The sequence below is a fragment of the Hyperolius riggenbachi genome, chromosome 1 (genome assembly GCF_040937935.1).
Source record: "Hyperolius riggenbachi isolate aHypRig1 chromosome 1, aHypRig1.pri, whole genome shotgun sequence".
NCBI lineage: Eukaryota > Metazoa > Chordata > Amphibia > Anura > Hyperoliidae > Hyperolius > Hyperolius riggenbachi.
In genome coordinates, this window is record NC_090646.1 from 168,815,231 (window position 1) to 168,959,409 (window position 144,179).

General features: G+C 43.7%; 1 protein-coding gene and 1 long non-coding RNA gene across 3 annotated transcripts; one reads left to right on the forward strand and one right to left on the reverse strand.

The window, feature by feature from the left end:
• Positions 1-864: 864 nt before the first annotated feature.
• On the forward strand, positions 865-92,159 carry TMEM192 (transmembrane protein 192). Of its 2 annotated transcripts, none has more exons than XM_068278837.1 (6): positions 865-963; positions 35,633-35,779; positions 40,372-40,627; positions 58,330-58,461; positions 82,917-83,019; positions 88,363-92,159. In XM_068278837.1, the coding sequence occupies exons 1-6, from the start codon at positions 934-936 to the stop codon at positions 88,499-88,501; spliced, it is 807 nt and encodes a 268-aa protein (XP_068134938.1). In that variant the 5' UTR covers positions 865-933; the 3' UTR covers positions 88,502-92,159. The 2 variants fall into 2 exon arrangements, with proteins under 2 accessions (XP_068134938.1, XP_068134939.1); XM_068278838.1 differs by lacking the exon at positions 865-963 and adding an exon at positions 1,297-1,343.
• Positions 92,160-120,086: 27,927 nt separating this feature from the next.
• Positions 120,087-131,835, reverse strand: LOC137546657 (uncharacterized). Its single transcript, XR_011026316.1, has 2 exons — positions 130,660-131,835; positions 120,087-120,178 (listed from the first exon to the last, which is right to left on the reverse strand). It is a non-coding gene; the product is annotated as an uncharacterized lncRNA (long non-coding RNA).
• Positions 131,836-144,179: the final 12,344 nt, after the last annotated feature.

Consider the following 144,179-nt stretch of genomic DNA (forward strand, 5'->3'; position numbering starts at 1 on the left):
CCTCCCCAACACCTTAATATCTAGTTATCTGGCTTGCAGTCACTGCCATGTATCCCCTTTTCTTATTTCTTTCTGCTTCAAACACAATTAGGAATGACAGCTGAATGAATTGTGCGCCCCCTCCTACACTGGGCCCTGAGGCTGGAGCCTCTCCAGCCTATGTCTCGGCCATGTGGGGCTGCCTCTTTTATAGTAACTCTGTCTCTGCCCAGAGAAAATGTATCAACTCAGCCAGCACCGCTAGTTTAGTGCAGGAATTTTCCGACCTTTTATCACAAGTGTAAACTTTTTTATGAATTTAGCACACAAAAGTCTAAAATACCAATGCTGTGTTTTCCCTCCAAGATTTTTTTTCCTGCAAGTGTTTTATGAATAGAGCCCTTTCTATTTAAGTTTGACACTCCTGCTCTAACCCTTTTCTAGACTGTAGGGTATTGTACCATGTTAGCCATCAGTAAAAGCAAGAAGTTTTAAATCAGGATGATACCATTTATTGGCTAACTAAAAATGAATAAAAATAAGCAAGCTTTCGGCCTTGCAGCCTTCGTCGGGCTTATCCAGGATATAAGCCCGAAGAAGGCTGCAAGGCCGAAAGCTTGCTTATTTTTATTCATTTTAGTTAGCCAATAAATGGTATCATCCTGATTTAAAACTTCTTGCTTTTCTAGACTGTCACACTTCTGTTTCTATTGTCCTCCCCTTCCACTGAAGAGATTTCACTATAACAATTCATCATCACCACTGAATAGTGCAGTAGCAGCAGGAGAGAAGCTGTCAGTGAAAGCCTGCAGCAGTGCTGATCATCTGATGCGCTGCTGGGACAGGAAATAAGCCGAGTACAAGGAAGGGGAGGGTCCTCTGTCTGTCGGTGTAGTTATAGGATTAGCTTAGGGCAGCCCTACATGAGAAGCAGCGTGACCGTAGCTCTGGAGGATGGAGAGGAGCCGCAGGATGCTGCTTGATGTAGGTAACAGGCAGCGCTGTGGGCTGCAGCTCGGCATACGCTGTATTGCATGTACTGCTTGCTATGACCACCACCATCCACACACACGCAGCCATGTGACAGTGACAGCTGCGTTGCGCTAGCTATGGGCGCTCATGAGAAGGCGCAGGCTGGAGCTGCTCTGCACAGTGCACAGCTCGCTTCATGTATGCCCAGCATATACCCTCCCGTTACCGTCCCGCTAACGGTAACTGCAGAGGAATTCTTGCTCAACCCCGCTAAGGAAATGTAAGCCGTGCTCGCCTTTTGTTGTGATCATGTGATTGCTAGAGTCACATGACTGCCGTGTCACGCTGAGCAGAGGGTTGGGGGTGTCTGCGGCCTGGGAGTCTCTAGCATGGTATGTCATGGCTGGAGCGTATGGGCGCTGAATTCCTAATACTGTGTGAATTGTGAAGCATGCTGTTGCTGGTGGATAATATGGAGGAACCCAGCTGTAATCTGTATCCACAGGTCATTTCCAGGCGTCTCACTCATGAGCTCCACTTTTTCCCTGCAGTACACCTTTATGTCCCACATACCTCATTTTATTAGTTTATCTTTCTCATGTATCCCTCATTTAGGACTGAGTTATTGCTCTGTGTTTGAGACTAAACTTTGTTCTAGACTGTGAACTGACAAATCTGTTATAAAGAAAATCTGCAAGAAAATTACTTCCTCTGGCGTATACTCAGTGGCGGACATACGGCCATGCCTCTGCACGAGGGCCCCTGAAGTTCTGTTGCTTTTTTTTTTTTTTTTTATTTTTCCCTGGGGGGCTCTGACTCCTATCCTCCCTCCCTCACCTCCCCCCCCCCCTTCCCGGTATGCGCGGTGGGAGAGGATGTCTGCGGGGCTCCAGGCAGGCGCTAGAGGCTCAGCGGCTGCTTGGTCTCTGATGTCTCCAACTCTATATACGGCTCGCTACTAAACCAGGAAGTAGCGAGCAGTATACAGAGTTGGAGACCAAGCGGCTGAGCCTCTAGCGCCTGCCTGGAGCCCCGGAGACTTCCTGTATTTGCCGCTCTCCCGCCGCGCATACCTGGAGGGGGGCCCTCCGAGGTGAGGAAGGGGGGGGAGTTCAGGAGTCGGGGCCCCCCACCCGGCTACCTACCCACCAGGCTACCTACCCACCCGGCTAAGGGCTACCTACCCACACACCCACCAGACTTCCTACCTACCCACCCGGCTACCTACCTAACCACCCACCCGGCTACCTACCGGGCTAGTTACCAACCTACCCACCCACCCGGCTACCTACCTACCCACCCGGCTACCTACCCACCCACCAGGCTACCTATCCACCCACCCACCAGGCTACCTATCCACCCAACCACCCATGGGAGCTGCGTGCCGGATGGAGGCTGGGACAGGAGGTCTGCTGCTGCAGATGAGTAAATGTGTGTGTTTTTTTTATTTATATTAGCAGGTGTATGTTCTGGGCAGGTCTGCCACATGATTGCACATATTTTCTGGGCATATCTGCCGACTTGAGTGCACGTATTTTCTGGGCATATCTGCCGACATGATTGCACGTATTTTCTGGGCATATCTGCCGACATGATTGCACGTATTTTCTGGGCATATCTGCCGACATGATTGCACGTATTTTCTGGGCATATCTGCCGACATGATTGCACGTATTTTCTGGGCATATCTGCCGACATGATGTGTATTTTCTTGAGAAAACCTGCACAATTATGTGAATTTTCTGGGGAAAGGGTCACCAAAACTTGGGCCCACTGTCTTTGCGTTGCACTTTTCAAGGGAACCTGAGGTGAGAATAATCTTGAGGCTGCCATATTTCTCTCCTTTTTAAGCAATACCAGTTGCCTGGCTGCCGTGCTGGACCTCTGCCTCTTATTCTTTCAACCATAGACCCTGAACAAGCATGCAGCAGGTCAGGGGTTTCTGACAATATTGTCAGAACTGAGAAGATTAGCTGATTGCTTGTTGCTGGTGTAATTCAGTTTATTACTGCAGCCAAATAGATCAGCAGGGCCGCCAGGCAACTAGTATTGTTTAAAAGGAAATAAACCCTCACCCCGGGTTCGCTTTAAATTACAGTTAGCTCCGCCCTCATCCAGTCATTGCCACGCCCATTTTTGCTGCAGCTTCTATCCACACCTATTTTTTGCGTTGTAGCCACACCCATTTTTTGCTGCTTCGCGCGACGCAGGTCGTAGGGGCCCACTGCTGGCTGTGTTCGCCACTGCGTATACTTACCTCGTGCCTGTGCAGTAGAGTGCACCCCATTAGGCTCAGCTATTTCTGCTTGAGCAGAGAGCTGCTGCTGTGCTGGAGTCAGGGAAGGTAAATATTATAGGTGCTGCTACGCCACAGCAGACATCCTTTGTCAGCTGTGGTTTTGGGGGGGCCAGCACTGGGTTCCTGAGGTTTAAGAGGATGGGGGAAGCCTCCTTCTGAGGTAAGTATCCCCCAGAGAGTGTGGTTTTTTTTTTTTTTTTTATCTCTTTAATTTTAATATGTTAGTATAAAGTAAAAATAATGATGATAGAGGATGGATTGTGGTTTTCCTCATGGACTTTTTGTCCACCCCCCCCCCTTATTAAAATTGTGCCTTCTTATTTCAAGTATTTTATCAATCTGTACAAAACTGGCCATACGCGGTTCAATTTTTTTAGGTCAGATTTATCTTCATTTAATAATCGACATACACAATTCAATTCTCGCACATAGGGTATCATTCATAAAGCATCCGGAAATGCTGAAAACAGCTGACTTTACCGAACACATAGCAAAATCTCCATAAAGGCTCTTTCCGCATGAAAAGCTGACATTACCGAGCAGAACCATAAATCACCGCCTTGTGCGGTGATTATCGTAAAAAATGTAACAAAATGTCAATTCATAAATATTACCGCAAGCGGTATGAGGACAGGAAATACCGCTCCCTCGGATGTGGCGATAACCATGCTAAGTTAATGGAGACAGACCTCCCAGGCACCTGCAGTATAAGCGGAACACGGAGAAATGTATCAACTTGGCAGCTTCCTGTGTCTCCGCAAGCCTACCGCCTGCCTACCGACAGCCTAGTTCGGGAAAATACCGCAGTGCTATCGCACCTGTACACTTTTTCATGAATGACCACACAGAAGTCTAAAATACCGACAGTTGTGTTTTCCCGCACTGATTCTCATTACCGACAACACAATGAATGATACCCATAGTCTCTGATCAAAAATGATCAATTTTGTAAAAAGTTTTATTGTGCAAGGATCTAAGACATTCTGTAGACTTTTGAACCATAATAGGTTGATTACGTACTTTGGAGCATGCTCACTGCATGCCAAGATGGATCTTGGTAGATGTTGATTCCTGTGTATTAGCATCTGCTTGATTACAATTTAATCAACCTTCCCATTTTTGAACAAGGGGAGGAATCAAATTCTTCCTCAATGTTGCAAACTGTTCTGTGTATGGCCAGGGTAGCCATATACTTATAGATTTGCAGCAGATTTGACCATCAGATTTCTGTCAGATGCCTGTCAGTTTCGAATCTGACAGGAATCTGATGTGTGCCACACACTAGCAGCAGATCTATCGATTTTCCATCCTGTCAGATCAAATTTATCGCAAAGCGATTGGCAGATTTGAAAGAATTGATTTGTTTTCGATTCTATAGAATCTGTTGATTGATGGCTGAAATCGACCAGTGTATGGGCCCCTTAAGACATGCCTGTGTTTACTCTGTCATCCTGCTCAGGAGCTCTGCTTGTTCGGCTGTGGAAACACAGGAGGCTGAAGACAGCGAATTCCCCACCGATCAGCGCTCCCGCACACTGGGCCATATGCAATTCGCTTTTTCTCCTGAGTTCTCTCCTAGGTGAACATTTCACACCTTGTTATAAAATGCCGTTTAAAGACAACCCAAGGTGGGTTTGAAAAATCGTATTAGGACACAGAGGCACATTCTGCATAAAATGCCCAGCCTCTGTGTCCTTACAGTGTCTCCCCCGTGCTCTGCTGTACCTCATGAAAAAAAGGCCAGGCTAGCGACACGCAGATTGTCGCTAGCTGGCTGTTTATCTGTAGGCTGTCAGTCACCACCACTCCCCCTGCCTCCTCTATAGCGCGGCTCCCCGCCTGTATCCCTTCCCTCCCTACCTCCATAAGCTTCCTCCAATCAGCTTACGGTGGCGGGAAGGGATGCAGACGGGGAGGCGGTGGTGACAGACAGCCTTCAGGTAAGCCAGCTAGCGACAATCTGCGTGTCGCTAGCCTGGCGTGTTTTTGTTTTTTTTATGGGGGACAGCAGAGCACGGGGGGAGACTGGGGGCAAACTGTAAGAACACAGAGGCTGGGCATTGTATGCAGAATGTGCCTCTTTGTCCTAATAGGATTTTTTAAACCACCAACATGCAAGACCATACTCAAAATACATTTGACAGTACTTTCATGAAGTTTTTGGTACTTTTTCAATTGTAAAATTCAATTCAATTCAAGGTCCCCTTTTTTGCAACCTGCAGGACAAGTTACGTTGCCTATGCATTATGGTGCCCTTGCCAACGTTTTTACATTGGCAAAACAACCAGGATGGTCAAGGATAGGATCTTGGAGCATGTCCGCCTGTTGCCCAAAGGCAAGGGCTGCCCGAGATTCTCTCGGATATTTGGTCTATCACTGTTCTTCGCCCTTCTACACATCTGGTCGCATAGGTTATTAATATGTAATTTTGCTGAATACAGCTTTCCAATAAATCTCTATTTATTTCTTACACTTTGCGGCCATAGTGCTGCATGCTACCTGGGTGTCCTTTACCCTTTAGGGTACCTCTCGGGTACTTTTAGCTGTTTTCAATCCTCTCCCACTTCTGCTCTTTATGGGCCTCTATTCCTGGGACTAGTGCCCCGCTTCACTGTCCTTCCTGTTACTCACCACTTCCTTCTCACTCCTCACTTGCACTCACATCCCTCACGTTTCCCTCACTCATCCTTTCTTTTCCCTTTTCCTCCCTCCCTTTCCCCCTCCCGACCTGGAGCCATTCATATCTACACTGATCGCAGTGCAATCGTTGTTGATAGTATGTTATACCACGATCCAGCTAATAAGCTTTTTTTCCTTGGTAATCTACCAGGATTTATGTGGTGCGGAGGATCTTGTGCATGCCGGCCGTTCACCCCCCTTGCCTGTATCGCGGGCCGATGGGTGTTTTTCTGTGGCCTGCTTTGCTGGATGAGGGGGGCCGCTGCTATGCACAACTATTTGTTTACTAGATGCGCAACGTACCCGCCTGCTGCCTGCCGATTGGCCGACAGCCGCTAGCTGCCGCCTCGTGCATGGCTTGAGGCGAACTATGTTGCCATGGTTACGCGTTCCTCCTTTAATGTGGTAAGCGTCCTCTGAATGCGGTGACGTATGCACACCGCCCGTCATGATGCACACAAAGCCTCTATCCTTTGATTGGCTCCATGCCGTTCCAGACAGGTAGGCGGGGACTTTCACAGAAGTAGGCTATTTTAATGGCCTCTCCCGTCCAGCACTTTGTGCACGTTAGCCTCCGAGGAAGCAAGGCTCACCCCATTGCGAAACGGTCGTAAGGCCGTGCACCCTCTGGCGCCCACAGCTGCCTCCCCACTCCAGCAGAGCACGATAAGTACCCCACTTCACATGGACACATGCCTTTGTGTATTTGAATGCGATTTACAGCTGATGTACACCTGCTGCTCATATTAAAGCTACAGTGCCAGACTGGCCCTACTGGGAGCAGCGCTTGTGCTTCTTAAAATGCAAGTGCTTTGCTCCCCATTCTTCTTGGCTGCAAGTTGTAAGTGCTGTGGCTTTTTTTTTTTTTTTTTTTTTTTTTTTTTTTTATGTAGAATTAAGTTTTTTTTTTTTTACGGTCATGCCAGGTCAATGAGCCAGCTTCTGGAGCATTTCCCCGCCCCCTTGCACACAAAATCATCACTTCTGTGCGAGGGGGCTTGGCTATGTGCCAGAAGCCACTTCACATGTTTATGGCATGTCGGAAAAACTTTATTCAAATTGTTGCGGCATGCACAACCACTGCAAAATCTTTTCTGAACAGTTATTTAAAAGCAATTTTGCAGAGCTTCTATACTTTTATTGGAGCACAATCTCTCCAAAAATGCTGCAAAACCTGCGATTGTGACTTGCCCTAACGGCAATCGCTTCTGTGGATTTGCAGTCATTGACTTTCCTTAGCCTAGTTCTTTTGTAATTGCGATTCCAAAGTGGGGCTAAAATCCCTCTAGTGGGCCATAGCCCTTACTCTTTTCCAAAGCAATTCAGAAGAACTTAAAGGACAACTGTAACGAGAGGGATATGCAGGCTGCCATATTTGTTTCCTTTTTTCCCCAATACCAGTTGCCTGGCTGTCCTGCTGATCTATTTGGCTGCAATAGTGACTGAATCATACCAGAAACAAGCATGCAACTAATCTTGTCACATCTGACAATCGGGGCTGTGGAATCGGTAGAAAAATCATCCGACTCCAACTCCTCAGTTTATGAAACCACCGACTTCGACTCCAGGTACCCAAAATTACTCCTACTCCTTAGTCAAATTTTTAACAAAGGCTATGGATTTGTTTCAAAAAATCATCCGACTCCTCAGTTTATTGGAACCAACGACTCCGACTCCAGGTACCCCGCTCTCCTGCATGTTTGTTCAGGGTCTATGGCTGAAAGTATTAGAGGCAGAGGATCAGCAGGACAGCCAGGTAACTGGTATTGTCTAAAAGGAAATGAATATGGCAGCCTCCATTTTCTTCTTGTTAGTTGTCCTTTAATGCTTTTTACTGGACAAGGTTGCAGCGCTGGGCAAACTGTGGAATCTGATAGATTGAATAACGATCTATGAGACTCCTGATGATGGCAGAGAGCTGAAACAGGTTGGCGCTACTAGAGTGGGCATCTCCAGGTTTATCCGACTTTTGCCGCTGACTAGTGCATTAAGGCGATTGTATTTTGTCTGTGTCCCTGGGATACAGGACCCATGGTGTGAGTTTTTGTAGTATGGCATTTTGTACCAATAAATTGCGTTTTTTTAAGTTTTGGATACTAATCAGTGTCCAGTCACATTTGGTTGCGGTACCACTATCCTGTGTTGGAGCCCTGGGTATCTGCAGGTTTAACCATTTCATGACTGTCTAAAGTTTACTGCAAGAAGCACTGTCTGCACTAAGGATGGTTGAACCATACATATTGCACTGCCACATGAGGTGGGCGCTGGGTGTAGCTGATTTGATTACTAGTGATGCATCAGGTGCCAAGCTGTCCGCCTGAGTGCCCAATTACCGATAGTCTCTACAAGCGTCTTATTGCTTGCCTGTCCCAGCACCCAAGTCACCTGCTTCAGATGTCTCAGAATTCACCTGGAGATTTGGTAGATTACACAGTAGGGAGTAGTGCCAATTTAAATTGCTGAAGTGTTACTGGGTGAAAAAAAATCTCCAGTCTGTGTAACTATATTATTTATTCTTTTAGCTGATACAGTTTTAAATACCGTAACTTAAATAGAAATGTGAAAGTTAACATGACATGAGTTCTTTGTGTTTTATTGGGCTCTATGGAACTGTGGTGGATTAATGGCTAACTACATATAAATGCATATGAAAGTTTGATGTTTGTGGCCTGGCATTTTTGCTGCTGGGTCATTTGATGAATTGAGTGCTCTTAAAAACTAGTTGAGGCAGTCAGCCCTGGATTTGGCAATTACAGCAAGATTATCATTTGCAAAGATCTCCACAGTTCAAGAAGAACATTCTAGGCTTTAAACAATAAATAACTAAGCTAAGCCATGGTGGAATTACAGTGGGTGCTGACGGCAATGCGTTTGACCTCATTTGCTTCTCTGAGTGGGATTGCTAGTCTTGGCACATTACCGGTATTTTCTATCTTGTGGTGGGCTTCTGCTTTTTTCGATGTGAGTAGGGGTTTAGGGTCCCATCTGTGCGTTCTGATACAGAGTGTGTGTTGTAAAGCAATACCCCTGCATAGCCTTCTTGTATTTGTTTTCAAGTTTGTAAGCTATGTGCAGATGTTAGATTTTTGTTGCTTGAGAGTATTGAGTCAGGCAAGAATCCTAGCATCAGCAGGTGTCCTACAACATTATTTTAGTGTTTTTGCCATACTGAGTCCCTGAACAATTTGATATGGACAATGGGGAAGGAGCTTCCCAAGGATATATAAAATCTGTACAAATAGAAAAGGATGTAAAAACATGACTAGCAAGGCAGACCTAGTAAAATATATGCAGCATCTGCCTAGATTGTTCTGTTTGGTATACAACTGAACAAGCAGATGCCACATTAATTTACTATGCCTGCCTTATTGGTTATGTTCTTACATGCTTTGCTATGTGTACTGATTATTCTGTTATGAGCCTGTAGTTCTGAGCGCTTTGTTTTAATTACTACATTTGGCCTGAGGAAGTGGGCATATACCCACATTTCTTTTTATTGCAAGATCTAGTATCGTCTAGATGTAAGCAACTTTGTTTGCTTAAAGGGGAACTGAAGAGAGAGGTATATGGAGGCTGTCATGTTTATTTCCTTTTAATCAATACCAGTTATCTGGCGGCCCTGCTGGTCTATTTCTCTGCAGTAGTATCTGATTAAAACCAGAAACAAGCATGCAGCTAGTCTTGTCAGATCAGACTTATAAGTCTGAACCACTGAAACACCTGATCTGCTGCATGCTTGTTCAGGGGATATGGCTAATAGTATTAGAGGCAGAGGATCAGCAGGGCTGCCAGGCAACTGGTATTGTCTAAAAGGAAATAAACATGACAGCCTCCATATACCTCTCTCTTCAGTTCCTCTTTAAATTTTAGTTTATTTTAAAGGGGAACTGAAGAGAGGTATATGGAGGCTGCCATGTTTTTCCTTTGAAGCAATACCAGTTGCCTGGCAGCCCTGCTGATCCTATGCCTCTAATACTATTAGCCATAGCCCCTGAACAAGCATGCAGCAGATCAGGTGTTTCAGACTTTAAAGGAATACTATCGATCTATGCATTTATTTTTAAATGCTGTATGTTGTAGACAAGTACTAGGAGCAATTTGATTCCTCACACAGCTGTTCTTCTCAGCTGTAAAATCCTCCGTCAGTTTTTTATGCTGGATACACACGGTTTGTTCCTGCACTCGATTACCGTCGATGCGCCGCTCGATTCCCGTCGATTCGTTTATTTCCGCCATGTCCGATTCGCGTTTCGATGGATAGTTAGGTCGATTTGCCATACTTTACATGGCAATCGACCTAAAAATCATAGAAATGCGCTCGGAAATGTTCGGGAATCGAGTGGCGCATTTGATGCGGGAACGAACCATGTGCATTCACCATTAACTAACGATCCATCGAAACGCGAATCGGACATGTCGGAAATAAATGAATCGAGCGGCGCATCGACAGGAATCGAGTGCGGTAACGAACCATGTATCCAGCATTAGATACAAAATGTATCTAATACTGACAACTCCCAGAGGGCTAGACCATGTCTCTGCACAGGGGAGTTGCTATCAACTCCTCAGTTTATAGTTTATCACCTTGCTGAAAGAATCTTATTGATATGGTGGTAAGGGGTTAAGCCTCATCTACACGCGTAGATGAGGCGGCGATGTGGCTTATCAATCGAGCCTGATGCAGCTCGATTGATAAGATCCGACAGGTCGGATCTTGCTACCGCCGATTCCCTGCTCGTTCCCCGTGAGGGGACAATGGCAGGGAATCGAGTGGAAGATAAGTGGCACGGCGTGGGGACGAGCGGGTATCAAATCCAGCGCGGGGACGCGGAAGAGGTGATCCAGCGGCTAGTCGAGCCGCCGGATCGCCGCCTCATCTACGCGTGTAGATGAGGCTTTAAAGATTCTAGCAATGTGTGTTTATTATCTTTGCTTCTCTTGACTGATAAAGATACTAATAATGCTAATTGTAAACAGTGGTCTGCCCCTCTCAGCAGCTTGTAAAGTGGATGCAGCCTGGAATGAATAATCACAAACAGGCAGCCAGGCAACCAATCTGAGTGTAAACACAGACTAGTGTTATAGCTAGTTATATTCCAGCAATATTGCAGCTCATTTAGTTACCTGTTACCACCTCAGATCAGCCTATTTCTCCTCATGTCTCCTGCATGCTGTGAGTGACAGTGAAATATATTTGTGAGTTGTGTGAGAAATGAATTTTTAAGCAGGGATAGAGGGAGAGAGATCTGGGTGAATAAATAAAGTGCCCCTAGCACTAGTGGTAATGTGTACACTAATATAGAGTATTAAAAAAAAAAAAGTTGTTTCAATTGATATTATTCCTTTAAAGTCAGATCTGACAAGACTAGCTGCATGCTTGTTTCTGGTGTTATTCAGATACTACTGCAGAGAAATAGACCAGCAGGGCTGCCAGGCAACTGGTACTGATTAAAAGGAAATAAGTATGTAGCCTCCGTATACCTCTTACTTCAGTTCCCCTTTGAAGAGAGCCTGAGGTGGGCTCATGAAATTTTAAAAAAACAAAACAAACTAGGCTACCTGATCTGGGGGGCTGTGCCAAAACCGCCGCTCCTGTGGGCCACTTTGGCCCACACGATGCTGCCAGGAGAGATTCTCTCTCCTAGCGCACAGAGCGGCAGGAGGTGTGGCCAGGGAGAGAGAGCTGCCCAATAGCAGTTCAAAACGCCCGCAGGGTTTCCAGAACAGGGAATCTCTCTCCCACACGTTTACCCTCGATGGCAACAAATATTGTCGCTAATCTGAGGTGCGTGGAGGCGGGGGCAAAGAGCAGTGGTGTGGGGACACAGAGGCATGTCATGAGGCAGAGAATATGCCTCTGTGTCCCATCTGGCTATGTAGCCGCATCACACCGCTTCTAGTGGAAACGGGCCCTAATGATTAAGGCTCGGTTCACACTTGCGAACGTCCAAAAACATGCGTTTGCCATCATGATCCGGTCCGTTTCCATCCGGCTTTTCATCCGTTCTGCAAGCGTTTGTAAACAGTTTCCATTTTTTAAAGAGATAAAATACTGTATAAATACCTGGGGGTCTGGAAAGCGCTGGGGTCATATTTTTTGAGAGCCTGCTGTGTGGACATCCTCCTTGGAGAGAGATAGAGAGACTGCTGTGTGGACCATGGATCCAGTGATTTTTTTTTTATACAGTTTTTGGATTGGAGTAGCCTCGTTCCTGATATTTACCTACTACTATGTGGGAAGGAAGCATGCTCCTATGAGGAGATGGTGGGTGCACCCTCTACTATTGAAGAAGAAGGGACAGTTCCAGACCCTGTACCGGGACCTGAGACGACACCCAGACAAGTTCTACAGCTACTGCCGGATGTCCGTAACCCTGTAAGTATCCATACCTAAACAACCCCTTCCATACCTAAACATTCCCACCCTACCACCACAACACCCCTGCCAAACACACCACCCCCACCCTTCACACAACACCTTGTCCCACAGCAAACTTTACAAGTTCTTCCTTTCCATCTCCTGTCAGGTTTGATGCCCTCTTGGAGATGGTGAAGGATGACCTAAGGAAGAAGGATACCCGGTTGAGGAGAGCTGTACCACCCCAGGAACAACTAATGATCACTCTGAGGTATGTAAAAACATGTTTTTTTATTTTACAAGAAAAATTTTCCAACATGGAAACAGAAAATCTTCCAACATGGCAGACAACCAAAATGTTTAGCATTTTTCAAAAATACAATATGGCCCCAATCTGGACAGTACCCGTGTGCCCATACTAGACATTTGAGGGACAGTAGACCCTGGTATAGACTCCCTTGGACATGGCCTTAAAATCCTGGGATACAGGAAAGTCGACATGACATGACAAGGCCTAGGTGTACTTTGGGCCATGCCATGCCATGTCATGTTGTAGGTTTCCTGCCTCACAGGTTCTGAAGGCCATGTCCAAGGGCGTGCTAAGCTTGCGTAGTGGATTGGTCACATAATTTGGCCCACTGAGGCCAACAAGTGCAAAAAGTGTAGGTAAACAATATTCAAAAAAGTGCAGTTAACTTTGGCCACTGAGGCCAACTAAAAACAGTCACAAAAGTGGAGTGAACTCAGGCCACTGAGGACAAAACTAGTAGTAATTTGAGGGACACTAGTCCCTAGATACTATTAAGTGAACAAATGTTTGTAGATAACCTCTTGAACATGGGCCTGTGAACCTGGGATGAAGGAAACAGGACAGTGCAAGACCTGTTAGCCAAGCCCTGTCCATATTGGGTCTCCTTCATCCCAGGTTCTGAGGACCATGTCCAAGGTTGAGGACCAAGAGCCAAGTTTGTGAAGATGCAGCAGACACAGAGCCCAAGACCCTAGATGCTAAAGTGAACAAATGTTTGTAGATATCCTCTTGAACATGGGCCTCTGAACCTGGGATTTAGGAAACAGGAGATGGCAAGACCAGAGGCCAAGCCAGGTCCTCTTAAGTTTCCTTAATTCCAGGTTCTGAAGGCTATGTCCAAGGGGAATGACCAAGTGCTACATAGTCGTTTACTATTTGGGTTCTGCACCAGTTCCATGGAAAGCAAGGCTAGGTGAAGCTGGGAAGTGTCAGGGGTTCTCACACTGGAAGTGCTTGACCCTCCTGTTGTCAACTGTGTGTATGTACCTCCTCTGTAACCCTGGTAGCTTTGGGACAATGATGTCCAGGGGACAGTTGTTGTTGCTCTGAACCCAGGCTGTTGACTGAACGGTTGTTTCATGTGCAGTTTGACAGCCTCTAGTAAGCTGAAGTGGCACGCTAGCATGTTGATAGCTGGTACTTTGTCCAAAAACGGAATTAAGGACATTAGGGTATGGTAGTCAGGGTGTGTCTGCTGTCGCATCAGTTCACAATGTTGCTGCTGCATCTGCTGCTGCATCTGGGACACTTGGTGGTGGTCAAGTCGCAATTGTTCGAACTGGGGACGATATTGCTCATGCAAAAGTTTTTAAGCTCGTCTTGGTAGTGCTTATGCACAGTCTCTAACTCTCTCTGCAGAGACTCAATATGTGCCCGATACTGCTCCATTAAATGCCCTCTGTCGCCATCTGTCGGCTGCCTGGTCAGTATAGTCTCCTGGCTACGCAGAATGCCTAGTAGGCCTGAAACTGCCCCAGACATTTCTGCCTCCATCTCTCTTCTGGTGGAGACAGGTCCAGGTCTACGCCTGCTTGGTGGTGTGTTGTCCTCTGTTCTGACTCTTCTTTGGGTGGGCGTAGTGCGACGGGGCTGTTGCACCGGAATGTCCTATGTTTGTTCTTCCTCACCTGACTCATTGGTCTCAGCCACGTCAGGGGTTGGGGTATCCCAGACTTCTTGGTCTGCAGGACCAGGTTGGGAATAGTCCAACATACCACCAACTAACTCATCGCTAGACCACCTTGAGTCGGAGGAGTCCTGTCTTCTTCTGGTTGGAACGTAGTCTGCATCTGTCACAGGATCGTCGATCGTCTCCTCCCCGCTCGTGTCTAAAAGCTCATGTGGTTCTTGGGCCTCAAAGTTGTGTTCCGTCCTGTAGATAATACAAAGGAGAATGTTAACATATATTATGTTGTCAGTCATATCATATACAATGTCGATAAATGGTCAAAGTAGTGGTACTTACTCTCTCGGTTCCACCGAGTGTCGCAGGAAGGACAACTGTCTCGCATAGCAGTATGGTTGCCTTCTGGAGGACCCACTCCCGCTTCTCTGCTCCTTGTTGGCCAGCCTAAGGTCTTTGACATGGGCATCCCTAACGCTCCGCCATCTTGTTTTGAGTTTTTCCACTGCAAAGACAAAAAAATTAAATTTGATTATTTCTCTCGTAGGTACATCGCGACTGGACAAACTTATACATCGCTACATGTCACATTCCGGATTTGGGAAGAGCACGGTGGCAGGCATTGTTGTTAGGACCTCCAGAATCCTATGGAGAAGGCTGAGGGCCAGATATATGCCTGTTCCGGACACCAAGAAATGGGAGGAGATCGCCCAGCTCTTCTTGACTGTGTGCAAGTTTCCAAATTGTGTTGGTGCGCTGGACGGCGAACACCTCAGGATTCAAAAACCCTCGGAGTGGCAGCCATTACTTCAATTATAAAAATACTTTAGCATTGTCCTAATGGCTGTGACGGATGCGGACTATAAGTTTGTCTACGTGAATGTGGGGTCGTATGGAAGTTCCAATGACTCTGGAATATTCCAACGTACGACCCTGTGCCAGCGGATGGAGGAAAGAACACTGCAGCTACCCAGAGACAGACCATGGCCTGGGAGAAGGGGACCCGCCTTCCCCTTTGTGTTTGTCAGAGACGAGGCTTGCGCCTTGTCCGACCACGTGATGCAGCCATACCCAGACAGGGGCCTCAGTGCAAGGCAGACCCACTTCAACGCTCGGCTGAGCCGTGCTCGCAGAATGGTGGAATGCACATTTGGGATCCTGGTGTCCAAATGGAGGATGTTCCACACGCCATTGCTGCTGAAACCTGCCAACGCGGTCGACGTTGTGAAGGCAGCGTGCATCCTCCACAACTTTGTGCGCCAGGAGGAAGTGGACGTTCCAGACACGCCAAATGCGCTTCCACTGCAGCCAATGAGGAGGTATGCTACAAGGCCCCGAACAGTCTGCCTCCAAAATAGGGACAGATTGGCAGACTACCTTGTGAGCCCTGAGGGACGAGCAATTTTGTAAATATGTATATACTTGGTTTTATTTCTGATAATTTGTAATGTATGTTCTTCTTAAAAATGTTTGGTTTTTGTTTTGTGTGTGTGTGTGTGTGTGTGTGTGTGTGTGTGTGTGTGTGTGTAGAGCATGCGTGTCTAGGTCGCAGGCCGATAGCCCTTGCACCTGCGGCCCAGACACACATGCATGATCCAAAGGTGGCAGGGACACGGGTGGCAGGGACACTGGTGGGCAAGGTGAAACACATCACAAGCAAACAGATGCAAAACCACAAGCCCCCGCCCCCCCCCCCCCAAAAAAAAAAAACAGTTGTACACCTACCATGTGAGGTTTTGTTGGTCCGACTCAGGTCATCAAACCCCTCCACATACTCCTTGGCGATTTGATGCCATAGCTTCCTGCACAGCCGTACATTACTGTGGTCTGGATGCCCCATGTCCCACAGGCAGGTTTCCCTTGCACTTGGGCAATCAGGTCCTCAATGGAGTATTCCCTGAGCTCTGCCATGTTCCCAAACAGCTCTATGAGAAACTGGGAGCTGTCCCACTCACACAACGCTGGGCACATGTGTCACTATCCAAGATGGCCGCCTGTACCATTGAAAACACACAGGAAGTGGGATAGAACGTCCGGCTTTTATCAGGCAGTGTGTTGTGACACTTCTTCCGGTTTCTATTGGTTCCTGTTGTGCTGGGTTTTTTGTCCGGATCCGTTCCGGCAGAGGAGGACGGAGGTACCGGTCAGGAAAATTGGAGCATGTTGGAAAATTCCGGAACGCCGGCCGAACCGCAAAACTCTTCTGGATCCGGTGGAACGGATGAGTGCATACAGATCCATTGATTAACATTGGACCCTTTCTCGTCCGTTCCATTTCCGTTGTATGCGGTCCGGCTGCGGTGCGCAAAATAACGCCAACGTGAACGGGCCTAAAAAATTGGATCGCAAATCGGAATTGCATGGAATGTGCAAGGGGCCAGTGCAGTTGTATGCAGCCTGGATTTGTGTGCAGGATGGATTAGCTGGAGCTGGTACACTCTTTGTATACGGCGTACTCTGATATACAGGGAACAAGGTGAACAGCTGCAGCTGTCTGAGTGGGAGAGAGCATGTGGTAGTGAATGCAGCTGTGTGCAGTGTATGTGCAAGTGGAAGCAGGACAGGACATTTATTTATTGTATTTATAAAACACCAACATATTACGCAGCGCTGACATCCTGAAGAAAGCAAATTAGTGTATCAATGGATATGTGTAAGGTTTATTCAGCAACATTTTTCCTGAGGATATAGTTCCCTCGCTTCATCAGGTTTGCCTGGTGAAGCGAGGGTGCTATAGTTTGGGAAACTCGTTATGAAGTAAAACTTATATGTATCCATTGACAAACTATTTGCTTTCTTCAGGACGTTTCTAGGACCTTTCCTAGTGTTAGGGATAGATAGGGGAGGGTTAGTGTTAGTAGATGGGGCATGCTTCAGTTTAGATATGGAAGGGCTAGAGACTAGGTGAGGGAGGGCTAGGAGGAGGAAGATTAGGGTAAGGCATAGATATCGGGGAGTTCAAGTGAGTTTTGGGGTACAGTGGGTGATAGTAAAATGACTGATGTTCTATTACCAATATTTCACACTCATTTTTCCTCGCAGTGCTTTTTGTTGGTTACTAGATGTTCAGCAGTACATGACAATTGATTGCTAAACAACGTCGTAGGGGAACTGTACCCATTAGATTCTTGTCTTGGGCCTCACAGAACAATTCTTGGCTGAGTTTTCTCTAACGTGTACAAGATGCTACAGTCTGCTCTGATCTCTGCACAAGTAGTCTGCTTTGAAACTGTCCCCACTGCTTCTCAAGCTGTAGGCTGGCCCTTAGCCCTTTTCCTTCTATTGAACTGCTGATCATATTTGTATAAATGAGTAGAGGTGAATGGGTTGCTGACATACTGTAAGTCTCCTCTATGAACTGGTGCTTCCAGAACTAACATTAATAACATGAAATTATTAGGATCTTATTTACAAAGTCTGCAGCTCTGCATTGTCAATCATTTTCCATAATCTAATGATGTATTCATATTTAGCTCCTGTATGTAAGCGGTTTTATAAAACTTGTCATTTTAAAAAATATATAAATTGGTGAAATGCTGATCTCTAGTGGCCAAAATGTAGACTGCATGGAAACTTATTATGAGCTTTATAATTTTCTATCTTCCAGGTATCTGTAATGTTTACAGCTCTATGGTGGAAAATGTCACAAAATTCTTACTTAAAGAGAACCTGAACTGAAAATAAAGTCAAAATAACCATACACAGGTCATACTTGCCTCCCGTGTAGTCCACTTCTCAATGTGTTTCTCCTCTCCTGTGTCCCATTTGTCCACTGTGATCATTGGAATTCTCCGTCCTCCATTTTAAAAATGGCTACTATCCCATAACCGCTTCCTGGTCAGCACACTGTTAATCTGTAATATCTCCCACTTGAGCCGTAGGGAAACATGGACATTACCTTGCACATTTAGTTGTAACTGATAGCAGCTGATATATAACTGACAGCAACTGGTATGTCATTTCTGACAAAATATTGTCAGAACTGGAAGGGCTCACTGTAAGGAGATAATGGTGAGCTTCTAAATTTTTTTTTTTTTTTTTTTATCCCAAGTGGAGTTATTACTACTTCTAATTACATGCATTCATAATGTTACAACTAAAGTGCACGTAAAATATGATCTGTACATGTACCATTGTATATACACACATGTAGAGATACAGTGGTATATGTGCTCCTCTTAAAACCACTATAAATAAATAACAGGTAGGTCTGGCTCGGTGGATCGCCGTACAAATGGGTGAGTATTAACACCCTAATAGAATATAATTTGATTCAGTACCGCGCTCTACATCAGCCAGAATTAAAAAGTCCAAATCCAGACACAGCACAGTTCCTTTGCACAGCAAAAAAAAAAGTCCACTTTAGAGTCCACAATGAAAGATCCTCACAACAGTGGTAGGTATCACGCTCACCAGATGCGATGGCTGATTAGTTACGATCAGCATATACAACGTTTTTCAGATGACACCTCACGATCCATCAGCCTTCTTCCTATACATAACTCAGACAGAAAAGAGGTACATAGCTTAATACTGCCTTCTATATGTGAATGTGCGCCTCCACCTATGCAACTGGTCACCCGTGTACTTATACAATACAATAACATTTCTATAGCGCTTTTCTCCCATAGGACTCAAAGCGCTTAGGCTCTCTCAGATTCAGTAGTTAGTAGGATGAAGTATTCAGACAACAAAAGTTATATTTCTGCAAATGCCGGACTGAACAGGTGGGTTTTCAGTCTGGATTTAAACACATCCAGGGATGGGGCTGTCCTGATCTGTTGAGGTAAGGAGTTCCAAAACATAGGGGCAGCATGACAGAAGGCTCTGGGACCAAAAGTTTCCAAGTGGACTCTGGGTATGACTAGATTATTAGAACCTGTGGATCTGAGAATGCGGGGATTGCTACGCAGCTGTAACATATCTTTCAAGTATCCAGGGCCTAGATTATTCAGGGATTTAAATGTCAGTAGGCCGATCTTGAATAGGACCCTCCATTCTATAGGTAGCCAGTGAAGGGAATGCAGGACTGGCATTATGTGGCAGTGACGGGGTTGGTTGGTTAGCAGTCTGGCAGCAGTATTCTGTATCAGCTGTAGGCGGTACAAGACCTTTTTTGGAAGGCCAGTGTAGAGAGCATTGCAGTAGTCCAGTCGGGATGTGATGAAGGCGTGGACTAAGGTTGGCAGATCTTCTGGGGGTATGAGGTGCTTGATTTTTGCAATGTTCTTCAGGTGAAAATAGGATGATTTCACCACCGCAGAGATTTGAGTTCTGAAGTTTAAATCCCCATCAATTAGAACTCCCAGGCTACGCACATGATCAGAGCTGCGTAGATCCGTGCCTCCTATTCCCAGTGGTGAAGACTGCAAGTTAAGTTGTTTTGTTATCATTGTTTTGTTATCATGCTCTGCCCTCCAATCAGAAGGACTTCAGTTTTGTCTGCATTTAGTTTCAGCCAGTTGTCATTCATCCATTGCTGTAGTTCACGTAAGCAGGTGTTTATAGTTAAGAGTTGGGTCTGTCACACCAGGCTTGAAGGAAAGATATAGTTGGGTGTCGTCTGCGTAGCAGTGGTATGTCAGGCCATGTTTTTGGATTAGTTTTCCCAATGGTAGCATGTAAATCGTGAAAAGCAGGGGAGAGAGGATTGAGCCCTGGGGCACCCCATACTTAAGTGTTACAGGGGTGTACAGGAAGGGCCCCATAGACACTTTGTGGGTTCTGCCACTCAAGAAGGATTGGAACCACTGAAGTACGATGCCATCAATGCCGCAGTATTCCTGTAGCCTGTTTATCAAGATGTCATGGTCAACTGTGTCAAAGGCTGCAGAAAGGTCTAGCAGTATGAGGATCGAGCACTCTCCTCTGTCTCTTGCCATGAGCAGGTGGTTGCATATTTGGATGAGGGCAGTTTCAGTGCTGTGGTGTTTCCTGAAGCCAGACTGGAATGGGTCATAACTGTTATTTTGTAGGATTCTGGCTTCTAGCTGGAGGTATACAGGTTTTTCAATTAGCTTGCCCAGAAAGGGGAGGTTAGAGACAGGTCTGTAGCTGGTCATTGATTCTGGGTCCAGGGAGGGTTTTTTAAGGAGAGCCCTGATGATTGCTGCCTTCAGTAAAGCAGGAAATATCCCTGATTGTAAGGAACAGTTAACAATTTTGAGGAATACCGGTACGAACAGGTCGGGGCAGTTCAACACTTGATGTGCTACAACCTCCTTCCCAATGTGCACACCCGTTTCAGTTGTGGGCTCACCAGATATGATTGCTGACTGTATGACAGACCAGCTTTTTGCGCATATGTAGCTCAATCCTCCTCCTCTGTCCAAAAGGGGAGCCTTCAATATTCTCAGAATAGAACTACTATAGTGTAATACCGTTATACCGTAATAGAACTTTTAAAAACCAAGTAGTGCACTCACATTTCAGTTTCAAACCATGCGCATGTAATAAAAACACCAGGATGTCCTCTCTACCGCCAGTCTCGCGTCTCCACTCAGCGCTACGAGGCCACGCTCTACCGGTTTCATCATATGACTCAGGCGCTATGTACCTCCTTTTTCTGTCTGAGTTATGTATAGGAAGAAGGCTGAGGGATCGTGAGGTGTCATCTGAAAAAATGTTGTATATGCTGATCGTAACTAATCAACCATCGCATCTGGTGAGCGTGATACCTACCACTGTTGTGAGGATCTTATATTGTGGACTCTAAAGTGGACTTTTTTTTGCTGTGCAAAGGAACTGTGCTGTGTCCGGATTTGGACTTTTTAATTCTGGCTGATGTAGAGCGCGGTACTGAACGAACACACACACACACACACACACACACACACACACACACACACACACACACACACACACACACACACACACACACACACACACACACACACACACACACACACACACACACACACACACACACACACACACACACACACACACTTAATTGTCTTGGGCATATTGTACTGACCTGAGAAAGCGGGCCATGACCCGTGAAACGCGTTGTCAGATTGCTTTTTGAATAAACTTTTGTTTTGTTTTTTTCTTCTCCAGTTGAACTGGTGTCTATATTTTCTAGAGAGGTAAGCAATTACCTCTCTTTTTAATAAATAATTTATTTTTTTATTTGCATTTAAAATACCAAAATAGAACATACATTGGGTGCCTTCCCCCTACCCACTACTAGGAAGTAATGCATGGATGTGTTACTTCTGTAATTACAATGACCGCAGGCATCTCATTGATGCCCGGTGATCATTGACACGGACTTAGATTAATGAATGAGAACTGCTTTCTTATTGTGCATAGTTCTCCTTAGATAGCACACCTCGCCTGCTTCAATTGGTAGTGCACAGTTTAGTTTGTGCGGCTGACACAGACTTGTAGAAATCAAAGTAATATGTGACCAGCACAGGACGGTTCAAACAGGTTTATTCGGGCCTACCACCCCTCACTAGTGCTCTAAACCTGCCGTTGAACTCTGGTCCCCTACCTTTTGTGTCCCCACCTCTCCCTCTAGATTGTAAGCCTTTGGACAGGTTCCTCCTCCTTATGTCTACTACCTATTCATGCACCTCCATTACTGTACACCCATCCTATGGATCTGAGTAAACTTGACTTGCCTAATCTCCATGCTCCCATCCAGTGACTGACTAAGCATTACCTTGTACTCATACTGTGCTGCATGATCTGATTTTTTTTTTTCTTGTATTCCTGTATTGTCTTATCACTGTATGTCACCCCTATTGTCTGTAACCTGAATGTACAGCGCTGCGTAATATGTTGGCGCTTTATAACTACAATAAATAATCACTTTCACAATGTGAACAACATCAGCCCAGACATCCTTCCATAGATCAGGATGTAACTAAAGCTCTTAACCCCTTAAGGACTGCAGTCTTAAAACCCCTTAAGGATCAGATAAATTTTTATTTTTTTTCCCCCATTCAGACCACTGCGGATTTAACGGTTTATTGCTCGGTCATACAACCTACCACCTAAATTAATTTTACCTCCTTTTCTTGTCACTAATTCAGCTTTCTTTTGGTGCTATTTGATTGCTGCTGTGATTTTTTTTTTTTTTTTTTTTTTGTTACCGTATATTCATCAAAAAATACATGAATTTTGTCCAAAAAAATTTAACTTTCTGTGCTGACATTTTTTTCAAATAAAGTAAAATTTCTATATACATTTTTGCCCACGTTTATTGTGCTACATGTCTTTGATTTAAAAAAAAAAAAAAAAAAAAATCCAATAAGTGTATTTTTCGGTTTGGGTAAAAGTTATAGCGTTTACAAACTATGGTGCAAAAAGTGTATTTTCCCATTTTGAAGCATCTCTGACTTTTCTAAGCACCTGTCATGTTTCATGAGGTGCTAGAATTCCAGGATACTATAAATACCCCCCAAATTACCTAATTTTGGAAAGAAGACATCCCAAAGTATTCACTAAGAGGCATGGTGAGTTCATAGATTTTTTTTTATACTCTTTATTTTTTGTCACACGTTAGCAGGAAATGACACTTTGTCTCAAAAAAATAAGTGTCCATTTCTGCTAACTTGTGACAAAAAAAATGAAATCTGCCACAGACTCACCATGCCCCTCTCTGAATACTTTGGGGTGTCTACATGCCAAAATGGGGTCATTTGTGAGGTGTGTTTACCGTCCTGGCATTTTGGGGGGTGCTAAATTATAAGCACCCCTCTAAAGCCTAAAGGTGCTCATAGGACTTTGGGCCCCTTAGCGCACCTAGGCTGCTAAAAAGTGTCACATGTGGTATCGGCGTACTCAGGAGAAGTAGTATAATGTGTTTTGGGGTGTATTTTTACACATACCCATGCTGGGTGGAAGTGGAACTGAACTTTTTTTTTATTTTTTTTTAGATATTCAGATATTTCTCCCACCCAGCATGGGTATGTGTAAAAATACACCCCAAAACACATTATACTACTTCTCCTGAGTACGGCGATACCACATGTGTGACACTTTTTTTGCAGCCTAGGTGCGCTAAGTGGCCCAACGTCCTATGAGTACCTTTAGGATTTCACAGGTCATTTTGAGGCATTTGATTTCCAGACTACTCATGGTTTAGGGCCCCTAAAATGCCAGGGCAGTTTAGGAACCCCACAAGTGACCCCATTTTTGAAAAACACCCCAAGGTATTCTGTTAGGAGTATGGTGAGTTCAGAGAAGATTTTATTTTTTTTGTCACAAGTTAGTGGAAAATGACACATTGAAAAACAAAAAAAAAATTAATAAAAATCAGTGTCATTTTTCATTAACTTGTGACAAAATTTTTTTTTTTTTTTATGAACTCATCATACTCCTAACAGAATACCTTGGGGTGTCTTCTTTCTAAAATGGGGTCACTTGTGGGGTTCCTATACTGCCCTGGCATTTTAGGGGCCCAAAACCGTGAGTAGCCTGGAAGCCAGGGGCAAGCAAGGGGCAGATTGGGGTAGCAATGACAGGGGGTGACGGGGTGATTGAGAGGTGATCAGGGTGTGATTAGAGGGGAGCATAGATGCAAGCAATGCACTGGCGAGGTGATCGGGGGGGATCTGAAGGTGTGAGCGGGTGTTTGGGTGCCCGCAAGGGGCAGGTTAGGGTCCGATCTGATGGGTGGTGGTGACGGGGTGATTTATGGGTGAGTGACAGGTGAACAGTGGGTGATTACAAGGGAGAATAGATGTATACAGTACACTGGGGGGGCGCTAGGGAGGATCTGAGGGTGTGGGGAGTGGTCAGGAGCCCCCAGGGGGCAGTTTAGGACCTAATCTAAGATATAGTGTTGACAGATAGTGACAGGGGGTGATTGATGGGTAATTAGGGGGTGATTGGGTGCAAACAGTGGTTGGGGGGGGGGGGTCTGAGGGGTGCTGTGGGCGATTAGGGGGCAGGGGGGGGCAGAATCGGTGTGTTTACTGGGGGGCTGCCTCCTGCCCTGGTGGTCCCTCGATCACTGGGACCACCTGGGCAGGAGGCAGCCTGTATAATACTTTGTATACATTACAAAGTGTATTATACAGGCAGAGTGGGGGTTAACAACCCGCCGGCGCTTCTAAATGGCCGGCGGGTTGACGTCGCGGGTGGGTGGAGCCTAATGCTGGCGGATGCTCAGTCCCCCAGGTACCACTGCTGATCGGTGTTACGCTGTCCTGGGGGTGCCACTTCGCCGACGCTCATAGGTAGTGGGCGGTCGGCAAGTGGTAAAAAAAAATATCCCCCTGGGGGTTACTCACCTCGGGAGGGGGAAGCATCAGGGTCCCAATGAGGCTTCCCCCATCCCTGTAGCTGCAGGCAGTCCAGTGCTGACTCCTCCAAAGTGTAGTGGAAATAGCCGAACCCGATCATATCCGCTCTACTGCGCAAGAAGACTTACGCCTGCACATTAGAGCGGAAAGATCGGGTTCGGATATTTCTGCCTTATCCCGAAGGGACATCCGCTAGTACGCCTGCGCTAGATCCCGGGAGGTAAATATTTACATTGGCGCACTTCGGGGGGGGGGGAGAGGGCTGCAGCTGAACAACGAAGAGACAGAGGGAAGCCTCATTAGGATCCAGATGCTTCCCCCTAACGAGGTAAGTACCCCCCAGGGGACTTTTTCTTCATTACAAGTTTTTTTTTTTTTTTTTATATATAGAGGTATTCATAGCTCTTTTCATTTGAGCAGTTTCGAGTGGTTTGACATGCTATCCCTTGACATTGAGAGGTCTAACCTGTTGTGAGCAGACCTGGCTGCAGTGTGGACATAGCCTGACCCAGAAAGTATGTCCTTTATTCACTGCATGCAGCAAGAGCTATGAATACCTTTAAGAGCTGTAGTTATATCCTGATCTATAAAAGGATTGCTGGGTTGATGTTGGCCACTTTGTGAAAGTGAATACATCTGCTGTTTTAACTGTGCTGTGTACTGGTTGTGTCTACTTTTGCAGTGTTGGTGCATTGACTGTCTCTTCTCCACAACTACAGAATTGCACTTGTCACGTGATTTGACACAGAACACTTGGATGCATTCATTGAAAAAGCTTGAAGTCTGATGCACGCTTTCAATTATGATTGGCCAATAACTGACCAATTTTACCACCTCTGTGCAGTATGAGAGTCCACATGTATTGAATACTATGAGAATATTGTGCAGGTAAAACCTCAGGCTGGATTTACACTTGACTGTTTTCTGCATGCAATTTATGCATGAGTTTTCTGACAGTGCGGCATTGCTGTCAGTTGTTTTTCTGCATGGGAAAAATGCATGTGTCTGTGTTGCTTGGTCACCCCTCATATATTAGGGAACTGTTCTTATGCCCTTTTTTGGTAGGGTTGTGAGGTCGGTACAAAAATCCGAGTCCAACTCCTCCGTTTATGTAACCTTCAACTCCAGGTACCCAAAATGGCTCCAACTTCTCGACTCCAACTCTTTAGTCTAATACTTGCCAGGGCTGTGGATTTGGTACAAAAATCATCCGACTCCTGACTGACTCCTCTGTTTATGAAACTACTGACTCCGACTCCAAGTACCCAAAAGTACTCCAAATCCACAGCCCTGCTTTTTTTTGTTGTACATTTTACATGTACAACTTTGAATGTGACATTTGTAGGTGGTGTTTCTTAACTGGTGATTGAAATCTACACCCTGTTTGGAGGCTGTTATGCCTGCCAGGGAACTCTCACAGATCGCATCACTCTTTGCCTGCCGCAGCTCAGTCACTCTGCCGTCTCTATGACGGCAGAGATCTGTGAGCCAGTCAAGAGCTGATTTCATTGAAAAGCATATCAAAATTGTACCAATTTTGGACCCTAAAATCAGGAAATAATCATACTGTCAGAGAGGTTAAGGTAAGCCACCTTCTCCACTGTTCAGTTTGGCTTTGATAACAGCTGATGTCTCTCTCTGTGCTGTGAGGACAAAACCCATTCTGGCAATTTAGGCTCAATAGCATGTACTGATATGTGCTGAAGACTCATGTTTGTTTACCTAAGAAGAAATTTCACAGCCCATATCGGTACTTGCTGCTGAGCCTGAATTAGAAAACTTTGTCATCACAGCAAGGAGAGGAAAGGACATTGCTTCCCTGTTACTGATGCCAGGATCTGTATATGTGCTGTAAATTATCCTAACCAGCTGACCTTTTGTAAACCGTAATACTACCTAATACTCTTCCTATTGGCAACATGCTACTAGGGTTATCCTTGTAGTCTAAATTTCACTGTAGTGCACCTTTATTTTTAATTACTGTACTTCAAAATTAACCACTTGAGGACCACAGTCTTTCAGTGTTTGGCAGTGGTTGGGGTCTGTGTTGTGCTGAAAGTATCTAAGATAGCGCTAGCGCTATCAAGAAACGAACTAATTTGTTGGTGTAGCTGGAATGCAATATATTTATTTTTTATATATACAGAGAGACTGTGTAGCCAGTACCCCTCCCCCAAAAGTTTTATTTTATTTGGCATAGAAATGTCCGGAAACTACAAGAACATGTGCCTGGCTGACCTGCAAAATCTTTGCCAAGCGAGAGGCATTGACGTCGGCCGCAAGAAACAGGACCTGGTAACGGACTTGTACAGATGGGATAGCCAGCAACTGGGGGAGCTGGATGTGTCCACTGAAGTGCATACCAGCCCATCTGACTCAAGTCGAGGGGACCCAGAGACTGAAGATCCTGAGCGTACTGAGGTTGAGCAACCTGCGGGCAATGCAGCAACAGTTACGCAGGAGACTGTCAGTGTGAACCCCGATCTCAGAGTTTCTGAAAGTACTCGCCTGGAACCGGCCAGTGCTGGACTGTCTGTCTGTGCTGACCCGGTAATGCAGCTGGCATTACGAAAGCTGATGGACACTGACCTGGAAAAGAACCTGCAGTACATGCAAGCGCAGTTGGAGCGCCAACAGCATGAGCTAAACATTGCAAAAGTGCAACAGGCGAGCCGGATTTCCTCGCCCCGCCTCCCTGCTGAAGGAACTGCATCACAGAGCCTTTTTTTTTTCCATTCAGACCACTGCAGATTTAACGGTTTATTGCTCGGTTATACAACCTACTATCTAAATGAATTTTCCCTCCTTTTCTTGTCACTAATACAGCTTTCTTTTGGTGCTATTTGTTTGCTGCTGCGATTTTTAGTTTTTATTATATTCATCAAAAAAGACATGAATTTTGTCAAAATGATTTTTTTTTTAACTCTGCAATAAAATTTGTCAAGGTAAAATTTCTGTATCCATTTTTGTCCAAATTTATTGTGCTACATGTCGTGTTTTTTTAAATCAAATTCAGTGTATTATTGGTTTGGGTAAAAGTTATAGCGTTTACAAACTATGGTGCAAAAAGTGAATTTTCCCATTTTTAAGCATTTCCGACTTTTCTGAGCACCTGTCATGTTTCATGAGGGGCTAAAATTCCAGGATAGTATAAATACCCCCCAAATGACCACATTTTGGAAAGGAGACATCCCAAAGTATTCACTGAGAGGTATGGTTAGTTCATAGAAGATTTTATTTTTTTGTCACAAGTTAGCGGAAAATGACACTTTGAGACAAAAAAAAACAAACAAAACAAGTTTCCATTTCTGCTAACTTGTGACAAAAAAAATGAAATCTGCCACAGACTCACCATGCCCCTCTCTGAATACCTTGAAGTGTCTACTTTCCAAAATGGGGTCATTTGTGGGGTGTTTACTGTCCTGGCATTTTGGGGAGTGCTAAATTGTAAGCACCCCTGTAAAGCCTAAAGTTACTCATTGGACTTTGGGACCCTTAGCGCAGTTAGGCTGCAAAAAAGTGCCACACAAGTGGTATCGCCGTACTCAGGAGAAGTAGTATAATGTGTTTTGGGGTGTATTTTTACACATGCCCATGCTGGGTGCAGCCTTGGTGCGCTAAGGGACCCAACGTCCTATTCACGGGTCATTTTGAGGCATTTGGTTTCTAGACTACTCGCGGTTTAGGGCCCCTAAAATGCCAGGGCAGTATAGGAACCCCACAAGTGACCCCATTTTAGAAAGCAGACACCCCAAGGTATTCCGTTAGGTGTATGGTGAGTTCATAGAAGATTTTATTTTTTGTCACAAGTTAGTGGGAAAATGACACTTTGTGAAAAAAACAATCAATTTCTGCTAACTTTTGACAAACAATAAAATCTTCTATGAACTCGTCATACACCTAGCGGAATACCTTGGGGTGTCTTTTTTTTTTCTAAAATGGGGTCACTTGTGGGGTGCCTATACTGCCCTGGCATTTTAGAGGCCCAAAACCGTGAGGAGTAGTCTGGAAACCAAATGTCTCAAAATGACTGTTCAGGGGTATAAGCATCTGCAAATTTTGATTCATAAGCAGGGTGGCCTCTTAGATCAGGGGTCCCCAACCTTTTTGAGCCCGGGGCCCCCTATACCGACCAAACTTTTCTCTGGGGCCCGGGGGAGGGGGGCGGGGATTTGGGGGTCGTGGTTAGTGGCGGCGGCAGTCCCCCTCCTGCCTTTTTTTCCCCCGATTGTGAGTGTAGTATATACACTCGGCCCCTCCGAAAAACTGCCCAGGGACCACCAAGGGGGCCGCGGCCCCTAGGTTGGGGACCCCTGTCTTAGATGACAGGTTGTATTGGGCTTGATCTGATGGATAGGAGTGCTAGGGGGGTGACAGGAGGTGATTGATTGGTGTCTCAGGGGGTGATTAGAGGGGAAAATAGATGCAATCGATGCACTGGGGAGGTGATCGGAAGGGGATCTGAGGGTTTGGCCGAGTGATCAGGAGCCCACACGGGGCAAATTAGGGCCTGATCTGATGGGTAGGTGTGCTGGGGGGTGACAGGAGGTGATTGATGGGTGTCTCAAGGTGTGATTAGAGGGGGGAATAGATGCAAGCATTGCACTGGCGAGGTGATCAGGGCTGGGGTCTGAGGGCGTTCTGAGGGTGTGGGCGGGTGATTGGGTGCCCTAGGGGCAGATAGGGGTCTGATCTGATGGGTAGCAGTGACAGGGGGTGATTGATGGGTAATTAGTGGGTGTTTAGAGGAGAGAACAGATGTAAACCATGCACTTGGGAGGTGATCTGACGGCGGGTCTGCGGGCGATCTGATGGTGTGGGTGGGTGATCAGATTGCCCATCGGCTGTGGGCGGTCGGCAAGTGCTTAATACAGAATTTAGGGTTTGGATATATTGGTGACTCTCATGCAACCCAAAAAAAAATTTACCTGGCATTTACTAATCATTATAGGTGCTGGATAATATTTTTCTACCTTGTGCACAAATCTGATTTAATGCAAGCGTTATAACGCATGACATGAGGGCAGGAAGTTGCACTACGATGTGCATCAGCGGGGCTAGTTACAATTAACCCTAGGAGAAATCGCTTGCGTCGTGTGATTAAATGTTCCTGGAGGCAACAACGCACTGGAACGCTTTAATGTGAACAGTAACATGAAAGTCAATAGACTCCTATTACCTTGCTTGCTGCTTCCTAAAAGAAAGGACAGCACCTAGTGGGAAAGCAGCCTTATACAATACTACAGTATGTATTAAAGGGACCCTGAACTGTGATAAAAAATGGAATTTGAACTTAGGGCTTCCTTATGCAGGGACTAGAGGGCTTCCTCTAGTCCCACGTAGCCCCCCTGGAAGGCATCAGGAGGATGCTGGGGGCCCTGGTCCTCCTCAGTGTCCAAGCTGGCCAGACGTAATGATCGCGACCTGCCGGCGGGGTTAGCTCTTCTGCGCAGGCGCAGTACACACCACATGACGTGAACACGCAGGCAGAAGAGCTGACCCCGCCGGCAGTACGCAGTTATTGCGGCCGGCCAGCGGGGACAACTAGGAGGACCGCTGCATGTTTCCGGAACAAATACGAGCATGTTTCCGGAACAAATTCTGCTCATAAACCAAGGTTCCACTGTATATAGATGTATTACTTCATTGTGCACTAAGGGCCTATTTCCACAATGCCTGAATCTGGGCTGAATCTGCAGCGTTTCCCTGCATACGAGTGGGGCGAAGAAACTCCTATCTTCCTAGTGGCTTGCTATCCAGATTGCACTGTAATACTATTCTGAATGGCATGATGCAGGTTTATGCAGCACACAGCCAAATCCCTATAACCGTGCATAGCACAGCTTAGTGATTTGGACTGTGTGACTATGCAGCAGAACAGAGCCATGGCTCCTTGTGGAAGCTGGCCCTTTACGTACACAAAACAGTCTGTATTGAAGACTCCAGGTCTGTTCTATAAAATGTAATTCTACAAATAACAGACAATAAACTTATATTACATAAACTTTGCTGCCTTGTACAATCTGGGCCTGTCACATGCTCACCAATTTCTTATTCACAAACTAAAAATTCCACCATCTATTCTAAATAATTCAGCTGATATTGGCACTTTTTCTCAGGATGCATCTGTGTTGGCACCTTCTGTAGGGACACTGTAATGATCCGTTCAGCTGTCTGCACTGACAGAAAGCTGTTTGACCATTCCTTAAGTCTGAGGGCTGCAGGTCTATGGAAAAGAGACCTGTCTTTGCTTTGCAAGTTGCAGACCTGCTCTGCTGCTGATGAATTTGCATAACAAGTGTGTGCAAATTGCTTAGTTGCCTCCTTTAAAGGCTGGAAGTATAAATACCATGTTCTCCCAGAATCCTTTGCTGGTCATCTTCCTGGTTTGTTACTGATAAACTCTCCTAGTGTATCAGCCCTGTTTGTTTAAGTTTTATCTGTTTTGCCTAGTTCTGCCTCTGTGTCTCGATTTGCCTTGTCGCCAGCGGCGGTCGACAGGGAATCGTTCTGTCTGGGAGTGTAGGCCAGAGCTGCGGTTGCTACTGGCTGCTCCATCAGTCTGGATTGCATTAGCCCTAATGGTAGTGGCAGTGCTTCCTTCTGTATTCTGCCTTTGGGGTGTTAACCAGAGCAGCGGTTGCTACTGGTAGCCCCTTCTATTCATCTGTCTGGATCGCACTAGTGGTAGTGGCAGTGCCTCCTTCTGTATTCTGCCTTTGGGGTGCTAACCAGAGCAGCGGTTGCTACTGGTAGCCCCACCTGTCTGTCGGTCTGTCTTGTCTGATACGAACGCTTGCTGTATGCTTGGTGAGGTAACCGTTTAGCAAGCGTTTGCGTTCTCTATTTCGTGTTTGTGTCATTGGTCATTGCGAATGAGTGCGGTGTTAGCGTTTTGTTATTTTCTTTATTTGTTCTGATTCTTGTTTGCTGTGCCTTTGCTACTCTCGTGCTCTGTCCTTCTCAGTCTGGTGTCTGTTGGCAATCGCCATTCTTGCGATTGCATTCGCGCTTTCTTTCCGTTGATGTGTGTTCACCGTCGCTGGGGGGCGACTAGATTGGTGAACACACATTCTGTCTGTCCTTGTGCTATTTCTCTTTGAGGGCTATTTAGCCCTGCTTGATCCTGCTCGTACAATTCCCAACTGACATCTGTGGCAGTGCAGAGGCTGTGCTCGTCTGCACTCCACAGCTCCATCTGCTGGTGGGAATTGCCCTCTACTGGTGCATTGCACCCAAGCTGGGTACTATCTAATTATACGCTTGTGGAGGATTTCCGCTGAGTCAGCGCGCATCTTGTGCGCTGACCACGGAAATAGTAACCCGCAAACATTACAGACACCATCTACATGGAGTTTATACTTTTTAACCATTTCTACCTCGGATTTTACCCAAATCCCAAATACTAAAGCCTTGTACCCACAAGGCGACATTTGCAGTGATGTTACCCAATGTCAGGGAACAGCGTTTAACATAATCTTATTAAAAGATGTTCCTTCCCCCCCCCCCCCCCCCCCCCAGCAGCGATCGTGCGTAGTTTAGCGGCGGACACATCAGATCTTTAAAGAGAACCCGAGGTGTAGTACATTCAAAAAAGTAAAGAAGAAAAAATCGGCACTAAATGCAATGATGGTAAGGCCTTCGGAAGGGGTTATAGGTGGTTACTATATGTGCCTCCAGTAAATAGCAATGTCCAGCAGTTGAAAGAGAAAAGCAAACCGGGCACCAATAGTTTGCAACACACCTATTTATTCCATCCCATCCATAGACAGATACATGCAACAAGTAGCTGGTCTAACAGCCGTTTCGCAAGCTAAGTTGCTTGCTTCCTCAGAGGAAGCAAGCAACTTAGCTTGCAAAACGGCTGTTAGACCAGCTACTTGTTGCATGTATCTGTCTATGGATGGGATGGAATAAATAGGTGTGTTGCAAACTATTGGTGCCCGGTTTGCTTTTCTCTTTCAACTGCAGAACCCGAGGTGTGTTTAAAGAATGTTATCTGCATACAGAGGCTGGATCTGCCTATACAGCCCAGCCTCTGTTGCTATCCCAAACCCCACTAAGGATCCCCTGCACTCTGCAATCCCTCATAAATCACAGCCATGCTGTGAGGCTGAGTTTACATCTGTAGTGTCAGTCTCAGCTGCTCCCCCGCCTCCTGCATAGCTCCGGTCCCTGCCCCCATCCCTTCCCTCCAATCAGCAGGGAGGGAAGGGATGCAGGCGGGGACTGGAGTTCTGCAGGAGGCGGGGAGAGCAGCAGACTGACACTATAGAGATAAACACAGCCAGCTCTGACAAGCTGTTTGTCAGCAGCGTGGCTGTGATTTATGAGGGATTGCAGAGTGCAGGGGGACCTTAGGGGGGTTTCGGATAGCAACAGAGGCTGGGCTGTATAGGCAGATCCAGCCTCTGTATGCAGATAATAATCTTCAAACCCACCTCGGGTTCTCTTTAGGATCCCCGACGACTCCGCGTAAAGTACTGCAATGTCTTACTTCCCTGTTCGCACCAGTCGTAAGTCATGAGCAGGAAGACACGTCACTTGACGGTCATCAATGGTACGTAGCTGGACCCTTTGGGTGGGGAGCACATAGCTTTACAGATAAGTTAATTGGCTTGGCTTTCCCAAAAATTAACTCTAAGGTGACCATACACCATACAATATAATATTATTTTTTTTGTAGTTTGTGTTAAATCTTTTAAGTTCAACCACTCTTCTTGATTGTAGTTTAAAGAGAATCTGTATTGTTAAAATCGCACAAAAGTAAACCTACCAGTGCGTTAGGGGACATCTCCTATTAACTTCTGACACAATTTCGCCGCTCCTCGCCGCATTAAAAGTGGTTAAAAACAGTTTTAAAAAGTTTGTTTTATAAACAAACAAAATGGCCACCAAAACAGGAAGTAGGTTGATGTACAGTATGTCCACACATAGAAAATACATCCATACACAAGCAGGCTGTATACAGCCTTCCTTTTGAATCTCAAGAGATCATTTGTGTGTTTCTTTCCCCCTGTTCTCATGCACTAAAGTTTCAGGCTGCTCGTTTCTTCCTGCAAACAGCTTTGCCCTTGTCTGTAATTCTTCAGTATGTGAAAGCCCAGCCAGCTCGGAGGACGATATATCCAGCTTGTAAAAGATAAGAGAGAAGAGAGAAGCTGCTCTAATCCTAAATAACACACAGGCAGTGTGCATAGAGGGGCCTGGAAGGGGGAGTTCATAGCAGAACCACAACACTGAAGAACTTGGCAGCCTTCCAGACACAGGCCGACAAGTCTGACAGGGGAAAGATACATTGATTTATTACAGAGACAGTGATAGTATAAAGTGCTGCAGTAAGCCAGAACATATTAGAATAGCTTTTTGAACTTGTAGGATGATAAAAAACAGGATGCACTTTTTGTTACGGAGTCTGTTTAAAAAAAGAAAAAAAAATGCATAACACTCTAACTTTTTTTTTTTTTTTTCTAGGAAAAACCTTGCGTTTTCCGCATTGTATTTTTCATTGCATTTTGCGTTTGTGTTTTTCATGGGCCTTTGGTGGTTTGTGTGTTGCATTTTTCAATATGTTCCCTTTTTATCAATAGGGAAAAATACAGTATCATATTTCAGTCTTCTAAATTTCCTTTAAGATATATTCTGTGCATTTTTACAAGCGCTTTTTAAAATTATGCAGAAAATTGTGCGTTTTGAAAAACGCACACACCATAAAAAACCCACACATATGGGTTTTTACATGCGCCCCATAGTTTAATTAACAGCAAAAACGCTAGCGGTTTCCACATTGCTAGCATTTCTGCTTAGTGTGCTCCTAGTTTCAGGCTTTGATGGACATATGATTGTGAGCCCCTCTGAGTGGCAGTGATAAGACTATATATTCTGTAAAGGACTATGGGCCAGACTTATCAAGAGTGTCTGAGACAAAATGCTGGTAGGCTTGTAGAACTCCGTGCAGAACTGTCTCAGGCACCTTAAGAAGCCACTAGATGGTGCTGTTTCCTTCCTAAACTGTTCTAAGTGAGGAGGAGCTAGTACAGTGTCTCAGACCAACAAACACAACAGTGTATGACTTGTGTGTTTATCCACCTGGGACACGAGCAGCCCAGGCTGTAATTACTCTCCTAAACTTCCATTCTTAAATAATCCCAATGTCTGCTCTGTCTTTTACACACATTTTTAACATGCTCTGAACAGTCAATTCTCCACACACTCGTCCGCAATTCCCCTCCTTCTCTTAAACAAAAAAACATCACCAGGGTGAAGGGGAGTTCACCTCAGGAACAAATGAGTGTGGGTAGATGGCAGTAAATTTAAAAAGGTAGCTATGAGGTGTCAGTGTACACCTGCTCTGCGGGGGTTAAGAAGTGGTATTAGCCACTTCTTATTCAGGGACAGTTCTGCGCTGTTTATCTAAGGAAAACTCTCAGAACTGCCGCCATCTCCCTTCACTTAAAGTGAATGGGAACTACATTTAAAAAAAAAAAAAGAGACAGATACTTACCCAAGGAGAGGGAAGGCTCTGGGTCGTATAGAGCCTTCCCACTCCTCTCCCGATGCCCTTGTTCTGGTGCTGGCTTGCCCGGTATCAGTATTTGACTAAATTAGTCAAATACTGCTTTACCCGGCCGAAGGAAGTCTTCATGGAGCCCAAGTGCTCCTGAAGAAGTGCGGCCCTGTACTGCGCCTGCGCAAGCACGCTCTTGCACGCTCACGCCTGTATAGTATGGAGTCGCACGTCTTCGGGAGGACACGGCTCCTGAAGACTTCCAAATACCCTTTCGGCGGGGGATTGAAACGGTGGGGGGGGGGAGCCAGCACAGGATAGAGAGCACCGAGAGGAGACTGAAGACTTTGTACAACCCAGAGCCTTCCCTCTCCTTAGGTAAGTATTTGCTTCATTTTTTTTTTTTTTAAATACGGTTCCCATTCACCTTAAGAAAGCATTGGGAAGCGTCTTAACAACGTGCAGAATACTCCCCCCTGTTAAGGACAGTTTAAGAAGAAAAAGCTGTTGGTGATGCTTTGATAAATCTTGCCCTATATATTCTGCTACAGAGCGCTGGATGTTTATTTCATACACTGTACGTAAGAAGACATTTGTTGCGCTGTAACTTTGATATACCGGTATTTTCCCCCTGTTGTTTTGCAGAGCTCTGGAGAGCTGACGCAGAGTGCTGACGATGATTGCTTCCTGGATGCTCCTCTCTTACCTTCCCAGAAGCTTCAGGCTGATATCCGGCCCATTTTCCACCCTGTCCCTACCGTCACTGTGAACTTCATCCTGCTGCTGGTGCAGGTAAGAATTTGAGGAACATCTCAGAACTATTTTATAACCAACAGATTCCAGTTTCACGAAGCAGCTAATTTATCACCATGTCATTTGGGCTCTGGGTTTTTTCTAAATGCTTATTTTCAGTATTGAGTTTTGGGTGCTAGAATAAACATTGATGGCACAAGTAAATAATAAAGGATGTTTAATATACTAGAGTAAACACAAATGATGCAGTGACACAGCTGTGTGCACAGAGGAATATCTGTGGGTTGTTGTTCCTGGGCTCTCATTCCAACCCTTCCAGCCTGATGTTGTCCGGTTTAAAGAGGAACTGCATTAAAAAAGAGCTTTGAACGTTTCACCCACACTATTATAAATTAGTGTTGGTATTTGAATTCGGGTTATTGAAACTTGGAAACCCAAATACATCTGTCACCACATTTCAGCACCCAAATGTGGACACCCTGTTGGAGAGTTAATTTATTTAAAGGGACCCCGAGCTGTTCTTAAAATCAAAATCGGGACTTACCTGGGACTTACTCCAGCTTCCTGTAGCCCGCGAAGTCCACAGGCATCTTCCTGGCCTCCTCCGTGGTCCCGCTGCCTGGTAATCCAGACATGCAAGTCGCCCGTGCATGCGCTGCATCATCACGCTGGGTGCTGTCAGCCTTCTGCACATGCAGGGTTCTCTACACGCTGTACCGCACATGTGCAGGAAGCTGACGGCGCCTATCGTGATGACGCAGCGCGCGCACGGCGACTTGCATGAGTTGCCGGATTAACGAACTGGACAGCGGGACCACAGAAGAGGCCAGGAAGATGCTAGGGACCTTGTGGGCTATTGGAGGCTGGAGGAAGCCTCACGCAAGTCCCGATTATGATTTTAAGAACAGCTCAGTATCCCTTTTAATAAGTGAACTTCCCCTGATCCTGTTCACATTTCTGGGTGCTGAAATGACAGATGGACTCCACGAATTCAAACACTAAACACTGCTATAAATAGAAAATGCAATATACTACTACTGTATCTAGCTAAACCTCACCAACTGTTGGACAATTTTGGTAAGTGGATTGCTGTATCAAATTCAGGCTACTATCACTTTAAAAAATGCAAACGCATGCAATTTTGTTTGTGTTTGCTATTCTGTCAGTCTGTGTAGTAGGTGTCCCAGCATCCTGCCAGATTCCTTGCTCAGCAGAATGGTGTTGTGGGAGAGAGGCTTCAGCTTACAAGTAGTAGTAGATGCCTGAAGTGAAAGGAATGTGGAGGTGGCCATATTTATTTATTTTTAAATGGTAGCAGTTTCCTGGCAGTCCTGCTGTTCCCGGTGACTGCAGTAGTATCTGGATCACCCGCCTGAAAAAAAGCATGCAGCTAATCCAGTCAGACTTTAGTCAGATACATATGGGGCTTGATTCATGAAGACAAATAGCATGCATTATCAGAGTAGCATAGTGAGCGCTACGAACTTATGCCTGCTAATTGGCAATGATGAGAGCTCCACTCGTCCTGCCCTGAGCCCCTGCGGGTCCAATCACTTTTAAGAACATTATCCCTGCACTTTGATTGGCCCAATAGGCTGACTGTCACTTGACAGGCAGCCTATTGGGGCATTCAAAGTGCGGCAATAATGTCCTTAAAAGTGATCGGACCTGCAGGGGCTCAGGGCAGGACAAGTGGAGCTCTCGTCATTGCCAATTAGCAGGCATAAGTTTTGTAGCACTCGCTATGCTACTCTGATAAGGTGTGTTAACCCTGATAAGGAATGCTGTTTGTCTTAGTGAATCAAACCCTTGATCTGCATGTTTGTTCAGAATCTATGTATTAGAGGCAGAGGATCAGCAGGATAGCCAGGCAACTGGTATTTAAAAGGAAATAAATATGGCAGCCTCCATATACCGGTACCTCTCACTTCAGGTGTCCTTGAAAAATATTTTTTTTTTTTTTTTTTATAAACCTTTATTTAAAGATTTCGTATTGAAATTGTGCAAAGCATGATCATTTTTAGTTTGGGTATACTTTAAAAGGACACTACAGCGAAAAACAATAAAATATGTGCAAACCTACAAATAAGTACATTTTTTCGAGAGTAAAATGAGCCATTAATTACTTTGCTGCTATAATGCTGTCACTTACAGTAGGCAGTAGAAATCTGACAGAAGTGACAGGTTTTGGACTAGTCCATTTCTTTATAGGGGATCCTTAGCAAGGCTTTAATTCTTTAAAAAGACATTCCCGAAAAAGGATTTAAACCATGATGCTGGGCAGTTGGACAGAGCAACCAAGTGCTTTTGAAAATAAATATATCCCTGAGAATCCCCTATAAAGAGATGGACCAGTCCAAAATCTGTCACTTCTGTCATATTTCTACTACCTACTGTAAGTGACAGCAACATAGGAGAAAAGTAATTTATGGCTCATTTTACAGTTTTTCGCTGTAGTGCCCCTTTAAGCTCCCAGCAGAATGCATCCACTACCTATAATTTATTTTTATTCAGTCAAGTGGTGAATGACCATCTATTGTATAGTTATGCCAAAGATTGGTCTACCACCATGCAGCAGCAGATATTAGACCAGATTTCAGTAGAGACCTTGGGCCCAATTCAATTCAGTTTTTCTGCTAGGAGATCATTTTTCTTCTTCTGTTTAAAATAATTGTGACAATTGAAAAAGTACCAAAAAGTAGGTGATAAAGTACTGTCAAAATTAGTTTGTGTATTTTCTTGCTGGCTGGTGGCTTAACCATTTCCTGGTTCGGCGACCACATACCTACGCCCCTTGAGACTTCATCTTCTTGAATGATTACTGCCTTGTCAAAGCTGATGGTGCAGTAGTCTTTCATAAAAAGTTTGTAAATAAAGTAACCCCTTGCCTCCCTTTTCCAACCCCATTTACCCCTCCCCTCCCACTTTTGTCAGTCTATTGCCCATTGACCCATTGATAAGTGTTTTTTTTTTTTTTTTTTTTTGGTGTGTTATTTTGTTTTTGTTGTTGTTCTCGCCATCTGTAGCATTTGCGTATATCTTACGCGTATACGCCCCTCCTTTTTTTATTTTTTATTTTTTTTTAATTAGTATTTACCTACCTGCCTGTCTTTATATCACTGACTGTACAGAGGCTGTACAGCGCAGTTGTGAGAGGAAAGAAGTTCAGGAATCTGATGCGGAGTGGCTTCTCACTGCTGATTCGGAGTCCCCCTGACTAAGAGCAACAGGGACTCAAGTTCTGAATCTGCTGTACTAGCACCAGCTCACCGGAGAAGAGAAGTGCAGGCTGGGGGCGCTGTTGCCGCCATAAACGGTGTCAGTGATTCAGCAGGTGAAGGACCAACACCTCACCATGGGAGGTCAGCAGGCAGTGTAGATAGTGGTAGCAGCCAGAGAGGTGAGAGAGTTGGCAGGTGAAGCCTGAGCATGTCAGCAAGGGTGCCTCATAGACACGAGGAGCCACAAGAAATTGTTCACCCCTCAGTGGTCACCCCCAAATATGGGGGCCCCTAACATCCTCACTTTTATGGCTAAAAGTGGCATATTGGTTAACGTTGAACATTTTTTAAGCCATATTTTTTTTTTTGTCCATAACAGATTAATTGCTTCACTGTATTTGTGAATTGACAAATATTCTATGCCCAACAATCCATAGCAGCCAGTCCCACTTCACCTTTTGCTGCAAGATAGAGACCCACAAATCCCTCGGAGTTGAGTGTGTTTGAGCCTCACATTTAACATGGGCCTTGCTAAAGAAACACAGCTATGCCATTACTGGTCGACCAATCCCATCTGCAATGCACCTATGTATTCGGCAGCAATAAACAGATTGCGTTATGAAATGTTGCTTAGGTGCCTGCATTTTTTTCAACAATGCTGAAAATGTACATGTGTGGTCCCAGCCCATGACTATTTTATTTAAAGTAAAGCCTCTGATGTCAAATTCCAAGAGATTTACATGCCAGAGCATCAAATAGATATTGTGTCCCTAGTCCCTTTTCATGGGAGGCTAGGGATTAAACCTATCCTCAGTAAAAGAGCCTGATATGGGGTAAAATTGTATGAATTATGTTGGACTGGCTATACATTTTCATTTAAAGTGAGTCTGAAGCAAAATTAAAAAAAAAAAAAATATATATAAATAAAAGACATGCTCCAAAGGAGAGGGAAGGCTCTGGGTCTTATAGAGCCTGCCTGTTCCTTCTACGGTCCCTTCATTCTAGCGCTCTGTCCCCTGTTAGTCTTCGGCCCATCGGTCAGAGACTGCTATCTGCTACTGTGGGAGGCTGCGGAAGTCTTCAGGAGCGGTAGAGGGGTGATTCCATACTGCGCATGCACAAACACGGATTCTCATGCATGCGCAGTATGGAGCCGCCTGTCTTTAGAAACACTCGGGCTCCTGAAGAAAGACTTCCAAAGTCCCCCTTGGGGAAATATTTGAATGGGGGAGCCAGCACTGGAACAAGCGACCGTGAGCGGAATGGGAAGGATTTATAGGACCCAGAGCTTTCCCTCTCCTTAGGCAAGTATCATTTTTTTTTTTTTTAATATTTATTATTAGATCTGTAACAATGGAAAATGTATTCCCGGAGTGGCCCTTTCACTCTTTCTCTCCTTCTTTTCTCCAGGTGGCCTTCGTGGCTTTGACAGCTGTCTCTGGCTATTTTTGTTTGTTTGACAATGTAGAAGAATGCAAGAAATATATCGATCCATTTAATCTGAGCACTATAGTCATCATTTCTAAAGTAATCCTTTGGTTGCTGCACGTGGTCCATGAACGGTTTCTCCATTGCCATCTCCGTAATGCAAGGAATCGGGGCTATCTTAAGCTTTACCGATCTACGAGCGATCTCAAGGGACTGCCTCTGCTTATAAATTCTCTAGGTAAAGGGTTTGTGTAAAATAACTTGTTTGTTACATTTTCAACATTGGCACATTTTTACTCTCTGGCCATAGCACACATTGGGGTGGACATGTGTAGCAGGAGGGTTTTAATGATAAACTGCATTTTATTGCAGTTCTGTTTGAAATGCTATATGCTGAATACCCACCGGCTGATTTGGGCCAGGGGATTCGGGGATCTCCGCCAACAAACGATCTTTCCCCAATCCATCTGGCCGAATCTGTAAGCATTGTTTGCGCCGTCAGAAACAAACTATTGCGTAAATGATCTTTTATACTATCACATCAAAACCTAGCGCAAGTCGATGAGGATCGTCGTGCAAAATCGCTTGAGAAAGTTATTTAGTGGGTATGGGCCTTTACCAGCCTGGATTTACATCACAGAAGCCTATAGGCACAGATCTCTTTGGCACCCCAGACTCTCCCTCCCTGAACCTACAAACCCTGCCAAACTGCACTGCAAGTGTATTGGCTGCCCAGTTGTCACTTCTCCCTTCCATTGCCCATCATAGGTAGCTACAGGTACCTCTTAGTATTAGGTAGCCAGAAGTACACTCCATATTAAGTAACTAGAGGGGCCCCCCAGTATTAGGTAGCCAGAGGTACCCTCAGTATTAAATAGCAAATGGTGCTGAAGGGAGATCTTGTGAATGGAATGCCGAGAGCTGGGTGCGTAACCTCTCATTTACACCCTGCTCGGGACTCTGCATAGGGAGGGAGGGAGGCGCTCGGGGATGGGAGTGAGCCACCTTTCCAACATCAGGTGCCTTATGGCAAATCCGGCCATGGCTTTTACTTGTGATTATCCTGAAAGAAGCTTATTTAAAGTTGAGGTAAGTCTTTGTAAATGTACTGAAAATCATGTTGACTGGTCACCCCCATTATGTACAGACCAACCAGCAAGCTCACGGTGACCCAGAACTCATTGGGGTGTGTAAGGGACAGTATGTACAGTAAAGGCTGTTGCTCAATGCCTCTAGTGTTACCTTTTTGATATATATGCTTGTGTTCCCTGTCCCTTCCATCTCTACCATTTCTTTAGAATCTTTCCTAGTCAGGTTTTTATGGTAGTAAATCAGATTGATTGTAATAGATATGTTCAGCCACCAGATGACACTGTTTTTGCAAGAAATGTGAAATGCAAGGCATGACAAAATGCTATATTTTCTGCTGTATGCTATATAAGTCTAAAAGATAATTTTGTGTTTGTGATGTTGCATTTTCATAGCCTCCCTGGCGGAATGGCTAGACTTGTCTAGGGAAAAATACCTGAAAATGGAGTCGGGCTCATCCAACAGTTCTAAGGCAGGGTTCCTTTTTTGTTTTTGTTTTGTTTGTTTTTTGCACAAAAAGTTCATACGCAAATTTTCACATGCTCTGGATACTTTGCAAAAATGTGCACACGAACGCACATTTTAATGTACAAAAACCACAACAACAAAAAAAACCTCCATGTTTTCTGTCAAAAAGCTGAAGAGTGGGGAAATTGAGGCCTGGCAGAAAGGGAAAATTTTTCGGACTTTAGGACAACCTTTCCTCCCCAAAAAGTGGTGAGAAAAAGTCACTGCATCTTATAGTCTGAAAACAGGGAGTCCACAATTCACAAAACACCGGCCGATATGATCCGCCACAATGTCGGACTTCCTGTATTGTCTCCCGTGTCCTCCTTTGTCCCAAGTGTCGTACTGCTCCCTCTGTATAGAGTAATTGACAGCAAGTGTTTGTCTCGCCTAATCCGAGGGTTTCCACAACGATCAAGAGACTTCTCCTTCAAAGTTCCCCTGCTGCCGGTCGTGTTTAATGATGCGATCAGGAAAAGCCGGCATTAGGGGAAGTGTGAGGGAGAAGAGAGATCTCTGATTGCCACGGGCCCTCTTAGATCAGGTGAGACGTGCACGCTGCTAATTACTGTACACAGGCGGGAAACGCAGCAGAACACAGGGACAATACAGCACTCATTTGGACAAAAAGTGTCACTGGGGGGGGGGGGGGGTACTATGCAGCCCACGGGTACAAAAGGAGGCATGGAGGATGACACAGCGGGACAATACATCGTACAAGGGGACAAAAAGGCATGGAGGACAGTACAGGACACGGTGACAAAAGGCACAGAGGAGGACATGGGGGCAATACAAGACACTGGGACAAAAAGACAGAGGAGGACACAAGGACAATAGACATGGGTGTAATAAAGTACACAGGACGACACAAAGGGGCACGGAGGGGGACAATCGAGGACACAGTGGTATGAAGGTGGACACAAGGGGGGCCCAGAGAAGGACACGGGGACACCGAGGTATAAGGGAGATATAATTTGGGGAAGAACATCCACAAGATGCCCCTACACCACGGATGCACTAGGTTTATAGTATATATGTATTTTTTCCCCTTGTTTTTGTCCTCTAAACCTAGGAGTGTCTTCTAGTCCAAAAAATACAGTACATTTGACATGATTTTGTGTTTTAAAAGTTTTATTATACTCAAAATGTAAACTAGACTCTTGCTTGACACATTTTGGTAAGTTAAAGGCAAAAAGTTAACATAGTTTGGCACAGAAATGGTAACATTTATTATGTGCTTGGTAAGTTTCCTCGGTCTCAAAGATTTCTACAGACAGCCACAAGGAGGTGCTAGAACTTCAGCTTTGTTTTTTTTCATTTACCTTTGATCATTTGAGTATAGTCCTAAAACTGTAAGAGAACAGTATTGAAAAAATAGCAAGCCTTTTAATGTGATGTACCAAAAGCCGATTTGTGAATTGAATCTTCACTGTATGTAATCATTAGTATTACTCTAAAAGGTGCATTATTGAATGCTGGCTCAGATGTTCAGATATAGTTTGCAGTAGCTTCACATTTTTTTAATGCATTTCACTATGAATTTGCATTAATTAGCAATGCACAAAAAGGTGGGGCGTTTTTTCCCCCCTTTTTTGCATCGCACAGCTGTACTCTGCTCAATACATATTGTTGACATGATATAGCAGTGCAATTTTGCTATAAAAGTGTCCAGATTGTCAAGATATAAATTATATACAACCTGAAAATGGACCAGTGAAATTTGCCCACTCCATCATTCAGTTGGCGGATAGCTGGGTGAAGGCATCGGCTTTAACACCATTGCAGAGATGGTCCTGACTAGTCCCCCTTCCATTTATAGCTCAGCATAGTGGCAGTACAGTACACTGGCACACGGAAGGGGGTGTTCCGGGTGTCTGGAACCACCCCCTTGCACCTAGACCGGAAGTTCCTCCGGAATCTGAGCAGCGGCAGCCACTGAATGTTATAGTGCAGCTGCCGCCTACTCATGTGTGTGCGCAACAGGGGGCCCCAGGGGCCCGCCAGCCGTGTGGGGGGGGAGCGATGTCGCCCTCCCGATTGAGGGACCCCCCAGCCAGATATACTACTTCTTCCCTGCAGTCTCCCGGAGGCAGAGCAGGGCTATGGCAAGATGGCTGCCGAAGCCCTGCTCTGGAGAATATTTGTGTCTCCAGTACAGGGCTTCGGGAGCCATCTCATAGCCCTGCACTCTGCCTGTCAGCGCGGGAGATGTGCTGCAGGAGGATCGTCGGGGAGCTGGTGCCAGATGCTGGGAGAGGAGAAGACTTCTGTCAGGTAAGTGAATCGTCTCTTTTTTTTTTTTCACAGGTGCATTTTTATTTTTTCTAGTTTCTGCTGCCTAAATTGTGATTTTCAGGTGTCTGCTGCCCACATTATGATTTTCAGGTGTCTGCTGCCCACATTACGATTTTCAGGTGTCTGCTGCCCACACTACAATTTTCAGGTGTCTGCTGCCCACATTACGATTTTCAGGTGTCTGCTGCCCACATTACGATTTTCAGGTGTCTGCTGCCCACACTACGATTTTCAGGTGTCTGCTGCCCACATTACGATTTTCAGGTGTCTGCTGCCCACATTGCGATTTTCAGGTGTCTGCTGCCCACATTGCGATTTTCAGGTGTCTGCTGCCCACATTGCGATTTTCAGGTGTCTGCTGCCCACATTGTGATTTTCAGGTGTCTGCTGCCCACATTGCGATTTTCAGGTGTCTGCTGCCCACATTGCGATTTTCAGGTGTCTGCTGCCCACATTGCGATTTTCAGGTGTCTGCTGCCCACATTGCGATTTTCAGGTGTCTGCTGCCCACATTGCGATTTTCAGGTGTCTGCTGCCCACATTGCGATTTTCAGGTGTCTGCTGCCCACATTGCGATTTTCAGGTGTCTGCTGCCCACATTGCGATTTTCAGGTGTCTGCTGCCCACATTGCGATTTTCAGGTGTCTGCTGCCCACATTGCGATTTTCAGGTGTCTGCTGCCCACATTGCGATTTTCAGGTGTCTGCTGCCCACATTGCGATTTTCAGGTGTCTGCTGCCCACATTGCGATTTTCAGGTGTCTGCTGCCCACATTGCGATTTTCAGGTGTCTGCTGCCCACATTGCGATTTTCAGGTGTCTGCTGCCCACATTGCGATTTTCAGGTGTCTGCTGCCCACATTGCGATTTTCAGGTGTCTGCTGCCCACATTGCGATTTTCAGGTGTCTGCTGCCCACATTGCGATTTTCAGGTTTCTGCTGCCCACATTGCGATTTTCAGGTGACTGCTGCCCACATTAAGATTTTCTGGTGTCTGCTGCCCACATTGCGATTTTCAGGTGACTGCTGCCCACATTAAGATTTTCTGGTGTCTGCTGCCCACATTAAGATTTTCTGGTGTCTGCTGCCCACATTGCGTTTTTCTGGTGCCTGCTGCCCACATTGCGATTTTCTGGTGCCTGCTGCCCACATTGCGATTTTCTGGTAACTGCTGCCCACATTGCGATTTTCTGGTGTCTGCTGCCCACATTGCGATTTTCTGGTGTCTGCTGCCCACTTTGCGATTTTCTGGTGTCTGCTGCCCACATTGCGATTTTCTGGTGACTGCTGCCCACTTTACGATTATTTTCTGGTGACTCCCGCCCACATTACGATTATTTTATGGTGAAATGCTGCCCACTTTACGATTATTTTATGGTGAAATGCTGCCCATTTTACGAATCATTTCTGGTTAAACATTGCTGCACTAGGATTATTTTCTAGTGAAACGCTGCTCCGTTACGATTATTTGGTGCCTATGGGGAGGGCCCCATCCTCATTTTCGCAGGGGGACCCAGTGATTTCTAGTTACGCCCCTGGGGGAGGGTCTCTCTGACTGGCGGTATGAGAGTCGGGGTACTAGGGGGGGCGGCACAGAGATACATTACCTTTCTCGCCGGCGGTGATGGCGTCCCAGGTCTCCATGGCTAGTTGGCTACCTTTCATCCTGGCTCTAACGTGATATCACCACGCCATCTAGCCGCAGCGGCCACGCTATATGCAGGTGGATCTGGCTATACACACTGGCTATATGCAGGGGGATCTGGCTATATACACTGGCTATATGCAGGGGGATCTGGCTATATACACTGGCTATATGCAGGGGGATCTGGCTATACACACTGGCTATATTCAGGGGGATCTGGCTATACACACTGGCTATATGCAGGGGGATCTGGCTATACACACTGGCTATATGCAGGTGGATCTGGCTATATACACTGGCTATATTCAGGGGGATCTGGCTATACACACTGGCTATATGCAGGGGGATCTGGCTATACACACTGGCTATATGCAGGGGGATCTGGCTATACACACTGGCTATATGCAGGGGGATCTGGCTATACACACTGGCTATATGCAGGGGGATCTGGCTATACACACTGGCTATATGCAGGGGGATCTGGCTATATACACTGGCTATATGCAGGGGGATCTGGCTATATACACTGGCTATATATACAAGGGGGATCTGGCGAAATACAAGGGGGAATGTATTGAACAGGGAGTTATCTGGCTATATACTATAAATGGGGATCATGTGGTTACTTATCCTAACTAGGGGGGGGGGGGAGAGCCTCATCTGGCTACCTGTGTGATAAATGAGGGTCATCTGGTCACCTATACTAAAGAGGGGTGGGGTAATTTCGTTATCCATAATAAAGGGGGGGTTATCTGGCTACTTAATCACTGCCACATTATATATATTTTGGCGAAACACTACTGCATCATGTGTATTTTGTAGGGAAACACTGCGCATTGTGTGTATTTTGTGGAGTAATGCTGTGCATCATGTGGATTTTGTGGGCAAACGCATGCGCGGTAGTGTGTGGCTTGATTGAAAATCCGGGATTTGCCCCTGCAGTACAATTTAAAAGAAAAGAAAAAAACTAAAATAATCCTTTTAAGGGCTTACTGTAACTAATGGCATTCTTCACCTGAACTGTGTACCAGCTACAAAACGGCAATAAGGTCGTGCTTTCTGTAAATGAGATTTGAATCCTGTGCCACCAGGGTCTGAGCCTCTCCATCATTCTGGGTGGAACTGCTCAGTCTCCACACTGTGTGCTGCCGATTGCTCCATGGCAGCTTCACATTTTCTTGGTAATAGCTGTGAACCGATCTCCAGATTTACTCCAACGGTAAACTCTGTACTAAAGGCCCCTTACACACATATGAGGCATGCTGCCCGACATTGCAGGGCCAAGGCTGTACAGACACCTCACTAGCCTGTAGGGCCGATGGTGCAGCATGCAAGTTGTTTATCACTGTGGGCGGGGGGGACTGTGGAGAACAATGCTCTTGGCCAGCACTTGCCCGAGTTGATGCGTTGGGTTGATCGCTGGGCTAGGCGTCTGGAGGCATCGTTGGCTGATGTGCATATGCTGCTAGAGTCTTGGTTGCCTTGGCCGAGTTTCACCTAGTGTGTGCTCACAGCTTAAGACTCTTAACTGACTAACATTCTTAAACTGGACCGGATTTCAGAACTTCCTCTCTGCTCTAAAAGATAAGCAACAGCATAATAACCTTTTAAAGAAAAACGTGTTACAGCTGATACAAATCTTGCAATAATCTGCAGTGTATCTACTTCCTGCTTTCAGGGAAGCAGACATAGTTTTAACATCCTGTGTTTACAAATTAGCTGCTCTGCAGAGACAGCCATCTGGCACAGCTGAGAGAAAATTACACTTGTGATTGGTCACAGATGAGGGGGAATTAGTCAGGCTAAACTCTATAAATACAGCCAGGGTGTTTTCCTTCTGTCATGTGCAAGAATTTGGGTCCACTTTAAGTTATGGAAACTCTTATGCCATATCTCCAAAATGTTTTAATCTGTCATCCTGATTTGCCAATCATTGAACTGAAGGTAATAACTATAAAGGCTGACTTGCATCCAGGGAATTCCTGAACAGCACCTTTATAGATAAAGATGGCATTAATAGCGCCTGGCTGCAGGTGTAGTCTCTCTAGACTTCACCATAGCATGTTATACAGTTAGCCATAAAAAGCTGACAACAAAGCTCTTTCAGCTGACTGCAGGATTGTGCAGCTGACACACACTCCTACAAAGTAGGGGTTTCTTATCTGATCTACAAAGAGGGTGTCAGATTCAGCGTAATGGACTTGAACATCTATACCAAGGACCAACCAATTCATCCTGAAACTGAGTTTTGCGTGTGCTGACAACCTTGTAATTGACAATCTAAAGCCTGCAAAGTCAATGAGGAGACATTACAAGGGGCTCTGTCTGGGCTGTCAGAATGCTAAAAAGAGAATTCACTAAAGGCAACTCCAGCTAAAACTCTGCCGAGGATGAACTGAGACAGAGCTCTGCTTGCTATAGCCTGCAGTCATATAGGCAGTGGCCATAGAGGCCATGGTGGCGTTGTGTGTCCTGCAGAGCCACATCTGTATTAACAGGAATTAAACCATTTATTTCAAATTAAGAGAATCTCTATCACTGAATGGCAGATGGGAACGTTGTATAATTTTGACAGCTTATATGGTGGTGGAGTGACTGGGAAAGGAGAGGGGGTCTGAATCAGGAGTACATAATGGACAAGGTGGGTGGGTATGATTGAATCCTGGTGACATCAGTGGGAGCGAGGACACGGCAACGCAGGCGCAGTGGTTTTCAGACTTTAAAGTCTGAAATTCCAGAAGTGAACTAGAGGCGGGGCTGGAGCATCGGTGAGTGGCTGCGCGGGCACAGGGCAGTTGGCTAATGGTGTAATGGTTAAGGGCTCTGCCTCTGACACAGGAGACCAGGGTTCGAATCTCGGCTCTGCCTGTTCAGTAAGCCAGCACTAATTCAGTAGGAGACCTTTGGCAAGTCTCCCTTACACTGCTACTGCCAATAGAGCGCGCCCTAGTGGCTGCTGCTCTGCTCTGGCGCTTTGAGTCCGCAAGGAGAAAAGAGCAATATAAATGTTTTGTCTTGTCTCGTCACAGGATGTCTGCCGGGAACCATTAGGAGCCCATGGTAAGACCATTAGGATCCCCCCCCCCCCCCTTACAGTATCCCTTTAAAGAACCAATACCATTCAATGTACAGCAGGCTATGCTCTCTATATTTGCATACAGCCTCTTGATCAGCAAGTGCGGACACTTCACAATGCTGGGAAGATGTGATATCTAGCCAGTATATTTTCTCTGCTGAATTTTCTTCTTCATGCAAATGACAGAGTAGGTTTCACCTACAATGAGGAAAGCAATCTTTCAGCCCCAGACTGTGGAAGGAGTATTTCTTCCTGGTTGGTTTAGTGCCTGACTGTTGTGGTAATGCTGCTATTTCTGTGTGGACGAGTGGCAGTGTAGGAAGTCGAGTCTCCTGGCTGCTCTTTTTCCTATTTTGACTTTGCATGGATGAGGGTGTATTCGTTGGCCGGAATGCCCTTTTCTTTTTAGTGAAATGTCTGACTCTGGAATGTTCCACTTGTATCTGCCCTCTGTGCTCTCTGAATGTCTTCCTTCATTACTCTTCTTATCTGTCAGTCAGGTCCTAGAATCCGCTCCTTGCTCTCTCCATCACATCACATTTCAGAAAATGGAATTTGCCTTCTGCTTTTCAGGCTCTTTTGTTTCGAGGAAAGTACGTCTGGGATCTTACAATGCACCCATATAATCTCCATCATTTACTCTATCTGTGCTGGAGAGGCTTTGGGCAGTGTGAATTAGGAAACCTTTAGCAGCATGTAGGGGGTAGCTCTCACCTTGTAGCACTGGTCCCAGGTTTCATCTGGGCCAGGACACGATCTTTGCAGAGTATGTATATTCGCCTCGTGTCTGAGTTGGGGTTGGGAAAGATGGTGTCTGGAGCTTTGTATAAAAAGGTTAGAAGTGTGAACTGGATGTTTTGGCAGCCAGTGGACTGATTGCAAAAAGGCAGTTAAAGTGGACCTGAACTCTTGCACTGGACAGAAGGAAAATGTAGAGAAATGCACCCTGAATGGAGTTTAGCATATTTAACTGCTCCTCATTTGTGTCTAAGGGCTCTTTCACACCAGAGCCAGTTTTCTGTACTTTAACACAAAGTTGAAACTTTGCGTTAACCAAGGTAAAATGAAGCCCATAGGACTTTCATTTTACCTTTCACACCCGACGCTGAGGTTCGACGCACCCGGGAGCTTTTAATTGTCGAGAGCCCACGTTTTTCTGTCTGTTTGAATTAATTACTACCACCGCTGATTGCGTCACACCGCTACATCCCGACGACACTCCGCAGGGCATATAACGTGTGCAGGAGAATGGCTCCTGCACACGTTCTAGATGTGAAAGAGCCCTCATCACAAGTTGTAATTTGATCCTCCCCCTGTGTCACATGACCATGACAGATAAGCTTATTTGAAAGCACAGGCTGTAAACAATATCTGCTTCCATAAAACAGGAAGTAGAAACTGCAAATTTATTTTAGGATTTGTATCAGCTTGTAATCTGTACATGTGTTTTTTTTTTTGTTTTTGTTTTTTTTTGTTTAAAGGTTTTTATGCTGTTGCGTATCTTTTTAGAGCAGAGAGGGGTTCTGAGTTCAGGTCCACTTTACTTAAGATAAGCAAGGAAGTGCTAGTCTTTTTACTAGGCCGCAGAGTAGGATGTTACGTTTAGGATTGTGTACAAAAAGATCTTTATTGTATAAGTGTAAGTATGATTAGACACAGCTAAAAATAACGTGCAAATGTGCAGTCTATGAAGAGGAGTGGAGCGGCGATGGCATCGGTAACAATGGGGCATCTTTCATGAGCAATTATAGAGGGGTACAATGGGCGGAAAATGTCACAGAAAGATCTGGCATGATGCCTTAAAGAGAATCTGTAGTGTTAAAATCGCACAAAAGTAAACATACCAGTGCGTTAGGGGACATCTCCTATTACCCTCTGACACAATTTCGCCGCTCCTCGCCGCATTAAAAGTGGTTAAAAACAGTTTTAAAAAGTGTTTATAAACAAACAAAATGGCCACCAAAACAGGAAGTAGGTTGATGTACAGTATGTCCACACATAGAAAATACATCCATACACAAGCAGGCTGTATACAGCCTTCCTTTTTAATCTCAAGAGATCATTTGTGTTTCTTTCCCTCTGCAGCTATCTTCCACTGAAGTGTCGGGCTGTTTCTTCCTGCAGAGTGCAGACAGCTCTGCCTGTATGTAATTCCTCAGTATGTAAAAGCCCAGCCAGCTCAGAGGAGGATTTATCCAGCTTGTAAAAGATAATAGAGCAGAGAGAATCTGCCCTAATCTAAATAACACACAGGCAGTGTGCAGAGAGGGGCCTGGAGGGGGGAGATGCATCACAGAACCACAACACTGAAGAACTTGGCAGCCTTCCAGACACAGGCTGACAAGTCGGACAAGAGAGAGATAAGTTGATTTATTACAGAGATGGTGATAGTAGACCGTGCTGCAGTAAGCCAGAGCACATTAGAATAGATTTTGGAACTTGTAGGATGGAAGAAAACCGGATGAAACTTTTGTTACGGAGTCTCTTTAAGTGACGTGTGTTGGGGGGGGGGGGGGGGGGTTGATCTTAGATACACACTAGATTATTATTTTTTTCCCGTCTGAGAACATCAGCATATGTATGGGGCTAGACTGACCATAATAATATTACGGGTGTTATGGGTCATGTAGTAGTTAGCACTCTTACCTTCCTGTGAGGTCCCCAGCTCCTCAAATCTAGGCCAAAACACTGTCTGCATGGTGTTTATATGTTCTTACGTTTGCGTGAGTTTCTTGCAGGCAGTTTGGTTTCCTCCCACATCCCAAAAACACAAGTCAGTTAATTGGCTTCCCCCTAAATTGGCCCAAGACTACGATAGACACATGACCAGGGAAGGGATTAGATTGTGAGCTAAATATTTTGTACAGCGCTATGGAAGATATTGGCTCTTCCTACCCTTCAGCAGATATTGCTTCGGATGTAACAAAGTAGAGATGAGCAGCTGGGCACCTCCAATTAAAACATCAGTTTTATAAAATACAATTAAAAATCATTCAATGGCACAGGACACCGCAGCATAGGAGAGAGGGTACAGCATGTATGTAGGTCGACCTACCTACATGCTGTAGCCTCTCTCCTAAGCTGGCGTTTTAATTGGAGGTGCCAAGCTGCTCGTCTCCACTTGGTTACAGTTGCAACTTTCATTTTGGGCTTTGAGCACTCAAAGAAGGCAGTTGTAGCTGGCCATATGCACCACTTTCTCTGAATCAATTGGATATTGCTTCAGAGACCAAATTTTTAAAAACGTCATCTGGCAGACTCCGATGGAGTTGAGATTTCCTGGGTTGTAGAAGAGTAAAACAGATTTATTTATCTTTACCGGTCTCAGAATTTTCTATTCTGTACTCAACAAAGGTATCTGTTTCTAATGCATTTCACCTCCTCTGCCCTGCTGTGCATTAGAATCCTGAACATCAGTATGCTGTGGTGAATGTTCTGTAGAAATTCTGCTGTGACTTGGTAGCTGTCTGGAATTTTAGTGGCATGCGCCTAGACTTAAAGTATAGCATTCACAAAAGCATAAAAGAATTACTCATCCGCACCACCTGTTGCATAAATATGTTTAACAGTATTTATTAGGTCAACAAAATCAAACACATATCTATCTACAGTGGTGTGAAAAACTATTTGCCCCTTCCTGATTTCTTATTCTTTTGCATGTTTGTCACACTTAAATGTTTCTGCTCATCAAAAACCGTTAACTATTAGTCAAAGATAACCTAATTGAACACAAAATGCAGTTTTAAATGATGGTTTTTATTGTTTAGTGAGAAAAAAACCCGCCAAATCTACATGGCTCTGTGTGAAAAAGTGATTGCCCCCCCTTGTTAAAAATAACTTAAAGGTGGTTTATTACACCTGAGTTCAATTTCTGTACTCACCCCCAGGCCTGATTACTGCCACACCTGTTTCAATCAAGAAATCACTTAAATAGGAGCTATCTGACACAGAGAAGTAGACCAAAAGCACCTCAAAAGCTAGACATCATGCCAAGATCCAAAGAAATTCAGGAACAAATGAGAACTTTTGCAGTGAAATGGGATAAAATAAGTTGTACTGCAGTTCCAATTCTGTACTGTTTTTATATTCGATTAAACAGCATTAGTTGAAAAAGTCTTGGCATTACTAGCTGTAGAAGCCTCAAGACCCGCTCACATGCTTTGATGTATGTGCCGAGGTGGGATCAGGTCCCAAACCCTCGGGTGACAATGCAGGGCCAACACTGTTCAGACTCTATTGTATTGCAATGGGGGTGGGGAGCAGATGGAGCGGCACGTAAGTGACGTCACACAGGAGCAGGGTGAGTGGGGAATTCAAAGCTCTAAGCTGAAGCTATTAGCTAGGTGGATCGCCGGACATTAACGGTCTCAGACAAGTTTTATGTACCGTGTGTATAGGCCTTTAGGTTGGATACATGTAAAAATGGCACCAACAAATTTGGGCGCAGGATGAAGCCGATAAACTGCTTACTGTGGTCCTGAACAAGTCCCAGCGGCGTTTACTACTCCCCTCTCCAGGCTGCCATGGATAGTGGGGAAAGATGTCATTTGTCTGCCAGCCATTGCTGGCAGCCGAATTGCGCTGTTTTTAAGCAATTCGTCTTTCGCCGGCGCCAGAATTGGCTTCTGAGCGCTGCTTTAGCCGTAATTCATATTGCGGTCTAAGGTGCGCCAAATTGTTGTGCTCCATTCAGGTTAGCCATATACTACTCAAAGTATGTAGAAGCTAGATACCTCTTAGATCATCATCTGATCAGAGAAGGATTTGTCCAATCGTATCCTTCCACACACAGAACACAGATTTTTATTAATAGAGTTAAGCATGAAATCTGTTTGAAAAAAAATAAAAAATGGACCAATGATTTCTGGCCGTTCCCGTCCTGTCACCACTCGATCGATATCTTCCATCCAATACAATCAACCAATTTGATCAATTTTGGACAAAAATTAATCCAGTGATCAATTGGGCCAGCATGCTGGGGCATGGCCACCTTTTTTTATGCAAAGTTAATGTTTGGCACTGTGATTACTAAACTATCATGATCGGTTTAGATTGGTAACTACAGTTGGGCTTTTCTACGTCTACTAAGGTGGCCCTTGTAGTCAACCACTTTTCCATTTAACTAATCTGATTACCATAAGGCTATGTAGTGTGTACCAACTAAACATGCTTTTATGTAGATTTTTTTTTTTATGCAGTGTAAGCTTAACAAAAGTAAACCACATAATAACAAATTCACCTGTAGTCCTAAAAAGTCTCCTGTTGCTCTGTACTGATCCATGCGTTAGCATTACAATTCCTTGCTATAGTGGATTGCAAGGAAGCCAGCTCTAGCCAGTCTTGTCAGAACAACTAATTAGGGAGGCAGAGTGTATAGGACAGCTGGATCTCCTTGTCGATCTACGCTTGTGGGATGGACGCTCAGTGCAGTAGTATGTGTTCTTGGATTGAAACCGTGTACAGGTCTCCCCTTCGGAGTTCCACCAAAACTTTATTTATTTATTTTTTAGCTGTACAGAGTATATTGTCTTGTCACTTAACTGTCCCTCAGAGGGTCTCACAATCTCATCCCTACCATAGGGATGAGATTAGGATGTCTATGTATGTACAGTAGCAAGAAAAAAAGTATTTGAACCCATGGCATTATATGGATTTCTGCACAAATTGGTCATAAAATGTGATCACCTTCATCTAAGTCACAGCAATAGATAATCACAGTTTGCTTAGACTAAACCACACAAATAATAAAATGTTTCCATGATTTTATAATTAACACGCCATGTAAACATTCACAGTGCAGATGGAAAAAGTATGTGAACCCTTGGATTTAATAACTGGTTGAACCTCCTTTGGCAGCAGTAACTTCAACCAAACATTTCCTGTAGTTACAGATCAGACGTGCACAACGGTAATTCTTGATCATTCCTCTTTACAGAACTGTTTCAGTTCAGCAATATTTTTGGGATGTCTGGTGTAAATCGCTTTCTTGAGGTCAAGCCACTGCGTCTCAACTGGGTTGAGGTCAGGACTCCAGAAGGCGTATTTTCTTCTGTTTAGGCCATTCTGTTGTTGATTTACTTCTATGCATGGGTTGTTCTGTTGCAACACCCATGTTCTGCTGAGTTTCTGCTGGTGGACAGATGGCCTTAAAGGACTACTGTAGGGGGAAAAAAGCTCAACTTACCTGGGGCTTCTAATGGTCCCCTGCAGACGTCCTGTGCCTGTGCAGCTACTCATCGATGCTCCTGACCCTGCCTCCGGTTCACTTCTGGAATTTCTGACTTTAAAGTCGGAAAGCCACTGCGCATGCGCGGCTGTGTCCTTGCTCACACTGACTTCTCCAGGAGCGTGCTGCGCAGGCACAGACTGTACTGGGCCTGCGCAATACACTCCTGGTGACGTCAGCGAGGGCGTGGCTGCATTAGAAGCCCCAGGTAAGTCCAACTTTTTTTTTTTTTTTTTTTTTTTTTTTTTTTTACCCCTACTTCCCTACAGTTCTCCTTCAAAATGTCTTGATAAACTTTGGAATTGTTTTTTCCTTCGATGATATCAATCCATCCAGGCCCTGAGGCAGCAAAGCTGCCCCAAACCATGAATCCCCCCACCACCATACTTCACAGTTGAGATGAGGTTTTGATGTTGGTGTGCTGTGCCTCTTTTTCTCCACACAGTGTTGTATGTTTCTTCCAAACAACTCAACTTTGGTTTCATCCGTCCACAGAATATTTAGCCAATACTGCTGTGGAACATCCAGGTGCTCTTTTTCAAACTTTAAATGTGCAGCAATGTTTTTTGGGGCAGCAGTGGCTTCCTCTGTGGTATCCTCCCATGAACTCCATTCTTGTTTAGGGTGTTACGTGTAATAGATTCGGTAACATTGATGTTGGTATGCACCAAAGTCTTTAGCTGAAGCTGTCGGATCCTTCTTAAATTCATTGAGCATTCTGCATTGTGCTCTTGCAGTCATCTTAACAGGACGGTCACTCCTTGGGAGAGTAGCAGCAGTGCTGAACTTTCTCCATTTATAGACAATTTGTCTTACTGTGGACTGATTAACTGCAAGGCTTTTGGAGATACTTTTATAACCCTTTCCAGCTTTATGCAAGTCAACAATTCTTAATCGTAGGTCTTCTGAGAGCTCTTTTGTGTGAGGCGTCATTCACATCAGGCAATGCGTCTTGGGAAAAGCAAACCTAAAACAGGTTTTTGTTTTGTTTTTTATAGGGCAGGACAGCTGTAACCAACACCTTCCATCTCATCTCATTGATTGGGCTCCAGCTGGCTGACACCTCACTGAGATTAACTCTTGGAGATGTCATTAGTCTAGGGGTTCACATACTTTTTCCACCTGCGCTGTGAATGTTTATATGGTGTGTTTAATAAAAACATGCAAACATTTGTGTGGTATTCGTTTAAGCAGACTGCGATTGTCTATTGTTGTGACTTAGATGAAGATCAGATCACATTTTTTTGACCAATTTGTGCAGAAATCCATATCGCTCCAAAGGGTTCAGTGTTCTCCCCAGAAATTTTTTCCAGCCGGGTGGCATGAAATAGTAGGCGGGTGGGCCGAGATGAGAGAATGTACAGTCAGTGCATCTGTGCGCAACTCTGCTTAAAGCAGAGGAGGTGATCCGATGACAGCCGAGTGCAGCACCCAGCTAAAAGATCCTGGGGAGAACACTGGGTTCACATACTTTTTCTTGCTATTGTATGGTGTAGTTTATGTATCGTAGTCTAGGGACAATTTTAAGGGGAAGTCAATCAATTTATCTGTTTTTGGGATGTGGGAGAGAACATACAAACTCTGTGCAAATAGTGCCCTGACTGGGATTTGAACCGTGGACCCATCGCTGCAAGATGAGAGCAAACCACTACGCCACCATGCTGCTTCCTTAAAAACTGCTAATGAATTTGTGCGATTTTGATGCATTCATTATTTTTTTTCAGAAGGTGGGATCACACGTCCTCCAAAGTGGAGGGGGATTTGTGGGATGGGGTGTTCATTTTGTAGGTTGATAGTCATGCAAGAGGTAATTTTGTAATCCTGGATTTGGGCCTTAAAATAAAGGTTTTATGTATTGTGCATGCAAAGGTATGAATAGTGATTTGGTACCCAGAGCTAGAGAAGCTTGGTAAATCAGGCCAAGGTATATCAAAGTGGACCTGAACACAGGATGTTAACCCTTTGTCTGCATCCATGGAAGCAGAGAGTAGACCCACTGCAGATTTATTGATATAGTTATGCTGTTGCTTTTCCTTTAGAGCAGAGAGGAAGTTCTGAGTTCAGGTCCTCCTTTTTTTTTTTTTTTTTTTTTTTTTTTTTAAGGCACCTTCCCTGAGTACAGTACGGCTTGAACAGATTTGCTGAAAATTATTGCACTGAACACCCTCACTAGACTATGGATAGTCCCTGTTGTGCCGGCAGCAACAATGTCCAACGATGTGTGAAATCTACCTCGTCTGCAGGATCAGGCTTTGTGCATATCGTGGCTTACTTCAAGTCCATCCAGACATCATAGGTGGTCAACAGAATTATCACTGCCTCAGTAAAAGTCCACAAACAGAAATAAGTACAAAGGAGCATTTTCTGTCCTCTGAGGGGAAGGTGGGGTTCAGTCAGGTCTGCTGGAACTTCAATGCCAGTGTAATGAGTATTTTCCAGCATAGTTTCTGAAAAGAAACAGTCACTTAATGTGATGAGTCTGCTGTGGGTTTAAAGGACAACTGAAGTGAGAAAAACATGGAGGCTGCCATATCTATTTCCTTTTAATTAATGCCAGTTGCCTGGCAGCCCTGCTGATCTATTTCGCTGAAGTAGTGTTTGCATAGCACCCTAAACAAGCATGCATCTAATCTTGTCAGATCTGACAATGTCAGAAACACCTGATATGTTGCATGCTTTTTCAGGGTTTATGGCTGGACGTATTAGAGGCAGACAATGTGCAGGATAGCCAAGCAACTGGTATTGCTTAAAAGGAAATAAATATGGCAGCCTCCCTATCCATCTCACTTTAGTTGTCCTTTTTTAAAGCTTTAGAAACAGTATAGAAAAGGTGTTTGTTACATTATTTTACTGTTTCATTCTCATTTTAGCATCCATAACAGACCTGACCAACTACATAAAGTTTTCACCTTGGAATCTGCACTATGATTACCATAGATTCCAAATAAAATAGGAACAGTATAAGCCATGCACATAATTGCTTGCGTAGCTTCATTCAGAGATGTCCTTTTTCTTTGAACTGAGGTGTGTTTGTTTGTGTGCAGCATTTTCCCCAGAAGCGTGGATAGTAGATTCATCTTTTTATCTGTGTTCTTTTCTGTAGGCAATGCTTCTGTGCTTGTGATTATCTCTCTCTGGGATTCCTTTGGTGACAGGAACCTGTATCTCTACCTCATCCTGAGCGTGCTGATCCTCGAGCTGATCCTGACTGTGATATTTCTGCTGATGTATACAGGTGAGAACATGGGGACGCTAAGGAATTCTTCACATTTATTTACAAGTCCGTGACACAACTTGTTTTTGTGACCACACACATAGGTACACTATATAAAATAAAAAAAAAACACCTTTTTTTTTTAATAAAAAAATGTTCAGTAGCAGCTTAATAGATTTGACGTCGCAAGTCAGTGTTAAGCAATATGAAGCCTGATTATGCATGAATTCAGTCTGGGTTCCCACTGTCTTTTCTTCTAATTCATTATTGTAGTATAGTTTTCATGTACTTGGCCACAATTTAGTAGCATTTAACAGGACTGTAGTGTCACATACATAATTCTGAAGGCTTGTACCCATGTCGCGGTTTTGTGTGTGATTCTTCTGACGACCAGCGATTGACATTTTTTATTTTTTTTGAGCCGAGAAATTGTTTCCATGATCTCACAACGTGTGTACGAGTGCATGATTAGGTGAACGACTCTTTGCGACGCGGTGAAAATCCCTGTCACAGCGTATTGGATCTTTAAGATCCCTTACGACTCCCACACAAAGTGCAGCAATAGCTTGAACTCTAGTTTGCTCCCTTCAGGTGTTCAAGTGGTCAGGCGCTCGTGGTCGCGTGACGTTGCTGTGATCCATCATCTTGTTTAAGGTCTCAATAGAGACAAACATGCTTACTGAAGATATTTGCTGCCTGACATATTTTGATATTGTTCTGGTGACAGTTGTCTTGGATGTGGGTTTCAGTCACTGCTTAATTTGGTTGCTGGGTGAGGCCGTTACTTATGTCCGTAAAGTGTATTGCAACCTATGTTCTATTGCTGGCTCCATCAGTCAGCTATGTTTAGTAAGATCCCTTTGTCCTTTTTGATGCCTGACCTTAAATCCCTTATGTAAGCTTTCCCCCTGCTACATAAAACCCTTCTGGACACCTAAATATGTAACCCTTTTCTTCTATTCCTGGCCTTTTCTTCATGCCTAATCATATTCTCCTGACCCCCTCACCCCTTATCATACACTCCTAACCCCAATCTCCTAACCCTAAGGCTGGGTTCACACTGCCATAAAAAAAGGTTCCACATAATGGAACTGCAGGAATGCAAATGGATCCTATGCGAGGGAATGGGATGTGGTCATACGATGGGAACTGAAGGCTCTGCAGGACATAATTGTGGATACAGGTACAGATTTTCAGTGCCGCAGATAACGGTGGAGTTGGACTATTGGCTGATCGCCGCATACGTTTCTGCACTTCTATTCACCTGTCTTCGGTCACCTCAGGTGCACGGCCACTAAGGTTTTCTGAAGGGAACAAGTATTGATATACAGAATGGAGCTACAGCAAAAGCATGAGGCTCCTCATTGGATTGCAACAGGCCAATGGGAATCCTCTATCAAAGGTTGGAGATTCCCATTGGTCTGTTACAATCCTCCAGAGATATATCTATCACAGCTGGAAGCTGATTGCTTCTCCAGCTCCTGTTGTCCCTCCTGGAACACCACTCATTGCACAGCTGTAGTCAGTTAGCGTGTCTCTACAGTGCTCATTCCCAGAACAGTCTCTCTAATGACTGATTACCGATCATTACAGGTGACAGTAATCAAGTATGTTTAGTCCCTCACTCTACTAAAATGTGTTGGGCCCCATTCACACTCAGGTTCTTTAATGGCCTAGTGAATGTGATTGTGATTTTTTTTATTTCATTCATTTTTCCACAATTGCGTTTTTGCGATTCTCATTTCAGTGAGTGAGAATCCCAATGCTATCGCTGGGAAATCCTGCATGCAATGTGATTGCGATTGATGGAAATTGCAATCGCTGATTGTCACCATTGATCAGAAAATCACAAAATGGAGGCTGAAAGCGAGTGAGAATGGGTCAAGTCTTGCTGGCTGAGTTTGATGCATGGCTTGTAATAACTTGTGTCCTCCTCTGCATCAGATTACAGCTTGGTTTTGGTGGGCTGAGAATTTCCGGTATTATGAGAAGACACCTGCATGTTTGGGCAACAAAAACTTATACCAGGTTTTAAATATGAACTTGTGTGACATCTGCTTTCATCTATTGACAGTGCTCGCTTTCTGAGTGTTTGGTAGAGAGGTGGACAGGAAGCATTAACAATTGAAAGTAGTTTAGCTGTCAATAGTTCTTGAACCCAACTCAAAACATCCAGCAGTGTGTGAAGGAAGAATGCAGGAAGATTGTGTGTCCACTCCAGAATCTTTACAGACCAGCCAGTGCCGTGATTCAAAGAATCTTCCCAAAGTTTGTGCTCACCTGGGTGAGATGGCCGCAGTGCATGATGGTTGTGCATGCTTTTTGTCTCTCCTCTCCGCAACCCTTTAGACACCTCAGTTTCCATAGTTATGGCTTGTTTTAGAGGCTTTATCTTTTCCAATAGGCCTCAACATTCTTCACTATCCCAGGAATGAAAAGTGTTTCCTCCCTCCTTACTGCAGGTTCTCTTTGATGTGCTTTAAGGGATGTTATCTGTAAAGATGAAGATTTCTTCTATTACTTGCTAAGTAGAAGTCCCCAGGGCTTATTTAAATGGCCAGAAGCAAGGGTTGCCACACGTGAGGGCAGCACAATGCTGCATTACTCGCCTAATCAACTCCCTGTCGCTCTCTGTTTTATATCCGCAATTGGCCTCACACTCGAGGAAGGATCTCCCATTGACTCATTTGCTAAAATTAGCTGGTCATTACCAATGGAATTTTTATTCCAGGGTTTATTGAATGTGGCACATTTTTTTCAACACGGCTGAAATGCAGTGGTTGATCAGGATTCTAGGTTCAGTATCGCATGCGATGACCTTAATATGTCAGAATTTTTGTTCCTGCTACAGAAGGTAAAATGCTCAATATAGTTATTCCTGATAATGTGTTTTATGAATGAATGTGGGGCACATTCACATAGAGTACAGTACATAGCATCAGGGCTACGGAGTTGGTACAAAAATCATCCGACTCCTCAGGTTATGAAACCTCTGACTGTGGTATCCAAAAAGGCTCTGACTCCTCGACTCCTTAGTCTGATACTTACCAGGGCTGTGGATTCGGTACAAAAATACTCAGGCTCCTCAGTTTATGAAACCTCCAACTCCCAAGTATTGAAAATTGCCTTGACTCCAACTCCACAGCGCTGCATAGCATCATATATAGATTTTACTGCATAGGAATGCCATAGAAACAATGTCTGTCACACCCAGTAAAAAATTTCTGTGTGCTGCCGACTTTAGTGCAATGAGTGTGATTAGCATAACAGAGGAAGGTATCACATATGGGTGTATATAAAAGCTCCACGATGAAAAATGCATGCAAGATATTACTGATAATAGAATATCGGTAAAATGATTCATATTGTACGGTTTTCTGCTCTGTATAGTAGTGGTAATGTTACTGATATTTTTCGAATGTCCTATTTTATCTTGTTCCCACTCTAACCTTCCATGCAACTATTCCTAACACCAACCTTTCCACCTATGCCTAACCCTAACCTCCCCCCACTAAGGGCCTTTGCACACGGGCACTTTCAAGGGTTTCCATTCAAGCGCATCCGTTTCTGTATCGTTTCCTTCAGTTCTTTTTACCCATATCCCCGACTTCCATCACCAAGTAGATTTTTGCTGGCTAGAATGGTCTGTTTTTCTAGCCAGTGTGTGTTCTGGATCCGTTTCTCATTGCCCCCAGTGCAGTGCTTCGGCATCTGTTTCCATTCCGCTGGGCTCCACTGTCCAGAAAAATCGCTATATGACCAAAACTTGAGTGTGCAGAACAGATCTGTTCGAACGGAGCAATGCAAAGGCATCCATAGGTTAACATTGGATCCGTTCGTATCCGTTACGATCCATGACGAACCATTTTTTTGGAGCAAAGCCGGACCTTACACCTAACACTAACTTCCCTACTTACACTACTGCCTCAGCTATAAGTATCGCTACAAAGTAGTGGAACTCGACTACCACTATTGTTTTACCGTCTGTAGCTGGGAAATCAATAATTAAACATGGGTGCCAATTTTAAAGAGCGCGAATCATGGCCAAATTTACTTTTTTCATCTACAGATGGTCATGTGTTGCAGTACAATCCTACTGATTGGTCCACCTTCTGGTAATTTACTCTGCTGGGTGAGATCTGTTTTTTCCACACTGCAAGAAAAGAATGCATTATTAAGCTTTTTTTCTACAGGAGTCTGTAAGGCTGTAAGGTGGTGAATTCACTGCCTGTCAGCTGCTTCCCTGCATCAGCTGGATGCTTGGTAGCAGTGGCTGTCCTTAGACATGATGCTATTTTTTTTTATTTTTTTTTTGCTGCTGTATAACGCCACTACCTGTCCCACGATGACACAAGTGGTGTTACAAAAAACTGCTATTTGGCTACATTAAATTCTAGCTGGAAGGCGCTCATGGCCAGGAGGCTGAATTGCATGACAAGTGTGCAGTTCTGGATATGGGAAAGAGCAGCGATCACGTTTCTCCAGATACTTATAAGGCGGCTGGTATCCACCAGTTTATAGAACTCGACAGCTAATTACTGCAATCATCTAATTGTGTGGAATCCATTAGGACAATGTGTAGGGGGCTCAGGAGGAAATAAATCACTTGTCCACCTTGCACATCCTTAATGAATACTTATAGCAATTGTGGCCCCCTTCCTGAATGGTTCAGCTGATTAGAGGAATAAGCACTATCTGGTTGCTATGTAATGAAGTTGATTGGCAGCGTTAGTAACACACGTCTTCAGCTGACACAGGATGTGGTTACTGTGTATGAGGAAACTACCGAATGAAATGTCTAGCATGTTGTGGCTGCCACTTTGTCAGATATCCATGCTGTGCAGATGCCACCATACTGTTTGGGCAAAACTCATTCAGAGGACTTGCAGAACCACATTAGCAGATGACAGGCAGTGGATCCACTGCCTGTCAGTTGACTGTGAAAGAAGCCTTAGTTTTGCATATTTAAGGGAGAATATATTGAATGTCCCGTATGGAAAGGTAAAATTATTTTCTGGACTTTATGAGTGCATTGTGTTTCGGGTGTGTGGACCTACTGCTGCCCAAACGTTTATATACATCTTGTTCTGTGTGTGGACCCACAGCCTGAATAGCCCAAGTGCCGATGCATCATTTTTGCACTTGCTGCACTCCTGAATTACTGTGACCATGTATCCTGTTTCATTTTTAGAACTGGCTAACCTACTTATTCGTCTCTATTTTTGCACATGTCCATTATCAGAAAAACAGCTTACTTATTTCTTTGAAGCCCACCAGCAAAAGAGAGCTCCGTATTAACTACACTTATATTCAAGGATTCTCTTGCAGTATCTGGTAATATTTCTATTTTTTTATAAAAAAAAAAAAAATTTTTAGCCTTTTGAGCAATTAAGATGATCAAAGGATACTTTTGCAGCCTAGATCAAACAATTTAGTCAGACGTAATAGCGTCTAGTGAGGTTGTAGCGCAGCAAGGAGTGTTTTGAGAAGGTGGTTTTTTTTTCTAGAATTGACTTAGTACTAGTCGACGTTTCAGTATTCTTCTCATCCTGGCATTCAAAATTGAATCTACGCTATTAAAAGTGGATCTCCAGAGAAAGTTCAGATTGAGCTGCTGCACTGCGGTTCCAATGAATGCTTTAAACCATATTAGTGGATAGTCTGGTTCCACATATAGAGGGTGGTGTACTGTAGAGATCATAGCTGGCAGTGGCATGTCACAGGGCATCATGGGCCTATCAGCTGCATGTGGCACATTATAACATAAATGGCTGGACACTTATGGTAGTGACCTAGAGGTATGTCTAGATTTCCCAGCACAGAGAAGAGAGCATATCATTGGGTGGGTATAGGGCTATATTCTCCTGACACGTGGGTCTTATGCCTGATGCACACCATGCAATTCCCTGTCAGACGGGTTGAATTGATGATTTCTGACAGGTCCAATTTGATTTCCGATCGTTCTTCTGACCAATTTTGTATAGAAGTGATCAGAAAATCGATCAGAAATCATATCATACATGACAGAATTCATTGATTCGACCCATTTATGTGATTGGAAATTGCATGGTTTGTACCGGGCTTTAAGGTTGCCTTAGGGCTCGTTTCCACTATCGCGAATCTGCATGCGTCCAACGCATGCAGATCCGCACATGTAATACAAGTGGATGGGCCTGTTTCCACTGTAGCGTTGTTGAGGTGCGTTTTTTTTCAGCGTGAAAAAAACGCACAAAAGAGCCAACGATTTCGCCTGCGTCGGGAATCCGTGCGAATCGCCGCTAATGTATTTAATAGTAAAAACGCATGCGTTTGTTACATGCGTTTTTACCCGCGATTTCGCGTGCGATTTCGCACCTTTTTCAATTTTATTTAGCCCTGGCAGTGTCATGGTTAATTTCGCATGGCACCCTGCCATGCGAAATCGCGGGTAAAAACGCATGTGGAAACGCATCCGCATGCGTTTTTACAAGCGTCGGAATGCGGCCGAAATCGCGTCGCAACAGTGGAAACAAGCCCTTACTACAACAGAGCTGACAAGGTGATTGCATAGACTTACTGTAATAATGAAAAAAAAAACATGTACGCAATACTGTTTTATACTTCTACTCGAGTAGAGAGCAAGGTATCTAAAAGTAAAAAAAAAAAACCCCACAAAAATAAACAAACATTCCTGCAGCGATCAGAAAGCTCTGTTGGTGGGCAGAAAAAGGGGAAGGGGGCTGGAATCACGTATGTGCTGAGTTTTTTACGGTCCTGAAGTGAGCCCTTAAAGTTGCAGTGGCCTAAATTGTAGAAAATAGCTTGGTCACTAGGGGGGTGTAAGCCTACGGTCCTTAAGTGGTTGGTTAAGAACAGCAGATTAAATAGCAATAGGAGGCGCCCTTAGTTCTTGTATATCTTACTTGCCATATAATAGAATAATCAGCATAGTGATGTTTGCCTACCTTATTCAAAGGAGACTTCCAAATTGATTAAAAGTTTTTATATGAATTCTTTAATGTGATCAAGCACTTCAGACAACGCGTTTCGCGGTTCAAACCGCTACCTTAGTCTGAAGTGCTTGATCACATTAAAGAATTGCTATTTAATCTGGTGTATCACCCCACCACGTGGGGCCTTCACGACCTTTTGAAGTGAGGAATTTTTTCCAAGGAGCAGTGACCAACCCGAATAAAAGACCGAGTGGGGACAGGACTTCCCCACATGCGCAGTCGAGTGGTTGCCTCATTTAGCAACCTATGTTTGTGAGTAGTATATTCTTACATTTTATTTATCTCTTGTATCTGAGATAATACACTATAAGGGCTCCCGGCGTCCCTGTGTTTTTTTTTCTTTTTCTTCACGCTTACACAGCTACCTGGTTAAGAACAGATTCAGGTTAAGAATGAACCTACAAGTCCCTATCTCGTTCCTTAAAGGGACCCTTAACTGAGGATATCAATGTTTCCTTTTAAACAATACCAGTTGCTTGGCAGTCCTGCTGATCTCTTTCACAGCAGTAGTGGCTGAATCACACACCTGAAACAAGCATGCAGCTAATCCAGTCTGACTTCAGTCAGAGCACCTGATCTGCATGCCTGTTCAGGGGCTGTGGCTAAATTATTGGGGCCCGTTTCCACTAGAGTGAATCTGCATGTGTTTCCTGCATGCAGATTCGCATAGACAATACAAGTGGATGGGCCGGTTTCCACTTGTCAGGGTTTCTGAGCGTTTTTCTGTGCAGAAAAAATCTGCACGGTAGACCCCGCAGAATTCGCATACCGCACACCGCTATGCAAATTGCCGCTAATGTATTTAATAGGGAAATCGCATGCGGTTTTGGCATGCGTATTGTACCGCGATTTCGAATAGAAAGTAATGTTAAATCACACAGACAGTGACATGGTTAAAATCGCATCAATACTAACCTATGCGAAATCGCACCCGCATGCGATTTCGTCAGCGGTGACACCGCACAAGTGGAAACAGGCCCTCCGAGACACAGGATCAGCAGGGTTGTCAGAAAACTGGTATTATTTTTAAAAGGAAAAATCCATATACTTCTCAGTTTAGGTTCCCTTTAAAGGGAACCAGAGAGGAATGGCCAGCCAAAATAGAAAATGATTTTATACATACCTGGGGCTTCTTCCAGCCCCATAAGCCTGGATCGCTCCCACGCTGCCATCCTCCGCTTCCTGGATCCGCCGGTACCGGGCCCGTCACTTCCGGCGGACGCAGCCAATTGTCCACATCACAGGGGCTCCCTCCATACCCGTACGCATGTGGCTGTGCAGTAGGCAGCCACATGCGTAACTGTATGGAGAGTGCACCCTGTGATGCGGGCAATTGGCCGCGTCCGCTGGCCGACTCGTGGCAATGACGGGACCCGGTACCTGCGGATTCAGGCAGCGGAGGATGGTGGCGTGGGAGCGATCCAGGCTTATGGGGCTGGAGGAAGCCCCAGGTATGTATACTTCATCCTCTCTGGTTCCCTTTAAAACTGGGGCAACTGGTATTATATTTAAAGGAAAAATCCATATACTTCTCAGTTTAGGTTCCCTTTTAAAACTGGGGACTATCTGTATTGCCAATATCCTTCCACTATGTGTAGCCTGAGTATATGGTAGTCACTGATCAGTGAAAAAGCAATGGATGGTACTACTATCGGGTGCACATGCACCTAAATCAACCAAAGGGCACCCTTTAGCTGGCATTTGCATCTGAGATGCCTGCTGCAACAGGCACCCCAACAACCTGATCTGTAAAAACCATGAATCAGTCAGGTGTTTGGGGGGTGCATCTTTAGGGCTGGTTCACATGGGCGTTTTTGTGGCGTTTAACGTGGCGTTTCAGATGCTGTGTTTTTTGGGATCTACCGCCGTCCCATTGAAGTGAATGGGAGCGTTTAGAGCTTGCTTTTGCAGGCTTTCATGAAAGCCTGGCGGTAGATCCTGGCGTTGCATCTAGTCTTGAAAGCAACATGTTGCTTTTAGAGGCGGTAAACGCCAGGAAACAATAGCAGAGACCAGAATTGCTAGCTTTGAATGCTTCCTTAAAGCCTTCAAAAGCTAGCGTCTAAACGCCGGCGTTTGAATGTGACGGAAGCCTGTGTGAACCAGCCCTTACTCAAAGAGTGAAGTGACAGTCTTCTGCCTATTTTTTTGTGCTAAACAAGACAAAAACAAACAAACAAAAATAATGTACTATTTAAAACCTTGGTGTAGAAACATGCAAATACTTAATGCATTGCAAGTCTTAAAATTCTGTACTGATGTGAAAAGATAAAGGTCTGAGCAGTGGTTTATGGCAGGGCAGTAAATTCCACTACTATCTTCCTATTTATCCACCTGTGGATCTAGGCAATTCAAAATTTGCCCCAACTTGAAGTGGTTTGAAATGACTATTGTAAACCCCCACCTAAGTTGCCTTCAGCCTACATGCAAACTATCTACCATTAATTATGCAGCCCATTTACCTTCTGTGTGAAGACATTAGCCAATGCATTCAACTGTGTTTTGTTTTCTAATGGATAGCATTTTTTTTCTAGCTGTTTGATAAATAAATAGTCCCAGTCGTACTTTTTATCCCAGATTTGAAATCCAAATGTGTTGGGATCTTATCGAAACCCTTTACAGTTTCATTATATGTTTGTGCAATGTTTTGCCTGGTACACACCGTGCAATTTTCACGTCAGATCGATGGGTTGAATCGATAATTTTCAGACAGGTCCAATCAGGTTTCCGATCACTTTTGTGCAAAATTGGTTGGAAAAAGGGAGAAAGGGGGAAACCCCGAAACATGTTCTGTTAGCCACCTGTGGATTAAACTGTTTATACGCCTTTTGAGTGCCTCCTTCGCATTGTATTGGAAAACAATCGGACCTGTCGCAAATAATTGATCGGACCAATCGATCTGACAGGAAATTGCATGGTGTGTACCAAGCATACAGATCTTGTATAGTATATAGACTTGACAAAATTATTGCAAATGATTGGAATAAACTATTGAGGTAGGTTCTTTTCGTAAATTGATTTTGGAAAGGCACTTCAAAGTTTGTACAGACAGCTTGTGTCTTTGGTCATCTTTCTTTGTTACCCAATACATCTACAGTGTTCTCCACAGAATTTTTTTTTCCAGCCAGGTGGCATGAAAAAGTAGCTGGTTGGGGCGAGATGAGAGAATGCAGTATCGGCACTTCTCTGCACAACTCGCGGAGGAGGAGGGCCAATGACAGCCGGGTGCTCACCAAAACTAGCCGGGTGGACCACCCGGCTAAAAGAGCCTGCATCTACACCATTTTTGCTTCAGATGTTCAGTATCCAATGTGATGTTATGCAAGGAATACACTATTAGTTTTTGTTGGGGCTGATTTATTGTCCGATCATTATTCTGAACGATTTCCATTCACTTCTTTGAAAAAATCGTTCAGAAAAATGATCAAAATCATATTGGACCTGTCAGAAATTATCTATTGAGCCATCTATCTGCGAAAAAAACTCCTTGTGTATTCCCAGCATTGTTACTTTGCAAACACGAGCTTGCATCCAGCCACCATGCTGGTGCTTTCATTGTCTATATAACAATTTTTAAGTTCAGCTCTAGTATTAGATGTCTGGATTAGGTAGATCAGTCCAGAAATTGTATCCATTGCTCTGATGGACCAATCGGATCAGCTGCCTGGACACCTGTTAAAATCCTGAGACTAAGCTGTTTTTTCACATCATAGTAAGAAGTTTCAATAATGGCTTATCTTTTCTTGTATTCATGGCTCCCATTGTTTCTGTCTAATTTTGTTTATTTGTTAGTGTTAAATACTCCTTCAAAACTGCATGGTTTACTTTGATGTTGTCTTTTAGGTGATTGTGTGTTCGGTTTTTGAACTTTGGAGGTTGTATTCTGTTTTGCAAGTGAAAACCTAGCAGGGCGAAGGCAGGGTTAGAATTCTATGCACTGCCTGACATCAAAGGCTTGCTACTCTTTACATCCCCCGTGTTTGAAAGGAGAAGTGATCTCCCCGATTTATTTCCATGGCCCAATCAATGTCCTCCTCTGTTTTAGTTGTGCAAACATCTTACTGAGTAGTTGGCTTTTGTTATATGAGGCGTTTGAAGTTAAGCCCCCTTCTTAGTATATTCTTTGCTTGAGTAAAAACCACAGTTATCATAAAGTGGGTGAGAAGTACCCCCATTATAAGTGCTGGTCTTGCCCATTTTAGGCTGAGCTATACAGCAAACTTAACAAAGACTGGTGCTGATGATGTAGGGATTTATCTGTGTAGATTGGCTGTGACTGAAAAGAGTTGTGCAGTCTTTTTTTTTTGAATCAAGACTTGGTTGCAAGCTTTGGATGATGCTTTAGATAAATTAACAATGACATCTACTGTCTTTGCAGTTTTCCCTATATAGCATCTGTTGTACCAAGTTGGAATAAAAACCTGCACTGATATCTCAAGTTGCTATTGGCTAGAGATGGGATGAATTCCAAATTTCCTCAAATTTGAATCCAAAAATATTCTCTTTTTCTCGAATCCTTTGAATCTAACAAATCCTGTACATAATAATAATAATAATAATAATCATAATCATAATCATAATAATAATATTCATTAGATTCAAAATGTATTGAGAATCTTTTTAGATTCAACTAAATTTGGGATTCGCCACTTCTCGAGCAATGACAGTTGGATAAGCAATGCTCTTCAGATATTTTTATTATAATTGCTTAATTAAATTGCGCTGTCCTCCTGTGGGGCTGTACAATGGAAGCAAACGTGTACACAATAAACGGACATTATTATACATGTCAATAAGGACAATGAAACATAATTTGACAAGTGGATGACAATATAGTAAGTTACTGTGGCCAATTATGTGTGGATTAACCAAGCCTACAACAATAGCGTCCTGTGCTATTAGCGCAGGACGCAATTGCCTCCTGGAATGCGAAAAAAGAGACGTGTGACTTAGGGCGCGCAGAATCAGTGGTAACCAAAGTAGCTGGCGGTGGGAGAACGGTGGATCGTGGAGAACTGGTGCAGGACAGGAAGGCTGCACGAGGCTGGCAGAAGCCCCAGGTAAGTGAAACACTTGGTTTTATAACAAATTTCAGTTCCGCTTTAAAGGGACTCCGAGCTCACCCAATCTAAATGTGATGCCCTAGTAAAAAATGGTTCTTCTAACCAAGACAGTCTAATACAAAAAACTGTTGCTGCTGAGTTCCTACACAGAGCTGTTCAGGGCTCCAAGACAGCAGTAAGTCTAGCATTTGCCACAACTATAGGCTTGACCATGCACATTTCTCCTCCCTTTGATGCATCTATTGCCCAACATATTGATCAGAAAGTCTCATTGGACAGGTTGGACAGTCTCAGTGTGAGGGAGGCGGAGCAGGAGCCGCAAGGGATCATTTGCCCATAGCACTGTAAAGCATTACAATAATTTATTGTTCATGTTATGCTATTTTTCCGCTCTAATCTCTCAAGACTGAGTGTGCCATGTAGTGAAAAAATTAATCTCTACCCAGCGGCATTGCGCCAAGGAAACAAATTCCAAATCCTGAGATCAACATAGTGTGTGTGTGTATATATCTATATCTATCTAGATCAACTTTAAGTCAAACTTTGCCAGGGGTATGAATAGTTATGGGCAGCACTGTATATGTCTGTGTGTGTCACACCCACACAATTTTAAGCTTATAATTGTGATTAGGCAGGAACCTCTTTCCCTCCTGTGTTATCTAGTGATTTTATTAAGTTTGTAATTGAACCCCTTCTCTTTTGTTTTGTATAGCTTTTTGTAATATGTGGGTGTTTTAAAAATGCATATGGGCTATTGGCATAGTTGCATAAGCCATAGAACACAGGCGGATAGGCCCCTGCACAGGATTTGAACTTCCTTTGGCATTTTCCGTTGCTATTGAAAGTACAAATTTTCTGCCTGTAATTGTGGCAGCTGATTCCTACATTGAGCAGACTAACTCTTGAATTTTACATTTGTCCCCAAGCTGTAAGTTTTGTATAGTGGAGACCATATTTTTAGATTGGTCTTCGTGATCAGTTTCCTAAATGTCCTCTTTTATTTTCCCCACTGCTCTCATAGTCTTGCATGTCAATTTTCTGTCTTGTCTAGTTCAAGGTCTTCCTGGGAATAAACTGCATGTTGGCTGGCTTCTGTCTTTTAAAGCAATTTGCTAAAGTGTCCACTCTGCTTGTATAGTGTCTTTTTTCCCTTCCTTTAATATTTGATTAGATGCCTAAAAGCTTTTATAAATGTTGATCTTCCCAAGCAACATTTTTTTTTATTGTGTTCATAAAATGGATGTTGTCAACCTAATAAATGGATTCAAAGAATGTGGGCGCAATGTTCTATATCAGCAGAAATCTTGGGATGATTTCACCATAGGCAAGAAATCATGGGAGCCCAATAGCAAGGACCCCCAAAAGAATTATAAGGCACCCCCTACACACACACACAAACACACACACACACACACACACACACACACACACACACACACACACACACACACACTTACCAATTTTAAGAAGCCAGAGGGCTCCGCAGTATTAGCCTCAAATAGTTGTTCCACCCCCCCCCCCCCCCCGCTCCCCTAACCCCAATAAGTAGCCAGAGACTCCCCACCAGTATAGGTAACCACAAGAGACTCTCCATTAATGAGCGCCTCAAGAAATAGTGCATAAAAAAAAGCAGTACTCTACGCTTTTGGAAATCGCTGGGATTTCTGAAAGCTCCAGTGGGTGTCGGGTCATAAAGCTTTCTCATATGTAGGTGACAATGCTTATTGCAGCAGTAAATGAAAAAGCTATTCTGGGTCCTAATGAACCTTCCCTCTCCCGGTGCAGCGCTAGCTTCATACTGCGCACGTGCAAGTGCGCCTGGAGCAGCCCGACTTCTGAAGACTTCCAAAGCCTCCCTTCCGTGGAGGAGCGAGAAGTATTTGACCAAATTGATTGAATGCTGCTACTGGGATCTTGCACTGGAATGGGCACCGGGAGAGGAGAGGGAAGACTCATTAGGACTCAGACCCTTCCCTCTTCTTTTTTTTTTTTTTTTTTTTTTGTCTCAATTCCCAATGACTTTAAGATGGTTCTTCTTCATCTTCTTCTTCTTCGCCGCCTTCTTTGACATTTTTCTTCTTCGACATTTTTCTTCTTCGACATTTTTCTTCTTCAACATTTTTCTTCTTCTTCTTCGCCATTTTTCTTCTTCTTCTTCTTCGCCATTTTTCTTCTTCTTCTTCTTCGCCATTTTTCTTCTTCTTCTTCGCCATTTTTCTTCTTCTTCTTCTTCGCCATTTTTCTTCTTCTTCGCCATTTTTCTTCTTCTTCTTCTTCGCCATTTTTCTTCTTCTTCTTCTTCGCCATTTTTCTTCTTCTTCTTCTTCGCCATTTTTCTTCGCCTTCTTCTTCGCCTTCTTCTTCTTCTTCTTTGCCATTTTTTCTTTTTCTTCTTCTTCCCTTATTGTTTTTGAGTCGCACACCTGTAACAAGCATGCAGCCAGTAGAGCCATAGCATCAGATCTGCATGCCCACTCTGGGCCAGTGGCTTAAAGTATTAGGAGCAGAGCTTCAGCACAGAGGTCAGGCAACTTGCATTGTTAGTGAATAAAGATGGTAGCCTGTGTATTCGTTTTGCTTCAGGTTCCCTTTACATGGACCCATTAGTCACTTCGTGCAAATCATCATGAAAGCCTCAAAGGTGATAAGTGTATAAAGGGTAGCTATGCAGTATTGCTCACAAAGAACAAGGTGTTTCTTTTTCCCCCAGTGCTGGGGTATTCATCCTTGAAATTCCTTGAATGGACTGTTTGAACAGATGCGGTCCTTCAGCTAGGAGGAGATACAATGCATAGTTCTTTGTATTGGAGGCTGTGAGTGTGGGGACATGTGTGCAAGGGATACTATGAAAACTTTGAGGGCTTGTGCACACCAAGGGCGCTTCTGAGCACTTTTAAAAAAACGCTAGCACATTAAAAAGTGCTTGGCTAATGTATTTAAATGGAATGGATCACACCAGAGCAATGTGTTCTTTTTTTTTTGTTGTTTGTTTTTTGTTTTTGTTTGACCATGTGCACACCAGAGCGGTTCGGCTTCGTTTTGCAATCCGCTTGCGGCTGCGGATATGCTGGGGTAATGTATTTCAATGGGCTGGTGCACACCAGAGCGGGAGGCGTTTTGCAGAAACTCGTACTCCCGGGCTGCTGCAGATTTTAGATTGCGGAGGAGTTTCTGCCTCAATGTTAAGTATAGGAAAAACGCAAACCGCTCTGAAAAACGGCACTTCAGAGAGGTTTGCCAGGCGGTTTTTGTTACAGTAGCTGTTCAGTAACAGCTTTATTGTAACAATACATGAAATCTACTACACCAAAAACGCTTCACAAAACCGCAAAATGCTAGCTGAAACGCTACAGAAAAAGAAAAAGCGTTTAAAAATCTGCTAGCATTTTGCGGATCTGCTAGCGGTTTTTGGTGTGCACTAGGCCTCTTAGTCTTTCCTTTTGAACCAGTAATGCGTAAAAATGTATGTGTTAATGTTCCTTCACGAGCGGGAATGCGTAAAAATGTACGCAATGCGGCCTGCCGACCTCCGAGGTCGGCAAGCTGCCAGTGCGGGACTGGAGCAGCAGTGAGTGATTACGAGGGCACAGAATGGCTGCATGGGGCTGGTAGAAGCCCCAGGTAAGTGAAACTCATTTTTTTATTTTGCTTGGACCTTCCCTTTAAGTGCCAGATCGGAGTGATTTTCCAACCGTTTTGTTAGAAAATCAGAACTCTAGCAGCTGCACTGTTTATTTAAAAAAAAAAAAAAATACTCAAAAATGCTCCAAAGATTGGTAGGTATGCATAAAAAATCACAAGGCACATGCCTAGAATCACTTGGAAAAATTACTTCTAAAAGCGCTGAATGTTTGTGATTACACTGGCACTTTTAGGTGTGCACCAGCCCTGACCAACAAACTGCAATGTGTTTTCAAAATAAAGTATTTTTAATGCAATTGAATTAGACATAAATGTCTTGACTGTGTTGTGACCCCAGAAACGTGTATTCGGGTGGAGTGCTGTTTTTGGCTGCTTTCGGGTGGAGTGCTGTTTTTGGCTGCTTTCAGGCGGAGTGCTGTTTTTGGCTGCTTTCAGGCGGAGTGCTGTTTTTGGCTGCTTTCAGGCGGAGTGCTGTTTTTGGCTGCTTTCAGGCGGAGTGCTGTTTTTGGCTGCTTTCAGGCGGAGTGCTGTTTTTGGCTGCTTTCAGGCGGAGTGCTGTTTTTGGCTGCTTTCAGGCGGAGTGCTGTTTTTGGCTGCTTTCAGGCGGAGTGCTGTTTTTGGCTGCTTTCAGGCGGAGTGCTGTTTTTGGCTGCTTTCAGGCGGAGTGCTGTTTTTGGCTGCTTTCAGGCGGAGTGCTGTTTTTGGCTGCTTTCAGGCGGAGTGCTGTTTTTGGCTGCTTTCAGGCGGAGTGCTGTTTTTGGCTGCTTTCAGGCGGAGTGCTGTTTTTGGCTGCTTTCAGGCGGAGTGCTGTTTTTGGCTGCTTTCAGGCGGAGTGCTGTTTTTGGCTGCTTTCAGGCGGAGTGCTGTTTTTGGCTGCTTTCAGGCGGAGTGCTGTTTTTGGCTGCTTTCAGGCGGAGTGCTGTTTTTGGCTGCTTTCAGGCGGAGTGCTGTTTTTGGCTGCTTTCAGGCGGAGTGCTGTTTTTGGCTGCTTTCAGGCGGAGTGCTGTTTTTGGCTGCTTTCAGGCGGAGTGCTGTTTTTGGCTGCTTTCAGGCGGAGTGCTGTTTTTGGCTGCTTTCCGGCGGAGTGCTGTTTTTGGCTGCTTTCCGGCGGAGTGCTGTTTTTGGCTGCTTTCCGGCGGAGTGCTGTTTTTGGCTGCTTTCCGGCGGAGTGCTGTTTTTGGCTGCTTTCAGGCGGAGTGCTGTTTTTGGCTGCTTTCAGGCGGAGTGCTGTTTTTGGCTGCTTTCAGGCGGAGTGCTGTTTTTGGCTGCTTTCAGGCGGAGTGCTGTTTTTGGCTGCTTTCAGGCGGAGTGCTGTTTTTGGCTGCTTTCCGGCGGAGTGCTGTTTTTGGCTGCTTTCAGGCGGAGTGCTGTTTTTGGCTGCTTTCAGGCGGAGTGCTGTTTTTGGCTGCTTTCAGGCGGAGTGCTGTTTTTGGCTGCTTTCAGGCGGAGTGCTGTTTTTGGCTGCTTTCAGGCGGAGTGCTGTTTTTGGCTGCTTTCCGGCGGAGTGCTGTTTTTGGCTGCTTTCCGGCGGAGTGCTGTTTTTGGCTGCTTTCCGGCGGAGTGCTGTTTTTGGCTGCTTTCCGGCGGAGTGCTGTTTTTGGCTGCTTTCCGGCGGAGTGCTGTTTTTGGCTGCTTTCAGGCGGAGTGCTGTTTTTGGCTGCTTTCAGGCGGAGTGCTGTTTTTGGCTGCTTTCAGGCGGAGTGCTGTTTTTGGCTGCTTTCCGGCGGAGTGCTGTTTTTGGCTGCTTTCCGGCGGAGTGCTGTTTTTGGCTACTTCCAAACATACATCATCACATTGTAGTATGCTCCCCCAATGCAGTGGCCATTAATCTCAAGTTTGGCCACGATGCCTGTGGCACAACGCGGTGGAAGTGCAGAGGTAACACAGGCTCTGCAGTTTGTTGCCGTTGCGGTGATAAAGAGGTGCCAATGAGCTCAAAATCCATTACAGCTGCATTGTCGGCCACCAAATCAATCTCCATTTACCCACCTCTACCCGCTCTTTGTTTATTATGCAGCCTGCAACCTAACCCTGTATTGCAAGCATTACAATTGAATCATAAAAATTTCTGCTGTAATAAATCTTCTCGGTCAGCCTGGCTGTATTTAGTACATTGCTGACGAGAAGGAAGCTTGTCATTTCCCCTCCCACCTTCCTGGTACTTACTGATTGGCTGAGGGCAGTTCAGTGTGACATGAGGCTGAGAAGGAAGAAGCTGCTGAAAAAGAATGTATACTGTGCTCACATGTTGCAAGGGAGGAAATGACATCAGTATTTGCTTCAGTCAGAAGAAGTAAAATGGAAAATGCCAGGAATAGTTTTCTCTTGTACTATATAGAATTCACTGAAATCCAAACATGGACAGTACAACTCATTATGTAAGTGGAACAAGTATTTACTTATGTGTTTTTGTTTTTTTTCCCCTGGGATATTATGGCTGTCCCTGCTGCTTTAAAAATACTGTTAGGATAGTACTCTTATGTGCCCGATGAAGTGGCTTGTATTGCAGAGAAATGCGTTGCAATTTATTTTACGTATCTTTTTTTTTTTTTAAATTGCACAGTTGTGTGACTTTTTCTGAGGTCAGGTCCACCGCTACCTCTCTTTAACCAGCTTTTAATTAATTTGTATACCCCTTGACGCCTTAGTATTATCAAGTTTACACTGTATTTGGTCTGCCCTTGGTGGAGGGTTGCCCCCCAACAGAGTGACTTTTAACCCAAGCAGAGTTGGTTTCATTCTCCCCACCTGCAGTACAACTGGTCGCCATTTTGGTGACCTTACTTGTATCTATGCGATAATCTTATTCACAAAAAGTACTAGATCGGTTCTCTGTCTCTCGTATCCATTTCTCTTCCACAGACTTGATAAAGGACACTAGAGCAGACAATACTGCTGTTAATATGTATGCTGTACAGATGACTTGAATGTCTTACCACAATACAATTTTCCATCAGATCGATGGGTAATCTGATAAGAAGTTGCATCATGTGTAGACGTCTAAATTGCTCCGGATTGATAATGCGATAGATTTTCCGTTGACTACCAAAAATAGATCAAGTTATCAATTGGTATCTGATCGGGGCGGTCAGAAATTGAGTCGAACGGACGGAAAATTGAATTGCGTGTACTAGGCTTAAAGTGGACCCAAACCAACCTTTTTTTTTTTTTTTAATTCAAAATATTTAGTTGCACCACTCTGACACATACAAAGATACACTCCTTCAAGCCTATTCAGTGCATGCTTTTCACCCTTCTCTTTTCATAACTAGGGTTACAGGTGGCAGCCATTGGCAATTCCTCCTTTGCTGGACACCACCTACTCCACCAGTTTGCTGGATTCTGTCCCGGCAATATGAAAGGAAGGGAGGGGTTCCTCCAATAAATGTAAAATATTTTATATTTGTCATCATGCATCTGAAAAAAGGCTATTTATTATAATTTAGAAAATAGATTTTATTTCTGAAATCCTGTATTTTTTATTTGGGTCCACTTTAACCACTTTAAAACCACCAGTACGAGTTTCTAGCTCCTGTGTTTACATAAATATAAACAAATAATAAACACTTGGCTCTGTTTCTATTTTTAGAACACACTGATTCTGCATCTCCATCTTGTGGCCAAAAAGTAAAACCACATCCAAATACCCTATTATACTCCTTCCCATAGAAAAATGAAATACATTTTCATTATTTTTAAAAACCCTTGGAGGTCAAGTGGTTAAGAGACTGTATTTGTATCCGGTGGTATATGAATGCTATTCAATATTTGTACTTGCTGCTTATTTGTGATTGTTTCTGCCCAGCAAAAAACTCTTCTGAAGTCAGTGGAGTGGGTAGCACGAACCTGCCAAAATAAAGTTCCCCAGCAGAGCCACAAATAAAAGTAAAAAAGGTGGCTAAAGGCTCATGTCCCAGCTGTCCAGCTCTTTGGAGGGGTAGACCCTAGTTTCGAACCAAACTCCCTTTGTGCCTCAGTTGTCCCACTTTCAGGCATTAAGGCAACCTTTTTACCCTGGAGGAACCTTGCAAATAAGTTTTGGATCTCAAGGAACCCCTGCTAATAATTTTTGGATCTCGGGCAACCCCTCAATTTATTTTGCAGTAGGCATGGTCTTTAAAAGTAGGAGTGGTTGTTTTTCACTACCCCCTATTGCACTCTCCTTATGCTACGTACACACATGCGACAACAATCGTTCGTTAAGAACGACGAACGAACTTTTAATTGATGAAAGAACGACCTAAGTAAAGGTAGTTTTAAAATGTGTGTAACGATCTAATCGTTAGAACGAACGTTACATCACAGAAAGCAACTATTGCGCCTGCGCATAAAAATGAGAAGTTCCATGGAGAAATAGTGAAATGCGCATGTCAAGCCTAGTACGAACGATCGTTTCCAACGATGTACTACTTTTGCAAACGATCGTCGTTGGTTAAAATCCGCCGAGACAGAACTTTCTTTTGTAGCGATTTGGCTCGTTCGTCGTTTGCCTTAATAGTCGGTGGTTCGTTTTTTGTAACGATCGTCGTTGGTAAAGATCGGGGAACGATCGTTACAAACGACTATAGTCGCATGTGTGTACGCACCTTTATTCTAGTGCTTCTAGTTAATGTGCTAATTATTATTCTGAACCCCAATTGAGTGTGTTTTTTTTACAGTACTCCCTATTGTAGTATGCTCTATTATACTTCCCCTGCGATGGGGGAAAACACCAAGGAACCCCTGCAGATTATTGAAGGAACCCTGGGATTCCAGGTAACCCTGGTTGAGGGGGCCTGCATTAATGGATCTCTATAAATTAAATATCTACCACATGTGTTTATACTTTACATGTAACAGCTGCATAATTATTTAGTATTAATAGCATTTCCATGAAGAATCATGTCTGTCTTTAAGAACATTTACGTACAGTACCAGGCAGCATTCCTAGCTGAGCAAGTATATTCTAGTTTCCTTCCCCCAGCTTCACAAAGTCCTTCAGATGTTGTGGTTGGGAACCATTTTTATGGTCGCTTTCATATTGTTTTCATGAATGGATTTAAAGAACTAAGCACTCCTGCTCTAAAATGTGCCCCACAATGGAGGAGTTGGTTAGGACCACCAGCAGCCATTCTGACATTGGGCTGTCTGATTACTTTACAACCTGCTGTTTGATATTCGTGTGCTTCTGGGGGAGTCATTGTCGGCCACACATTTCAAGTCATATACTCTGTTCCCAAACAAGCAGGTGGTCCTTAGGAACAATGGTGAAGAAATGTGCCGTTCCCATAAAAGACAGACGATTTAATGGGACATCACATGTGGGGACCATATATTTGGCAGTACGGTTTTAAGCCTGTTATCCTTCTGGATAAGGAAGAACCAATCCTGTAAACAAGTGTTATGTTTTGCAGGTTTTTTTTTCTCAACAGATTGCAATTTCAGCTTCAGAATGGTACAAATATTTTTTTCCCAAGTTCATAGAAACCATTTTTTTTATTCTAAGTATGCAGCCATGTTCAAGGTTGTTTTTTAAAGCAACAAGTAAGAGAGATATGCCAATAAACACTATGTTTCAGAATTTTTATTTTGCTAAAGATCGTTTCAGAACCTTCTAGTGCACGCTGAAATATTATTACTCTTGGTTTATAAATTAATCACCCCCCCCCCCCCCCCCCCCAATTTTTTTTTATAAAACTTCAATTTTTATTTTTTTTGTGGTAAAAGTGCTTTGACAAAAAAAAAACAACACATGACTAAGGGACAAAGTATCGAAGAAACCTACAGAACTTTTAGTAAATATGTAAATATGTATTTTTAGCAAATACTGAAACTGTGATCCAAAAAAAAGGTTGGTCCTCCAGATTTAGGCTGGTTTCACAGTGGGTTGTTAAAGTCCCATGTTACAGCAGCCAGTAACGCAGCCTAACTCACAGCACGGTAAAATCAATTGTGCTGTTCACAGTGCCCACGTTGCGTTACATAGTAACGCAGCACGTTTAAACAAAGTGCTGCATGCTGTATGTTATACTGGGCTAAGCCACGTTAGACTGTTTGCACATGCTCAGTAATGTTGGAGGAGGAGGTCTCCCCTCCTCCTCCGCAGCCAGCCACATGGCTAATTAATATTCACTGCACTGCAGAGACTTGTGGTAGGACTGTAGTGTTGTCCGGATCATGAACGAATCGTTCATTTGATCCGGATATTTTTTGTGAGTCGAATCATCCGGATCATCACAATGAAAGATTCGGTTCACAGTGGATGTCTGTCTAGAAGAAACAGGAACATACAGAATGTACAGTGCAGGGAAAGTCCTGTCCTGCTAGTCATTTCACCCAGTCTGCTTCCCTAGTAAAATGATTCAAATGATTCGGTTCAAAGATCCGGATTTTTCAATGATCCGATTCAAATGATCCGAATCCTTAAAAAGAATCGAACTTCCTATCACTAACCTGGAGAGGCTGCTTTGAGAGCTGCATAACGCAGCTCAATCTGACGTCCAACTTCAACACCACCATACGTTGCGTTAGGGGCACGTTATGCGACCATAACGTCCCCTAAAACGCAACGTCTTGGTGTGTAAGTAGCCTTAACATTCAGTGTTCACGGAGAAAAGTATTGCATTTTTAAAGAACCACCATCACGAAAAATCGTCACACACACACACACACACACACACACACACACACACACACACACACACACACACACACACACACACACACACACACACACACACACACACACACACACACACACACACACACACACACACACACACACACACACACACACACACACACACACACACTTATAAGAAGTATATTTCTCCCAGAGTGCACTATAAATTCTCTCCTACAATGCTGTCGCTCACAGTACTATGGACTAGTCAATCTACTCATGGGGGATTCTCAATATCTCCTTTATTCTTTCCAAAAGCATTCCCTGGAAAGCATCTATATAAAAATGCTGGTCAGCTTCCCTACTTGCTATTTTGATAGCTGCACTTAGCAACTGCCATTCAGGAAATGCTTTTGGAAAAAAGAAAACCCAGAGAATCCCACATGAGGAGTCCAAAATCGGTCAGATCTGTCAGACAACCTATTGTAAGGGACAGCGATTTTGAGGGGAAAAAATATAGTGCATTTTACTCCAGGTTAAAATGTACATTTTATGTATAGGCATACACATGCATTTTAGATTTTATAAGTTTTCATGATAATGGTCCTTTAATGGCATGGGGATAAGGGATGTTGGAGAACTGGAGAAAATTAGATTGCACTACAAACAGTCACACAGTACTGACTGCATCAACTTCTACTCAGCTATCACAATTTCCTTCTACTTTCCATTCTACTCAGAGGATTCCTGCTCAGGCAGGTGCTTTACTTTGTAGGCTGAAAAAAAAAAAATCAGTCACATTCTATTATTCACTGTGGCGTTTGTTCACCTACTATGGTATATATTCTGCTTAGTACTCTTTGTAGAGAGGGTCATATAAGACGACAATGCTACCGTATATAACATCAGTGTAATCCGTTATCACAGAACTCCCCTGATCAGTTTGATGAGGTGACAAATATGTAATGCCTAATGCACGCAATGAATTTTTTCTGGCAGATTGCTTGCCAGATCGATTATTTCCAGCATGTCAGATCTGATTTCCTTGATTTTTCTAATCTATTTTTCCGTCCATTTCTATTGAAAATCGATGATCGGAAATCAGAACAGACATGCTGGAAATAATCAATCTGGCAAGAAATCTAGCGATTTTGGGGCCAATCGATCATCCCATTAAATAATTATTGGATCGCATAAAAATTGATATTGTAATAAGCATGCCTGATCGACAATTCAACCTATTTCAGGCTGAAATCAGTTGAATGTATCAGTCAAGCAAGCTGGAACATCTCTCGCTGCCGTGGTCAATCGGTGCGTGCGAAATCAGGAGGGGCAACAAATGCAAGAAAGCCCTAGCTGCTGTCATGCAAATGTTAATGTGGCCCCCTGGTGCCTGTCCGGCTGCCGCAAGTCCAACTGCTCCTCCTCCTGCATATTCAGGTCCCACATGGCTGCTGGCGCACAAGTGTGATGTCACACACTTCAGGTGCTATGCGTTACACCACATCGGATGGGAGTAAGGAAGGAGGAGCAGCTGGACTCGCGGATGCAATTTTAACGCACAGACACTGGGGGGCACATTAACATTTTGGGGGAGAATCAACTGAGGCGGCGTCACAAGGCTGATTCCAGAGAGATTTCATGCTGAAATTGATCGAGAATCGGTCTGTGGTGTATGGGCAGCCAATAGATCTGGAGATCTGTCTCTTGGTCGAGCTCAGATTAAGCATTCAAGCTGTGCAACTTTTGGGCATTCAGGATCTCTAAAAAAAAAAAGCATACAAATTACAACTTGCATATAAGCCCGATGACCGATTAGATGCTCTCCATGTTTTCATTCTCTGATGACAAAGCATGTTCTGTAAAATATGCTGAGTAATGTCTACCAGGCTACCATTTATGGTTACACAAACCCACTACTGGTAAACCATCAGTGAAAACTATGAAAATGATATTGCTTTCTTTAGTTACTGTAGTTATATCACGGTTTTTAGATTATATCAGTGATGAAGACTAAATAATCCCAATAACAACCAATGTTGTGATTTCAGGCTGTGCTTAGTATAACGGATAGTATCCCATGTATGTAATTGTAGTTGCACTTTTTGGCCAATTAAATTTCATGGTGTAAATGTGACCTGTACATTTATTCCAAATATTCCTCTTTATTTTTCCTAGTGAGAATATACAAGTTTAACAGAAGCAAGCCTGAAGCAGACATCGTTGAAGAGAATAAGATACATGCATTTCAGAAAAGGACCGTACCAGGAATTGGATTCAGGTATTGTATTATAAGCCCACAGTTCTACTTCTAGATCAACAATTAGTATTGCAGGCAATGGTTAAATGCCCAACTAAAAAAAAGATTGCAGAAGCTAAGCTAGCCACCATACACACCACAATGCGTTAAATAGATCTTCAGCAAATTGAATGGAAGCCTAAAGACTAAGGTAATGACTACTTATTATTGAAATGTCAAACCATGCTCAGTGAGTAACGTCCATTCTTTCATGAGTTGTGTGCCAGGCTGAGCCTGGGCTACTGACTTACGCAAAGCTTTTCACTTTGCAACAAAGCAGTAGTGGCATTATGATCAGATGTCTGCTGAAATGGGACTTAAAATTGATTGGTGCAAGGGTTAATACCAGGTAAATGATCAATGTCAGGGCTATGACCCACTCGAGTGATTTTTTTTTTTTTTTTTTTTTTTTTTTTTTTTTTTTTTTGCAGCGTTTTGGGGTGGCCGGCGATACCAAAAAGCGATATGCTAATAAGTGACTGTAGGAGAACCCCACAGGAGTGAATGCAATTAGGCAAATCGCAAACACCAGTCCTGCAGCATTTTGGAGCAATTCAATTCAATCACTGTAAAAAAGCGATTTTGCAGCAGTTTTACTTCACGTCCCCATAAAAAAACCCCGCTAATCGGATTCGCTCTACAAACCAGTAGCGTTAAAGTAATATTGCTTCTAAAAGCACCAGAAAAATGCTAGTACAAAACGCTAGCAAAAACGCTGAGTGATTACGATCGTATCGCTAGTGGACACCTGGCCTTAATTATATTTTCCTGATCTGCTAAAAAACTAAGTAGTTTATGGCCATCATTAGTAAATATCTTTCTATTACAAGAGCCAAGCTTTCAGGGCGACTTTCAGTGATTGTGGTAGCCCATAAACCTGTTTATTTTCCTTTTTTCCTCTGGCTCTAAAACCTCCAGTGCTTGCTTTACTTTATTCTAGATTAAGCCTTGGTAAAGCGAACTATGGATTATCGGAAGTGGAACTCCATAATCCAGTATTTTCAATACATATTCCCTTATTTTCATTGCATAATCCAGTATTGTCTACACATATGCGGGTATGAAGAATATTGTAATGTACAGCTTTTGAAACCTTGTTTGGTAGCAAATGTGTACAGAGCATTAGAGCTCAGTAAATCCAGTGTTCTGAATATTTTGCCATCATAGTGCACTTATCTTTTTAGATATATTTGCTGTGTCCTGATTACCAGCTACCTGCATTGCCCAGTGTGAATTAACCTCGACTGGTCCATTTTTAAGCTGCCTGAATTTGCAAAGAATAAAAACACTTTTCAAACCTCAGGTTGCATGTGTTGAGAGAGATGGTGCATAGTAACAAAGGCAGAAATGGGACAAGATCATGTATCAAATGCATACAAGATTACCTGCAGGGCCGGATTTACCATAAGGCACTGTGGGCATGTGCCTACAGGTGCCTGATGATGGAAGGTCGGCTCACTCACCTTTCTGTGTGCCTCCCTCATTACCTATGCAGAGTCCTGACGAGCGTGTAAATGAGGTTACTCACCCAGCTCTCAGCATTCCACTCCCTTCAGTCAGGAGCACCTATAGCTACTTAATATTGATACTTCAGGCTACCTAATACTAAGGAGCACCTGTAGCTACCTAGGACGAGCAAGGGAAGTAAGGGAGAAGTGACATCTGGGCCAGCCAACACACTTGTGGTGCAGTTTGGTGGTTTGTATGTTCGTGGAGGGCGAAAGCTAAGATGCCAGGTGATCTGTATGTAAAGAAGAATACAGATGGATGTCGGCACTGCTGTTTCCGGTGCTTTTTGCATAGATGGCAAGCATAAATGTGTCAGCAAGGCACAAATAACAGCGTGTTCCAAAAAAAAAATTGGTGCACATATCAGTCCTGGTGGGCAGGTGTGGGTCATGATAGCCAGGACATCTGTGCCTATAGGCTCCTGTGAGGCAAGTCCAGGTCTGTCTGTGTCTATTTTTAGCCAAAGCCTTAGGAACAATGGCTATCGGGCCTCTTTTCCATGGACAGTTGAACAGTGTGCTCAGCAAGCAGTTACCAGGCAGCAGCAAGCAGTTGTGAGAGTTTGAGGGGCACTTCACTGCCTATCAACAGTCCGTGGAAAAACAGCCTCAGAGATGTGCACTAAAGCACTGAAAAATGTCCAGAATAAATCAAACGCTTCAATGGATATTTTACAGTGTTTCAGTTACTTCAGCCTCCTTTGTGATCAGTAGGGATAAGTGGTCTGCGTTCTGATACATAAATGTTGTTTGCTTATTTGCACAATTCTACATCAACTTAAAATTATTTGCATCTCATTGATTATCCCTATTGCTAAATAGTTGTGATAATGTCAGCATACATTTTAGGAATGTGCTTACTTAACCCTTTTCCTGCCAGCCGATTTGCCCTAAACGCGAACCTCTACTGCCAAGCAGTTTTTAGATGTATTGCACGCATTAGGTTTACTTAGGATATTTACAAGAAAATCTACACGAAATAGGACATATATATATTTTTTTTGCGTAATGAATTGGCTTGAACACAAACAAAATGTACTTTTTTTTTTTTTTTTTTTTTAGGAAGATTACACTTACTGACAAATTTTACGGTTTATATAATCCCTGATTCTGCTGAATCCAACAATTCCTGATATGTTTTGGTATCCCACTTTTCCTGTCCTGGAATAGGTGCACCAGTACAAGTTGGCTCAGCGCTTGCAATAGCGCTGGCGATTTATAATGGCCTTAGGGTCTATGGCTAAAGGTATTCCGGAAAAAGGGTGATCAGGACAGCCAGACATTCTGCATTGTTTAAAGGGAAATAAACCTAACCTGTATATACCTTTCAGTTCAGGTGTGTTTGAAAACGGGGGTATTTTTGGAGGGGGGGGTTCCTCCAGCCCCATGCGCTCAGATCGGTCCAATGCCGCTGTCCTTCGCTGCCCGCATCTTTGGGAACCGGGTCCTGTCACTTAGGTCAGTTTGCTCCAGCCTATGCAGGAGAAGTGCGGTCTTTGCATATCTCTCTAGCAGCCGCTGGAGAGATACCTAGATGGTGGAGCGATCCGAGCGGATGGGGCTGGAGGAAGCCCCAGGTATGTATAAATCTAATAAATATTTACAGCTTTGGTACACTTTAAATTCTAATAGTAATTCCCTTTGCTGGTACATTGTACCTGGGGGTACCTGTAGCTGCCAGCTTGGTTGCCTGAACGCAGACATTTGGTGTACATTTGTCTACGTGGTCAGATTGTGCCTGCACAAGTAGAGCTTTGCAAGTACTGTAGCAATTGTAGGGTGAGATGGAGTGGGGGTACTGAGTAAGGGTCTGGGGCCCACATGCAATTCACTTTTTCTCCTGACTTATCTCCTAGGAGATCATTTTTGATCTTCCATTTAAAGGTAACCCAAGGTGAGAGGAAAATGGAGGCTGATAAGTTTATTTCCTTTTAAATAATGCACATTGCCTGGCTGTCTTGCTGATCCTCTGCCTTTGATACTTTTTAAGCCATAGACCCTGAACAAGCATGCAGATCAGAGGTCTATGACAAATGCTTGTTTTAGGTGTATGATTTAGACCCTACTAACCAGAAACATCAGCAAGACTGCCATGCAACTGGCATTGTTTAACAGGAAATCAATATGGCTGCCTCCATAGCGCTCATACCCCTGGCTCCTTTTAAAATAACTTTTAAGCACTTTGTAATAAAAGTACCAAAAGTAAGTGGGGGGAAAAGGGACTATTGAAATTATACCAAATATTTTCTTGCATGCTGTTGGCTTAACCTCCCTGGCGGTATTGACATGTATGTGCGTCAGTACAAAACCTGCTGTGAACGGTATTGATGTGCAATACTCTCCTGCACTGTCCCCTCGGCACACTGTCGAGGGGAGGCATGTGCCCCACCCCCACCCAGAGCCCTCTGTGTAGCGATCCCCCTCCCTGCTCCCTGTAGCTGCTCCCTCCCTGCAGAGTCCCTCTCCCTCCCAATCGGCGTCGTAGGCCTCTCTGCAGTGACCACACCCCGATCTCTGCGTTTCCATACATAAGTCCGGTTTGCATGTCTATTGTACTTTTTATGTTTTATATTTAACATGTACCTGGAAAAAAAAAAAGCATACCTCAGGTTTGGAAAGCCTTGTTCTAGTCCAGAAGCTTTCCTGATCCTTAGACCCAACTGTTCCAGCACTGGCTTCCTCTAAGCATATTGGACATCAGGAATATGCTTTTCGTGGCTATGCTCCCATCTGTGTTAGAAGCTTATCCTTGCTGGGCATGCACAAGTAAGATCTATGCATGTCCAGTAGAACAAAATGCTTGTGCACAGCTTTCTTTCATCAGTGCATGAACGCTGCATTCATCTGGGCATGTGCAGACCTTGCTCACACATGACCAATACTGATAAGCTTGTACCTGAGCAGGAGCAAAGCCACAAGAAGAAGAGGGCCCAGAGCAGCAGTTTAGGTCTAGAAGCCTCTGAACCATCTAGGCTTCCCTCTGCTGTAGCATGTATCCAGATTTGAATTCCTTTCTCATCGCAGGTTTGCTTTAAGCAAGCTTAAAGGGAGTCTGAGGTGAAATAAGGGGGGAAACTGAGCCCACACAGAGGTATGGGCATATTTGCAGTCACCATTAAGGATCCAATTATCCTGAACAATCGGCCATCTGATCTGATCATTGCGATCATTAAGAAACCATCATTAGGACCCACCAACGGAGGGGAAAATAAGGCATTTGATCAGACCAGAAGAATCAGTCCAAATTCAAATCGACAGAGTGATCAATAGAATGATTCATTGTCGATCGGCACCACTAACTGCACCCAATGTGATCGATCGTATGATCTGTCGTTCGGGAGATTGTACCATTTAATGGGCGCCATTACTTTGTGTCCTCTCCCAAGAATATGCCCATAGTCTACTCTGGTAGTGGCTGCGATTAGATTAAGTGGGCGACCTTTGAACCAGAGGTATTTGTGTGGTGCATGCGCAGTGTTTCAGTCCCACCTCTGTGACTGCGCTTCCTTTTCTCCCACAATCTGGAGCAAGGACAGAGAGGGGGAACTGAAATACTGCGCCTGTACCATTCAAGTACCTACGGTTCAAAGGTCGCCAATTCAATCTAATCGCAGCCACAACCGGAGTAGGTTTTGGGCACTGGGAGCCTCTCTCGAGTTAAGACCTGAACACATCTGATTAGATGTCTTTATCTGCAACCCTGAGTCAATTCTCATTCTTTTTTTCTTTTTCTTGATGTGATTTTGTCACCTTTATTGAATATAGAAAAAAAATACAGTTGTGCATGAATATTAAGAATTTGTATATTTTATTTTAGGGATGGCTCCAGTTTAGAAGAAATCATTGAAAAACAAGGTGATACAATAGAGTATCTGAAGCGAAACAATGCACTGCTTAGTCAGCAACTCCTTACAGTGGTGTCACCACGCAGCGATGAACAGGTGGGAATCCAGTAATACAACACAGACTCTCCAATTCTCCTTGCAATGGTGTCACTGCACAGCAATGAACAGACGCAGGTGGGAATCCAGTAATGCAACACAGACTCTCCAATTCTCCTTGCAATGGTGTCACTGCACAGCAATGCGCAGCCACAGGTGACTTAATACAATAGACTGCACAATTCTCTGTAGCTTAGTACTGTATACTACTGCCTCCTGGGAAGATGACATTCACATTATCTCCCAACTGATGCTCTGACTGGTTACTGCTCAGGATTTATGTTTTAACAGCCTTCTAGTTGGTGAAACAATTTCAAGACTAATCTGAGCACTTTGTGTGTTTGGAACATGCTGAAAGACCTTTTTCTTCAGTGAGTATAAAAATGTTATAACATTTCAGGTATGTTTTCCACTGATCAGTGTTTTCTCTCTTCGGAAGCAGTGTTTCCTTTATTGAAACACAACTGTATTGTCTTTAAAACCTTGCCATAAATGTGAAGGAAAAAACAAAAAAGCTAATCTACAGGTACAAGGAATAATTATAATAAAAAAAATCTTAATTTGTTGGCCCATCTCAGTGCAAATGACTGAGAACTATTCCTATTTAGATGCCATTATTTCTACATTCCTGCTTTGCTAGAAATGATAAAACAAAAAGTGAAATATTTGTCATTGAAACTGGTCTCTCAAAGTACTTTGATAATACAAATCTGGCCTCTTTTCTTGTTGTTAATGTCCAAATATTTGCAGAGAAAAGGTGGGTTTTTTTTTTGTTTTTTTTTTTTTTTTCTTCAGAAAAAAAAAAAAAAAAAAAATCTGGCCAGTCGGCAGCTCTCTGGACACTTGGTCACTGCTTTGTTCTTGACCACAACACTGAGAAAATTGGGGCAGTAAAGCTAACAATACCAATTCGCCAAAAAGAAAAATGCCATACATTCACACCAGATGAATGCGTAACTCAATCAACTTTATTAGTATCAACAGTTATCATGGCCGCACGAGAGACTGGAGAACAGTTATTTTACAGAGTACATTCACACTGCATATTGTGTTGCATAATAATACTGCATATCTACTTACTGTCTACACAATATGGGCTTGTTCACATCTCTGTGTGTGCAGCAATGTGAGCAAGCCCAAACACATGCATGGAATGGTGGCCATACATCAGGCTACTTGGCGACCGATCGACCATCCAATACGATTATTCTAATTCCAAGTACATGCCCAACCGACAAAGCGACCCATTTCGGGACTGAAATTGGTTGCATTGTCTATAGCGGATGCTGCAAGATGTCGGGCCGAAGTTTGTCTGGTGCGCGGCGGGAACGGCATGCAATTTCCCGCCGATCGATGAAACCATCTGCCGCCTTGCCACTGTGCCCCCCTAATTTCAATGTCGTCCACTGCACACACACACACCCGGTGCCTTGTGTAAAATATACATTACCTGTCTGAGGCCTCCGCTGCTCCGGGCACATTACCCTCTTCTGCATACACGCACGCCCCACGTGGTTACCTGGTAAGGGCAGGCGTGTGACATCACACATGCGCACCCTTACTAGGAAACCACGTGGAGCACGCGTGTATGCAGAGAAGATATCACGGAGGCAGAGGGGGGAAAGCGGAGGCCACGGAGAGGTAATGTATACACTTTGGCGCGGGGGACGACATCGCATTAGGGGGGCACAGCCACGAGGCGGCACACAGTGCCGATTCCGGGTTGATTTCAGCATGCAATTGATTGGGAATCCACCTGTGGTATATGGGCAGCTGACAGAACTCTCCCTTATCAGTTTCGATTTGAGAGAGATTTGTCTCTTGGTTGAATCTGCCCATACATCGCTATATGTATGGCTACCTTTTAGTTCACATGTGGTATTCCTGTGCAATGCAATACACGGGCCTTTATTTAATTAACTTTTTCTCCTAGGTGATCATCTTTCATCTTCTCTTTAAAATAACTTGGCACTTGGCAATTAAAAAAGTACCAGAAAGTTGGCAAAAGAATATCACTTTTTTGCAGTATTTTCTTGCTTGCTGATGGTTTAAAAGGTATTTTAATTGACTATTACCTTGGAGAAAACTTAGAAAGTTCTGGCTTCTTTTTAATGTGATTATTTTTCTACACCATATGTATTTAATTGTCTTTTGATTCCTTTTTGTTATTTAAATCTCTGTACAGTGTATATATCTTTTGGTTGGCGATTTTTGTTCTTTTTCATGGAAACCACAATGGGGCTGATTTATATTTTTTTAGCGGATAGAAATCTGAAGCAAAAGTGAATCAATAGCGCAGAGCAGCCATTCAGAATAAGTATTTGAATCACACGCCTCCTATTTGGCTGTTCTGGACAACTTGATTAGCAAATTTTAGAAATGTTTTTCTTCCTTTTTTTTGCCGTAGTCTATATTTATTGCTGCTATGCAAAGCATAATAAAACGTGCGTGAGTTAATAACCATTAGCCATGGCACACTGTATGTAATGCTGGGAATACACGGTTCATTTCTGCCGCTCGATTCTCCGCTTGATCGTTTTTGCCGCTAGATTCTGCAGTAGAATCTTATTTTCCACTCGTTTTTCTTATCTTTTCCCATTCACTTCTATCAGAAATCGAGACTATCGAACGGGAGATCGGACGTGTCAGAAATTTATCTATCGAGCCATCTATCTGCGGCAGAAACGAACCGTGTATTCACAGGTCACATTATGCAAACATTGTGTATGTTGCTCAGCCTGACTGACTGGTGGAATCTCCTGTAAGCTAAACTCTTGCTTTCTGAAGGGACAACAGCTTTCAGTGTATTCGAGTACTTTCAGTAAGGAAAAAAAAGAGCCTGTCAGGATAGGCTTTGTCTTAATGCTGCAGGATCAGTGTCTCGGTTGAATACTTACCTAGTCCAACGTAATCGTGTCACAGGTGACGCTCTGCCCCACTCCTTGAACGCAGTAGTGACCAGGTTTCCGAAGTTTGCTGAAGCTCCTTGGAAACCTCTGACTGCATTGCCGTGGATCGGCTCCAGCTCTGAGGGAGGGCCACAGCAACGCAGAGGGGCATGACCAGATCCATATCTGAGATTTTGAAACAAAAATCGTCATGGCCGCCATTCCAAGGGGAGCAGTGCGATCACATGCCGGGAGGAATTACAGCAGATCTAGTAATTATTTAACCCTGACACCCCACAGTCCTGTTTCATTAAGACAGCCTATCATGACAGGCACCCAGCATTCTTGTTACCTCAATAATCTGCTTACAGTAGCTTGTGGGTGATTAGCGTGGTCAACATGCCTTTTACTTTTACATATGGAAACACTGAATCTTTTGAGTTGTATAGGTTTTGATTACCATCTGTAAGCTGTTTTAGCACTGCCTCGATTTGGACAACAGAGGTGTTCTTGTCCAACCCCCTAACCAGTCAATGATTTTTATTACGATTTTTGTGGCCACTGAGCCTGTTTTTTTTGGCGTCCCCACTAATATATGATTGGGTTCATGTGAGCATGTACACCAATATAGAAGCATTTAGGTGCACACTTTTTATTTAACCATTAAGAGACAAAAAACTGGCCTCATGGGAGAAGACTGTTCTTGGTATTTGGTACAGACACACATACAGGGCATTAAATCCAGTACAAATACACAGGAGTAGAACAAAAAGCATCCGGGCACCAGCAGCAGCAATGATGCTTAGTAAACCTTTATTCCATCCCCATACCGCATGACATACAAGTGCAATGCCTAACGTCGTTTCACAGGATAAACCTGCTTCCTCAGAGGCAACCAATAACACTGTGTTATTGGTTGCCTCTGAGGAAGCAGGTTTATCCTGTGAAACGACGTTAGGCATTGCACTTGTATGTCATGCGGTATGGGGATGGAATAAAGGTTTACTAAGCATCATTGCTGCTGCTGGTGCTCGGATGCTTTTTGTTCTACTCCTGTGAATTATAGTTTCATTTGTCTGGAGGCACAGCTAGAGTGACCTGCTACCCCCTGCCTGTCTACAGTCTGCAAGCATCTTGTGCCAATCAACTCCTTCTTCTTTTTATTGAACCAGTACAAATACAATTCATTTTGAAACCAGTGAAATTGTAAGAACTCCTTTGCAGATATCTTGCTACATTGCCATGTTGATCAGATTTCTGTTTTCCTAAAGAATATGGGTAAATGTAGTTTCTAGAAGTCCATTAACCTAAGGGGGCATTCTGGCCAAAAACTAAAATGTCAAACACCTTTTTACATGCGTTGAACATTTTGTCCTGTGACCTCTTTCCTGTGTAGTTGTCATTTACAGTAACTATTTTAATATGGTAGCTTTGAGCACTTGGACTAGTCCATCTCCGCATTGGTGGATCCCCAAAGTTTTCAGGGACTGTACAAACATTTTTCTGGCCTGTCTACTCATGGGAAGCTATTGTAGCAGTTGGACTGTTCCAGTGCAATTCAGGAAGAGTACTGAAAAGAATAAAATAAACCTTGAGAAACACTTTTGATTAGACTAAAGGTGGCCATACATGGTACAATTTTTTTCATACAATATTACCATTTCTATGTAATATAAGGGTAAATTAATATACTGAAAGGATAATTTAGGCAGTTTCCTTATATTACATAGAAATGGTAAGATTGTATGAAAAAATTGTACCATGTATGGCCAGCATAAGTCCCAAAACCTTTTGGTAAGCGTTTCAGAGTTGTCCGATTAGAATAATTTGTTGTGTTGTGACTGATGCATAGTAAATTACAGTTCATTTTACCATGGGGCAAATGCACATCTTGTTTGTATTTTTTTGGTCATAGTGGTCCTTTAAGAGACATGCTGCAAAGCTAGCCATGGACATGAGGTGGTATTTAAATGTGCATGCTCAGTCATTTAGCTATTTCTTTTTCAGATTATAAAACAGGACTGTGATATATGTTGAACTAAATACTTAAAATAAACTCGGTGAGAGACACATGAAGGTTGCCATATTTATTTCTTTTTGAGCAATACAGTTGCCTGGCAGTCCTGTTGATCTTCTGGTCAGTAGTACCTAAAACAAGCATGCAGGTAATGTTGACGGATATTTGTTAAACGTAAACTGCATGCTTTCCAGGGCCTATGGCTAAAAGTATTAGGGGCAGCCTCCATATATCTCTCACCTTGGGTTCCCTTTAATAAGACATTTTGCAAGCTGCTTTTTAATTGTGGATTGCGAACAATTATCCAGGTGTATTATATTTTATTATAGATTGCATCAAGATGAATAACTATTGCACACGTCCTCTTTTCCACGATTGGGATTGTTTGTGCACAAATATGAAGACCTCACTAGCTCTAATGCTCAATGGAAATTTAATTTACTATATCCAATAAAATTATATGTGCTGTAGTCTAAAGGCACCCATAGCTGTGACAATTATTCGGCTATTGGTAGTAGTTTTTTTTTTTTTTTTTTTTTTTTTACATTTTGGAAAAGTAGGTAGCTGTAAAGTGGAACTGAAAATTGACCTAAAACAAAGAGTTTCACTTACCTGGGGCTTCTGTCAGCCCCTTAAAGCTCTCCTTTCCCGTGCTGGTCCTCAACGATCCTCTGTTCTTGTAAGTCGACGGCACCTGCGCAGCGCTGGCCACGCGTATCCTTCTTTGTCTTCCTGTCCAATAGCCTCCTGAGCCTATTGTGCAGGACACTATTGGGACAGGAACGCGGAGATGGATACACAAGGCCAGGGCTGTGCGGCCGGAGAACGGAGAATCGTTGACGACTGTCGCTGGACAGGACGGCTGTAAGGAGTTGGCAGAAGCCCCAGGTAAGTGAAACTCTGTTTTAGGTCAATCTTCAGTTCCGCTTTAAAGGCAAATAAAAGAACATGTTAGCCCTGTACAATACAGGTTAGTCTTCACACCAACATGGTCCAGTTATGGAGTCCCACACACTTTAGCCGCCATGCTCTTAATGTAGGGTGTAACAAATTGGCTGTTTTTGGTTGAGCATCCATGGTCAGATGAGTAGCTAGTTTGTCACCTGGCCATCCTCTTCAGGCACTGAACTGATTAGTGTGAACAGTTATTCACACTGGACAGTTTAAACCAGCAGGCAGGAAGATGCGTCTGCAGAGGCCACTGTGATAGATAAAAAGTTATTGCTGCGTTTGATGGTGCGAAATCTGTTTCTGTACTGCGGATGATCACATCTGTAGCTTTTCTCCGTATTTAAACAATTGTATTCTGTTTGACGTGTTTTATATATAATGTTGTAAGAGAGAGGATTCATAAAATGCAATTTTTGCACTCTTTGTATGTCTAGCTTATTATTTCTTACTGTGTGTAAATATAAAGTTTAATAAAATTGTTTAATAAGTATCTGTGTGTGACTTCTGTTTGTGATGGAAACCTTTTAGAATTTAGTGAAAGGAGAGACCATGAAGCTGAAGGCTGTGTGGAGTCTGATCTGCTAGTGTACAATGAGCACAGAGGGAGATCATGCCCATTGTAAGTGAAGGGAGACCTCTGCAAGAGGTACAGGATGGTCTGACATGGTGGATGGGCTGGCTATACTTAACCTCAAATAGCTAATACTGTACATTTTAGAAAACTTGTCCATAGTCTTAGCTGCTTTACATTGCATATCTTGGACTAGTCAGCAATTAATGTGAGGATTTGGCAACCCTTCTGGCCTCCTATAAAGTAAAGGGAGGAGAAAGCAACAGTTGTGATTAACTGCTTCAGCCGCACAAATGTAAGAGTTATGGCCCGTACTCACGGGCTGCAAATGTTGCCTGTCGCCAGCACACGTGAGCGTGTGGGCGACAGGCCGGCGACAGCTCCTCGCCAGGTCCCTCCGCGTACACACGCGGAAGAGGGACCAGCGGCGAGGCGGAAGCTGTCGCCGACGTTCCTCCTCCCTCCGCCGGAAGCTCCATATACTTTAATGGAGGTTGCTGTTGCTAGTCCGCGTACTCACGCGGACTAGCGACAGTTGCGGCGGGGGTGCGGCGGCGACTGTCGCCATGCGATTGAAACTTTCAATCGCATGGCGACATGAGCGACGGGCGACAGTTCGGGGTGCGCGCGCGTGCAACGGCCCATACTCACGGGCGACCTGTCGCCGCAACACGCGCGCGCCGCGTGTTGAGGCGACAAAAGTCCCTCGTGAGTATGGGCCATAATGTCCTTGCACTGAGCTGGGTGCCACGCGCGATCCCCAAAGCAAGAAGGATTAGTGGATGGAGACGTGTCCCCTGCAACTTTTTTGCAATTAATTATCATTTTAAGATATTGTGTTACATTGTTTAACGAAAATTAAACCATGTGTAGCAGCGATTGAGACAGTCATGACAGATCACTGAGTGACCTAATACTCAGATCCCTATTGCCGGTCATGGTCATTTTACTGCTATCAATTTAAAAAAGTTTAAATGACAATGCTGTAATTACTGCGGTAGTGAAGATGGATCATTGCACGAACACTGGTCACCGCTGATCCCTTATTCTTCTTCAAATAGGTACTTCTCTTATATGAGTCAGTTTGGGACACCTTCCCTTGGCCTGGGGACCCATATAAAAGATTCATAAAACAAGTGTGGCCATAGTGATCTTCACACCTATAAGGCTCCCCTGCACACTGCATGCGATTCCGATTCCTATTTTGAATCGGTTTTTAATTCCGATTTTTAATCGTTACTGCATGCTGCGTTTTTTCCTCCATTTTTCTGTTGATTGCATTCAGGGAGAATCGGAATTTCAAATCGGAAACGGAATTTGAATTGCAAAACGGATTTGCAGTGTGCAGGGAGTCTTAGTGTAGCCCAAAAAAATCTGATCTGGAAGATGGGCCCCAGAGGGATGCTTAGTAATTGGGGCCACCCACCGCTCTGGGCCCACCTGTGGTCGCAGGGGCTGCCCTCCGGTAGTTGCACCCCTGGCGCTATATAAATCCATTATATAACTTGTTTGCCTTATTGTAGTGGGAATGGGTCTCTGGGGGGACATCTGGTAAACTACATTGATTCTCATCTTTAGCCTTTGGTTTGACACCTCCAGGGTTTTGTGATGACTATTGCTGTATCTCATCTTAAGCTTCATACTTGCCACCCACACTCGCCACCCAGCGACGTCCCCTCAACAACGGTCATCAAGCGACACCTCTTCCTATTCGCGACGTCACGCAGCATTACACGGTGGGCGCAAATGGTCGTAAGTAATTGATTGTGGTACTTTGCACGGAGTTGTTGGGGAATCTTAAAGATCCGCCATATCCGTCGCATAACATGCAATCACTGCGGGGGGGGGGGGGGGGGGTGGGCAACATCGTTTAACATGCTGTTGTTAAATGATGTTGCCCAATATCGGGTAACATTGCCGCAAATATCGCGCCATGGGTATGAAGCCTTACACTGTCCACAAGCTGCTATCTGACAGCCTATGCTTCAGTCTGCTCAACCCATCCATGGTAAAATAAATTTTCACCTTGCACCCTCTGCCAGCTTACAAAAATATGGATACTATTATAGGTGGACATATAATTATTCAACTCAAATGCGCATACCTCAGGCAGCAGGATATCCTTTTTTATTTATGGTATCTATTATATATGTTTTGGTGCATGCATTTATAAACTTGCTATGTTCTGCTTTTCACAGGGGGGCCCATTCACCAAGGAGGCAATGCTTTGCATTGTTAGTTGTACAATAATTTCTTATACCTTTTTATTATGCAATCTTTATGAATACAATAAATGTTATGGTTTATGTAATCTGACATTTTCTTGGCTCTTTTGAATATAGTGGTGAATTCCCCCTTTATATTCTACATGATAAACAATCCATTAGCATGGCTTTCTTTGTGATGTACGATGCATACATTCTGCTTATGAGCCAGTCGGAAAGCTGTAGAGCAACTTTATTCTTAAACTTTTATGAAAATAAACACAGCCCAAGGCTTTTAAACAGCAATAAAAATATATAGTTTACTACAACACATTTATATTTTGGAAGTGCATACTGTGGTGTATTCTACAATTTTTGTTTGCAAATAAAGTAACAAACTCAACGGAATGGTAGGATGGGATTGCCATAAGCAATATCTGCACACAGGTTTGGTGTTGTAATAAAATCGGTTTCACCCATTTGTTGGGTATTATTGCATAATCTGCAGCCAACAATGACATGATTTTGTCCATACGACCAGAGATTCTCTTTAAAGTGAACCTGAAAGGAAAAAACAAGTGCCCGTAGAGGGAAACCTCTTGATAATCCAGAGTCTTCCTCCATCACATGCATTAAAAATGGTGCTGCCAGACAAATTTGCAGGGTGAAACTGACACACTGCTAACCCCGCTATAGAAAAACTCTGGGTTGCATTAAAAACTATTACCACTCCTAGGCAAGTCAGAAGGACACGTAATTTGGGCCCCAGCTATAACTGGAAGCCAAAATTACTATCTCTAGTTGTTTCGCTAATTTCTGGGCGGTGCCCAAATGATCTGTGTAGCGCTGAAATTGGCAGTCTCATCCCTGTCCCCCTCGCCTCCACTGATTCAGCACAAGGCCCTCGGAACATCTTCAACAAACTCGTTTTGCACAAAGCACTGTGCAGGTGCCTGTGCACCAGCATGGAGCCGATAGGGATTGATGTCCCTCAAAATGCTCTATCGAGATAGTACCATGTTGACTGTTCATGCCCGATTGGTGTACGGATGAGAGGTTCTGCTCATCAATTTTGTTCTACGGAGAGGGGAAAACGAGCATGAACGCTGCAGGCTGCAGTGTTAACCACAGTCTCTATTGGCATAGTAGCATCTGATTGAGCAGATTGCAGAAGGTGAGGACCCCAAGTTTGGAGAACACCTGTACTGGGCTAGGTTTTTGCTTGAACAATGACAGTTGTTTTGAGTAATACAAATCTAGTTGGTCTACAGTGCTTTATTCCACAGGTGTTGAACTATCCATGCCAAGGTTTAGAATGGACCGAAAGATGGAGAACTCTGTTCTACTTGAACAACGCCTTTCTTGATTCAGTCCTATCAATTCATTTGAGCTGTGTCAAAAATGTGAGGACCTCGACCTTTGAGGACTGGAGTTTGACATCCCTGCTTTATTCTAACTCAATAGTTGACCATTTTGAAGGCAGACTGCAGCACTTCAGGCAATTGGTACAAAGCTGGCTCCATTCTCTTCACAATTCAGTATCCCTTTCAGAGATTTGGACAAGCAGCAGGCAAGTTCCAAACACACTGGTGGCACTACAGCCAGTTATAGATGCACATGTTTGTCTTGCTTGAACATGTAAGGTCATGCCTATGGCAGAGGGAGGGTTAAAGAATGAGTACTGCTGGCCAGGTAACTCTATGGTGGGGATATTGGTGTTCTCTGTGGAAGGCTAGACAATGTATGGGCATTTATCTATTTATGTAAATGTCTACACAACAATCCACATGCAGACATGCATGCTTAAACAGGAACGGTAATGACTGAGGCCCGATGCACACCAAAATGCTAGCAGATTTTGAAACGCTTTTTTGTTTTTCTGTAGCGTTTCAGCTAGCATTTTGCGGTTTTGTGAAGCGTTTTTGGTGTAGTAGATTTCAGATATTGTTACAGTAAAGCTATTACTGAAAAGCTTCTGTAACAAAAATGCCTGCAAAACCGCTCTGAACTGCCGTTTTTCAGAGCGGTTTGCGTTTTTCCTATACTAAACATTGAGGCAGAAACGCATCCACAATCCAAAAAATGCCTCACCCCGGGAGTATGCGTTTCTGCAAAACGCCTCCCGCTGTGGTGTGACCCACCCCATTGAGCTACATTGACCAAGCGTGAAACGCTGAAAAAGCCGCTCGGTGTGCACCAGCCCTTACTGTGGAATGCAATAAATTATTCCTGATGGCCATTTTTACCTTCATAGTCCTGGTTTCAGAATTGGAAAATGTCCAATGCTGAAACCGGGATTATGAAGATATTTCCAATGAAAATGCTTCTTATACCTACCGGTATGTATTGCCATATATTATGTAACCCAGCCCTCCCAGTGAGGTTTGACCTAGGCTATGATGTCATGCATTCTTCTCCCCCGCAGCACTTAGGGAGATTGTGTATTGAGTAAATAATTTATAAATGAATATTGTAAAAATAAGCATTTTATTAATTTATATACAGTAAAGAAACATTGCCAAGAGGCAGGTATTATACTATGAAAAGGGGATGAGGAAGAAGCTGGGATTGTTCTCGTGTGTGTGTGTGTGTGTGTGTGTGTGTGTGTGTGTGTGTGTGTGTGTGTGTGTGTGTGTGTGTGTGTGTGTGTGTGTGTGTGTGTGTGTGTGTGTGTGTGTGTGTGTGTATATGGGTGGGGGAGATAATGTTTGGAGCACAATTTTTGAATTTACAGAAAAAGATGTGTAACTAAGAATTGATATTGCCCAGAGCATAGCAGACTGTGCAGGACTGGAGACACCTGTACAGACATCAGACTGTTACTTGACCAAATAAAAAATGATCCCTTCAAATGAGTAATAGTAATAATGGTGATCCATGTCAAATAAGTAACAATAATGACAGTCCATGGTAAATGAGTACCGTAATCGTAATGATAGCGGTCCACTTCAAAGGAGTACCAGTAATTGCTAGTGATCCTCTCTTGACGGCTTCAGCTTTAAGGTGGCCATACACATAGATTTTTTTCCTGTCTATATCCAGCCAATTCGACCAATGATTAAATCTGCTAGAAATCTTTGCCCCAAATAATGCCCAATCTGTTTTGGGCTGAAATTATTCAAATCGGTTGATTGCAACTGATGGAAGATATCCATCGATTGGCAGGGGTTAGGGACTAGCGGCAGATCGAACCATAGCGTAGCACAGCATCAAACAGTACAATGCTGCGATTTGATAGATTTTAACAGATTTCATGCTGAAGTTAATTAAAAAAAAATCTATGCCTAGTGTGTGAAAGAATTCGATCCCTGATCTGAGAGGGATCTATCTGATGGTCTAATATGTTGGCCATATATAAGTGTATGGCCACCTTAAAGGACAAGTTAAGTGACAGTCTATCATTTATATTTCCTTATAAACAATACCAGTTGCCTGGCTGTCCTGCTGATCTATTTGGTTGTAGTAGTGTCTGAACTACCCCAGAAACAAGCTTGCAGCTAATCTTGTTAGATCTGGCAATAATGTTAAAAACACTTGATATGCTGCATGCTTGTTCAGGGTCTATGGCTATAAGTATTAGAAGCAGAAGATCAGCAGGATAGCCAGGCAACTGGTATTGTTTAAAAGTAAATTAAAAATGTCAGCCTCCATATCACTCTCACGTCAGTTGTCTTTTTTTAAGTTGGTCTCCTAAATTTCATCATTGATAAATTCCTTGGATAATGTTTTTATTATAACTCTACTAAGTTAATTGAAGAAAATACAGGCAGATCAGAGTTTGCTAGGTGTACCTACAAATTTACAATATTTAGTTTGTAGTCAAGCAGCAGGTATTGCACTTCTAATACTTCTATCCATTATATGTTGGCACATTCTAGGCATGTGGTTATATTTCCTGTTTCCAGCATCATGTAGTGTCATTGTGATCGTGTCAGATGAACAAGTTAGACGTATTCTCATAGTAAGTCCAAAGGGCTGTTTCAAATTTGCATTGCATGAAATTATATAAGCTGGATGAGATCAGCTGAGCCTTCGGTGAGGTAATGGGTTACTGTAGAGACTACATAATAGAAAGGCTGGACTTCTGGATCAGGCTTGTAACCAGCACATCCTTTGTTTCCACGTGTTTGAGGTTTTCGGTAAGAGTTCCAGATTGGATTGATTCCTTCCTGTGTTGGGACACGGCTGGCTCTTGAGTGTGATGCATCTCGCTGTGGAATGATGGCAAGAACAGGTTTTCTTGTAGTCTATAGCCAAGTCTTTATTGTCCTCAGAAAGCCAGGTGACAAGTGATCCCATTTCATGGAAATGTATAACCACTATACAGACAGCATCCTTCAATAAATAATCTTTCCCCTTAATAGGTTCCATCTTCCTGGCATTTTTTTTTTTTTTACACCTGAAAATAGAAAAATATGAAACTGGTCATGTAAGGACAGATGCATGTAAAGAAGATATGAAATCAAGTAAAGAGAAGCAGCCCAGCATAAGCAAAGTCAGAGTAGTAAGTTAAAGAGCTACTGTTAAAGTGGACCCAAATTAAAAATACAAGATTTCAGGAATAAAATCTGTTTTCTAAATTATAATAATAAATAGCAGCCTTTTTCAGCTGCATGATGACAAATATAAAACATTTTACATTTATTGGAGAAACCCCTCCCTTCCTTTCATATTGCCGGGACAGAATCCGGCAAAAAGCTGGAGTAGGTGGTGGCTGGCAATGGAGGAATTGCTAATGGCTGCCACCTGTATAACCCTAGTTATGAAAAGAGAAGGGTGAAAAGTATGCACTGAAATGCTCATAGGCTTGAAGGAGTGTTTATTTATCTTTGTATGTGTCAGAGTGGTGCAACTAAATATTTTGAATTAAAAAAAATGTTTGGTTTGGGTCCGCTTTAAGTTGGCTGGATAGTGTAATGGTTAAGGGCTCTGCCTCTGACACAAGAGACCAGGGTTCGAATCTCAGCTCTGCCGGTTCAGTAAGCCAGCACCTATTAAGTAGGAGACCTTGGGCAAGTCTCCCTAACACTGCTACTGCCTATAGAGCGCGTCCTAGTGGCTGCAGCTCTGGCACTTTGAGTCCGCCAGGAGAAAAGTGCGATACAAGTGTTTGTCTTTGTCGTTAAAAAAAACAAACAGTAGAATCTCTGTTATCCAGGGATCGGCTAATGCCAGATAAATGTGCTTTCTGGTTGCTTGAGACTTGATGTTAAAAAATAGGCCTAGCTAATACGGTACTGTACCCCACTCTATATCCAGTATACATACAATGAACTCTGTTTTAGATGTTCAAATACTGTAACTGAAAGTATGTTAACCTTGGGGGGAGCCGTGGAACCCAGTTTTTAAGCACAAAAGAGCCCACAGCCTAAGAAGGTGGCCTTCACCACTGTGAAACTGCCGAAGATTTGTGCTGATTTGTGGAGTCTGCTGGTTAGTTGTTATGGATAACCGGGGCTCTAATGTATAAATAATGAATGGTGGTTGAATTGCTAAGGTTATATTACCAAGGAGTCAATGTGTTATGAACATTTGAAATTCTATTGTGGTTTTTTTTTTTTTTTGTGATGCCAAAATGATTTAAATCCAGTGATAAGCTTGATCCAGCTATCCTGGACTACATTTTCCTGTTGGCTAACATCTGCAACCATCAACTACATGCAAAACTCATTTTTTGCCTATCATCGCTTCTCCCCTATCCTTAGAGCAGAGTATCTGAGTACCACTCTTTCTAAGTTATCCCCACCTGGCGTAGCAATGGAACATGTTGCTAGCCTGGAGGATAGCAACGAGTTTGTACAGCCTCTGCCCTGAACGGTTGCCTAAGGAATTGAGTTCCAATCCCTGCCGGTCAGTCCACAAACGTGTGTGCGAGGCTTGTGTGTACCCACCATGCAATTTCCCGTCAGATGGGTCGAATCCGTTATTTCGGACAGGTCCGATATGATTTTCAGTCGTTTTTCTAATGGTTTTTTTTTTTTTTTTTTGCATAGAAGTGGTCAGAAAATCGATCAGAAAGACTATTAGAATTCAGATCAGACCTATCTGAAATAATCGATTTGACCCATCTATTCGACTGTAAATTCCATGGTTTATACCAGGCATTATGCTGAGCATACACGGCGCGATACTGCGTCGGTATCGAGCCAGGGGATACCCGCTCGTCCGTGCAGGATCGATTCCCACTCGTCCCCACTGGCACTTCCTTATCTGCGCTTCCTTTTTGCTCATTGTCCGCCTGCGGGGATCGAGCTGGGAATTGATCCACGCGGTGATCGGACACGTCGGAAATTATCAATCGAGCCATCAGCGGCTTGATTGATAAGAAAATACACCGCTGTGTATGCCAGTCATTAGAGAGTACTGTATATAATTGTTCATGCTTTATTTCCCTGCTATCCTTTGTCACATTCCTAAAAATACTTGTGACCTGATAGTGTAGACAATGGGGTGAGGTCAGATAATGATTCCTATCTGCAGGCTATTTTATTTGACCTAGAGGGTTGGGCTGTTTACAGTGCAAGTTGAATCCTCTATTAAGCAAGTGATATTATGTTGTCCCCTCTTCACCACAATGAGGGCCTATGGTAAATATGTTCTCTTCAGATCAGTCAAATTATCAGGTTAGTCATTCATCATCTCCTTGAGGGCTTCAATAGCTTTGCGGAAGCCCTCGAGATAGTGCTGTTTTAATAGGCACAGTATCAGTCAATTAGTGGTGCTGATATTGAACAAACACAATCCTATCTTTTCAATCTACTGCAATAATGTATCACTTGATCTGTTGCCTAGAGTGGTGTACAGACCAAATCATTTCATGATGCTAATTTTGGTTTGTGACCTAACGCTGACAGTGAGGAGGGTTGTGCTCTGGCATCTGGTTATAGTCCAGGACTCTGCACACATTGGGAGCTTTTGTGATAATCTTCCAGGGAACTTTGTGAGTGATAAGAGCATGCACACGTGTGAGCATCCATGCTTATGCCAATATAGAAGGGAGGAATGGAGGAGGAACATATTGCAATAATGGTTTGTGGTGAGAACTTCAGCAATAAGAACAAGTTTACTAATATGTACAATTAAAAAGGCTTTCTTATGCAACAACAAAAATAGTTGGCCATATTTGATCATTACGCAGCAAACTTTAAATAGGCATGTGTGGGACCTTGAACAACATCCTCAGACCTTTAAATCAACTGCAAAATTGGATTAGTTTTGTCAAATTGACAAATAAAAAACTGTGTGTGGTCATATTGAGAGTTGGGAGCTGAAATGGTGACATGGGACTTCGAGCTCCCAGTTCCAACTATCCCTCTTTTGAAGGGTCAGTCCCTCTTTTGGAACCCAGTCTATCTGTCCCTCTTTCTCCCTCATTTGTTCCTCTTTTGGGACTGATGTACAGATCTATATAAATATGTATTATATAAAATACAGTGGTTTGCAAAAGTATTCGGGCCCCCTTGAAGTTTTCCACATTTTGTCATATTACTGCTACAAACATGAATCAATTTTATTGGAATTCCACGTGAAAGACCAATACAAAGTGGTGTACATGTGAGAAGTGGAACGAAAATCATACATGATTCCAAACATTTTTTACAAATAACTGCAAAGTGGGGTGTGCGTAATTATTCAGCCCCCTTTGGTCTGAGTGCAGTCAGTTGCCCATAGACATTGCCTGATGAGTGCTAATGAATAAAAAGAATGCACCTGTGTGTAATCTAATTTCAGTACAAATACAGCTGCTCTGTGACTCTGAGAGGTTGTATAAGAGAATATTGGGAGCAACAACACCATGAAGACCAAAGAACACACCAGACAGGTCAGGGATAACGTTATTGAGAATTTTAAAGCAGGCTTAGGCTACAAAAATTTCCAAAGCCTTGAACATCCCACGGAGCACTGTTCAAGTGATCATTCAGAAATGGAAGGAGTATGGCACAACTGTAAATCTACCAAGACGAGGCCGTCCACCTAAACTCACAGGCCGAACAAGGAGATCGCTGATCAGAAATGCAGTCAAGAGGCCCATGGTGACTCTGGATGAGCTGCAGAGATCTACAGCTCAGGTGGGGGAATCTGTCCATAGGACAACTATTAGTCGTGCACTGCACAAAGTTGGCCTTTATGGAAGAGTGGCAAGAAGAAAGCCATTGTTAACAGAAAAGCATAAGAAGTCCCGTTTGCAGTTTGCCACAAGCCATGTGGGGGACACAGCAAACATGTGGAAGAAGGTGCTCTGGTCACATGAGACCAAAATGGAACTTTTTGGCCAAAATGCAAAACGCTATGTGTGGCGAAAAACGAACACTGCACATCACTCGATACACACCATCCCCACTGTCCAATATGGTGGTGGCAGCATCATGCTCTGGGGGTGCTTCTCTTCAGCAGGGACAAGGAAGCTGGTCAGAGTTGATGGGAAGATTGGATGGAACCTAATACAGGGCAATCTTGGAAGAAAACCTCTTGGAGTCTGCAAAAGAGGTTGACTGGGTCGGAGGTTCACCTTCCAGCAGGACAACGACCCTAAACATAAAGCCAGGGCAACAATGGAATGGTTTAAAACAAAACATCCATGTGTTAGAATGGCCCAGTCAAAGTCCAGATCTAAATCCAATCTCGAATCTGTGGTAAGATCTGAAAACTGCTGTTCACAAACGCTGTCCATCTAATGTGACTGGCTGGAGTTGTTTTGCAAAGAAGAATGGGCAAGGATTTCAGTCTCTAGATGCGCAAAGATGGTAGAGACATACCCTAAAAGACTGGCAGCTGTAATTGCAGCAAAAGGTGGTTCTACAAAGTATTGACTCAGGGGGCCGAATAATTACGCACACCCCACTTTGCAGTTATTTATTTTTATTCTTTGTAATGTTTGGAATCCTGTGTGATTTTCGTTCCACTTCTCATGTGTACATCACTTTGTATTGGTCTTTCACATGGAATTCCAATGAAATTGATTTATGTTGATGGCAGTAATATGATAAAAATGTGGAAAAGTTCAAGGGGGCCGAATTTTGCAAACCACTGTATGTATTATTCTACTGAACATATGTTTTTAATTGACCCAAACCTTATTCTTGTCATTTAAATGGATATATTTTGTAGTTTCTATGTTAATATGAAGGAAAAGTAGTGATGATAAAAAAGACCAGTGTGGTTTGAATTAAAAAATTACATATGTTGCTTATGAATTCTTTATGGTATGCCTGACTAGGGGCGTAGTGAGGGCGTGACTAGGATGTGGTGGGGGTATGTCTTAAATGTGTCCCTTAGTTGTCTCAGAATGTTGGGCGGTAAGGTATTAGATAAGATAGTTGCACATGACCTCATTTTACCAGGACCACATGACCTCATATATTTATTTATTTATTTGTTACACTTCAGAGCCACTTTAAGTGATCAGTGTGCTTTTTATTCGCACAAATCCTTTAGTTAAATCACTCTGTCCCCTCTACTCAAACAGCAGCAGCAGCTTTTCCTCTCCTCCCCAGACCAGCCTTGTGACTGATGTGCTTTTAAGCTGCAGCAATTGATCTTTTCACTGCTGAGTACAAGCTCGTAAAATTAAGCGTGAACATTTGTCTTGTAATAATTTGCAGATAAACATCTGATTTATATCACAGCTTTTCTTTTTCTATTTCTCTCAGGCCAAATAACATCTTTCACATTGAATAATAGGGCTGCAGGAGATAAACTCTTATGCTGGGAATACACGGTTCGTTTTTGCCTTCGTTTAAACCTTCGATTCGTTCGGTAAACGAATCGAGTGTTGAAAACGTATGTGAAAATAGTCATAATCTCATTATAGTTTCGATTAATAGACCCCAAAAACGAACGACTAGTGATCGAACATGTTTGATATTATCTCTCTTTATCCATCTAATCGAGCCATTGGTAGGCTTGATGGCTGTTCAGATCGATTATATATTCGTTTATGCTAGTCCGTCCCTGTAAAAAGGGATTTTCGTTTCGTTTCTTTGCAGCCTTCGATCATTGGAAAAACGAAACCATCAGAATCGGAAAAAAAAACGAAACAGTGGGTGGTGATATTAACCGTATGATCGATTATTTCGGGATCGAAAAGGACAAAAGGCACAATCGAAACGAAGGTTTAAACGAAGGCAAAAACGAACCGTGTATTCCCAGCATTACATCTGGCTTTTGCCGAGAAAGGCAAATGAAGCCTTCAGTATGGTGTGATTAAATTGCTGGGGAGTGGTAGAGCAAACAATATTCAGGAAAAAGTGTGTGTTTTTTTTTTCTTTTCTGATCAAAATCTCCTCAAACTGGCAACTGAATGTCAAATTTACCAAGGAGAATTCTAATAGCTGAATAGTCGTCAGTGTATAGAAGCAAAGTTTGGGGCAAAATACTTGTTTCACGGGCCAAATGAGCTTTACTTTTCTCTTTGAAAGCAGCAGATGGGCGAGGCAGTCAGGGGTGACCACATGACACAGAAGATGCAATAGAAGCTAGGCTGCACTTCCCAGCATCCCTTTATTACAGTAGAAACCATGTGACCTGTATGTGAGGAGGCAGAGTTGTAGTTGATAAACTAGCTGGCAGCATGTGTAGGGCTAATGGAAGAGCGACGAATGGACAACGTGACACAGGACAGGTAATACATAAATGCACACGTATGTACATTTATTCACTGGGGGAACAGCACCAGGGGTTTTGTATCGTTCGTTGCCTATCCTGATGTCACTTGGCGTCACCACCGCATACTCTATCAAACACGACGGCCCAACCTCTTGCAGCATGTCCAAACGACATGCTCTGCCTGAAATTGGTTGCATCATCGATTGGGCGTGCACTTGGAGGGGGGTGAAGCATCCTCACAATGTATTGCTTCAAGTGATTAAAAAGCCTAGAAGCGGCCCTGAGCAGAGGGCGCGTGTACAATGGTCACCAAAACTGGTCACATGGTACACCTTAAAGTGGATGTGAGTCAGATGCAGATTAAGGCCTGGTGCACACCAAAAACCGCTAGCAGATCCGCAAAACGCTAGTGTTTATGATGCGTTTTTTCTTATTATTATGAAGCGTTTTGTGTAGCAGATTACAGATATTGTTACAGTAAAGCTGTTACTGAACAGCTACTGTAACAAAAATGCCTGGAAAACCGCTCTGATCTGGCGTTTTATCAAGCGTTTTGCGTTTTTCCTATACTTAACATTGGAGGCAGAAACGCCTCCGAAATACAAAAAATGCTGCAGCGCTGGAGTTTGCGTTTCAGCTAAAACCGACCCGCTCTGGTGTGCACCAGCCCATTGAAATGCATTAGCCAAGCGGATTTACAGGCGGATGCGGCTGGCGGATCGCATCCAAATCCGCTCGGTGTGCACTGGGCCTAAGAAGTTAGCTATGAAGTGGGAAGAGGCTTCCTGTGTCCTCCAGTTTTGGTTTTAGCTAGGTGCTAAGCCACTTCCAGCATTAACTGAAACCAGGGCTGGCTCCAGCCTCAGGGCGCAGTGTAGGAGTGGGCGCACAATTCATTCAGCTGTCATTCCAAATTGTGTATGAAGCAGAAAGAAATAAGAAAAGGGGATACATAGCAGTGACTGCAAGCCAGATAACTAGATATTAAGGTATTGGGGAGGTTGTGGGCCCTGTGGCCCTCTTAGTCTAATAGCAATCAGTGTGTGACGGCTGGGGTGGGAGGGATGGAGGGGCGCACTTTGGTGTCTCAGCCTTGGGTGCTGGAGGACCTTGTCCCTGCTCTGACTGAAACATCCAATACTACGGTATAATCATTTAACTACCGTAGTTTTTGTTCCATCTTTCTTTTTTCTCCTACACTACTGTAATAGACTGTCCCCCTGGCAATCACAGGAACCAAAGTCCTCATTCTCTTATAATTATGGCAGTGTAGACTCAGAGGATTGGTTAGCCAATTGATATGTATGTGGTGGCCTCATTCTAATCCCTAATGGGAACGTGTCCACATGACAAAAGAACGACATGATTAAGTAAAATTGGACTCCTGGGAAGTATGAGTTCAGGAAAAAGCTTAGAATGATGAATGTGGGCAGGCCAGGAGCACATAAATACAGGCACCTTGTCACAGGGTTGTTAAGCCCTGGTATTGTCCAGGACTCCATAATCCTGCAGGACTTTTACACAGGCTTACACATTGAGCGTCATTTGCACATTTGCCAGTTAAACGCACAAACTCAAAACAAATGAGGGACCAGCATGGCAAACAGAAACCAGTTATGAGGAGCTGCATAGCAAGAAAATAATGTATGTGCTTCTATGATGTAGCCAATAGGAACACAACACTGGACTGCTCCAGATGATTGCAGGTGGATTCAGAGCAGGGACAAGGTCCCCCAGCACTCAAGGCTGAGACACCAAAGTGCACCCCTCCATCCCTCCCACCCACCCCTGCCATCACACACTGATTGCTATTAGATTAAGAGGTTCCCCACAGACCCCAACCCCCACAACACCTTAATCTCTAGTTATCTGGCTTGCAGTCACTGCCATGTATCCCCTTTCTTTATTTCTCACTGCTTCAAACACAATAGGGGAATGAGTTGTGCTGGAGCCTCTCTCGCCTCTGCCTGGCCCTGGGTTAATGGATGCAATAGCTTTGATCAAATCTATCTTATGGTGGCCATACATGGTACAATAAAAACATTCAATTATCCTGTTTATTCGATCTAAATGATCGAATCGAATGAAAGTTGAAAATATTTTTTTTTCGATCAAGAAATTTGAACGATTATCCTGTTTTTTCGAGAAAAATCAGATCGGACATGCTGGAAAAATCTCTATATTCGATCTAACGGAATAATCAAACTAAATTAGCTAATTGAAAAAAAGAAAAATTGTACCATGTATGGCCACCTGTTAAGGTGGCCACACACCATACAATTTTTTAAATATCTGTTCAATTTAATAATTGCAATAAATTTTTCTGACTGATTGTAAAATTTCAAAAATATGACCAATGTACCACACACACGTTCAATTTTTCCCCAATTATGATAAAACTGATTGGAAACTCTGAGAAAATTGCTATGGTATGTACAGTATATTAATAAATTGGCAATCTAACACACACCATACAATCTTTAAAAAAATTGAAGAGAAATATCTGGCATTCCGGATCGATGTAAATTGAAAAAAACAGGAAATCCGATCTGATTTTTCAGTCGAATAAAAAAAGCTTTTGTGTGTGGCCACCGGCCCCGTTCACATTACAAACGCGGATGGCCACGCATGCGGAACGCCACGCATGCGTAACGCACACCATCCGCGTTTGTGTGCGTTGCGTGGCTGATCCCATCACTGAAAAGTGAATGGGACAGCCACGCGTTTTTACAAAAAATGTGTGCAGCATGCGTTCCCGGACCGCACAGGTCCGGAACGCATGCAGTGTGAACATCAGACATTGCACTCTATGCAATGTCTGATGTCGTGCGTGTCGGACACCTGCACGCGTTTCCAAAACGCGGCTAGAAACGCGTGCAGTGTGAACGGGGCCTAAGGCTGATTTCCCTGTAATTGGCAGTGTTTTGTTTTCATGCAGTGGCGTAGCTAAGGAGCTATGGGCCCCGGTGCAAGTTTTACATGGGGCGCCCCAAGCACCCTATACATAATAATTGATATGGCGCACCAAAACCTGCCAAGGATAACTACAGTGTCAGAGATACAAGAAGAGGGTGGGGAACAGTGTGCTAATTATTATTACTATTGAAAGTATCTATAGAAGTGATTATTATCAGCACAGGACCAATAGAGAGCTAATACTGTTGTTGAGGGAGGGCCCTACGGGGCCCCTCTGGCCCAAGGGCCCCGATGCGGCCGCTACCTCTGCAACCCCTATTGCTACGCCCCTGTTTTCATGGTGGAATCAGTTGAAAGTGAGATTAGCTTGTAAGATTTGGATCAGGTGAGCAGTGGCTGGGTAGTTTGCATTGCTTACACACACCTGCATATACTAATACACAAATATAACTTAATTGGAGGAAATTGATTATTCAAACTTTACTTTTAATGCATCTATTTAAATCAGTAGTTGCTGACTGTAAACATATGGTGATCAAATGGGGAAGGAGCGGGGTTCCTCCAAGTCTGTCCTAGTTTAATGACGTGCTAGGATAACTCCCTAGTCAGCTGCTGACTAAGCCAACTGGCTATTTGCTATGTGATATATGTATTGAATGTTGTATATATGTAAATTTGCACCAAAGCACTGTAGCACTCTAGCACTGGGCACTTTCTGTACCCCTGACAAAGCTTCCTGTTGAGGGAGTAAAACATGTAGGGCTGTGTGTGGGTAGTGTACATTTACAGAGCAATGTCGATTACGGAGTTATCCTAGCACATAATTAAGCCTTTTGGGACCGGCTGCCTAACCCCCCTTAAGGACCAGACTATTTTGCATGGAGGGGGAAGGGGGGCGTTGGAGGGGGGAGGGTCAGGCAGCTGGATCCCAAGTGTGGCTTGCTGGGCATGGTGTCTCCCCTGTAGCTAGGCATCCCCCCGCCCTGTAGCCAGCAACCTTTACTCGCCTCCCAGGCTCCAGTGATGAGCCGCTGTGGAACCCTCCGCTCTGGCCGGCATCCCCGCTTCTACTGCCGCTCAGTTCTGGGTCGCAGCTTGATGATGTCATCAAGTCAGGACCCGATACTTATGTCAGAGTAAGCGGGGATGCCGGCCAGAGCGGAGGGCAGTGCCGATCGCCAGAGGAACGGCAGGAAGGTGAGTTAATCCTCTTCTTTCCCACCTACCGCCGCATAACAGTGATCACTACGATCCGCCAGCGATCGTATGACCACTTAATCTCCCCTCTCGGGTGCACACGATCACGTCGGAGCGCTTCGATTTTTGCGGACTTTGAATCTACGTCCAGTCAGAGCAGCAGCACCACCTGCTGGACGTAGATTCGTACTACTTCGGCCCCCATTAGGTTAAATAAGGACAAACTTGGTGGACGCAGCTCCCTGACCATTGCATGTTTGATCACCATCTATTTACAGTCAGCAACTACTGATTTTAATAGATGAATTGAAAGTTACGTTTTAATAATCCCTTTCCTCCAGTAAGGTTATATTTGTGTTTTGGTTCACACTGCTGCGATGAGCTGCACAGACAGAGCAGCAGTTTTGCTTGATTTAGCAGAAATGCTATAAAGAGCCACAGACTGCAGTTCAAGTGCAACTCCACCAATGACATTTTGTTTTGATGCCATGCATTAAGTGAGATGGAGCATGCTGTCCTACATAGTCTCCTTTACTGTAAATTGGGCATGCTGACAGCCTTATGCCATACCCGCTATTACTTCATGGACTTTACGTTAATGTTAGATTGTCTTTGGAAACAAAATAGAAAATCACTTCCTGATTGATGTCAGAAAGTGAAAAAAATGGAATTGCTCTGCAAAAGAACTTACAACGCGCGTTGCACAAAATCGTAGCGCACAGTGCAGTGCCGGGGGGGGGGGGGGGGGGGAAGCGCACACAAAAATCTAAAATCGCTGGCGTCAGCGATTTTGATTTTAGATGCGAACAAAGCCTACAGCCTTGCATGCACGCTAGTTCTTAATAATACAGTAGAGTATGTTGGAACTTTAAGCAGCAATCATTGTTCAAGTCAGTTGTTCTTCCCCTTGTCCCTTCTGCAGACGACTCTTTTGTGCGCCATGCATCATAGCCCCCCCCAGCAACAGATGCATTGATCTGCTATAGCAGAGCATGACATCAGTACAATGCTCTCCGCCCAAACTGTCAACCAAGAGGTCGTTGTTTTCAGCCTCGTACACACACCTGATTTGAGTCGGCCGATAACAACCGTCTTAGCCGACAATCGGGCACGTGTACAGCACCCGACAACCACCCGACGCCCAACCCACGAGCAATCCACTGGACTGATCTACTCAACCCCAGTTATGCCCCCCGTTGATCCGATTGTTTGTGCCACTCTCCCGCCCGCCACATGACATCACGCATGCATAGTCCCTCTGCCCTCCCGGCAATCAACATAGCAAGTCGTCAGCTACACATCTGACGCGTGTGCAGCCTGACCTAGCTGTGTTGAGCAGGGGATGTTGGAGCAACATGTGTGTGACATCATGCGGCAGGCAGTGGAGCAGCGTGAACAATAGAATTGGCCATTGCTTGGAATGAGTAGATCCGACAGGTGAATCCCTTACGCATCAGGGGCTGCTGTACACATGCCTGATTATCGGCTGAGGCAATCATTATTGGCCGCCTCAGCCGACTTGAGTCATGTGTATGCGCTGTTTGTTGGAGAGTAGGATGATTGTCATGTTGCTAGCTTGCGCTTGCCCCGGGCCCTGATTATTATTTGGGTCCTGTATATAATTACACATCTATTGCTTCATCAGACAACTTCTCTTCTGTTGTTATCTTCTACACTTTATTAGTCTTGGGCTATAAATGGAAATTTTCCATTTGTGTGGAGCAAACTGCAAGCTAGTTATTGAATTAATCATTCTTCTATTCGCTAGAGTAATCTAAAGCTTTGATGGCCTATGCCATTTTAATTGATTTAAGGAGCAAAACACATTAACGTTTAGTGCCAACAGTTTATTTTACTTAGTAGGAGTAATTGCACTCTGTGTAGGAGTTTATCCCCATGGATTCTTATTTCTAGAATAATGGCAGACATAATTCTGCAGTATGAACTTTACAAGGTTTAGAGTTATTGCAATATTTTCTTTTTAAATGGACAATAAGCTTTGGCCCTAACCATGTTCCAGTTTATGTAGAGCAATAATCTCTGTTAGGTGAAAGGTAAATTGCACTTATTCTTACTGCTGGAAGGGAAATGTGTTTATATCTGAGGCCCCGTTTACACCTGAGCGCTTTGCCGGCGATTTCGGCAAAACGCTCAAGCGCTAGTGCAATAAAAACCTATGGGCTCGTTCTCACTTGGGCGATTTGCGTTAATCGCCTATGATTATTGCAAATCGCTCAAAAAAAATTGAATCTTGCACCATTTTCAGGCGATTTTCCGGCGATCGCGTTTAGTGCTACCATACACTGGTCAATTGTCACCTGATCAGAGAGGGATCTATTGACTGTTGAATCTGATCAGAGAGGGATCTATTGACTGTGCATACACTGCACACAGATTTTGAATCGATTTCAGCATGAAATCGATTCACAACCTGTGGAACTGCCGCTGTCCCCTGCCTCTCTGTCCCTACTTCCCTGACCAGCCGCAATACATTACCTGTCTGCTGGCATGAGTCCCCGGGTCCCCACATTATCTCAATTCTTTCACCGTCCTCCTCCATCTTCTCTTCACTTCCTGTCCCCTGTGACAAGGAAGTTCAAACAGTCGGTTGATCGGTCAACATTTGCGTAACTATTTCACAGCAGATTCGATCACAGTGATCGAATCTGCTGTATATCGGCAGGAAATCGTTTAAGTGTATGGGTATCTTAATACCAAAGGGGGTCGTCTTATACGCCGGGTGACATTGATGCCGGGTGATGTGCCCTATCCTGTTACCGCCTCTCCGATCTCGCTGCTGAGAACTGTAGCGAAGCAGCGCAGGCGCACATGTGCGAGATCTGAGAGGCAGAGAAGCAGGTAAATAGAATACAAGGGTGGGCCAGACGGGTGAAAGAGGCATGTTTTATGGGCACAGCGCGATCTATTCTTCCATACCGCTCTGATAAACAGGGAGACAGGGAGAGCTAACCAATCTACTTAGGGAGAGTTGACCAATCCAACCAGTCAATCGCCTATATATTGGATTACCACATAGATTACAGCACCCGTATCTGTTCATACACAGCACCAGTACATGTTTTTATTTTTTTATTCGGTGTGCGTTGAAAGAGGGGTAGTCTTATACGGCGAGTATATCCCAAACGCGCTATATCAACTGGAAAAGTTGGAGGGTCGTCTTATACGCCGGAATATACGGTATGTACATGCAAAATGAGTACCGCAGAAATTTGGGAGTAGGAAAAAGCCGCTAGTAGAATATCCATAAAACTACAGATATTCTATTATCTGGTAGTGGTCATTTTGATTGTAAAATCTTGGTAACGGTTACGATAGCCTTACCTCTACTGATGACGAACCCTAACTGCCCCCATAATGCCTAACCGAATCCCCCACTGATGAGTTTTCTAAACTCCTACCCATGTCTGACCCTAAGCATCCCCCTGCCACAAACCTGCCAATAACTGTGCTGCCTTCGCTGCTATACACAATCATTGAGTATTGTGGAAGTTTGGGTGCCCCATAGACACCCATGCTAATATTGGCTATTAGCCCAAACTTCCATGGCACTATTGTTAAAGAGAGTGATATGGATGTTTCTTTTTAAACAATACCAGTTGCTTGTCTGTCCTACTGACCTCTTTGGCTGCAGTAGTGGCTGAATCACACACCTGAAACAAGCATGCAGCTAATCCAGTCTGACTTAATAATAATAATCCAAACATTTATATAGCACTTTTCTCCTGTCTGACTCAAAGCGCTCAAGAGCTGCAGCCACTGGGACGTGCTCAGGAGGCCACCCTGCAGTGTTAGGGAGTCTTGCCTTGAACTCCTTACTGATTAGGTACTGACCCTAGCCAGGATTCAAACCCTGGTCTCCCATGTCAAAGGCAGAGCCCTTAACCAGTACTCTATTCATCCACTGCATAAGAGGAGAGCGTGGCCGCAGATCGGTCGGACTTCAGTCAGAGCACCTGATCTGCATGCTTGTTGAGGGGCTGTGGCTAAAAGTATTAGAGACACAGGATCAGCACAGGGGCGTACCTAGAAATCCCCGGGCCCCCCTGCAAAAAAAAAATCCTGCCCGCTCAGGGACTTTTGTGGGGCAGGAGGGGTCGCAGCATAAGAGGAGAGCGTGGCTGCAGATCGGTGGGGAGGGGGGACATTCCCCCCTCACCTCGGGCTCTCCTTTCAGCGCTCCCCCTCCTGCAATCATTGGTGGTGGCGGCGGCAGGCTGAACACATTACCTCCTCCTCGCCGGAGGTCTTCCGATCTCTAAGAGCTTCATGCAACTTCCTGTGTAAACAGGAAGTTGCTCTTAGAGATCGGAAGACCTCCAGCAAGAAGTAGGTAATGTGTTCAGCCTGCTGCCACCAATGATTGCAGGAGGGGGAGCGCTGAGAGGAGAGCCCGAGGTGGGGGGGGGGGGGGAATGTCCCCCCTCCCCACCGATCTGCAGCCACGCTCTCTTATGCTGCGACCCCACCTGCCCCCCAAAAGTCCCTGAATGGGCCCTAGGGGTGCCCCAGGCCCCCCCCCCCCACCGCGGCAGCAGGGGTCGCATCCCCTATTGTTACACCAGTGGATCAGCAGGAGAGTCAGGCAACTGGTATTATTTTAAAAGGAAAAATCCATATCCTTCTCAGTTTAGGTTCCCTTTAAACATCCGTATATATGTAGTCCAAGTGAATGGCACCATTAATCCCCACATGAGGATATTTACAGTTAGTGATCAGGAAAAAAATAGATTGCACACTATATAAATCAGGCCAATTTGTGGCTCCTTATACTCTATGTAGAATCCGCAGCAGCGCAATTACTCTTCAATCTCACTGCAACTTAACTGAAAGGTCGCAATGCGCCCATAAGGTGAGGCATACAGTACCATGCAAGTATGACTCACTTCCAATGTAAATGTGCACGTAATCCTACTGCATCGGAACTTGCCGCACCACTATCATTGTGATAGGACTATCATTGCATTTGCATTTGTCCGATGCGATGCAAAGGCCATGGTGTGAAAGGATTCATTTGGTGTGGAGGATTCATTTCATGACAATTAAACAATATAAGCAAATATATAAAACATAGTATGTAAGCAAATATATAAAACATAGTATGTAATCTCCTATTTTCCCCAAGGACGCTAAGTCTCAAAACATGTTAAACTCAGAGATACATTGCACACTTATGCACAAAACTTATCGTCATTTAATTAAACAACGCAATCTACCCAATTATTGGTAGATATGACTCTGACTCTGTTGCGGATACTCGCCATATATGTTGCAATGATCTATTACAATGAAACCGCTTAATGGCCATTACTGGTTGTCGCAGAAAATCCATATGCTTCTGTTTAAATGAAGCTTCAATTAATCAAATAGCCAGATTAAATGGAGGTCATGACCTTTCTAATCTAAACTGACAAATACTGTTAACCTGAAATACTTCTCTGCTTGGGAGGACAGCAGTTCTGCCAAGCTTTATCTCTTCAACATTTAGCCAATGATTGTTATACAAGGAATGTCCAGGGATTCCACTCAGTTATGTGGATTGAACAGTTTATCACCAGGACATAGGAAGACATAAAGAGCAGTAGAGATTCTTCATGATTTATATAAACAAACTATTACATTACAATCCTTCATTGTTCTGAACATTCTAACCGGATGCCAGGAGAAATCTGATACATAACCAACACACACACACACTCACACACTCTCTATCTCTCTCTCTCTCTCTCTCTTGATATGAGAAACATTTTATAATATAGCAGAATCATTTTTCCTGTGGTTCAGTATTCCTTTATTGATGATTAAATACTGATTGGCATCAGAGACACTGTAGAGCAATAGCTGGAAATTTCATTTAAAATTGCCAGCCTAATTATCGTGTTTAGTGCTGGGTGCACACAGGCTACCCTCATCAAAATGCCTGGACTCTTATCAAAATGCTTGGAGCTGTTTCTAGGCAATTGATAAGAGGTTGGGAACGCAGATAGTGAATGGTTAGGGTTAACCCCCTAACTCTTCGCCAAGAGCGTTTTCTATTGTCAACTGCTGCCTAACCACTAAAAACCAAAGTGTTTTATTTCATTAATGAATTAGATTCTTTAAAACTGCTGCTCTGTAAACCAATAGGGATGGAACTATACTATTCTACTGTCATTAGTGAGTACCCAGCCTTATGAATGTCTTAAGGTTAGTCTTTAGTTTATGCCGTATTAGATGTACTTATTGATGTACTTTTATACTGTGAAATGCCCTTCATAATATACCTACAGCTACGACCTATACAAAATAAAATACTCCACATTAGGGATGGTCAATGAGATGCAAATAAATCAGAGTTGGGGAAGGATTAATTAAATGTTGTATGCAAATTTATGCAGCTTGAAAATTGAACATTCGAATACTAATCAAAAAGAACACAATTGGTCCATTTTCATGCTGAATACATTTGCATAATACTGAATCCGCTTTAGAATTATTAGCATCTCAGTGACCCTCCCTAATGTTGAGTCATATAGCCACAGCTGAGCTCTCTGCCATGCTGATTTCAATATGCACAGCATTCATCACGGAGAGGTAGTTTGAGAGAAGTGGCCAAAAAAGGAGGACCTCTTACTAAGCGCTGACTGGTTATTGTAATGAATACTCTGCACTTTGGCATCCTAGTGCCCAGGAGGGGATGTGGGCATTGAAAGATCTACGTACTACCTGCTAGAAGATCTCATATTCTTCGAGTCTAAAGCTGCATACTCACCGCTCGATGGGTCCTGTGACGTCCCCTTGACGGTCGCTAGCAACACCTCTTAAGCGCAAGGTCACGCAACGTACATGGCGTGAGCGAGACTTCCAGACATAGCGGTGCTTTGCGTAGTGTTGTTGGAGACCTTAAAGATCTGCCGTGTCGGTCTTTAGTCATCGCACAACACTATGCGTCGTTTGCAATCGTGCTTCTGTACCCACCTAGCGACGTCGTGTAAAAATCGCCGGTCATCTGGAAAATCGCTAGGTGGGTACATAGCTTTAGAATAGAGGAGCACAGATTAGCCACTAATGGAATTTGGTAATTTTCATTGCCAGGGAATAGTTTTTAGCAAGCAGAGGTACCTCTACTTGGGGTCTCATTTATAATCATTAATCTATCTAGTGTCAGTGTCACACCTAATGTTTATGAAGTAATGTTTTAATATGGACATTGCTCAGTAGCAAAGCAAATCATAAGTCCAGGTTCTGCTTCACTCTATAAACTTATAAACATGTCCTTCTTTCTAAAAGCTGGAAAGAATTTAGACCCTGTACTCCTCTGACTAGCAAAAACACAGAGGGTTGGAAATGACAGGAGAAGTCTAGGAACTAGAAGAAAAAAAGACATCCCCTAACTTAGCCAGATTTTAGAACTAATTTTTAAAGGAAGGTGAATTCATAATACCGCAACACAAATCGTATTATTTTCAACATGCCTTGGATGCCTGTAAAAATATGCAATGACAAAGCTTTCCTAAGGTGCCCATTAACGGTCATTTTTTCACTAAATGCAACCTTTTTTATGCGATTTGAACAATCGTAACTAATTGGAAGGCAAGTATCGATTGTTCACATTTAGTGAACGATTCTTTCTTCAAATTCGATCGTAAAATCCAAGTTTCGGATTAATTTTATCCTATTTAGCAATTGACCAAAGAATCGTTCCTTAAACTGCAAATTTTCTATACAATTCAGTTGTAAAAATCACATCGAAAGATTGCATTTGGTGAAAAAAATTATAGAATTAATGGGTACCTCTAGAATGATCCAGATGCTCCCATCTCCATGTGTCTGCAGCTGCTATCTTGCTTGTCCATAAAATATGGCTCCCAATCTTACATCCACTAGAGTGAGCAGGTTCATAGAAAGGTAGATGAGTTTCGCTTCACTGTAATGGAGATGTCTAATATTCATTCACGACCCGCCCGCTACCTCTAGTGACTGGAAAATAGTGAGCTGCCTTTGATCAGCAATAGGGCCACAATCTGTATTGTGAAGAAGATGGAGAACATGTTACATCATGAAAATGGATGGTTGTCATGGAGTTTTGTCTTAAGGGCAGGTGCTTCACACAGAAATTTTAAAAGTGCCATTTAAAAAAAAAAAAAAAAAAAAACTGGTAAGAACATGCTAAGATCTGCAAAACTTAAACACCTATTGGCATTCTTTCCCAAAACTTGTATTTTTATTCACCATTGTTAATATTTAAATAATTACCTCAGGGAAAAGGTACTCTTGAATGAAGAGGCATACACCTTTTTAGAAAACAGTTGTGCCTGTGTATTCTTCTACGCTGACCTTGGTTTCCTGAAATACATGAAACACACAAAATCAAGAGAAGTCTGAAGCAATTGCCATTATTATATAGTTCTTTTTTTTTTTCTTGTGACACTTTAATCAGTTATGGCTTATACAAAGTATTTATTCAAAAACAGGCTTTCTCAACCAGGGTTCCCTGAGTACTCTGCAGGGGTTCTTTGGCATTTCCCCGATCGTGGAGGAAGTATGACAGAGCACATTAAAATAGGGGATACTGTAAAAAGGAATAAATATTGGGGGTCCAATTAATAATGAGCACATTACTAAAAAGCACTAGAGTAAGTGGACAATATATTAAGGGCACTGTAATGGGGTTAGTGAAATAAACGACCACTCCTACTTTTAAAGACCATGCTTCTTGCAAAAATAAAAGATCCAAAATTATTTGCAGGGTACCTCCAGGGTGAAAAGGTTGAGAAAGGCTGTTCAAGAAAATGTATCTTCACTTTTTTTTTCTGTTAAAACAAAAACAACTCTACCACTAGTAGTGGATTGGTAAAGAGGTCCTTAATGCTGGGAATACACGGTTCGTTTTGTAACTGATTAGATGGTTCGATAGATAATTTCCGACATGTCCAATCTCTCGATCTTTCGATTGTTTTGCCACTCGATTTCTGATAGAAGTGAATGGAAAAAGATAAGAAAAACGAGAGAGAGATAAAAATCGAGAGCTGAATCGAGAGCTGAAATCGAGTGGCAAAAACGCAAGGCAGAAACAAACCGTGTATTCCCAGCATTATACTCTGTCTCATTTCACTTCTGCCTTGCTCTGCTCTACCTAAATCCAAGAGGAAACCCTTGCAGGTCACATTCTTCCTGGTAGGTCTTCAGCTGAATCAGTCTCCAGTGGTTTGCCTGCGGTTGCCGCTGGCTACCTGATTAGGAATGTGTAGTGTTTGAGGTCTGTAATACTGTTTTCATTACTGGTTTCAAGGTTTGCGCCCCCACCTCATTCACCTAATCCTTTTCCCCCCATTCTATAAAGCATGCTTTTCTGATGCTTACCCATAACCGTCCCCTACAAAACAACACCTTCCTGTTGAAAAGCCCTTCTCTGACACCTAATTATATTCTCCCCGAAAACAAAAGCTCTTATCCTACTGAAAACCCCTTTACTTATGTGTAACCTCCTTGAACAACACCCACTTTGTGACATATAGACTTACATTTCTAACCCTTACTAATAAAGCTATCCTCCCTGTACCTTATCCCATAAGGCCCAACACTAACATCCCAAATGGTTGCCTATTCTGGTGGCAGAATTGTAACTTGCACAGAATTGTCTCTCACACACAAAATATCTATATCCACTAATATACAGAAGGCAGATCTTATTGGAATGGTACCATGGGCATAACTACAAATCATGGCGCCCCCCAGCAAAACTTTTATGGGTCTCTATAATGTTCACAACCCTTCCTTTGCCTCTTCTTGGTGACCCTCACAGCCTGGGGGACCCTCTTACAAGGCTCATAAAACTAGTGTGGCCATAAGGATCTTCAGACCTATAACAAGTGTAGCCACAAAAACACCTGATCTGGAATATCTGAGAATTATGTATAAGCTTTCATATTTCGCTATGATGGCAGAGCTGTGCGAACCCGTCAGGAGCCGCTTTCATTGGTCCTGACCCTGTCTATCAATGTAAGCCAATGGGATTGGCTTACAGTGATGACGGGGTCAGGAGCCAATAAAATCGCCTCCTGACCGGCTCACACAGCTCTGCCATCATATAGACGGCAGGGCAAGTGATCCGCGGTGGGGAGAGAGCAGAGATAAGAAGATCAAAACAGAGCTTCGATTTCAATCATCAAGATCCGGAAGTGGTTAGAAAGTAGGGCAACCCAGATTAATATTTGGTCAGAATATCAATCAAACATTTAGAGAGCAAGTGTGTGTGTGTATGTGTGTGTGTGTGTGTGTGTGTGTGTGTGTGTGTGTGTGTGTGTGTTTTGCAGCCTGTAACATTATTCAATTGAATTTCTCATGGCTTTGTACTGTATCGGGATTAGGAAGTACAAAGCTGCTGTCAGTGGTGTATTCTTCAAGATTTCAGTAAGTAACCAATATCAAGAAGGTATTAGACTTACTGTAAACTGTAAAGTATGGGTCTAGTTTCATGGTTACTCATACCAGAGAGCATGGAGATTTTGAATTTAACAAGAATCCATTAAGAATGTCAAGTCCTTCTTGTTTGATAGGTGATTGTTTTATCAATCACCCATTGATCAGGTGAAGGCATAAGGGAAGGGAGCAGGAGCAACAGTATGCAATCAACAGTGAGGAGGCCATAGCTATCAATCCAGATTGATTCTTCCCATTCCCAACAAAGTGCCTGTCATCTTATACCTTTAGTTAATCAATGCTTATACACCTAGACCGTACACAAAAAGTATTAGCCTTTTATGAAGGAAGTCTTTGACTTGTACCTACAAAATATGTTTCTCCAGATCTGATTTGACTTTGTCCTTATTTAAGATAAAGTCTTAACAGTAACTCACACTCAAGGGCAATCCATTTACCTTATTATGCAGCTGCTAGTAAACCCTCATATTTTATAAAGAGGAATGAGGGCCAGCCAGTGCCTTAAGGCATGTATGGTCACAGCACATTTCTGCTGAAGAATACATGCCCTCATGGCTATTGTAATGACTTTACATGTCAGGAGCGCCCTTTATGGGAAGAAACTCAGCAGTCAGTTGAAAAATGTTTGATGTTTTGTTTTATTCACATTTTGCTGTCAGCTATATATTCCATATATACAGTATATTCGTACTTAAAAGGGAGATTGCAAGAAATAAGACCCCTCAGGTTATATTGCAAGTGCTCAAAGGGGTAATAGGCCTTTATTGGCTAGATGGATAGCTATGCAGATGGAAGTTCCTCTTTGAGCTGCTGATTTCAATCTGTGTTGAAGTCTTGCTTTTGTATTGGGTCTCCCATTACTATTTGATATGCACAGTTTTAAGACACCTTTGTTAAGGAAAAGTCAGTTCCAACCAGGCAAGAAGACATTGAAGCCCCCTCTATAAATGCCTCCTTCCTCCGCACTCACTATATTGTTATGCAGAGTATGGTCCTTGTATTGCCTCATTCATCATGGTGAATATCACCAACAGTCAGCACAAGGCCTGCAGCACAGGTGTTAGCCCCTATGAGGCTGCTACATTTGTTTGACTTGATAGGCTGGGGTCATTATTACTTGACAATTGTGTGCAAGTATTAACACCGCACCATTCTACGGGTTTTGACTAAAGTTGGCCATACACTTTCAAAGCTCTAAACTTGGTCTGTTGGACGACAGTTGGGCGTTTGTACGCTGGCAAATGACAAGATGTCCTACTAAGAGCAGGCGGTTTGCCCGATCCAACCAGTGGAACAACCCGCTCAACCACCGTGCAGGTCGGTCACATGTGTACAAGTCATTTGAACGACTTGTTGTTCTTGAATGCGGACATGTTTGTGCGCACACAGTATTTTAATGAGTTGGTTGTTTAGTTGATCAGCGCTTGTGTATGTACTTGTTGTGTAAACAGATCATGTGGCTAATCATGTTATGCGGTTGGTCATGCATTAAGATGCACATGTGTAAGAGCCTTTAGATGGCGACCAGATTCGGCGTACAAGATAAATCGCCGCAAGGAGTCTTGGGCATAGGATACAGCCGATATATGGCTTATCCTGCTGCTGCACAAGTCCCAGTGGCGTTAATTACTATTTATCCTCCAGGTCCACGTGGATGGTGGGGAATGATGTCATTCGGCTTCCTGCTATTGCTGGTGGCCGAATTACAGTGTTTTAAAAGTAACTTCGATGGCACCGAAGTTACTCACTGTGTGCCGCTATAGCCGTAATTCCTATTACGGTTTATTGTGGCGCCGGCTGCACCCAATTCTCCTGCGCTGGATTCCTTGTGTTCGCCAGATTCGATTATCAGATAGATCCCTGTCAGATCAAATCTGATAGGGATCTATCTGATATGTGCCATACACTAGGAACAGATTTTTAATAGATTTCAGTATAAAATCTATTAATCTATTAAAACATAATGTTGCCCTGTTCAATCCTGTGCACCAGTATGGACCTGTCTGCCGGCAGTCTTGACCCCTCACCAACTGATATCTTCCATCTGGAGCGATCAACCATTTTGATCAATTTCAGCGGAGAATTTCTAGCAGATTTGATTATTTCAAGCAGATCGGGCTGATCAAATAGGCTGGATATTGACAGAAAAAAACGATAAGCGTATGGCCACCTTGAAACCTGCTTCTTAAATATGTTGGTTTATATATTCTGTTCACATCTAAAGTCAAATAAAGTCCTCCACCCTCTCCATACAACAGAATAGGCTGCCTGACTGAGATCAAGCACATGTTTGTACAGGATATAATAAGGGATGTCTGGCAGGTGAGCTTTAGGATTGGAACTCTACTTACCGCAGGTAAAAAGAGTAACACAAAAATCACCAGGAGTGCCTATAGTGTAGTATTTCAAGGCAATGAGATATGTATAAAAATGGCTACTACTCACAAACATGGGTTGCTATAGGCAACCACAATGTCAGGCATATGGAAGGCTATAAGTTCCAAAAAAATCCACAAGAAAATCCCTGCGCTCCAATCCTGGGTTCAGAAAGTTCCACCAGTCTTTGCAGTCTTTATGATCCTAATGCACAGCTCAGCTCCAGCACTCTGGGATGTGTGCAACTTCAAAACAAAAACAAGGAGTGCTCCATGGTGTTGGCAGGCTATACACATGCTAGCTAGATTCTCAGCTGAAATGGAGCCTATCTATCTTTTTGGCAGCAGATAATCATTCCGAACGATAGCCTTGTAAACACATTAGATTATCTGTGGCCCTTTGAATGAATAGAACATCATCAATTGTATTGCAAGCAAGACATTTCAGACAGTTTCCATAAAAATAATGAAATCTGCTGATAAATTCCCAGGAACATTACTCCATGGCGCTTATTCAATTAACTTTTTCTCCTGAGTTTTCTCCTAGGAGATACTTTTTCGACTTCTTTTTAACATAATTTTTCAGCACTTTGCAACTGAAAAAGTCCCCAAAAAGTAGCTGAAGAGAAAGAATGTTCTTGTTTGCTGTTTTTTGTAAAAGGCATTTATTGAGATAGTGTGAAAATATCACTTAAGAGAAAACGCAGGGAAAAAAAGTAAATTGCCCATGTGTGGTCACACTTAGCAGCAGAGGATTAGTTTAGCACAACAACCAATGTAGTAGCTTGTGTTTAAAGTGAAGATGGCAACAGAAGCCTCCATAATCTTCTTACTACAGCTTAATGCTGTGACATAATGGTCACACAGCCAGGTGCAGCAATCTGGTGAGGCAAATATTGGAGATTTTAGTAGGTCTGTATAGTATGAAGATGCTTCGAAGCAATCTACTGATTAGTGTCCTGTTGTAACCTTCCACCATAGTTGATATGAGGCTGAAACAACATAAAAGTAAATAAAAAGACTGAGGAGCTGTTTCACTCTTTTTCAGCCTCACACTACAAAGTTTAGAATGTGTAGTATGAAGCTGAAACAAACTGAATATTATTTCAATAGATCCCTTAGAAATTCTGTCATGCTATGTGTACAAGTTATGTAGGGCTATTGCCTTGACTACTAATGCAGAAGTCCTAATAAGATATATAGTGTACCACTGTGTGGTCTGTTAGACCCCCATCAGTGAAAATTACTCCTATTGTTAAAGGCCCATATGCAATTACATTTCTCCAAGGTGATATTTTCAAACTTATCAATAAAATGCCTTTTAAACCACCAGCAAGTAAGAAAATACTAAGAATATTTTGATAGTACTTACCTATTTTTGGATTTTTTTCAAGTCCAAAGTGCCCAAAAGTTATTCTAAAAAGAAGATGACAAATGGGCCCATATGCAATTCACTTTTTCTGCTGAGTTTTCTCCTAAGTGATATTTTCACACTTTGATATAAAATGCCTTTTAAACCACCAGCAAACAAGAAAATACTCAAAATAATTTTGATAGTACTTTTTAACCAAGCTTTGGGTACTACTTCAGTTGTAAAATGCTTAAAAGTTATCATAAACAGAATACAGATAACTCAGGAGAAAAAAAATCAATTGCATATGGGCCATTATCTCCTAGGAGGAAACTCAGGAGAAAAAATGAATTGCATATGGGCCATTATCTCTTAGGAGGAAACTCAGGAGAAAAAATGAATTGCATATGGGCCATTATCTCCTAGGAGGAAACTCAGGAGAAAAAATTAATTGCATATGGGCTAAAGTTTCATAAATCACCCACACCAAAAGAAAACATTACCCTCCTCCAAGGGCTGGCGGCCTGGTGCACACCAAGAGCTGTTCTGAGCGTTCTTAAAAATGCTTGCACTTTGAAAAGAGCTTGGCTAATGTATCTCAATGGGCTGGTGCACACCAGAGCGATTAGTTTTTTCCCCAAACTCGGGTCCTGCAGCATTTTTGCGGATTTCTGAGGTGATTCTGCCTCAATGTTAAGTATAGGAAAGTGGAAAGTCGCTCTGAAAAGCGCTAGATCAGAGCGATTTTCTAAGCGTTTTTGTTACAGAAGCTGTTCAATTACAGCTCTACTGTAACAGAAAATAACATATGCTACACCAAAACGCTCCAAGAAACGCTAGGCATGTGTAGAAAACCGCTCTGCACATGCCTAGAATCGCTCTGAAAAAAACACTTCAAAAAGTGATGAGCGTTTGTGATTACGCTAACGTTTTTTGGTGTGCACTGGGCCTAACACTGTAGAAATAAGCTTCTCATTTTTAATGAAAACTTCAGTTTGCTTGCATTTATAGGCTTCTTTGGCAAAACCATCATAAATGAAAGCTGATTTTTTTTTTCAACTGTAGGTTTGGAGAGTAATAAACTCATAATTCTATTAGTTTATGTAGTAAGTATACACAATTATCAGGCCCTTCACATGCAAAGCTCTTTGTACTTTAAATTATGCAAATCTGCATCTTTATATACTTCTAATTAAGTTTATTAGCTGTGGAGATCATTTCGTTCATGCAGTCATTTATCTTGTTTTACTAGCAGCTCTGCCAGCCACTTCAATGAGCTTGGTTTACTAAAGCCTTCGACACACGTCAGATAAAAGTTGTTTCAAACATTCGAACAACAATCAGTATGAAAAGTGTGGCCAAACGACATTAAATGACAACAACAAATGGCCGATATCGCGTATTCATGCCGATCCAACTGGCAGATCGATTCTGACAATTACTGGCCAGATACTGTATAGTCGGATGATGTGGGTGTGTATAATGTCATGTGTAATGACATTCGAATGACATTTCGTCAAACTAGTCCCAGAGCATGTGTGCATATGCATAATAGTTTGGAATGACAGTTTGTGTATGCAATGGAGTTTGTGGACTGGAGTGTGTGAATGCAACGTTATCTAATAACTTGGATTTCTTTTTGCAAGGTACCTATTTAAAGTTGCTCTTTTGTGTGTAATGATTTACATCTCGTTTGTGTACAGACATTAAAGCCTGGTACACACTTTCAATTATGATTGGCCAATCGCTGATCAATTTTACTACCCCCCTATAGTATAAGGGTCAACAGATGTCGAATACTGAGCCGATTGTGTAGAGAAAACCTCATACTACATGGAGGTGGTTAAATTGGTCAATAATTGGCCAATCATAATTTAATGTATGTACCAATCTCTAGGGTGTGTAAACACATCCAATTTTACCACTAGTTTACCTACACAATCTGTTCATAGTATTCAAAATCTATAGGCCCTCATACTACATAAGGGTGGTAAAATGTGGCTAATCAATGGCCATTCAAAATTACATGTGTGTAGCAGGCTCAAGACATCAGTAGAGATCGCCAAGCATCTCCAATGAGTATAAACCCTGCCCTGGGTCATACTGGAGCATAGCATGGGTTGCATTGGTAAATAAAGTATTAGTGGTATGATTGCTGTTGGATGCAGACGTCCACCATGACAACTTTCTTTTTTTGTTTGCTTGCTGTCATGGATTTATTAAGCACACCCTCTTTTGTGGGTGCTGCATGCAGCTGAAATTACACAACCACTCATGCTCATGTCTATCCGCAACTCTGGCTGAGGGCTCGTTTCCACCATAGCGAATCCGCATGCGGCGCCGACATGCGGATTCGCTTGGTACATTGAAGTGGCCGGGGCTGTTTCCATATGTGCGGCGTGCGGGAGCGATTTGGCGGCGGGCCAAATCTGCACGACGGGACCCACAGAATTCGCCTGCGTCGGGAATCCATGCGAATCGCCGCTAATGTATTTAATAGGAAAAACGCATGCGTTTTTTACATGCGTTTTTACCCGCGATTCGCGTGCGATTTCGCACCTTTTTCAATGTTATTTTGCCCTGGCAGAGTCATGGTAAATCGCGGGTAAAAACGCATGCAGAAACGCATCCGCATGCGTTTTTACAAGCGTCGGGATGCCGGCGAAATCGCGTCGCAACAGTGGAAACGGGCCCTGAGATCTGATGTGACCAAGGCAAGTTGTAATCCTTGGGACATAATTGGTCCTACACTATGGTAGGGATACTAGACCAGGACTATTGCAGGGACCCATTAGTGATATATATTATTCAGAGTGCTTCTAATAATTATTCCAGGTTTGCTGGATTACTTGTGATGTAGGTAGATGCTTGGAGATCTGTTTAAATGCCTTAAAGTACATTCAGACATCCAATTTTGATTGGCCAATTTAACACCTCCATGTAGTATGGAACCTTTACTACACAATCTGTTCATAGTGTTCAAAATCTGCTGGCCCTCACGCTACATGGAAGTGGTATAATTGGCCAGTACGCACATATACTGGTACACACCCTGGCTGGACTGGCACACACAAACCGATCCATTCAGGCAATCATTCTGGTTGCATTCCAGAACAGCAATTGAAAAATCAGAAGCACCAAAACACCAGAAGCCTGGTACACACTTTCAATTATGATTGGTCAATCACTGACCAATTTTACCATGTCCATGTAGTATGAAGGTTTACCTCCACAATCTGCTAGTAGTATTTAATATTTGTTGGTCTTCAAACTACATGAAGATGGCAAAATTTGTCAGTGATTGACCAATCATAATTGAAAGTGTGTACAAGGCTTCACTAACCGTGTACATTTTTTACTCAAAAGTTCAACCTGGTGCTTTGTAGCAAATCGTTAATCAGTGTGTTTAGCAGCAACAATTATTGTAATACCTCCTGGCAAGAAAATACTGAAGATTTCCAAATTCGAATCTAACGTATATGGCCACTGACCTCTCTATATATGCTAGTTTTCCATTGCAAATTGCGATTTTCATCGCAAACACACTGCGACATGACTGTGGTGTTTCCTATTTCCACAAAGCATTTTTTTTCTGCATTTCAGCGCATTTTATTTTTGTGTGATTGCTCATTTTCACAACGCTGTTGCCTTTGTATTTTACCGATCATTGATTAGTAAAAGCAAGCTTGAAACAGTGAAATTGCAAGAAGATTGCATTGCTATGTGATTTTCTTGTGATTTCATTGATGCAAATGTAGGAAAAATGCATCAGGCACCACATTGGTGTTTAGGGCTAAAGCCCCGTCTACACGAAGCGATGTTACTTATCAATCGAGCCGCTGATGCGGCTCAATTGATAAGATCCGACGGGTCGGATCTTGCACACCGCCGATTCCCTGCTCGTTCCCCACGAGGGGACAATGGCAGGAAATCGAGTGGAAGATAAGCGGCGCCGGGCGGGGACGAGGGCGGATCGAATCCGGCGCACGCGCGGTGAGCAGGAACGCGGCAGGTACGCGCAGGGATGCGGAAGAGGCGATCCGGCGGCTAATCGAGCCACCGGATCACCTTGTGTAGACGGGGCTTAAAGGTGGCTACTAATGATACAATCTTTTTTTTGTCCAATTTCACCATTTCTATGTAATGCCTAACGTATCTATTCTATATATTCACTAAGTTTACCCTTTTGCTCCATAGATTTGGTAAGATTGGGCTAAAAAGATTGGATCATTAGTGGCCACCATAAAACAGATCCGACTTAATGGAAATGGCGCAGCAAATAACGTGATAATTGTGACGCCCTTACATTTTGCGGATTTCAAGTGATACACAAAAAATACACCACAGCGCATACAGCGGAAAACGGCACAGTATTTGCTGCTTCTTCAAATGTTCTATTTGTAGAAGTCATAATATATGTACTCAGCTTATTGAAAAGTATATAATTCCTTATTAAGTCATTTCAGTAAAAATACAGAAAATAATTCTAGAAACCAAACAGTCAGTTAAATACCATGTGATAAACAGCGAGATACCAACAGGATGTTACGGTGATAAAGTGTATAGAGCAGAATCAATACTGTCCAAAGTTTGCTTTAAAATAAATACAGTATAACAGTAGTAATATTGAAAAAAAAGAAAAAGAAAAAAACACTTACCTGGTCTCTGCCCGCTAACCATAAACAGAGTCATCAGGATGACCAATAAAACGTAAAATAATTTCCAAAGCTGCATTTTGTAATTCTGGTTAAGGCTTTCCTAGTGAAATTGGAAGCTGGCGTATCAAGTCCTTGAAGGCTGCTTTCATCTACTCTGCTGAGAGTGAAGTGTTTGCAGCATTCCCTGCAAGGTTAATGATCACAGAAGACAAGGTACAGTGCCTCCCACTTTGTGCCTTTCCCTCTCAGCCACAGTGTGCCTTGTTCCTACTCCTTCTGTCCTCCAAGTTTTCTTCAATAAATACCAATCCCACAAACAAAAGGGAACAGTAACTCCTTGCCAGTGAATATAGAAAAAAGAGACAAAGAAAGGAGTCCTCCCTTTAAATATGTGTCCAGGGGGACCTATGCAAGAGAAGTCATGATGCTTGCACATTTGCAACTGTTTAACCTTCCATCTCCCAAAGTGGAATCATGTGCTGCAAAGCAATGGAAATGACAGGAAGTACCTCTATTGTCCCCATTTTGAAAGAACTCTAAGCACACACTTAAAACCTGCAATATGCTTTGTGAGGGGACTTGCTGCTCCAATGATTTATCTTTTACTGGCCGCGCTGCAAAGGGGCATTGACTGAAAACCTATCGGTGGTCTTTTGAACCTAATCCATGGTCTTTGTGAGTGTGAATAGGTGTTGGGTCCAACCTATACAGAACTGAATGGCAGATTCACTGACCCAGTGATGGTGGCTTCTTTCTACGCTGACATGTCTTCCGTTAGCTGAAAAAAAGAAAGTTTTCCTCTAAATTGGAATAAGGATGCTGGGACTGAGCCTCCACAGGTGTCGTATGCTTAGATGGCATATGCAAGTGCCCTGCACATCTTTGCACTTTTTCATTCACAAATAGAATTTCAAGTGCTTTGCAATGGCTTTGAAAGTAAGGAAGAAAAGTGCGTCAAAAAAGTGTGCTGAGGTGTTGAATAGATGAGCCGATTTAACTAAGCTATAGATTGCCTTGCCCGGTTGCCTTATGGGGAACATGCTTGACTTGCAGTATCCACTGAATGTGCTTGATAAAAAGAAAGCAACTCTTGCAAACTTAATGGATTATGGACATTTGCATCTTAATACAAGGCTAATTACATGAAGCAGTACAGAGGGTACAGCTGCTAGAGTTCCTGGGTGGCTCCTAGGCTGTTGTATAACTGACACCACAGCAGTTACGCTTGGGGAAACAGCATGGTTTTCTCTGAGCTTCCGAGGCTTCAAATAACACCTGATGTTGGAAAGCATGACCACAAGTGTTTCATGCAGAGGGACATGTTGGACATGTTGTTCCCCTATAACAATGCTAGGGAACCTATGGCTCGGGAGCCAGATATGTCTCTTTTGATGGCTACATCTGGCTCATGGTTTGGGGTTGATTCACCAACTTACACTTCTCAAGCAGCGCAGCTTAGTGTGGCAGTGGAAGTAAAACTTTCAAAGAAGGCACACTACTGCTGTAGCATGCACTACTAACTTACTCAGGCTCCCCCCAAAACGAACAGCTGCTCCAATTGTCCCACTCTAGACCCTGTCAGATCCAGTGATTTTGTAGGATGAGATCCCCACATTTTGATTGGCTAAATAGGCTGCCTGTCCCTTGACAGGCAGCCTATTGGGCCAATCCAAGTGTGGGGATCTCGTCCTACAAAGTAAATCAACGCCCAAGTCAGCTAGCTAATTGTAAAAGCTGTTAGTTGGCATTTCTCCTGTCTGGCTCTCGGAGATATTGCTAATGTTGCTGAAACCCAAGAGAAGCTGAAGACGTGTCTGACACTTCCGCTGCCCAGAGGATCAAGTGTGTACACATCACCATGGCAACAGGGGCGCGAGCCTTCTGCTGCGCATGCGCACTGTCCCAGTTTGAAACATATTGTATGCCTCTCACAGAATTACATTTTGAAATATGTGGCGTTTATGGCTCTCTCAGACAAAAAGGTTCCTGATCCCTGGACTAGGTTCTCAATGCTTGGTACACGTATCCCAGGAGGCACCTTAGCAGTGCCAAGCGGTACTTGAACTTGTCATAGACAATCTATTACAGTAAGTTTTAAGAAAAAAAGATACATTATAAATTAACAAACCCAAATAAGTATTTTAGTTCACTAAAGTAAACAAGGAATGCTTGAAAATCATTTGTAAACAATTATGGAGCACGTCTAATGAATATATATGCATCAAGGAGTACTTGAGATAATGTTACCCACAGCAGGTGGTATTTAGACAACACAGACATTAATAAAGGGGAATGCGCTATAACAAAATTGAGAAACACTGCTCTGCACCACCATGTCCCTTTAAACACATATTTGTTAGGACTAATGTTCCATAATTCTGTATGAACGATTTCTAAACATACACAGATTCTTTCAATTGACTAAGGCTCCCTGCACACTGCATGCAATTCCGATTTTGAATTGATTTTACATCCGATTCCAATTCCGATTTTTAATCCTTACTGCATTCTGTGTTTTTTCCTCCGGTTTTCTGTTGATTGCATTCAGGGAAAATCGTATTTGCAAATCGGAATCGGAATCGCAAAACGGATTTGCAGTGTGCAGAGAGCCTAAAGATAGTTGTTTTGGACTGTTTACTGTGTACGTGATTTAGCATTTTTTACATCTGTAAATGTAACATCATGATGAACTGAGTGATAGTTGAATCGCCTCCAGAGGCCGATATATGCAGCCCGTGGGGCACGTATACCACGCGTTGAGATCCTAGGCTTTATGAAAGGCCAAGAGGCATTGCATAGGCTTGTCAGGATATCAATAAAGATAAAACTAGAATCCATGAAACATTTTTCAGCTCTAAACAGGTTTGCCTGAGGCCTGCATGTTAACACTGGACATCACCTAGAGGCAGATGAGCCTTGATTTGCCTACAGCTCTCAGTCAAGACCGTTCGTTCAGATGACATCTGCTGTAGGCTGTATATATCTTGCATTGGTGAATATGTTCACCTGAACTCATGCTACTGTCTGTATTTGAGAGATCACTTTAAAAATAAGAATTACATTTCAGCTCAGGAAGACTGTTATTTAAAACTGGCTAGTGGACACAGCACACAACAGCATACCTCCAAACTTTGTGAGATGAGAAAGAGGGACACTTGAAGACACGCCCCTGCCTCAGCTCTAACCACGCCCCCACCAAACCCCTAGTCATGCATAGCACAAGGAATTCAGAATGAAAACTTGTAGTTTTATCATTCAAACCACACTGGTCCTTTCTATCATCATTAGTGTTTCTTCATTTTACCATCTAAAAATAAGAAATCTAGATATCCGTTTAAGTGATGGGAATAAAGTTTAGAGTCAGTTAAACACATTTTTTCTGTAGAAAAATACATATATTAACACAGATCTGTATATCCTGACAAAGGGATAAATAGGGAAGGAAGAGGGACAGAGGGATAGGGTTAACAGAAAAGGGACTGTCCCATAGGCAAACACAGGGGGAATTACAGCTGCCCAGAATCCCCCCTCAGACCAGGGCTTGTGCAATGTCTGGGGACAGGCATAATTTGAGACACCAGAATTAATGCAGGCATCCTGCAGCTCACAGCCCCCCCCCCCCCCTTTTTTTTTCCCAGCTAAAGTTGACTTTGGATGGAGCAGCAGCGTGTGTACAGAGCATGGAGCAGCAGCGTGTGTACAGAGCATGGAGCAGCAGCGTGTGTACAGAGCATGGAGCAGCTGCGTGTGTACAGAGCATGGAGCAGCAGCGTGTGTACCGAGCATGGAGCAGCTCTGGGGAACTTAACAGAGTCCGGTATGAGCAAAGCCCTGTGCCCTGCTGTGTGAATGCTTCACTTTCCCCTTCATTAGCAATGTCGGCTGTCCTCATTATTATCTGTATCCAAACTGCTCCTGATTGATCCGTTGTCGATCGGGAGCAGAATGGACATTTAGGAAATAATTGTCAGATCCTGTCAGTCAGACATGAAATTGCATTACGTGTACCTAGCATGATGTCCTACCATATTATTATACTGTATTGTGCATGGCTGAGAGAGACCTTTCAGGAATCCCCCCCTGAAAATCCTGGGTTTTCCCCTGTGTCCCTTCGAAAGAGGGACAGTTGGGAGCTATGCACAACAGAGACTTGCCCTCATCTCTTTGTCATGATAAATACTCCTTAATCAAAATACCAACCATAGAGTAGTGATCAGATCACCCCACTGCAACTTCAATTCCTAACAGATTTCATCAGAAACCTAACTTGCTTTTAGCACTGCTTCATGTAAAGATTCCCAAACATGTTTTTTGGTTTTTTTTTGCCATGCAATGTGGCAAACAGATCAATACCTCTCTGATCTGAATCTGATCAGAGAGGGATAAATTCCCTCCATACACAGGACACAGATTTTCAATAGATTTTTACTATGAAATCTATTAAGCCTCAGCTATGAGCCATTCATCTATCGTCGCTCCCCCACCACTTATGATCAACAAAAAATTTCTGTATGGTCCAATAGTAATCTCGATCGAATATTAATTCCTCAAATTGATCAAAAATACGATTGATGCGGCTCATTGTGCTATAGATTTCTGGCAGATTCGATCAGTGAAAAATAGATGTGTGTAAGCCCTGTGTAATCAAGATACCAGCTCTCAATCAAAGCTAAAGTATGCATATTGTGTGATCTGATCCTTTGGACCATACTGCACTGTACAGACACGTCCAGTGGCTACAGACGAGGGATGCAGAACAGTGAAAAGGAAAACAGTGTGGTCAGGTGTTACTTTACTTACTTTAGGCGACACCAGGGAACACCTGTACGCACAATGGCTTCCTTTATGGACCATCTTAGCCGAGTGTCATCTAGCGTGCTGTTTACCTTTCTCAAGTACAGACGAGAGACTAAAGGATAACTGTCTTTTACTGGGTTATGAAGTGGGGATGGCATTAAACAGAGTAGGGTCACTGTTATCCAGCACAGATGGGGATTGCCTGATGCCAGATACATGTCATTTTGGTTGCTTGCAATTTCAAGCAACTGCGAGCCTTAATGCAGCTCTAACTCCCTTTCCCTCCAGAGTATTCTCTTCCACTAATGCAGAGCACTGCACAGCGGAAAACACCAGAGCTTCAGGCTCCATTTCCTTTACTTTTTACAGCTGCTGTCTGCTCTGCAGCATCCTCAGTATGGCTCCCGATGCGTCATGTGACCCAATGCGACTCAGCTGACACATCAGGTGCCTACGGAGGATGCAGTAGAACAGCCAGCAGAAGTGAAGACGATGGCGCCTGGAGGTCTGGAATGTGTTTTCTGCTGCGAGCAGCTCTGCATTAGTGAGAAAGAGGCACGCCCCATGGCTCTTCTTGAGTGCCAGCTACTTGAGAGCCCCAGTTGCTTGAGTTCTGGTTATATGGGACTCTAGTGCTGCGAATACATGGTTTGTTTTTAAGGAAGATAGATGGTTAGATAGAAAGTATCCGGACATGTCCAATCTCTGGTTCAAACGTTTTGCCGCTTGACTCCTGATAGAAGCGGAAGATAAGAGAATCGACTGCAGAATCGCGTGGCAAAAACGATTGAGCGGAGAATCGAGCGGCAGAAACTGTGTATGACCAGCATAATAGGTAATAGAATTTGTTTCAGGAAATCCAGAGGGGAGGGTTAAGCACAGGGCAAGGTGTAAGGGTTAGGCAAAAGAGGGGAAGCCAAGATGTGAACATCATAAGAAGTCAAACAAGGATGTAGATGATCACGAAAGGGGATGCCATGGATTTCAGGGACACTTTTACATATTATAGATTTTAATCAAAAACAATAATTCAATCACCAATCATTCTAGATATTGAAAACCTAAGATGTTTACGTAGCTTTAACCAGGAAGAGATCACAGCAAAGCACAACCTTACTAATGTATCAGCTGATCAAACTCATGGTTACATCGCTACATAGTTAATTTACTTGAAAAAACTCTCCTGCAACATCACATAGTAGTCCATCTGATCCAGGCAAAGGCAAAAAGAAACCCTTAGGGCCCATTCACACTTGCTGTTCGCAAAACGCTAGCGCTTTTACTAGCGTTTTGCTATGGCGATTTTGTTCGATTAACGCGAAAAAAATGCCATTCACACTTAGCTATTTTTTCCCCGATCGCGTTTAGCGCTTCTTTAGCACTAGCACTTCTTTAGCGAATGCCGGGAAATTGCCTGAAAATGGTGCATGCTACGCGTTTGCGTTTCGCAATTTGCGGCGATTAGTAGTAGTTAGAATGGGCTCATAGGGTTTTATTCGATCCCCGCTCGTCCCCGCGGGCATCCCTTATCAGCCGCTCGATTCCCCGCTATTGTCCGCCTGCACGGAGCGAGTGGGGAATCTATCCGGCAGGTCATCGGACCTGTCGGATATTATCAATCGAGCCATCAGTGGCTTGACTGATAACAGCGCACCTCGCTGAGTATGCCCAGCATAAGAGGAAAATATTCCTTCCAGACTCCAGATGGCAGTCAGATAAAATCCCTGAATCAACTCTGCTGGGAATCACCTAGTAAATACTGTATAGCTTAGGATGTCCTTCAATGCAAGAATAGCATCCCACCTCTTTTCTCTGTTAAATGCAGCTATAGAATTTGTCACTTCTTGTGGTAAAATATTCCACATTTTAACAACTCTTACTGTAAAGAACCCCTTCCTACATCGCAAAACTTTTGGCACTGTTGTCATTTTATTGATTCCAAAACCTTTAGTACTAATTTTTGAAACTCAAATTGGCTTGGTAAGCTCAGTGACCCCTGACCTACATACACAGGTGAATCCAATTATGAGAAAGAGTATTTGAGGTGGTCATTTGCAAGTTTCCCTCCTCCTTTTAATTTTCTCTGAAGAGTAGCAACATGGGGGTCTCAAAACAACTCTCAAATGACCTGAAGACAAAGATTGTTCACCATCATGGTTTAGGGGAAGGATACAGAAAGCTGTCTCACAGATTTCAGCTGTCTGTTTCCAAAATTAGGAACATATTGAGGAAATGGAAGACCACAGGCTCAGTTCAGGTTAAGGCTCGAAGTGGCAGACCAAGAAAAATATCAGATAGACAGAAGCGACAACACATTTGGACAAGCCAGCTTCATTTTGGAATAAGGTGCTGTGGACTGATGTAACTAAAATTGAGTTATTTGGGCATAACAAGGGGCGTTATGCATGGAGGAAAAATAACACAGCATTCTAAGAAAAACACCTGCTGCCTACAGTAAAATATGGTGGTGGTTCCATCATGCTGTGGAGCTGTGTGGCCAGTGCAGGGACTGGGAATCTTGTCAATGTTGAAGGGATGGATTCCACTCATCAGCAGATTCTGGAGACCAATGTCCAGGAATCGGTGACAAAGCTGAAGCTGCGCCAGGGCTGGATCTTTCAACAAGACAAAACACTGCTCAAAATCCACTAAGGCATTCATGCAGAGGAACAAAAACAACATTCTGGATTGTCCATCTCAGTCCCCAGACCTGAATATAATTGAAAATCTGTGGTGTGAGTTAAAGAGAGCTGTCCATGCTTGGAAGCCATCAAACCTGAATGAACTAGAGATGTTTTGTAAAAAGGAATGGTCCAAAATACCTTCAACCAGAATCCAGACTTTCATTGGAACCTACAGGAAGCATTTAGAGGCTGTAATTTCTGCAAAAGGAGGCTCTACTAAATATTGATTTCATTTCCTTTTTTGTGGTGCCCAAATTTATGCACCTGCCTAATTTTGTTTAACCCCCCCTGGCGGTATGAAAAATTCCGCCAGGGGGCAGCGCAGCAGTTTTTTTTTTTTAAATCATGTAGCGAGCCCAGGGCTCGCTACATGATAGCCGCTGCTCAGCGGCATCCCCCCGCCCGCTTCGATCGCCTTCGGCGATCTCCGATCAGGAAATCCCGTTCAAAGAACGGGATTTCCTGGAGGATGACGTCAGCGGCGTCGGGACGTCATTGGGAGTCCCGATCCACCCCTCGGCGCTGCCTGGCACTGATTGGCCAGGCAGCGCACGGGGTCTGGGGGGAGGGCCCGCGCGCCGCAACGGATAGCGGCGATCGGGCGCGGGCCGGCGGCGATCAGTGTGCTGGCGCAGCTAGCAAAGTGCTAGCTGCCTCCAGCAAAAAAAATTTATGTAAATCGGCACAGCAGGGCCTGAGCGGCACCCTCCGGCGGCTTACCCCGTGTCACACACGGGGTTACCACTAAGGTGGTTAAACAATTATTGCACACTTTCTGTAAATCCAATAAACTTTATTTCACTTCTCAAATATCACTGTGTGTGTCTCCTATATGACATATTTAACTAACATTTTTTATCATAACAACCAACGATTTATACAGGAAAATCATGAAAATTAACAAGGTTGCCCAAACTTTCACATCCCACTGTATATAGCAGATGATAACACTACTAGTGGACCTAAGCCCATTTAAAAACAGGTTCTAAGTCTGTAACTGCCGCCACCGTCACATGTCAGCGTGCATGCGCCCGCCGCGTGCACACACGCCTGCCTGGCCCCCTGACTGTCCTCGTCCTGTCCCAATGGCTGTCAGTGTGGCACACGCACAGTAGTGCAAAAGCACTGACACAGGGACATGGGACGCAAAGACACAGGCAAATTATTATATAGGATTACAGTTTATGTAACAGCTGCATTGAGTTCTGTCAAAATATGCAGCCTGGTGTAATCTGATCACAACATGCATATATGAAAGCTAGGAGAACATTATTAGCTGCACCTAATACATATTGAGAACATAAAGCTAAAGTAAGGTGCCCATACATCTATTGATTTTGCCAGCTGATCGACTAATAGACAGATCTGATAGGAGAGAGATCTGCTGGCTGCAATAACCACAGGCTGATTCCTGATTAATTTCAGCATGAAAGCTTTTTGCATTCAGCCTTGTGACACTGCCTCATCGCCCCCTGGCCCAGATTCCCCTTACCCTGCATTAATACTTTACCTGTCACGCTGCCTGCCACTGAGTCCAGAATTCCGCCACTGTGTCCGGACTCCTCTTCTGGTTCCTGGCACCGGCAGCCACGTGGGGCGAGAACTCAGAAGAGGAGTCCGGACAGTGCAGCGGGCAGCATGACAGCATAGCTCCCAACTGTCCCTCTTTCGGAGGGACAGTCCCTCTTTGGGTGCCCTGTCCCTCTGTCCCTCTTTCCTCCTCATTTGTCCCTCTTTCAGGACTTTGCCACTCTTTCTATGTAAATATATACATTTCTATACTAAAAATGTGTTTGATTGACTCTAAACTTTATTCCCATCCTTTCAACTGATATATTACTAATTTTAAAATGTTACTATGAAGGAAAATGAACCAGGATAGAAAGACAAGTGTGGTTTGAATGATAAAACATTTTTCTTATTAAATCTTTATGGTATGCATGACTAGGGGTGTGTCAGAGGCGTGATTAGGGGTGTGGCAAGGGTATGGCTTAAGTGTCCCTCTTTCTCATCTCAAAAAGTTTGGAGGTATGTGACAGTTACAGTATTAATGCAGGAGCCCCGGGTGGGGTGATACATGTACACTAGTGGCTGGAGGTTTCCGTTGCGTTTGTCGTTTGATTACCGACGCGCTCCTGATCGAGCATGACGGCCCAACATTGCAGCATGTCTGGTCGATACACTTGACCCATTTCTGCCCAAAATTAATAATTCTTGAATTGGATGGACGATCACCTGCCAAATCTATAGATGTATGGCCACCTGTATACAGGTGATATCAGTGAACTGCAATCAAAAACCCAATGAAAGGTATTTGTATGAGGATTGGTCAAATGAAACAATCACAAATGATTGGTATTTGATGACAGCAGTCAAAGATGTGTACTGGGCCTCCTTGAGGTCCCTAAAACAAGTTTGCAGAGCCCTGTCATCACCACCACCCAGAGATGATTTAAAGTAAACTGGGGGGGGACACCTTCCCCAAAGATGTAGCATCCACATGCCCCCCTCCCCCCCGCAACCATCCCCCAATGCATATGCCTTGCATTATGTGACATGCAGAGACAGGAGCAGCAGGCAGGTACTGTACAGCAGCTACAGGGAAGATGAGAGGTGGACTTGTTGTGCCACCAGATGAAGGTAATGTATGATGCTCTGCTCCGCTCTGCACTTAACACAGACAGGAACCCCCTTAGTCCCCCCCTCCCCTACGGTTCCCAGGGTCGCGGGAGCTATTTTTACACCCCTGGGCCCTAGTCAAGATAGATATTTTGGCCCACGCCTGCTGGCTTTTTGGGGATAAAATCTGATGAGGGGCTGGGGTCAGCCAAGGTTCTGTACACTCATCAGGCCCTCATCAGTCTCATCACTCACCACAACCATCACACCATTATTATTGACCAAGGACATATTTATTGTATGATTCTATCATTTTTTTAGGACTGTTAGTGATTATTGATGGCAGGGATTAGATTGAAGCTCCTTGGCGAGCGTCACATTTGTTAAGTGACAGGCAGCTCAGAGATCACTGTAAGTGCCCATTTGCTGCCCCTTCATCCCCTAGTGCCAGATCCGCTGTTTGTAGCTAGAGATGGGCCGAACGGTTCGCCGGCGAACGGTTCCCGGCGAACTTCGGTGGTTCGCGTTCGCCTCCCGCAGGCGAACGTTTCCGGAAGTTCGGTTCGCCCCACAATGCACTATGAGGGTCAACTTTGACCCTCTACATCACAGTCAGCAGGCCCAGTGTAGCCAATTAGGCTACACTAGCCCCTGGAGCCCCACCCCCCTTATATAAGGCAGGCAGCGGCGGCCATTACGGCCACTCGTGTGCCTGCATTAGAGAGAGTAGGGCGATCTGCTGTCTGTCTCTCATAGGGAAAGATTAGTTAGGCTTAGCTTTTCCTGGCTGCATACCTGTTCAGTGATCCTGCCACTGCATACCTGTTCTGTGAACCCACCCACCACTGCATACCTGTTCAGTGATCCTGCCACTGCATTCCTGTTCTGTGAACCCACCCACCACTGCATACCTGTTCAGTGATCCTGCCACTGCATACCTGTTCTGTGAACCCACCACTGCATACCTGTTCTGTGAACCCACCCACCACTGCATACCTGTTCAGTGATCCTGCCACTGCATACCTGTTCTGTGAACCCACCACTGCATACCTGTTCTGTGAACCCACCACTGCATACCTGTTCTGTTCAGTGGACCCGCCACTGCATACCTGTTCTGTTCAGTGGACCCGCCACTGTATACCTGTTTAGTGAACCCGCCACTGCATACCTGTTCTGTTCAGTGAACAGTTTGGTGTGTCAGTGTGAAGCAGTACCTTAATTACACTACCTGATTGATGTATACACATGCAAGATGTTTTAAAGCACTTTAGGCCTGTCATTTAGCATTCAATATGATTTCTGTCCTTAAAACGCTGCTTTGCGTCAAATCCAGATTTTTCCCCGGGACTTTTGGCGTATATCCCACTCCGCCATGCCCCCCTCCAGGTGTTAGACCCCTTGAAACATCTTTTCCATCACTTTTGTGGCCAGCATAATTATTTTTTTTTTTCAAAGTTCGCATCCCCATTGAAGTCAATTGCGGTTTGCGAACTTTAACGCGAACCGAACCTTCCGCGGAAGTTCGCGAACCCGGTTCGCGAACCTAAAATCGGAGGTTCAGCCCAACTCTATTTGTAGCTGCCCACCGCTATGTGCAAACTCTGTGTGGCAGGATGAATGCTCGGCAGGCTAACTGCTACTGCCATGCTGCTGCCCACAGCCTGGCCCTTTCTTTCCTGGTGCCCAGTCTAAGGCCCAGTTCACACTGGACTAATCAAAAGCTGATTGTGTAAAAACTGATTCGTGCAGGTATCAGTTTTTTGATTCGTGACCCTCCGGATTTATCGCAGCCTCTCCAAACTTGGGGCCCATTTGACGGAATGTGCCGAATGGATCTGCTCTAATGGAGCACTGTAAATGGATCCAATTGATTAACGTAGGATCCGTTCCTGTTTGATTCCCTGCAGATTTGTTCAATCTGCAGGGAATTGATGCCAATCAAAATGTTCAATCCATCAACTTTCAATCAATTTTGATCAAAAATTGATTGAAAGTATTGAACAGATAGGACAGAAGATATAGGTTGATTGGGGGCAAGAGTGGCGGTAGATCGATGCCCATAGTGTTGCACTGCATCAAACACTGCATGCTCATTAATTTCAGAGAGAAACTGATCACATAACACAACATAGTGCAGTGTGTGTTTTTTTCCCTATACATGTGAAATCGGAGGTGTTCCCAGGATCAGAGGTTACTGCAGCCGAGGGAATATACTTGACTGATTGGCTATTTTAAAACAGGCCCGTATTGCTGTTTGTGATTGAGCAGCAATACCATCTGGTGAGCGCATTTCATTTCGCCTTGGAGTGGGTTATACCATCTTAAAAGGGGGAGTGGGAGTGAAAGGCTTTACTTAACTTGATGGTGTTACACTATATGTGTTTTTTCTGTTTTTCTTTATGCACAAATCATCCCGAGGGGTGGTCGCACAGAGGAGTACTGAAGTCGTGTGGAGAGACTTTAAGATATAAAGTGTGTGACATGAGACCCAGGGACACCGTATGAGCGCTGGCACCTCTGGACTGATTAATTTGACTTTATTGTGGTGTGGCGAACCGGTCAAATAGAGGTGCAGGAATATATTATATATTTTTTCTAAGGAGGAGCGCAACATCTGTGTGAACTTTTATAATGCTAGTTGACAGTCAGCATAGACTACTATTACCAGTGCCAGGGCCGGCACTACCATAGAGCCAAAAGGGGGCAATTGCCCCAGGACCCCAAATGCTGCTGGGGCCCCCAGGTCTTACCCTGACTTGTGCTCCCCAGGGCACCTGCACATTTTTTCAGCATAGCAAGTGCCCTGTGCCAGTGCTGCTCCATTTGTGCTCCCCAAGCTCACCCCCACTGGCTGCTCTTCTCTATGACCCACCATTAGGGATGGCCCGCATTGTTCGCCAGAACACAGTATTCTGCAAATCTGCAAACTTCCGGTGTTCGCATTCGCGGTGAACAGTGAACATTTGGCATGGTCAACCCGCCCCCTATACATCATAATTGAGCTAAACTTTGACCCCTTACCTCACAATCAGCAGACACATGGCAGCCAATCAACTAGCACTCCCTCCTGGACCACCCACCCCCTATCAAAAAGCAGTTGTGGTAGCCATATTGGATTCATTCTCTGACTGCAGTGATAGTGAGTGAAGGGTCAGACTTGCTGCAGATAGGTAGGGAAAGCATTAGCTAGGCCTCTGTTCTTGATCCTCACTGACTACTTGCTGAAAGAACCCCAAATTGGCCTTTTGAGGGCTAGTGCATCTGTCTCCTGTGTTTTTTTTGTGTGTGACACTCCACAGCCTACTTACACCTATAGCTGTGCACAATATACTGCTATTTGTTGCCACATTAAGTTGCAGGCACAGAGTACCACTCCAGTGCCTTATTTTTCACTGTATTCTTATAGTACTATTGCATTTG

Coding starts and splice junctions, on each gene's coding strand:
- TMEM192 (XM_068278837.1), top strand. CDS start 934: ATGGAGAGGAGCCGCAGGATGCTGCTTGAT. Junction 35,780..40,371: donor TCATCCTGCTGCTGGTGCAG/GTAAGAATTTGA, acceptor TCTTTTCTCCAG/GTGGCCTTCGTGGCTTTGAC. Junction 58,462..82,916: donor ATTTCTGCTGATGTATACAG/GTGAGAACATGG, acceptor TATTTTTCCTAG/TGAGAATATACAAGTTTAAC.